Raw genomic sequence first — 136271 nt, 5'->3', positions numbered from 1 at the left:
CTTTCTTTTCCAATATCTTCAGTCTTTTGTGAATGTTTCTACTGTTTCCTCTTTCTCCTAACTCCTGCTATTGTGACTTGTTTCCTCTTGTGTCTTATAAATTGTCATTGTGAGATTGTGTCCCATGGAAACCATCTGTAACATTTCTTTGACTTGAGTCGGAGGTGTATTCTTTGAGCAAATATTTACATTTGCTTTTTCAGGCACCTGACAGATGAGCAATCCAGGATGTCTTAAAACTAAATTATCAGTTTGGTGTTCCCAGGATTCTCAGACAGTATACCTTCCGGCCCTAAACCTGTGTGAGGGTGAAGTGCAAACTCTTAAATATATTTGTCTCCCCATCACTCAGAGGTAAGGTCAAGAGAGACAAGTTTCTGGGCTTCCCTGGTGGTGAAGTGGTTAAGAATCTGCCTGCCAATGCAGTGGACGCGGGTTCGAGCCGTGGTCTGGGAAGATCCCACATGCCGCGGAGCAGCTAAGCCCGTGAGCCACACTACTGAAGCCCGCATGCCTAGAGCCTGTGCTCTGCAACAAGAGAAGCCACCACAATAAGAAGCCCACACACACACACACACACACACACACACACAAAAAGAAGCCCACACACTGCAACTAAGAGTAGCCACTGCTCGCCGCAACTAGAGAAAGACTGGGTGCAGCAACAAAGACCAAAGCCAAAAATAAACAAACAAACAAATAAATAAATAAATAAATAAAAAGAGAGCCAAGTTTCCTTACTATCTCCTTAAGAGAGGAAGGATTTTTTCCTGGATTACTGAATGAAATGTGGCTTTCAGTGTCCCAAATAATGAAGGTCTCCAGATGGTAGACTTACCACCGGTGTAGGCACTAGACTTTGTCTCCTTTTCCCTCAACCAAATTATTAAATGGAAACTCCAGGCCCCCAGATGTTCCTTGAACAGTAGCTGCTTCTGATCCTTGCTCACATCGCTGAATTCATGATTTCCATTATTTTTGGCCTTTGAGAATTTTCTTTTACTTTTTTGCTAGGCCAGCTATACATTTAATAATATGTCGGGTTTTTAAAAAATATTTTAAAATACTTGTTTTTTTAAAAACAGTTAGACAATCATAGGTGTTTCACACAAAGTGTTATTAGGGTTTGTAGTCTGCCATATTGCTAAAAATGGAATGCAATAATTTTGTGAGTTTTTCTTTTTTTACGCTTAGAGCTTTATTTCAGCTAGAACTTATTTTTGTGATTAGTTTGAGATAGGGTTAAATTTTTTTTCTGTAGATTCAAACAGTATAAAAGGAAGGTATAATGGAAAATGGGCACTCAATGAGTGTGTTAGGAACTCTGGTGAGTTCAACTTTAGGGGCAAAGCAAATATCAAGTAATTAACAGGTTGCTTTCATACCTTTGGTTAATGTCTGCTACCCACCCCAGCCCTGACTCCTTTTGATACAAAAGGTTCAAAATGACCCTTATTCTTTTTTATAGTGCTTTATTCACTGCATTTCCCCTGCTCTCATACACCAGCTTTTCCCCAGTGAGCTTCATCACTGAGGATCTACTATTTACCGTTCACTCTTTTATACCTGACTCTTCCAGGATGGTGGGACCTAAATAAAGATGGGTGATTAGGATGGTGGGTGGATTTTAGGGTTTGGGTCCAGATAAAAGTAATCTGAGACTGCTAATAAGAGACTAAGTGTTAATTTGTAAATGCAACCCCATCTAAATACAGAAACTCAGAACCCAGGATGAATCCCATTCCTACCAACTGTGAGGAACCGTTCCAACTCTTTGAAATATCAAATGTATAAAATATAATATATGTAAATATAGAAATAAATAAGCCATTTTCTAGAACTTAAAGATTGTTTTGTTATAGAAAGATTTAAATTACAATGCACAGCCTTTTTAGAAATGAGAAAGCACTAAATGAAGACTACGTTCCGTTTAACAATGAAAACGTCCGACTTTGGAAGACCTTCCTAACCTTTGATTGGAATAGAAAAGTTTGCTTTCTCTCCTTTTTTAGGACACTATTTATTACAATGTAAATATTATAATTAAGTTACATCTTTGTGATGGAAGTTCCAATGTTCTATTTTCTCTTTTTTCCTGCAGTGAAGCCTGGATGTCCCTTTTCTTATTTTCTGACTCTCTACTCAGAAGATCCCTGTGTTTATTTATCTCCACCTTGCTGGTATTGTAAAGCATTTGTCTTTTTAAAACATTGATCTCCACCACCTTGCTTATATCATAGAGCATTTGTCTTTTTGAAACATTTTAAATTTATATTGGATATAGTTGATTTACAATGTTGTGTTAGTTTCAGGTATATAGCAGAGTGATTCAGTTATACATATACATACACCTGTTGTTTTCCAGATTCTTTTCCCATTTAGGATATTGCAGAATATTGAGTAGAGTTCCCTGTGCTATACAGTAGGTCCTTGTTGATTATCTATTTTATACATAGTAGTGTGTATATGTTAATCCCAAACTCCTAATTTATTCCTCACCCCTCCCCTTTGGTAACCATAAATTTGTTTTCTATGTCTGTGAGTCAGTCTCTGTTTTGTGAATAAGTTCATTTGTATCATTTTTTTTTTAGATTCCACATGTAAGTGGTATTGTATATTTGTCTTTCTCTGTCTGATTTACTTCACTTAGTATGGTAATGTCTAGGTCCATCCATGTTGCTGCAAATGGCATTATTTCATTCTTTTTTAAGGCTGAGTAATATTCCTTTGTATATATATACTGCATTGAAAGATCTAGAAATTGATTTGGTTTTTGTGCTCATACCCTAGTTGGACAAAAGTTTAGAGAAAAGGAAGCAAGAGTAAAACCTCATAGCAGAGGATGGTTTTAATCCATCAACCTCTGGGTTATGGGCCCAGCATGCTTCCACTGCACCACTGTGCTGCTTTAAAGGTGTGTTGTTTTAAGCCACTAAGTGTGTGGTAATGCGTTACAGCAGCCATAGGAAACATATACAGTATACAAGGGCTGGGCACATAGTAAATATTCAGTGACTACCTTCGCCCCACCTTCACTGTTGGAGGAGTAGACAAGAGTAGCTTTATTACTTTGCCAGGCAAAGGGGGCCACAGAAGGCCAGCACCCTCAAGACTGTGCCCCCCTTCCTGGGAAATAGGAAGGGGTCTTATAGTTTCAGGGTGAAAAATGAGGCTGTAGATAAGGATTGGGGCTGATGTAGTCTTGCATTTTTCTTTCCTCCTGGAGCCATTGAGATCATTAGGGCTGGTGTCAGGTGTTTACAGAACAGGTTCTAGTGGTCCTCGAGGTTATCATTCCATGACCTTCTTTCTGGAATGAAGGATGCTCACAAAGGAGTGTTAGGGAGTGTTGTCTTGGAGAAGTAAACATCAGGTGCATAATACAATTTTAGCTAGCGGGCAATCATTTTCAGAGTGCAATTAAGCAAGAAAGAGAGGGGGGTAAAAACATCTGTAGAAGACCAGTTGAATGAGCAGAAAGAATAAAGGCTGAATGAGGGTTAACATAATGGGGATGCCTCAACTAGTTTCTGCTACAGCATCACCTAAAGAACCACGATGGAGGAGTGAGGGAGACCAGAGTTGCCTGGGTTGACTGTGTCAATTCTTTCTTTCTTCTTCTTCTTCTTCTTTTTTTTTTTTTAGGGCCTCTCACGGCTGCAGCCTCTCCTGTTGCAGAGCACAGGCTCCGGACGCGCAGGCTCAGAGGCCATGGCTCACGGGCCCAGCCGCTCCGCAGCATGTGGGATCTTCCCGGACCGGGGCATGAACCCGTGTCCCCTGCACTGGCAGGCGGACTCTCAGCCACTGCGCCAGCAGGGAAGCCCCTCTTCTTTTTTTAAAATAAATTTATTTATTTAATTTTGGCCGTGTTGGGTCTTCGTTGCCGAGCACAGGCTTTCTCTAGTTGTGGCGAGCGGGGCTACTCTTTGCTGCAGTACGTGGGTTTTTCATTGTGGTGGCTTCTCTTGTTGTGGAGCACGGCCTCTAGGTGCATAGGCTCAGCAGTTGTGGCACGTGGGCTCAGTAGTTGTGGTTCGCGGGCTCTAGAGTGCAGGCTCAGTAGTTGTGGCACATGGGCTTAGTTGCTCCGTGGCACGTGGGATCTTCCCGGACCAGGGCTTGAACCCGTGTCCCCTGCATTGGCAGGCGGTTTCTCAACCACTGTGCCACCAGGGAAACACCCGTGTCAATTATTTCTTAATCTTTGGTTTTATACAGGTTTTTTTAAAAAAAATAAATAGAAGACCATCTACATTAATTTGCTAGGGCTGCCATAACAAAGTACCACAGACAGAGAGACTTAAACAACAGAAACTTATTTTCTCGCAGCTCTGGAGGCTGGAAGTCCAAGATCAAGGTGTCAGAGGGTTGGTTTCTCCTGAGACCTCTCTCTGGGGCTTGTAGACGGCTGTCTTCTCCCCATGTCTTCACATGGTCTCCCCTCTGTGTGTCTGTGTCCTAATATTCTCTCTCTCTTTATTTTTAAAAATTTTCAGCCGTTCCTCACAGCATGTGGGATCTTACCTCCCCGACCAGGGATTGAACCCGTGCCCCTTGCACTGGAAGCGTAGAGTCTCAACCACTGGATGGCCAGGGAAGTCCCTAATATTCTCTTCTTATAAAGGCTTTAGACATATCGGATTAGGGCCACCCTAAAGACCTTATTTAGCATTAATCATCTCTTGAAAGACCCTGTCTCTACAGACAGTCACATTCTGAGGTCCTGGGGGTTAGAACTTCAAAATATGAATTTTGGGGGGCACAGTTCAGCCATCAGGCCACTGTGTCTGTTAGATGGCAATTACTATCAAGTTAGGATTGTATCCTCCCACAGACTGGCAGACAGGGGCCCTATCCTTCCTGAGGATTGCATTTCAAAGGAATGGCTTTCAGGTCCTTGACAAAGACACTCCTGAGTTGTAGGAGATACATATACATCTCAAAGGCACAGAGGAAGTGTTCACAGTTGTAGGCCCTTTTTAGTAAATGTTCTGTAAAGTCAGGTCAGGGCCTATTGTCAGGTGTTGGGTAGAACAAATAGTAAATTCTTTTGGTAGGTTTGAGGTTTTTCAGGCAAGTGCTTCAAGGTGACTAGGTTCATCCTAGGGCTGTGGCCTTGAGCTGTTAGAGATCATGTTAGTGTTATTCAAGGCTTTTAAAATTTCATTTTTATTTTTTTTTTTTTGCGGTACGCGGGCCTCTCACTGCTGTGGCCTGTCCAGTTGCAGAGCACAGGCTCCAGACGCGCAGGCTCAGCGGCCATGGCTCACAGGCCCAGCCGCTCCGCGGCACGTGGGATCTTCCCAGACCCGGCACGAACCCGCGTCCCCTGCATTGGCAGGCGGACTCCCAACCACTGCACCACCAGGGAGGGAAGCCCCTCAAGGCTTTTAATGTGTGTGGGATAAGGAGAGGCGAGTGGATGAAGTCACTTATGCTAAAGGTTTGCAGTTTTTAGCAGCCGAGGCTGAGCCTGATTAGAATTGGAAAGGAAGAAGTAACACTGTCACTGTTTGCAGATGATGTGATACTATACATAGAAAATCCTAAAGATGCTACCAGAAAACTACTAGAGCTCATCAATGAATTTGATAAAGTTGCAGAATACAAAATTAGTATACAGAAATCTGTTGCATTTCTATACACTAACTGTAAGGCCAACTGGCCCGAGGCAGGGGAACACAATCAGATTCACAGGTTGCATCAGACCGAAATTCTCCGGACCACCCAGTTCCAGAAACTGCCCTGGAGACATTCCGGACCACCCAGTTCCAGGAACTGACCTGGGGACTTTGAACCCAGCCCAGCCTTCCCACCTTTCGAGGGGCGGGACTAACGGTCCCCCAGGATACCCGAAAAGACCACCAAATAAGGAATACCCTGCGCCCTCCCAGATTCACCACACCCCTTTCCCTTCTTCCCCTATAAAATCTTGCCCAACCGTCTCCCGGGTGCGACCTCTCTGGCCCCTTTCTCTCGGACCAGTGAACCTCGCCCGGGAGCGCTCCCTAATAAAGCTCACTTGAAGCTTTCCTCTGTTTCGCGGTGCCGTTTGTTAAGATCCGACCTTACACTAACAATGACATATTAGAAAGAGAAATTAAGGAAATAACCTCATTCTCCCTTTCAAACACCCAGTCACCTTTGAACAAATCAAAGTTCAATTCACTCTGGACCCTCTTCCCTATTGCAATACTATATTACTGATTAAAATCTGCCCTTACCACTTTAACTAGTATCTGGTTTTGTTTATCTTTGATACTGATGATGACAGAATTTCCTCTTTTTAAAAAAATTTTATTTATTTATTTTTGGCTGTATTGGGTCTTTGTTTCTGTGCGAGGGCTTTCTCTAATTGCATCAAGGGGGGGCCACTCTTCATCGCGGTGCGCGGGCCTCTCACTGTCACGACCTCTCTTGTTGCGGAGCACAGGCTCCAGACGCGCAGGCTCAGTAGTTGTGGCTCACGGCCTTAGTGCTCCGCGGCATGTGGGATCTTCCCAGACCAGGGCTCGAACCCACGTCCCCTGCATTGGCAGGCAGATTCTCAACCACTGCGCCACCAGGGAAGCCCCAGAATGTCCTCTTAAGTCTTAGGACAGGAGATGGTCTCAAATTGAGAGTTCAGAAAAATAGATGTTCATTGCTCCTTAAAAGTGAAAACCTGAGGGACACACACACACACACACACACACACACACACACACTGAAACCAAGGAGAAAAAGTCAAAGTGAATCAAGGGACAAGAGACTTTTTGTCAGGGAGGAACTGATTAAAATGCAGCAGAAAACCAGGAGAGGAGAGAACTTCTTTCCTGTCTCTTGTCACATATACCTCTACTCCCCTGGGGATGAGGGATTGGAGGAAACACAGACCCAGAGGCCAGACTGTGGGAGATATATCCTGGTTCATTATTTGGTATTTGTAGACAAATTTGTTCTTCATTCTTTCCCTATTCCTCATTTATCTTATCTCAAAAAATAACAACTAAACTAGATTAAATAAGTGATGGCAAAGAAAGCATTGGCAGTAGAAAGAACATTGACCAGAAAGTTAAAAGAAAATGGATTTTGCAGCATTATTTACAATTGCCAAGACACAGAGGCAACCTAAGTGTCCATCAACAGATGAATGAAGAAGATGTGGTATATCTATACAATGGAATATTACTCAGCTGTAAAAAAGAATGAAATTCTGCCATTTGCAAGAACATGGATGGTCCTAAAGGGTATTATGCTAAGTGAAATAAGTCAGACAGAGAAAGACAAATACTGTATGATTTCACTTATATGTGGAATCTAAAAAACAAAGCAAATGAACAAACATAACAAAACAGAAACAGAGTTATAGATACAGAGAACAAACATGCCTGAGGCGAGGGGAGTAGGGGAGGAAAGAAATAAGTGAGGGAGGTTAGGAAGTACAAACTTCCAGTTGCAAAATAGATGAGTCATGGATATGAAACATACAGGGTGGGGAATATAGTCAATAACTATGCAATATCTCTGTATGGTGACCTAGAGTAACAGGACTTATCATGGTGATCATCTTGAAATGTACAGAAATATTGAATCACTATGTTGTGTAACTGGAACTAATGTAGTGCTGCAGACCAATTATACTTCAAAACAAAAGAAACAAACAAACTCACAGAAAAAGAAATCCGATTAGTGGTTATCAGAGGTGGGGGTGGGGGAAGAGGAATTGGATGAAGGTGGTCAGAAGGTATAAACTCCCAGTTATAAGTAAGTACTAGGATTATAATGTATAACATGATAAATATAATTAACACTGCTGTATGTGACATATGAAAGTTGTTAAGAGAATAAATCCTGAGAGTCCTCATCACAAGGGAAAATATTTCTTTTTTTTTTTTTTTTTTTCTTTTTGCGGTACGCGGGCCTCTCACTGTTGTGGCCTCTCCCGTTGCGGAGCACAGGCTCCGGACACGCAGGCTCAGCGGCCATGGCTCACGGGCCCAGCCGCTCCGCGGCATGTGGGATCTTCCCGGACCGGGGCACGAACCCGTGTCCCCTGCATCGGCAGGCGGACTCTCAACCACTGCGCCACCAGGGAAGCCCTTGGGAAAATACTTCTTTATTTCTTTGATTTTGTATCTATATGAGATGACGGATGTTCACTAAACTTATTGTGGTACTTACTTCATGACGTATGTAAGTCAAACCATTATGCTACACAGCTAACATTCTATAGTGTAAATCAATTACATCTCAATAAAACTGGAAGGAAAAATGAAAATGGATTTTAGTCCCCAATCTGCCACTAACTAGCCATGTGATCTTAGATCAGTGATTTCAAATCTCTGAGCTTAATTTCCTCATCTGTGAAATGAGAGGGTTGGATTAGAAAATTCAATTTCATTCAGATGTATTTGTCAAATATTTATTGCATGCCCATCGCTGGAGCTACAAAGATAAAGGAAACGCAGTCCTTTCCTTCATGCAGGTGGAGTTAAGGCTGCTGGACAGTGTGGTGGAAATTATTGACCAGTGGATGGGGCCTGGGCAGGGAAGGAAGTGACACTAAGTAATGCTAGTAGAGACTTGAAGTCAACCTGAGCAGGGCAGATTTAGTGTGAGTGAAAGTCAGGTAAAGGAAACTGTGGTCAGAAGTTGGATTTGGGGATTTGAAATTGTCACATGTAGAGAAGTTCTGACTGATGAAGAGATTACATTGTGTGGGCTTTAAATTATGAATGTATGATTTCACAACTCATATTTGATTTCCTACAAGTAATCCCTTACAATGAAACAATAAAGCTCACAGCAGTAGTTAACTGTTGCCAAGTCTTTTGGTCTTTGGTGAACTTTAGGAATCTAGACCTCCTCAGAAAGATCAGCAGTTATGCTTCCCTGGGTCAGGGCACATTAAAATTGAATCGCCAATCCAGGCCACTCCAGACCACACAAGATGCTAAACCACAGTTCCAAGTGTGTTCTTGTGTTTAGCTGTCAAATGCCAGAACTTGCCCTATTGCCCATTCTATTTCAGCGTGTCATAATTGGTTGGTTATTTTGATTTTTTTTCAATCTTAACTTTGAAAAAATTTCCAGGTATAGAAAAGTTGGAAAAACGGTATACTACACACCCTTAAACCCCTCACCCACATTAACCAATTATCAATAATAAATAAATGCCACATTTTCATCCTGTGTGTGTGTATATACTTCATGTGTATGTATATATGTATCTATATGTATATATATACATGTATGTATATGTACATGTCATCTTTAAATATTTCAGCATGTGTTTCTTGAGAAAAATGACATTTTCATCCTGTGTGTGTGTACATACTTCATGTGTATGTATATATGTATCTATATGTATCTATATATACATGTATGTATACGTACACTTCATCTTTAAATATTTCAGCATGCGTTTCTTGAGAAAAGGGACATTTTTATCCTGTGTGTGTGTGTACATACTTCATGTGTATGTACATATGTATCTATATACATGTATGTATACGAACACTTCATCTTTAAAAAGCACTTTATCGGAGTGTTCTCTCTTTCCAAATATTCTCTTTATTCCTCCTTCCAGCTGCCCGTGTGCACAAGGGAAGTTGAGTTCATACATACATGTTTCCCACTATCTACTGCACCCCTGTGGCAGACGTTTTCTGACATCGCTCCTATTGAGAGATGGGATCCGTGTCCTCTCGCTTCGAAACTGAGTGGGTTTTGTGACTGTTTAAGATCCACAGAGGGCAGTGGAAATGACATTATGTGACATCCGAGTCTGGGTCATAAAAGTTGATGCAGCTCTGATTTGCTCTTGGGAATATTCACTCTTGACCTTCAGCTGCCATGTATGCAACCCGCCTGTGCTAAGGCCGCTGTGTTACCGGGTCCAAGCTCGTATTGATGGCCTCATGACAGGCCAATAAATCGAGAGACGAGGTGTTGGGGCAAGGAATATCAATTTTATTAGAAAAGCCAGCAGACCAAGATGATGGTGGACGAGTGTCTCAAAGAACCATCTTTCCCCAGTTAAAATTCGGGCTTCTCTTATACTCAAAGGGGAGGAGGTATGGTTGATTGCTGCAAACTTCTTGGTGTCAGAATCCTCTGTTCTTGGAGCTGTCGCTGTAGGTTGATCACCATGTTCCTGTAAACCTCAACAAGACAAACGTTACTCTCTGTTCTACAACTTTTTATCTCTATACGAATAGAAAAGTGTACACCTTTAAAGGTCAGAGCCTTCAGAATGGGCTCTCCTGTATATTTCAGGGTATGGGCAACATTCTTAACTTGTGGCAAAAGCAATAGAATACAAAGATTAAAGTAAAAGAAACAGTTCTAACATGGAGTCAGGTTTATTCTTCCCTATTACAACTGTACTAGCAGGAATACAGAATCAACTCCCAAGGAGACCACAGGGAGAGAGCCTGAGACCACAGAAACAGATGACTGGGCAGCTCTCACTCCCCCTCCCATTCCCCTTCCCACTACTCCAGCTCTAGCTATCAACTACTGGGTGTTGTTTCAAGCAATTCTGTTTGGGCTGATTTATTTTATGTGCAATAGAATAAATCAGCTCCTCTTCCTTCCCGTTTGCCACTTTTTTCTAAAGCGCTGGGTTCCTGTGCTTCTGATTGGTCTAAAAAAATGAAGCAGCTCAGTGATTGAGGCACAGGGATGTGGCTATTAGAATATAGTATCTGAACACAGACCTACGGACCATATCACTGTCACCGGAGGCTTCCTTTTGTTTCTGTGTGCAGTGAAACCTCAGCCCTCCTTTTCTTGCTTAAGAATGGCTGTCTTCTCCCAACACCCACATTTCAGAATCTTAACAGATAAAAGCAATGCCAAGTGAGTCTAATTTAATTTAGCAAAGGCCTGGGTTTGGGACTCAGAATTGTTGCCTTTGGGTTTCTGCTTCTCTGCTTGGTTTGTCATTGAAAGGACATCGGCATCCTTTGAGCCTCCATTCTTCTCTGAGCTGGGACCAATACCTCTCCTCTCTGCTTCGCCAGGGTACTGAGAGCCATATGTGACCGAATATTAGAAAACATGTAAATTGTAAAACAGTGACTAAACATAAGAGATGATAGATATCGTCGTCCCTGGGAAGTTATTCATCTGCTTTAATTTCCTCATCTGCAAGGTGGGAACAGTATAACACCACCTTCCTCCTGCTCTCATCAAAATACTGCTTTAAGCATCCACAATATTATCTAAAGTCACTCAGATTGGGGGGTGGAGGAGAGGTCAGGGTGGAATATGTTAAGTAAAATACAGAGTATGTATTCAACAAATATACATTGAGTGGCTACTATATATTGGCACTAAGCTAGATGCTGGGCATATTGCAATCAAGAAATGGTCCTTCCTCTCAAGGAGCTTACTGTCCAGTGGAATGTTGTTATGGACGCATAAGGAGTCTATTTCAAGACAGCTGAAGAGGGGAAATCAGAGAGAGTGACCAAGGTGGGCTCAGATCTCCTGGGTGGCCATGTAGCACGGTGATGAAGAGCACAGAGTCCGCACTTGACTCCTTGATTCCGAATCCTGCTTCCACCACTTATTGCTGTCTGACCTTGGAAACATTATTAAGCTCTCTGGGCCCCAGTTTCCTCATCAGTAAAAGGAGAAGACTAAGCAACCTCAAAGAATTGTGGAGGGACTACATGAGCCAATGCTTGTAAAGCATTTATCACAATGTCTGGAACACAGAGTAAACACGCAAAAATGTGAACTGTTATTACTATTATTATTATATAGTGCTGTGGAACATTTATAACATGGAGCCCATAGTTTTGGAGGGGAAGTCAGAGAAGGCTTCCCAGAAGTAGTGACATCTGAGATGAAATCTGAAGGATGATAGGCATTAGCAGGTCAGAGACAAGGTACTGGGAGTGAGATGAGTATATACCAGGCAGAAAGAACAGTCAGATTTCATGTGCACAAAAATCGTCTAGGAGTCTTGTTAAAGTGGATTCTGATTCAGTAGCTCTGGAACAGAACATTTCTAATGAAGTTCCCAGGGAATGCTGATGACGCTGGTGCCTGTTCTACACTTCCACTTGGTAGCAAGGTTCTAAATGGGTGCAAAATCTCAAAAGGATACAGCAAGCTATTTAAGGATGGTTGGCATGAAAATGGGGGTTGGGGACTCTTGTGTTGAGTAGAGAGAAGTAGGAGAGATGAGGTCTAGGATGCTGATCACAAAGGGGCTAAATCACAAAGGGACTTACAAGTTAAGAGAAGAAAAAAGCAATTTGGAGCAGCAAAGAGGGCTTTAACTGCCAAGTGGAAAGTGGGTTGGAGGAGAACCTCTCTAGAAGAAAGGTGACCAACTGAGAGGCTTCTCCTCTCAAGTAACAGTAGGTGAGAAATGATGGTACAAGCTATGGCGGTGGCCCTGGGGATGGAGAGAAGTGGAGGAATTCAAGAGCTGTTAGAAGATATGATCAACAGTTTAGTGATTGACTTGTGTGGAGGGTGAAGGGAATAGAGAACACAAGAAAGGCACAGCACAAGGTTATCAGTTCATCTCAGCTGCCTACAGTCAACACATAATTACAAAGCACATGGAGAATAGCTGCTCATCGATGGCACACAGAGGCACTGTCTTCTCCACCTGAGATGCTCCTGCTACTTTTGGCAATCGTTGACCTACTGTTTTCAAAATACCTTCATTTCTACTAACTCCTCAAGGCCTAATGGAGAAACACAAAACCAGGAACGTAAATCTGTACTTCATAATTTAGCACTTACTCTCTTATTTTATTCATTCCTTATGTGGGGTGTGTTGGCCTCCCCAAATTAACTATTACTCTTTGCGGGCAAGGGCCGTATCAGATCTATTGTTTCCATTCCCCACAGTGGCGATGACCAGGTAGGCAGTTAATACATGCTAGTTGACTAGTTGATAGAATAACATCTAGATGTTTACATGTCAGTGCCATTTATTACACATGAAATGATGACAATATCTGTCAGGTGCTGAGTGTTTTATATACATTATAAATGACATCATCTTATTTGGTTTATCAGAATCCTCTGAGACCCTTATATCCGGGCAGCTGCGGTAATAACTTGTTTGACTACAGCTTCACTTAATTCTTTTAATAGAATGAAAGCCTATCCCACTACTGTTGAACTCTACTGCCATCTACTGTTCATGTGGTAAGTTAAGCTATCGTGCTGCCCACCTCCTTTCTTCTTTACTATTGAATGTATGTTTTCTTCAGATCTCAAGGGCTTTCTATGCTTGGAGTTTCAATCCAGAGAAGATGCAATTTTCTAATAGTTTCTGGCATTTCATTATAACAACCCAACATGATATTGACAATTTTTTTCTCATTGGCAAAAAGAGTTTATGCCTTTATGGAATATTAACCATTTAAAAATGTAATGACACAATGGTCTTTTCACAGGCTTTTTTTTTCTCCAGGAAAATTAAAAGAAAAAGGTCATGACATTTCTGAAGAATTTTTTCTCTACCTTTAGAAGACATCATTAAACTGGACAGCTACCTAGGCTAAACTTCATTCAGGGTGTAAATCTTAACTCATCCTTCAAGGTCCTCCTCTCAAATGATACCTTCTCCATAAAACATTCCCTAATTCTTCATTCTAGAAGTCAATTCTCCCCTACACAATTGGTAATTGTTATAATGAACCACATGGTGGAAGCACAACAAAAATTCCAAAATTAGGGCTTTCCTGGTGGTGCAGTGGTTGAGAGTCCGCCTGCCGATGCAGGGGATGCGGGTTCTTGCCCCGGTCAGAGCGGAGTGGCTGGGCCCGTGAGCCATGGCCGCTGAGCCTGCGAGTCCGGAGCCTGTACTCCGCAACGGGAGAGACCACTGCAGTGAGAGGCCCGCGTACCGCTAAAAAAAAAAAAAAAAAAAAATCCAAAATTAAAACCAAAACTTTATAAATCGATTCCGCTCATTCTTCTCTGATGGTTCTTGTTTTTCTATTGTAGACAATCAACATAAAACTGGGCTCTCAGCTGTAACAATCTCATAAAGGGCTTTGTTTTAAGAAAGAGAACGTTTTAGGAAGGACAAGGACAGAAGCAGGGACACGTGTTGGGTGATCTGATGAGAATTCAGGCAATTTATTTTGTCTTTGCTCTGAGACTTAAGCCAACTCGCTGTTCTTAAGGTTCTAGATGGTGAAGATTTCAAAGGTTAATGAAGTGACAGTAGACCGGGTCTTAAACCCTTGCATATTTCCCCTCTAATGCCCTATTTTAGTATGAAAATGTTAGTTTAAAAGGGGAGGGCGACACCAGGTAAATTTCTGGCATAGTTAAGGTGTCTGGAAGTAGTTCAGTTGGATTGTATTTAATGGGAAGGCCGTGCGGTGGTGACCAAGGCCCAATTCCTTGAATTTCATAGACCTAGACTGAAGCCAGTTCTGCTACATAAACTGTGTTTTAGCGCGTCACTTTAGTTTCCGCAAAGCATAGGACTGGTCACTTCCTCTTCGGTGCACTGTATGTATTTCTACCTAGGTCCCTTTCATAGATGTTTGTATGCTTTTCCTCTTTCTTGTTCCAGGTCACAGCACCTTGGCGCTCGCCCTCTGGGCGTCTGCGGCGTCCGGCCGCGCCCCTCCCTTACACCTGGCGCTTCTGTGTGGTCACAATCACCGCCTCAATCCCATGAGTCATCTCTTCACGGCCAATGGATGAAAATCGCCAAAAGTTACGGCAGCCCCACGCTCTAAAAAGGGATTACTGCTCAAGTGGAGGGAGGCAGGTCAGGGATCTCTTTTCGTCGTCCCTTTTTCCCCAGCCTTTTCTCAAACGGAATGTTTGTAGGGGTGGCGGGTGCGGCGGTTGGCTTGCAGGTAGAGCTTTTTCCTGCTAGGAACACAAATCTTCGATTCCCGCTGTTTTTCCGGAAGCATTCTCATCGGACCTAGGCGGGGACCGACTTCCGGATCGGACTCCCCTGTCTTCCGAGTTTCGAGCCCGCCGCTTCCGCCCGGAGTTGCTTTAGGCTCCGGCTGCGAGTAGCTACTTCCACCAGGAGTCCGTAGCGTCTCGGACGTGGAAAGTGGCCCTGGGTCGGCCTCCTTCTTGTCCCCTCAGCCTGCCCACCCCGAGGCCGGGTCCCCAGGTGGCGGGGGTGGCGGCTGGGCCTGTCGCGGAGCGTTCTCTCTGCCCGAGTCCTGGGCCTGGGGGAACAGAGCGGTGAGGGAGCGACGCCCGGCCTGGCCCAGCCCCGGTCCAGCCCCGGCTTTCCCGGGGCCTGTGACGGTGGCCACAGGCCTCGCCGCGCCCACCCCAGCCTGGGGCGGGGCACGACCTCCCCGCCCGCGTCCCCGCCCCTCCTGCCTGCCCAGCGCCTGGGCATTCCCTTCAGCCCAGCGGCGGCGTAAAGGTCTCGCTCCTCCGGGACTCGGCAGTCCCCTGGTTCCGGCCGCTGGGGAACATGGAGTTTGCGGAGCTGATTAAGACCCCACGGGTGGACAATGTGGTGCTGCACCGGCCTTTCTACCCGGCCGTCGAGGGGACCTTGTGTCTTACTGGCCACCATCTGATCCTGTCCTCCCGGCAGGACAACACGGAGGAGCTGTGGCTCCTCCATTCAAACATCGACGCCATCGACAAGCGGTGAGTGCCTATCCCACCCCTTATTCCGCGGGGAACCTGGGGTCCTCAGGTGCAGGTCTGCGGAAACGCGTCCCATCGCCCAACCAGCTAGCAGATCGAGCCCCCTCTGGCCTAGATTGAGGATTTGAGTTTTAGAAAGCAGAAAACCATCCAAATGAGATCCCTGGTTTCCATTCAGTTTGGCTGGGTTATCACGTGGTTGTTATCGTGATTATCATTTTTGGTACATAACACCATGTGGGGGGATATGCAACGTTTTCTTTTAAAATTTCTTTTCCTTGCACCGTCATATTCCCTCAATGTTAATTGTCTATCAAGGTTTATGAAGTTGTGATTGAATGTGATTTAGGTAAAGTCTTTACTTGCCACTTTCGAGTATGTAGACTTTAGTATGTAGTGTCTAAATTCCACAAAACCTTTTCCCCTCCTCTCAAAAATGTTCAGTTTATCATATTTCCCCTTATTTCTTACCTTCTGGGTCATCAATTTAAGACTTCCCATTATGGGAGATTATAATGTCTTTTATTTATTTTTACCCTGTTTGGCTTTTGGAAAGGACAGAGTAGGCTCTTAAACAAAGGTATTAATTAATTAACCTCTTAATTTGCACCCCAGACTCTGTCTTTCCAGGGTAGTGCCTTAGAGATAAAAAGTTATACTTCCTTTGCAGTCAGAATTATCATTTCTCTAATGGCTTTGTACTTACTCTAGCCAGAAGAAGGTAAATCGGTTATCCAGTGAACACTAAAGTATAAATGAATGACAACAGTTTTTTCTATTGCCTCTCAAGAGAATTTGGGTACAGTATTAAGAAGATTCCTAGAGAGGTTATGCCTTAAAACAAAATACTTTGTAATAGTAGAAGTTAAACAAAACGGGTGAAGTGGTGGTAAATTTATTTTTTCAAGCAGAGGGCTCCTATTAGATTCCTGAGATCACCTTCTCCTGTGTAAAAGTTTTCAGCTGTTACTCATCTAGCAATATTCAGTTTAACCATTTCACTCTGCCACCCCTTTCACAGGTTCTTCTGTTAATCCCACAATGAGAAGTAATTCCCCTCACCTTGAAATCCTATAGCTCTTTAATTATACCTCTTTCATAAGTATATTTTACAATCTGTATTTTGATAGTTACGTATATGTTAGCTCCTTGACCAGGACACAAATTTGGTTAATTTTTATCTCCTTCAAAACTGTGGCATGGGTAGATAGGCACATAGGAAATAAAAGGATTAACCACTGAATGGTCAGTGGTGCCGTAGAATACAAATTAGAGTTTCTTCATGCCACCAACTCTTTTCTTTCTTCCTTACCTCTTTCTGTGGTTGCTTTTCACTCTCTCATTTCATCGTATTTACCTAGCATTTACTACATGCTGGTCCTGGTTGGGCTAAACCAAGTATTTAAGATAAGCACTTTTTAATCTGTTAGGGGAGAAATGACAAACTGTACACATTTATCTTTTTCCTGGGAAGCAGCATGATGTAATGGAAAGAGCTAGTTAGCTAATGGTCAGATCAGAGTTTGTTGAGTTGTTGCTTTCAAAAGAGTTACTTCCATGTGGCTCCTATATGCTGAGCTCTGTCTGGGCTGTGCAGATGTGGTGGTGACTAAGACAGATGAGGAGCTTATGTACTAGTGGAGGAGATGGACATTCGCATAAGTCAACAAATAAATATATAACAACGTCAGGTAATAAATGCCAGGAAGGAAAATAAAGGAAGATGTTAGGATGGAGAGTGCCTGGAGTCAGTTCAAGAAGACAAGTGACATTTGAATTAATGAAGGGAGGAAGCCTGCAGTGTGAATATTGGAGGAAAGAGCGTTCCAGCCAAAGGGAATGCAAAGGCAGAGACTTGAGACAGGACCATGCCTGGCTTGTAGGAGGAAGAACAGAGGCAGGTGTGGCAGGAGGGCAGTGAGCATGGGGTAGAAGCTAGGGGGACTAGGGAGACGTCAGAAACGTGGTTGGAGGGATAAGCAGGGGCCAGATGGTGTAGGGCCTGTTACGCCATTGGGATGGTTTTCATGGGAAGCCTTGGAGAGTTGAAAGCGTGGAAATAGCAATCGCTAGACTTCTAGAAGATGATTCTGGTAGCTGGCAGAAAATGGATTGTAGAAGGGCAGTGATTTGTTAGCAAATCATTAAAAAATTTTTCCCCTTTCTGTGGATTGACTGTGAATTTCCTTGGTGTTTCTTTCCTTCTTTTTTTTTTTTTTTTTTTTTTTTTTTTTGTGGTATGCGGGCCTCTCACTGTTGTGGCCTCTCCCGTTGCGGAGCACAGGCTCCGGACGCGCAGGCTCAGCGGCCATGGCTCACGGGCCCAGCCGCTGCGCGGCATGTGGGATCTTCCCGGACCGGGGCACGAACCCGTGTCCCCTGCATCGGCAGGCGGACTCTTAACCACTGCACCACCAGGGAGGCCCCCCTTGGTGTTTCTTTATCTGGTGATTTTTTTTTTTTTTTGGCACCAGTTCCTTATATACTCTCTAGGTATTAATTCTTCGCTTAGACATTGCAGATATCTTCTCCATATCTCTCACCCATTTGTTAACTTTTGTGTGGTGCCCTTTGTGGAACAGAAGTCCTAATTTTAATACAAAATTCATTGATACTTTATGGTTTGTGCTTTTTAAGTCTTAAGAAGTCCTTCCTTATCCCAAAATTACTAGGATATTCTCCTACTTTTCTTCCATATTAGTTTTATAGTTTTACCCTTCATTTTTAGGTCTTTAATTCATTTGGATTCTACCTTTGTTTCAAGTGTGATAAGAATCCAACTTTGTTTTTCTTCATGTAGCAAGCTAGTTTTCCTAAAACCATCATCTAACAACCCATCCTTGACTGATTTATCATATATCAGATGATTTTATATATATGTATATATAATATATACAGCTTTTGCTGTGCCCCGTAAGTTTTGTAATGTCACTTTTTTGGTCTGTGTTTTATAATTTCCCTTGTGATTTCTTCTTTGATCCATTGGTTGTTTAAAAGTGTATTAATTTCCATAATTTGGTGAATTTCTCAATTTTACTTTTGTTACTGATTTCTAACTTCATCCCATGTGGTCAGAGAAGATACTTTGTATGATATCTTTTTTTTTTTGTCTGCACCTAGCGGTATGCGGGATCTTAGTTCCCATACCAGGGATCTAACCCATACCCCCTGCAGTGGAAGCTCAGAGTCTTAACCACTGGACTGCCAGGGAGGTCTCTATATCTGTCTTTTTAAATCTGTCGAGACTTGATTTGTGGCCTAACATACAGTCTATCCTGAAAATTGTTCCATGTGCACTTGAGAAGAATGTGTATCCTATTGTTGTTGGGTAGCGTGTTTATGTCTGTTAGATCTAGTTAGTTTATTGTATTAAGTCCTCTGTTTCCATATGTATATCTGTTTGGTGGGGTATTAAAGTCTCCAACTATTATCGTAGAACTGTCTATTTCTCCTTTCACTTCGGTCAGATTTTGCTTCAAATATTTTGATTGTTGTAGGATGTGTAAATGTTTATAATTGTTAAACCTTCTTGCTGTGTTGAACCTTTTATTAATAGATAATGTCCTTTGTCTCTCATAACCATTTTTGATTTATAGACTATTTTGTCTAATACTAGTAAAGCCTTCTTTGCTGTCTTTTGGTTACTGTTTGCTTGGAATATCTTTTTCCTCCATCCCTTCAATTTCAACTTGTTTGTGTCTTTGGATCTCAAGTGAGTCTCCTGTGAGACAGACTATAGTTGGATCATATGTTTTTTTTTGTTTGTTTGTGGTACGCGGACCTCTCATTGTTGTGGCCTCTCCCGTTGCGGAGCACAGGCTCCGGACACGCAGGCTCAGCGGCCATGGCTCACGGGCCTAGCTGCTCCGCAGCATGTGGGATCTTCCTGGACCGGGGCACGAACCCGTGTCCCCTGCATCGGCAGGCGGACTCCCAACCATTGCGCCACCAGGGAAGCCCGGATCATATGTTTTTATCCATTCTGCCAATGTCTATCCTTTGACAGTTTAATCCGTTTACATTTAAAGTAATTATTGGTAAGGAGGGACTTACTTCTGTCATTGTGCTGTTTGTTCTCTATATGCCTTAAAGCTTTTCTGTCCTTCATTTCCTTCATTATTGTCTTCTTTTGCACATAGTTGATTTTATTGTAATGAAACGTTTAAAATTTTTTCTCATTTACTGTTGTGTATATTCTGTAGCTGTTTTCTCTGTGGTTACCATGGGGATTAAATTTAACATCCTAAAGTTATAATACTCTAATTTGAGTTTATACCAGCTTAACTTCAAAAACATACAAAAACTCTACTCCTTTATAGCTCTGTCCCCACTGCTTTCCACTGATGTCATAAAATTACATTTTTATGTATTTGGGCCTGAAAACATAATCTAATAATTCTTTTAAATGTATTAGTCTCTTAAATGATGTAGAAAATAAAATGTGCGTTTACAAACCATTGTTACAATAATACTAGATTTAAAAAAAATAACTTTATTTATTTACTTTTGGCTGTGTTGGGTCTTCGTTGCTGCACGTGGGTTTTCTCTAGTTGTGGCAAGTGGGGGCTACTCTTCATTGCGGTGTGTGGGCTTTTCATTGTGGTGGCTTCTCTTTGTTGCACGGGCTCTAGGTGTGTGGGCTTCAGTAGTTGTGGCATGTGGACTCAGTAGTTGTGGCTCGCAGGCTCTAGAACGCAGGCTCAGTAGTTGTGGCACACGGGCTTAGTTGCTCTGCGGCATGTGGGATCTTCCCAGACCAGGGCTCGAACCCATATCCCCTGTATTGGCAGGCAGATTCTTACCACTGCGCTACCAGGCAAGTCCCAATACTAGCTTTTATAATTGCCTTTTATTTTACCTTTTTGAGATATTTATTTCTTCATTCAGCTTCAAGTTACTGTCTAGTGTCCTCTCATTTCACCTTGCAGGATTCCCATGAGTATTTCTTACAGAGCAGGTCTAGTGCTCACAAGCTCCCACAACTTCTGTTTATCTGGGAATGTCTTAATTTCTCCCTCAGTTTTGAAGGACAGTTTTGCTGGATATCAGATTTTAGTTGACAGTTTTTCCTTTCAGCACTTTGAATATATCAGCCCACTGTCTTCCAGCCGCAGAGTTTTTGAGTTCCTGGTGTGGGTCTCTTTGAGTTAATCTTACTTTGAATTCATTGAGGTTTTTGGATGTTTATAGTCATGTCTTTCATCAAATTTGGGAAATTTTCAGCCATTATTTTCTCAAGATTCCTCTCTGCCCTTTTCTTTCTCTCTTCTCTTTCTGGGACTCCCACTGTGTGTGTGTTGGTCTGCTTATTGGTACCTCACAGGTCACTTTTCTTTAATCTTTTTTTCTTTCTGTTTCTCAGACTTGATAACTTCCATTGTCCTGTCTTTAAGTTTGCTGATTCTTTCTTCTGCTTTCTGAGAATCTGCTTTTGAATCCCTCTTGTGAATTTTTGATTTCAGTTTTTATACTTTTCAGCTCCAGAATTTCTTATTTTTTTTTTACGTTTTCTATCTCTTTATTGATACTTCTGTTTTGTTCACACATTATATTCTTGACTTTCTCCATACCTTCCTTTAGTTCTTTGAGCATCTTTAAGACTGTTAAAGTCTTTGTCTAAGATATCATCTTCCATCAAGTCTTTTTCAGGGACAGTTTCTGTTTATTTACCACCTTTTGAATGGGCCATGCTTTCCTGATAATTTCTCTGCCTTGTGATTTTTTTTTTCTTTGCTCAACACTGGATATTTAGATCTAATAATGTGGTAACTCTGGAAAACAGATTCTCCCTCTTCCCCAGGGTTTGCTGTTTGGGGGGGTTTCTTTTGTTTATTATTTTTGCTTTTTTGACTGCTGTAGGATGTCTATATGCCAAGGATCAGCCTGAGGTGTAAACTTAAGGCTTTCTCAAGTCTTTTCTGAGCCTGGGTATGTGTAGTCACAGTCACTTCCTAATTTTCCTATATATACAGTTGTTTTCAAATGTCCTGATCTTTAATGTCTGGTTCCTGAAAGGGGAAAAGTGAAAAATGAAGAGGAGTGGGAAGAGAGCTGACCCTGTAAATCCACTGAAAGTCACTGATTGGGGGCTGGAGGCAGCTTGCAACAGTGGGAGGAATTGCAACAATGGCTGCCTGCCTCTTTGCACCTCTGTGATCAGAATCAGCAATCTACAATCACAGCACAGACCCCTGATATTTGGAGGACAGGGTCCTTTCTGCCCACCCTGGCTCCTATAAGCTGTGTGCAAGCTGCTCCAGGAACATACACACAGCTGCCTGTCACTTGGGTGGGGGTGGGGAATGGGTAGCTGCTATTTTGCTAAGAGCTGATTATATCCAAAGTTAACTGCAATTTATTATCCAAGTCTTTCCCTGGAAGTTGCAAGCCTTTAATAGACATCAGAGTTCCAAAATAGGTACAGCAAAGAGATTCTGCCAGTGCAATTGTTATCTAGGTGGGAAGACAGATTCCTAATGCTTCTGATTCCACTGTCTTCCAGAATCCTTTCCCTTGTTAAGGTTTGAGGGTTTTTTTTTTCCTAAGTATATTCTGATACAAGTCTTTTATCAAATATAAGATTTGCAAATGTTTTCTCTCAGTCTGTGGCTTGTCTTTTTATTCTCTTTAACTGTGTCTTTCAGAGAGCAAGCATTTAAAAATTTGAAGACATACAGTTTATTAGCTCTTTTATAGACTGGGGTTGTGATAGCTAAGAAATCTTTGCCTAACCAAAGGGCACAAAGATTTTCTCCCATGTTTTCTTCTAGAAGTTTTATAGTTTTAGGTTTAGATATACGATCCATTTTTAGTTAGTTTTGTATGTGGTTCATGTATAGATCCAAATTCTTTTTTCATATAGATATCTGATCGTTGTAGCACCATTTCTTGAAAAGTCTGCCTTTTCTTCAATGAATTGTCTTTGCACACCTTTGTCCATATATAAGTGAATATATTTCTAGGCTTTCTGCTCTGTTCCATTTATCTATTTGATGCCATTGCTGCCACAGTCTTTATTTTTATATTAAGTCTTTATATAGTGTTAGCTGTCTGATTTTGTTCTTATTCCAAGTTGTTTTGGTTATTTGAGGTCATTTGCATTTCCATATGAATTTTTAAAATATTTATTTATTTTTGGCTGTGCCGTGCAGCTTGCAGGATCTTCCCCGACCAGGGATTGAACCCGCACCCTCATCCGTGAAAGCACGGCATCCTAACCACTGGACCGCCAGGGAATTCCTCCATATGAAGTTTAGAATCAGCTTGTCAATTTCTTTTTAAGAAAGGCCTGTTTTGAGAATTGTGGTGAACCTGTTGATAAGTGAACTTGATGAGAATTAACGTAGGATATCATAATATTGAGTCTTCTGACTTACAAACAAATCTCTCTCTCCATTATCTTATTTAGGTCTCAAATTTCTTTCAGCCATGTTTTATAGTTTTCACTCACAGGTCTTTCACATCTTTTGTCAGAATTTCCTCTATGTATTTCATATTGTTTTATGCTATTTCAAGTGATATTTTTCAAATTTCAGTTTCCAGTTACTTGTTTGTTATTAATCATTTATAAAAATTTTAATTTATTTTATTTTTGGCTGCATTCAGTCTTTGTTGCTGTGCATGGGCTTTCTCTAGTTACAGCAAGTGGGGGCTACTCTTCGTTGTGGGGCACGGGCTCAGTAGTTGTGGCTCACGGACTCTAGAGCGCAGGCTCAGTAGTTGTGGCGCCTGGGCTTAGTTGCCCCGCATCATGTGGGATCTTCCTGGACCAGGGCTCAAACCCATGTCCCCTGCATTGGCAGGCAGATTCTTAACCATTGCGCCACCAGGGAAGTCCAGTACAATGTTGAGTAGAAGTGCTGAGAGGGAACATCCTTGTATTATTCCTGATCTTAGTGAGAAAGCATTCAGTCTTTCTCATTAAGTAGGCTATTAGTGGTAGAGTTTTTTAGTTTTTTAGTTTTTGTAAATGCTCTTATCAGGTGGAAGAAGTTCACTTCTGTTCCTAGTTTGCTGAGAGTTGGGTTGTTTTGTTTCATTTTAAAATCATGAATAGCTGTTGGATTTTGTCAATGCTTTTTCTATATCTATCGAGATAAGCATATTGTTTTTCTTCTTCAGTTTGTTAATATGGTAAATTACTTTGTTAAACCACCCTTGCATTTTGGGGATAAACCCCATTTGCTCGTGATACATTATCCTTTTTATATATTGTTGGATTTAATTTGCTAATGTTTTGTTTAGAAATTTTACATCTATGTCTATGAGGGATACTTGTCTGTATTTTTCTTGTAATGTTTTTGGGTTTTGTATTTGGGAAATGCTGGACTTTAGGTGTGAATTGAGAAGTAATTGCCTCTTCTCAGTTTTCTGGAAGAGTGTGTCTTGACTTAATAGTATTTTTTCCTTAAATGTTTTATAGAATTCATCAGTGAAGCCACCCAGGACTGGAGTTTTCTTTGTGGGGAAGATGTTATTGAACATTTCAGTTTATTTAGTAGATATAGCTCTAACCAGGTTATTTATTCTTGAATGATCTTTAGTAGTTTGTATCTTCTGAGGAATTTGTCCATATCATTTACCTTGTTGAATTTATTGGCATAAAATTGTTCCTCTTATTCCCTTATTATTTTTTAATGTCTGTGGAGTCTGTAGTGATTGTAACCTCTCTCATTTCTGACATTGGTAAATTGTGACTTTCTTTATTCCTGATCAGTCTGGCTAGAATTTTATCACTTTTATTGATCTTTTGATAGAGTCATTTTTGCTTTCATTGTTTTTCCCTAGAATCTTCTCTTATTTCATTAATTTTTTTCTTTTTATCTTTATTTAATTTTCTCTGCTTTGGATTTATCTTGCTGTTCTATTTCTAGTATAGTGGAATCTGAGGTCAGTAATTTGAGACCCAAATTTTCTTCATTAATTTCCTTCTTTCCTAATGTAGGTGGTCTCCTCAGACTCTCAACCCCACTCAGTTTTCCTCTCCCTTCACTATAACTTGGAAAATCTCAAAACAGTAAATTGGGGCAGTCACTGAACTCACCCATCTCCCAGAGAGCTCTGTTCTTTGTTGTCTGATGTTCAGTGTCTTGAAAACAGTCTTTCCTTATATTTTGCCCAGTTATTTTGGTTGTTTCAGGTAGGAGGGTAAATCTGGTCTCTGTTATTCCACTTTTGCCAGAAGTGGAAGTGCCAAGAGTATGAGTTTTCAAAATACATTTCATAAGAGGCATTCCACTGTGTTGTTTAGTTGTGGATATCTGGTGGAATTTTCTTTGCTAGGATTTGACCCATGTTGATAATTTTTGCTTATCCAAATTCACAGTGCAGTGATGTTGGGCATGGGGGTATTTACAGTTGCAGTAGAATTTGGGAAGAGTAGCTGTAGGGGTCGTTTTCCTAAGCTAGGCACAGTATAAATAAAATTATCTGCTTTAGATCAATCTAAGAATTCTTAGTTTAGGGAATACTCAGAAGTATTAATGGGAAAGAATTGGGGCAGTCAGTGGCAAAGCAAAAGAAAAATCAGAGCTATCAGCAAGTGCAGACCAAAAAAAAAAAAAAACAACAAGAAAAGGAAGACAAAAATCCCAACTAAGGTAAAATTAAATTTGTTCAAAACTTACTGATACAAAATTTATGATTACACGTGGCATTTACTCTGAAGGTTTCCTTGACTTAGAATAGATATTGCAAGTTAATAGGTTTTAAAGACTGAACAAAAGATACTTATTTTTCAAATCAACTGTTGTAAGTTTGGAAGTAAGTAAAATCTGAAATGAACTGTTTTTCTATGCTTTGGAAATATCTCTACACAAACACTTAATACATTAATTACAGATCTGTTTTTCCTATTATTTGCAGTAAGACCCCTAATAATCTCCATTCAATGAATTGGCCTAGCATGAATTACTTTATATATTTGAAAAAAAATTTAAATACATATATTTAAAATTATTTGTGGCTCACATTTTAATGATGCAGGCTTGATTCTTCCTTAATTAGATTACTAGGGGAGAAGAAAGTTGAATACAGGCACACGGCAGAGGTATTGCAGGTTTAGTTCCAGACCACCTCAGTAAAGCCGATATGGCAATAAAGCAAGTCACATGAATTTTTTGGTTTCCCAATGCATGTGAAAGTTATTATACACTATACTGTAGTTTATTAAGTGTGCATTATATCTAAAACAACAGTGTACATACCTTAATTAAAAAATACTTTATTGCCAAAAAATGCTAATCATCATCTGAGCCTTCAGTGAGTTGTAATCTTTTTGCTGGTGGAGGGTCTTGCCTCAGTGCTGATGAATGCTGACTGATCAGGGTGATGGGTGCTGAAGGTTGAGGTGGCTGTGAAAATTTCTTAAAATAAGACAGCAGTGAAGTTTGCTACATTGATTCTTTCCTTTCAAGAACGATCTCTCTGTAGCATGCAATGCTATTTGATAGCATTTTTCGCACAGTAGAACTTTTTTCAAAATCAGTAAATCCTTTCAAACCCTCTTGCTGCTTTATCAACTAAGTTTATGTAATATTCTAAATCCTTTGTTGTCATTTCAACAGTCTTCATCAGGTGTAGATTCCATTTCAAGAAAACACTTTGTTCAACTCCTTATCCATTCAAGTTTTATCATGAGACTACAGCAGTTCATTCACACCTTCAAACTCCACTTCTAATTCTAGTTCTCTTGCTATTTCCACCACATCTGCAGTGACTTCCTCCACTGAAGTCTTGAACCCCCAGCATTATCCTTGAGGGTTGAAATCAACTTCTTCCAAACTCCTGTTAATGTTAATATTTTGACCGCTTCCCATGAATCACAGATATTCTTAATGGCATCTAGAATGGTGAATCCTTTCCAGAAAGTTTCAATTTACTTTGCCCCGTTCTATCAGAAGAATCACTATGTATTGCAGCTATAGCCTTTTGAAATCTGTTTCTTTTTTTAAAAAATTAACTAACTAATTAATTAATTAATATTTGGCTGCGTCGGGTCTTTGTTGCTGCGTGTGGGCTTTCTCTAGTTGCGGCAAGTGGGGGCTACTCTTCGTTGCGGTGCGCGGGCTTCTCATTGCGGTGGCTTCTCTTGTTGCGGAGCACGGGCTCTAGGCATATGGGCTTCAGTAGTTGTGGCACGCAGGCTCAGTAGTTGTGGCTTATGGGCTTAGTTGCTCCGCAGCATGTGGGATCTTCCCGGACCAGGGCTCGAACCCTTGTCCCCTGCATTGGCAGGTGGATTCTTAACCACCGTGCCACCAGGGAAGTCCCTGAAATATATTTCTTAAATAATAAGATTTGAAAGTCAAAATTACTCCTTGATCCATGGTCTGCAGAATGGGCATTGTGTTAACAGGCATGAAAACAACATTAATGTCATTGTACGTCTCCATCAGATAATGGGTGATCACGTGCATTGTCAATGAGCAGTAATATTTTGAAAGGAATCTTTCTGAACAATAGGTCTCAACAGTGAGCTTAAAATACTTAGTAAACCATGTTGTAAACAGATGTGTTGTCATCCAGGCTTTGTTGTTCCGTTTATAGAGCACAGGCAGAGTAGATTTAACATAATTCTTAAGGGCCCTAGGAATTTGGGAATGGTATATGAGCATTGGTTTCAGCTTAAAGTCACTAGGCACATTATCCCCTAACAAGAGGGTCCGTCTGTCCTTAGAATCTTTGAAGCCAGGCACTGACTTCTCCTCTCTAGCTACGGAAGTCCTCAGATGGCATCTCCTTCCAATATAAGGCTTTGTCTACCTTGAAAATCTGTTGTTTAGTGCAGCTGCCTTCATGAATTATCTTAGTTAGATCTCCTGGATAACTTGCTGCTGCTTCTACATCAGCACTTGCTGCTTTGCTTTTACTTTTATGTTATGGAGATGGCTTCTTTCCTTAAATCTCATGAACCAACTTGTGCTAGCTTCAGACTTTTCTTTCATAGGTTTCTTGCCTCTCTGCCTTCAGAGAATTAGAGTTAGGAACTTGCTCTGGATTAGGCTTTGATTTACGGGAATGTTGTGGCTGGTTGATCTTCTATCCAGACCACTAAAACTTTCTTCATATCAGCAATTAGGCTGTTTTGCTTTCTTATCATTCATGTGTTCACTGGAGTAACACTTTTTTTTTTTGGGGGGGGGTGTGGTTCGCAGGTCTCTCACTGTTGTGGCCTCTCCCGTTGCGGAGCACAGGCTCCAGACATGCAGGCTCAGCGGCCGTGGCTCACGGGCCTAGCCGCTCCACGGCATGTGGGATCTTCCTGGACCGGGGCACGAACCCGTGTCCCCTGCATCGGCAGGCGGACTCTCAACCACTGCGCCACCAGGGAAGCCCTGGAGTAACCCTTTAATTTCCTTCAAGGACTTTTCCTTTGCATTCACACCTTGCTACCTATTTGTCATAAGAGGTGTAACTTTTGGCCTGTCTCGACTTCCTCACTAAGCTTAATCCTTTTTAGCTTTTGATGTTAAAGTGAGATGTGTGACTCTTCCTTTTACTTGAGCTCTTAGAGGGCATTATAGAGTAATTAATTGGCTTAATTTCAATATTTTTGTGTCTAAGGGAATAGAGAGGCCTGAGGAGAGAGAGAGAGATGGGGAAACAGCAGTTGGTGGGGCAGTCAGAGGACACACATTTATCAATTAAGTTCACTGTAGTATATGGGCATGGTTACTGGTGCCCCAAAACAATTAAAATAGTAACATCAAAGATCATTGATCACAGATCACCATAACAAATATAATAACAACAACAATAATAATAATAAAGTTTGAAATATTGTAAGAATTACCAAAATGTGATACAGAGAGATGAAGTGAGCAAATGCTTTTGGAAAAATGGTGCCGGTAGACTTGCTGGACACAGGGTTGCCACAAACATTCAGTCTTTAAAAAACTCAGTATCTGCAATGCTCAATAAAGTGAAGTGCAATAAAAGAAGGTCTGCCTGTGTAGATGGTGATTATAACCTCCTCTTTTTAAAGAAATAATCATATACTTTGAGTTGGGAGTATATAGGTCCCTAAGCATAATTTATAATTTTTTATAGGTTTGTGGGACCACTGGGTACCATCATCATAAAATGTAAGGATTTTCGAATTATTCAGTTGGATATTCCTGGAATGGAGGAATGTTTGAATATAGCCAGTTCCATTGAGGTAAGTATTTTGGAAGCAAAATGTGATGAAAATAAATAATCATTAAAAGGAACCTTATTTTCTGCTTCACTGTAGCTCTTATGTTTTTTTTTTAACATCTTTGTTTATTGGAGTATAATTGCTTTACAATGGTGTGTTAGTTTCTGCTTTATAACAAAGTGAATCAGCTATACATATAAATATATCCCATATCTCTTCCCTCTTGCCTCTCCCTCCCACCCTCCCTATCCCACCCCTCTAGGTGGTCACAAAGCCCCGAGCTGATCTCCCTGTGCTATGTGACTGCTTCTCAGTAGCTATCTATTTTACATTTGGTAGTATATATAAGTCCATGCCACTCTCTCACTTCGTCCTGGCTTACCCTTCCCCCTCCCTGTGTCCTCAAGTCCATTCTCTACGTCTGAGTCTTTATTCCTTTCCTGCCCCTATATGTTTCTTTTAGATATTTAGTCATGTTTGTGACTCAAATATTGAAGACTGAATGGAAGAGCCTCACCCTGAGTCACTGTTATAGGAATGTAAAAAGATTTTATTGACTTACAGTTTTTAATGCTGCTTATTCTTCTGGGTTTATGGATGTTGTAGCATGTGACAGGAATTCCTTCCCTTTTAAGGCTGAATAATATTCCACTGTGTGTATATAAATGCTGAGACTTTTTAAAAACGTTGTTTCTTTTGTAAAGCAAGTAATTATCAACAATGATTGTAGTCTTGTTTGTTTTTAGTAAATCTGAATTTCCATAATTATGTTTGCTTAAGACAGGATGTATTTTATATTTACAGAAATGATATTGAATATCTGTTCAGATTAAAAATAATAGAAATTTTACTTGGATGATTTAATATTTAAATTGAAGAGCTCACACTGTTTTCTTTCCCATTTTAAATGATTTTGGTATACCCTCAGATTTTTTTTTTTTTTTTTTTTTTTTTGCGGTACGCGGGCCTCTCACTGTTGTGGCCTCTTCCGTTGCGGAGCACAGGCTCCGGACGCGCAGGCTCAGCGGCCATGGCTCACGGGCCCAGCCGCCCCGCGGCATGTGGGATCCTCCCGGACCGGGGCACGAACCTGCGTCCCCTGCATCGGCAGACGGACTCTCAAACACTGCGCCACCAGGGAAGCCCCTACCCTCAGATTTTAAGTTGCTTTATTTTAAATCATTGCCACTAAATTATAGCAATTAACTTTATGTTTACAATATTTTCTAGGTAATTATATAGAGACACTGATTTGTTTTTCCTTCTGTCTTTGAGTGACTGATCTGGAGTTTGTATGCAAAATAATGCTATTGGCTTAACTGTTAAAGGGGGCAGAAAGGCTTAAATCTGTAGGATCTCATTTGGCTTTTAAACAAAAATAGAGAAACAGAGGAACCACTGTTGTGGTACTGAGAAAATGGCATGTAGCATTTTTCTTTCTGCTTTTGCTAAATTTTACTTAAGGAAATGAGAAGATGAGCTGAACTGTTTGTCTTACATATTCATCATTTGGAAATAACACAGTAAAGTTGATTTGGCTGAATTTGCTGACATGAGTGAGAAACACACTGTGGCTTCTAGGCTGTTAAAGGGAAATGCTATCCTGCTGTTTGGGCCAGGGAATGCCACTCACCCACTTCAGTTGAGCATGTGTTTTTTTTCAGTTGTGGCGTTGGATTTTCACTGAGCTGTCCACGTTTTTTTTTTTCTTATCCCTTTTATAACTTGTAAGATAGATGGTGGGTGTTAGTGAAGTTGCCTGTGGTGAAGAAACAAGGCAAAGCCTATTACCCCACTTGCTGATTGCATTTACTTAACTTCTTGGCATCTGACACTAATCAGTTTATTTAGCTACACGTATTACCTAAAGCTCTGTAGAAACTGACTGATTATGTAGAAGCCTTACGGCTGAAAAGAAGCAGTAAGTAATTTGACCTTGTTTTAACAACATAGTAAATACACATGGTGTACTTGGGCTCTCGCCTTTTCCTGGCATCCAATTTCCCTCCCTTCTTCTATACATCTTGACATAATTTGGTAGTAATAAGTGCATTTCTTTTCTTTTCTTTTTTTTTAAAGAAGATGTTGCGGGTAGGAGTTTATTAATTAATTAATTTATTTTTGCTGTGTTGGGTCTTCGTTCCTGTGCGAGGGCTTTTTCTAGTTGTGGCAAGCGAGGGCCACTCTTTATCGCGGTGCGCAGGCCTCTCACTATCGCGGCCTCTCTTGTTGTGGAGCGCAGGCTGTGGACGCGCAGGCTCAGTAGTTGTGACTCACGGGCCTAGTTGCTCCGCGGCATGTGGGATCCTCCCAGACCAGGGCTCGAACCTGTGTCCCCTGCATTAGCAGGCAGATTCTCAACCACAGCGCCACCAGGGAAGACCAGTGCATTTCTTATAAAGCACGGTTGAACTATTCTTTATTATCAAAATCCATATACCCAAATATATTCTGATGCCATAAATAGAATCTCATTGGAAGAATAACTGGCAAGTGCTTGGTTTTCTAAATTATAGCAGGAAGTCAGATGAATCTTATTTTCTATATAGTTTCAATGGCCTTTTAGGGTTGAAATGACTTCAGTTCTTTGAGCATTAATGTGTTTAAAGGAAAAGTTCTCTCTCTGGTGACATGAAATGTAATCACGACAAGTCTGAGCCTGAGTGCTTATTGCCTGCCAGAATGGTTGCTGACATGCATTTAAAATAATGGTTGTGGGCTTCCCTGGTGGCGCAGTGGTTGAGAGTCCGCCTGCCGATGCAGGGGATATGGGTTCGCGCCCTGCTCTGGGAGGATCCCACGTGCCGCGGAGCGGCTGGGCCCGTGAGCCATGGCCGCTGGGCCTGCGCGTCCGGAGCCTGTGCTCCGCGGCGGGAGAGGCCGCAGCGGTGAGAGGCCCGCGTACAGCAAAATAAAATAAAATAAAATAAAATAAAATAATGGTTGTACCGATCACAATGGAATACAGTATGGAGGTTCCTCAAGGAATTAAAAATAGAACTACCATATGATCCAGCAATCCCACTTCTCAGTATATATCCGAAGGAAACAAAATCATTGTCTTAAAGAGATATCTGTACTCCCATGTTCACTGCAGCATTATTCATAATAGCCAAGGTATAGAAACAACCTAAGTGTCTTGTTGATGGATGAATGAATAGGGAAACACACACACACACACACACACACACACACACACACACACACACAGGAATATTATTCAGCCTTAAAAAAGAAAGCAGTCCTGGGCTTCCCTGGTGGCGCAGTGGTTGAGAGTCCGCCTACGGATGCAGGGGACACGGGTTCATGCCCCGGTCCGGGAAGATCCCACATGCCGTGGAGTGGCTGGGCCCGTGAGCCATGGCCGTTGAGCCTGTGCGTCCGGAGCCTGTGCTCCGCAACGGGAGAGGGCACAACAGTGAGAGGCCCGCATACCGCAAAAAAAAAAAGAAAGCAGTCCTGCCATTTGCAAGAACATGGATGAAACTGAAGGACGTTGTGTTAAGTGAAATAAGCCAGACAGAGAAAGACAAATACTGCATGGTATCAATTATATGTGGAATCTAAAAAATAAAAAAAAGCAAACATAGAAACGGAGTAGAAAAGTGGTTTCCAGGGGCTGGAGGTGGGTGAAATAGGGAGAGGTTGGTAAAAGTTACAGATGTTTATGAGATAAGGTTTGAGAATCTAATGTGTAACATGGACTATAGTTGATAACACTGTATTATGTAATTGAAGTTTGCTAAGAGAGTAGAACTTAAATATTTTCATAAACAAAAACAGAAGGTAGATAGGTGATGGATGTGTTAATTAACTCGATGGGGGAAAATCCTTTTGCGATGTGCATGTGTATCAAATCATCACTTTGTACATTTGAAATATCTTACAGTTTAATAAAGCTGCCAATTTATACCACAGTAAAGCTGAAAAATTTTTTTTAATATTGCGAAGAATATCTTTTAAATAATAAAATAATAAAATTTAAAAATTAAATAAATAAAATAAAATAAAGGTTCTACTGACCTAAAAGGAGGTAGCTTTATTCTGAGAGCTTGGGGATGTTAGCATGATGTTGGGCCCTCTTCTCCGCCTCCAGCTGAGTGTCTCCAAAACTACTGCAGTTTGAATTATGCTAATTGATTTTGCTGCTTTTTTTTCCCCGCTCACAGAAATGCTTTCTAAAACTCCCCTGTCAGAAGATGAAACTGCCAGGTGATGTTCCGTTTCTCAGTTCCTCCATCTAGTCAGGTTTCCCTGGTGGTGTCACCAGAATTCAAGTGCTTCAGATGGCAATAGGCTCATTTTGGGACCACAGAGTTATTGCCCCGGTTTTGGGTCAGTGTAGCATAAAGTATGAGGATACCTGACCATATCACTCTAGGAAGGGAGGAAATTTCACATCGATGGAGGCGATGTGGAACACGTAACAGCTAAAATTATTTTAGAGTTTATTATGTGCCAGGCACTGTTCTAGCCCTGTTACATACATTTTCTCTCTTAATGCTCCCAACAGCCCTAAGAGGTAGCCCTATGAGGTTATTTCCTCTACTTTACAGCTAAGGAAAGTGAGGCGTAGAGTGGTTACATTACTTAAACACTCTTGCATTGGCATCTGGAATTTGAGTCCAGCAGTCTGACTCCCTTCTGACTCTTTGGCTACTAAGCTTTTTTACAATTGCTTACACACACTGATTTTAAATAATTTACATATGTTTCTGTATAGTTAATAACTGGATTTTGAGCCAAGGCCTTACTGACTAACCAAAACCTATTCTCTGATCCCCAGAAATATTTGGACCTTTTTATTAGGGCTTATTAAATGGTCTCAAGAAGGAGTTTTTTCATTTTTCTCCTGAGTAGGTGTGCACTTTGTTTTGTTCTTTTGTTCATTCAGCAAATGCTAATTGAGTGTATGTTATGTGCCAGAAACTTAGTTAGAGGCTGAAAGCATGGTAATTAGCCTCAGTAAGGTATAATTGTACCTAGTGATAAATACCATGTTAGAGAAATATATTGGGTGTCCATCATTATTAGGCCGTATTTAATACCAATTTGGCAATTAGAAAGTGTTCAAAATCATGAAATGTTCCAATTTTCTTTTTTATTTCTTTTTTTCCCCTAGGCATTGTCTACCCTGGACTCCATCACGCTGATGTACCCTTTCTTTTACCGGCCCATGTTTGAAGTGATAGAAGATGGCTGGCATTCTTTCCTTCCTGAGCAAGAGTTTGAACTCTACTCTTCAGCTGTGAGTAACTTTTGAGAGAACTATGGGTAATGAGAAATAACCCAGCACTTTACTTGTGAAAATGGTCACTTCCTTTTGACGAGTAATAAGGTGCAGTTGACTTATCCATGCCTAAAAGAAGTATCTATTAGCTATTAGTGCTGCAGCCTTTGCCGTTCAGAGATTTGCATAATTTGTTCCCAGTGCTGCAGCTTAAGTAATTTTTCTTCTAGTGGATTTACTGATAAAACATTAAGATCTTCATAAAGATAGTCCTGAAAACAGCTTTATATACAGTAATTAGGTTCTGAGCCATCTCCCAAAAGTCTGTTGAACCCACTGTGTATCTAGGAGAGCACTAGAGAACCATGTATCAATTTGTTTTTGTGGGATGATTTTTGTGATTTTATAATTTGGGTTACTAAGACCAGTGTACTAGATCCACTGCTCTTTCTGGAAGATTGGAAGATTGGCAGGACCTTCCTGCACACTTTCTGCTTCTACTGCTGCCCACCCTCCTGAAGCCATTTTTTTCTTAGCTTTTGTTAATACTTTTTCCATCCTGATACTTGTTTTTCCTGTTAAGTATTCTGCCAGTGGACAGTAATAGTACCCAAATAACCTGTACATATGGAATGAGAAGATATACATAAATGCCAGATTAAAAACAATCAAGGTTTTTCTATCCCACTTTTACTTAGGAGTGGGATGTTGTTTATAAAGGTTTTTTGCTTTCACCAAAAAAGAAACATCTGAGTCTGTCATTGAGTGTTCCCTTCCCTTCTCCCTTAACTGGCTGAAATGTACAAATACCCAAAAAAAGGAATGGGCTGTATCTCATTAGGAAAGAAGCTGCAATTGTCCAATAAATAGAAGCTGTTGGTCTTAAAAAAAAAAAAAGTGTTTTTTTTTTTTTTTTTTCCGGTACGCGGGCCTCTCACTGTCGTGGCCTCTCCCATTGCGCAGCACAGGCTCCGGACGCGCAGGCTCAGCGGCCATGGCTCACGGGTCCAGCCGCTCTGCCGCATGTGGGATCTTCCCGGACCGGGGCACGAACCCTTGTCCCCTGCATCGGCAGGCGGACTCTCAACCACTGCGCCACCAGGGAAGCCCGAGTGTTTTTTTTTGTTTTTTCTTTTTACTACTTTTCTTTTTCCAGCATACCTCTCTGTAAATGGGTCCTAGGAGGATCAAGAAGTAGGGACCAGGGTGCCATGTAGTTTAAAGAACAAAGATGTCCATAGCAGCAAAGTGAGAAAAGAAGGGGAATTTTACATTCTTGTGTAGGGAGCATTTTTTTTTTTTCCACATCTTTATTGGAGTATGATTGCTTTACAGTGGTGTGTTAGTTTCTGCTTTATAACAAAGTGAATCAGTTATACATATACATATGTTCCCATATCTCTTCCCTCTTGCGTCTCCCTTCCTCCCACCCTCCCATCCCACCCATCCAAGGTGGTCACAAAGCACCGAGCTGATCTCCCTGTGCTATGCGGCTGCTTCACACTAGCTAGCTATTTTACATTTGGTAGTGTATATATGTCCATGCCACTCTCTCACTTCGTCCCATCTTACCCTTTCCCCTTCCCATATCCTCAAGTCCATTCTCTAGTAGGTCTGTGTCTTTATTGCTGTCTTACCCCTAGGTTCTTCATGACATTTTTTTCCCTTAAATTCCATATATATGTATTAGCATTTGGTATTTGTCTTTCTCTTTCTGACTTACTTCACTCTGTATGACAGACTCTAGGTCCCTCCACCTCATTACAAATAGCTCAAATTCATTTCTATTTATGGCTGAGTAATATTCCATTGTGTATATGTGCCACATCTTCTTTATCCATTCATCTGATGATGGACACTTAGGTTGTTTCCACTCCGGGCTATTGTAAATAGAGCTGTAGTGAACATTTTGGTACATGACTCTTTTTCAGTTATGGTTCTCTCAGGGTATATGCCCAGTAGTGGGGATTGCTGGGTCAAATGGTAGTTCTATTTGTAGTTTTTTAAGAAACCTCCATACTATTCTCCATAGTGGCTGTATGAATTCACATTCCCACCAGCAGTGCAAGAGGGTTCCCTTTTCGCCACACCCTCTCCAGCATTTATTATTTCTAGATTTTTTGATGATGGCCATTCTGACTGGTGTGAGATGATATCTCATTGTACTTTTGATTTGCGTTTCTCTTAATGATTAATAATGTAGAGCATTCTTTCATGTATTGGTTGACAGTCTGTATATCTTCTTTGGAGAAATGTCTGTTTTGGTCTTTTGCCCATTATTGGATTGGGTTGTTTTTTTGTTATTGAGCTGCATGAGCTGCTTATAAATTTTGGAGATTAATCCTTTGTCAGTTACTTCATTTGCAAATATTTTCTCCAATTCTGAGAGTTGTCTTTGTTCTTGTTTATGGTTTCCTTTGTTGTGCAAAAGCTTTGAAGTTTCATTAGGTCCCATTTGTTTATTTTTGTTTTTATTTCCATTTCTCTAGGAGGTGGGTCAAAAAGGATCTTGCTGTGATTTATGTCCTAGAGTGTTCTGCCTATGTTTTTCTCTAAGAGTTTGATAGTTTCTGGCCTTACATTTAGGTCTTTAATCCATTTTGAGCTTATATTTGTGTATGGTGTTAGGGAGTGATCTAATCTCATACTTTTACATGTAGCTGTCCAGTTTTCCCAGCACCACTTATTGAAGAGGCTGTCCTTTCTCCACTGTACATTCCTGCCTCCTTTATCAAAGGTAAGGTGACCATATGTGCGTGGGTTTATCTCTGGGCTTTCTATCCTGTTCCCTGGATCTATCTTTCTGTTTTTGTGCCAGTACCATACTGTCTTGATTACTGTAGCTTTGTAGTATAGCCTGAAGTCAAGGAGCCTGATTCCTCCAGCTCCATTTTTCGTTCTCAAGATTGCTTTGGCTATTCGGGGTCTTTTGTGTTTCCATACAAATTGTGAAAGTTTTTGTTCTAGTTCTGTGAAAAATGCCAGTGGTAGTTTGATAGGGATTGCATTGAATCTGTAGATTGCTTTGGGTAGTAGAGTCTTTTTCACAGTGTTGATTCTTCCCATCCAAGAACATGGTATATCTCTCCATCTATTTGTATCATCTTTAATTTCTTTCATCAGTGTCTTATAATTTTCTGCATACAGGTCTTTTGTCTCCTTAGGCAGGTTTGTTCCTAGATATTTTATTCTTTTTGTTGCCGTGGTAAATGGGAGTGTTTCCTTAATTTCACTTTCAGATATTTCATCATTAGTGTATAGGAATGCCAGAGATTTCTGTGCATTAATTTTGTATCCTGCTACTTTGCCAGATTCATTGATTAGCTCTAGTAGTTTTCTGCTAGCATCTTTAGGATTCTCTATGTATAGTATCATGTTATCTGCAAACAGTGACAGCTTTACTTCTTCTTTTCCAATTTGGATTCCTTTTATTTCCTTTTCTTCTCTGATTGCTGTGGCTAAAACTTCCAAAACTATGTTGAATAAGAGTGGTGAAGGGCTTCCCTGGTGGTGCAGTGGTTGAGAATCTGCCTGCTAATGCAGGAGACACAGGTTCAAGCCCTGGTCTTGCAGGATCCCACATGCCGCAGAGCAACTAGGCCCGTGAGCCGCAACTACTGAGCCTGCACGTCTGGAGCCTGTGCTCCGCAACAAGAGAGGCTGCGATAGTGAGAGGCCTGCGCACCATGATGAAGAGTGGCCCCCGCTTGCCACAACTAGAGAAAGCCCTCGCACAGAAATGAAGACCCAACACAGCAAAAATAAATTGATTAATTAATAAACTCCTACCCGCAACATCTACTTTAAAAAAAAAAAAAAAAAAAAGAGTGGTTAGAGTGGGCAACCTTGTCTTGTTCCTGATCTTAGTGGAAATGCTTTCAGTTTTTCTCCATTGAGGATGATGTTGGCTGTGGGTTTGGCATATATGGCCTTTATTATGTTGAGGAAAGTTCCCTCTATGCCTACTTTCTGCAGGGTTCTTATCATAAATGGGTTTTGAATTTTGTCGAAAGCTTTCTCTGCATCTATTGAGATGATCATATGGTTTTTCTCCTTCAATTTGTTAATATGGTGTATCACGTTGATTGATTTGCATATATTGAAGAATCCTTGCATTCCTGGAATAAATCCCACTTGATCATGGTGTATGATCCTTTTAATGTGCTGTTGGATTCTGTTCGCTAGTATTTTGTTGAGGACTTTTGCATCTATGTTCATCAGTGATATTAGCCTGTAGTTTTCTTTCTTTGTGACATCCTTGTCTGGTTTTGGTATCAGGGTGATGGTGGCCTTGTAGAATGAGTTAGGGAGTGTTCCTCCCTCTGCTATATTTTGGAAGAGTTTTAGAAGGATAGGTGTTAGCTCTTCTCTAAATGTTTGATAGAATTCGCCTGTGAAGCCATCTGGTCCTAGGCTTTTGTTTGTTGGAAGATTTTTAATCACAGTTTCAATTTCAGTGCTTGTGATTGGTCTCTTCATATTTTCTATTTTTTCCCGATTCATTCTTGGCAGGTTGTGCATTTCTAAGAGTTTGTCCATTTCTTCCAGGTTGTCCATTTTATTGGCATAGAGTTGCTTGTAGTAATGTCTCATGATCTTTTGTATTTCTGTAGTGTCAGTTGTTACTTCTCCTTTTTCATTTCTAATTCTATTGATTTGAGTCTTCTCCCTTTTTCCTTTTTTTTTTGTGGTATGCAGGCTTCTCACTGTTGTGTCCTCTCCCATTGCAGAGCAAAGGCTCTGGATGCGCAGGTCCAGCAGCCATGGTTCACGGGTCCAGCCGCTCTGCGGCATGTGGGATCCTCCCGGACCAGGGCACGAACCCGCCTCCCCCGCATCGGCAGGCAGACTCTCAACAACTGCGCCGCCAGGGAAGCCCCTCCGTTTTTATCTTGATGAGTCTGGCTAATGGATTATCAATTTTGTTTATCTTCTCAAAGAACCAGCTTTTAGTTTTATTGATCTTTGCTATCGTTTCCTTCATTTCTTTTTCATTTATTTCTGATCTGATGTTTATGATTTCTTTCCTTCTGCTAACTTTGGAGTTTTTTGGTTCTTCTTTCTCTAATTGCTTTAGGTACAAGGTTAGCTTGTTTATTCAAGATGTTTCCTGTTTCTTAAGGTAGGATTGTATTGCTATAAACGTCCCTCTTAGAACTGCTTTTGCGGCATCCCATAGGTTTTGGGTCGTCGTGTCTCCATTGTCATTTGTTTCTAGGGATTTTTTTATTTCCTCTTTGATTTCCTCAGTGATCACTTTGTTATTAAGTTGTGTATTGTTTATCCTCCATGTGTTTGTATTTTTAACAGATCTTTTCCTGTAATTGATATCTAGTCTCATAGCGTTATGGTCGGAAAAGATACTTGATACAATTTCAATTTTCTTAAATTTACCAAGGCTTGATTGGTGACCCAAGATATGATCTATCCTGGAGAATGTTCCATGAGCACTTGAGAAAAATGTGTATTCTGTTGTTTTTGGATGAATGTCCTGTAAATATCAACTAAGTCCATCTTGTTTAATGTATCATTTAAAGCTTGTGTTTCCTTATTTATTTTCATTTTGGATGATCTGTCCATTGGTGAAAGTTGGGTGTTAAAGCCCCCTACTATGAATGTGTTACTGTCGATTTCCCCTTTTATGGCTGTTAGTATTTGCCTTATGTATTGAGGTGCTCCTATGTTGGGTGCATAAATATTTACAGTTGTTATATCTTCCTCTTGGATCGATCCCTTGATCATTATGTAGTGTCCTTCTTTGTCTCTTCTAATAGTCTTTATTTTAAAGTCTATTTTGTCTGATATGAGAATTGCTACTCCAGCTTTCTTTTGGTTTCCATTTGCATGGAATATCTTTTTCCATCTCTTCACTTTCAGTCTGTATGTGTCTCTAGGTCTGAAGTGGGTCTCTTGTAGACAACATATATATGGGTCTTGTTTTTGTATCCATTCAGCCAGTCTGTGTCTTTTGGTGGGAGCATTTAATCCATTTACATTTAAGGTATTTATCGATATGTATGTTCCTATTCCCATTTTCTTAATTGTTTTGGGCTTGTTATTATAGGTCTTTTCCTTCTCTTGTGTTTCTTGCCTAGAGAAGATCCTTTAGCATTTGTTGTAAAGGTGGTTTGGTGGTGCTGAACTCTCTCAGCTTTTGCTTGTCTGTAAAGGTTTTAATTTCTCCATTAAATCTGAATGAGATCCTTGCTGGGTAGAGTAATCTTTGTTGTAGTTTTTTCTCCTTCATCACTTTAAATATGTCCTGCCAGTTCCTTCTGGCTTGCACAGTTTGTGCTGAAAGATCAGCTGTTAACCTTATGGGGATTCCCTTGTGTGTTATTTGTTGTTTTTCCCTTGCTGCTTTTAATATGTTTTGTTTGTGTTTAGTTTTTGATAGTTTGATTAATATGTGTCTTGGCGTGTTTCTCCTTGGATTTATCCTGTATGGGACTCTCTGTGCTTCCTGGACTTGATTAACTATTTCCTTTCCCATATTAGGGAAGTTTTCAACTATAACCTCTTCAAATATTTTCTCAGTCCCTTTCTTTTTCTCTTCTTCTTCTGGAACCCCTATAATTGGAATGTTGCTGCATTTAATGTTGTCCCAGAGGTCTCTGAGACTGTCCTCAGTTCTTTTCATTCTTTTCTCTTTATTCTGCTCTACAGTAGTTATTTGCAGTATTTTATCTTTCAGGTCACTTATCTGTTCTTCTGCCTCAGTTATTTTGCTATTAATCCCGTCTAGAGTATTTTTAATATATTTTATTGTGTTGTTCATCATTGCTTGTTTCAGCTTTAGTTCTTCTAGGTCCTTGTTAAATGTTTCTTGCATTTTCTCTATTATGTTTCCAAGATTTTAGATCCTCTTTACTATCATTATTCTGAATTCTTTTTCCGGTACACTGCCTATTTCCTCTTCATTTGTTAGGTCTGGTGGGTTTTTTCCTTGCTCCTTCATCTGCGGTGTGTTTTCTGTCTTCTCATTTTGCTTATCTTACTGTGTTTGCGGTCTCCTTTTTGCAGGCTGCAGGTTCGTAGTTCCGGTTGTTTTTGGTGTCTGCCCCAGTGGCTAAGGTTGGTTCAGTGGGTTGTGTAGGCTTCCTGGTGGAGGGGACTCTTGCCTGTGTTCTGGTGGATGAGGCTGGATCTTGTCTTTCTGGTGGGCAGGTCCACGTCTGGTGGTGTGTTTTGGGGTGTCTGTGGACTTATTATGATTTTAGGCAGCCTCTCTGCTAATGGGTGGGGTTGTGTTCCTGTCTTGCTAGTTGTTTGGCAAAGGGTGTCCAGCACTGTAGCTTGTTAAAGTCGTTGAGTGAAGCTGGGTGCTGGTGTTGAGATGGAGATCTCTGGGAGATTTTTGCCGTTTGATATCATGTGGAGCTGGGAGGTCTCTTGTGGACCAGTGTCCTGAAGTTGGCTCTCCCACCTCAGAGGCACAGCACTGACTCCTGGCTGCAGCACCAAGAGCCTTTCATCCACACGGCTCTCTAGCTTCCTACCCCAGCTATACTGAATTCCTTGCAGTTCCCTTGATTCATTCGCCAATTCACGCTGCCCCACCTGTATGGAGCATTTTTATATAGTTTGTGGATATCTACCTGTATTTACATTTATATTCAGGGTCTTTATAACATTAAAAACTGCATAGTAAGCATTCTCAAATGCATGATGCTTTTCTTTTGTATTCATTAACTACTAGCTAACAGCTACCTTAGAGGAATCCTTAGTTACTTCCTAGGTGGAAAATGGCAGTCACAGTTTGATCTGGAAGGGAGATGTCTGGATGATTTTCTTGGTTATCCAGAAGTGTCTGTATAAATGACTTGCTCATGATTTATCTTGTAGTTAGGTGCCATAAGTGAACCAGTCTAAGTCTACATTCAACAACCCAACGTTCAAATCAGTCTCCTATTCTGTGCAGAATCCTCTGTGCTAACACATCCACGATGTGGTTGTCCAGCTTCTGCTTGAAATCTCTAGTGCAAGAGAATTTGCAAAATCACACAGTGACGTCCCAGATGGGAACAGTCCTAATACCAAGCTGAAGTTCCCCTGTACTTAGACCCCATGTTTCTGATGTTGTCTTGTGTTTTTCAGGTTGTCTTATTCCTCTACTATGAATTGTTCTTCAAATTAAGAACTTTTATGTCCCCATTAAGTTTCCTCTTCTACAGATTAAATATCAGTATTTATTTCAGCCTTTTCCCATAGTACTGAACTCAGGGCCCCACCCTGTTCTGGCTGCTTTCCTCAGCAAGGCCTTCAGTTTGTCATTGATTCTCTTAAAACATGGTACCCGTAACATTTAGCGTAGATTGGAACTATTACTGATACTTTACTGTACCCCAAAGTTGCATTGGCCTTTTTCAGAATTAAATTACTAATGAAATAAACTAAAATCCCTTCATCCTTATACATGTGTTGTTAAGGGATCCTCCTTGCCTTTTTGTTTGTTTGTCCATTCATTCATTCTTTTTTTTTTTTTTTTTTTTTTTGCGGTACGCGGGCCTCTCACCGTTGCGGCCTCTCCCGCTGCAGAGCACAGGCTCCGGACGCGCAGGCTCAGCGGCCATGGCTCACGGGCCCAGCCGCTCCGCGGCATGTGGGATCTTCCCAGACCGGGTCACGAACCCGTGTCCCCTGCATCGGCAGGCGGACTCTCAACCACTGCGCCACCAGGGAAGCCCCCATTCATTCTTTTTTTTTTTTTTTTTTTTTTTTTTTTTTTTATAAATTTATTTATTCATTTATTTATTTTTGGCTGTGTTGGGTCTTCGTTTCTGTGCGAGGGCTTTCTCTAGTTGTGGCAAGCGGGGGCCACTCTTCATCGCGGTGCGCGGGCCTCTCACTGTCGCGGCCTCTCTTGCTGCGGAGCACAGGCTCCAGACGCGCAGAGCTCAGTATTTGTAGCTCACGGGCCCAGCTGCTCCGTGGCACGTGGGATCTTCCCAGACCAGGGCTTGAACCCGTGTCCCCTGCATTGGTAGGCAGACTCTCAACCACTGCGCCACCAGGGAAGCCCCCATTCATTCTTATATTCAACATATTTTTCCTCGTAGGCATTTCCTTTTGGGGTTAGCTAATTATTTAAGCAATTTGTATATTTGAATTTCTGTTTTAAATTCCTGCAAATTTTGTAATCCAAAAATTTAATGAGAACATCTTTAATGGTATTTGCTTACTATTGCTAGATTATGGAAATTTTAGATAAGCAAAGCATGGTCCCTTCCTTTAATTGTTCAAAGTCTAATAATTATCTAAGTAATTGAATACAATAAAATAAGTGCTGACAAAATTTCCACAAGACACAGGGGAAATGAAATTATTAGATCTGTGTTATAGAAAGTCAGTTCTGTTGCAAAATGCTGAGAAAATGCTTAATCGGATACTGTAATAACATAAAGTAGATGGTTGGATCAGTAGCAGAGCGGTTACAGTGCAGAAGGATTCAGGAAGTGGAATTAAAAGGAGTTGGTGACCCACTCCCTGGATGTGAGAGGTAAAACAGGCAGTGGCATCTAGGTTTTACCATTGAAATGGGAAAGACAGAAAGAGAAATGTGTTTGACAGGGAATGAGCTGAGTTCAGTTGTGGGGATGGCAAATTCAAAGGGCCTGTGTGGTACATGTCATTGAATATGTACAAGAGATAGTTTAGAGCTTATTTGAGAGATCTGTGTTAAAAATGAAATATTGAGCATAATCAATGTATACATTGTGGGAACCATGGGGAGAAGTTGATATTGCCGAGGGAAAGCATCTAAAGTAAATAGGGGGCCAAGGATGAACCATGTAAGGGATGAGTGGAGGAAAAAGCCAAGGGAAGAGCGAGCTTCAAGGAGGGGGTCACTAATGTGAAAGCTTCTTATTCATTGTTTGTTTATTGTCTCTCTTCTGGTCTAGGATACAAGCTGCTAGAATATAAACTTTAGGATGGTGGGAAACATACATGTCATTCTCTACTGTATTCTTTTTTTTAACATCTTTATTGGAGTATAATTGCTTTACAATGGTGTGTTAGTTTGTGCTTTATAACAAAGTGAATCAACTGTACATATACGTATATCTCCATACCTCCTCCCTCTTGCATCTCCCTCCCACCCTCCCTATCCCACCCCTCTAGGTGGTCACAAAGCCCCGAGCTGATCTCTCTGTGCTATGCAGCTGCTTCCCACTAGCTATCTATTTTACATTTGGTAGTATATATAAGTCCATGCCACTCTCTCACTTCGTCCCAGCTTACCCTTCCCCCTCCCCGTGTCCTCAAGTCCATTCTCTACGTCTGCATCTTTATTCCTGTCCTGCCCCTAGGTTCCTCAGAACCATTTTTTTTTTTTAGACTCCATATATATGTGTTAGCATACAGTATTTGTTTTTCTGTTTCTGACTTACTTCACTCTGTATGACAGACTCTAGGTCCATGCACCTCACTACAAATAACTCAATTTCGTTTCTTTTTATGGTTGAGTAATATTCCATTGTATATCTGTGCCACATCTTCTTTATCCATTCATCTGTCGATGGACACTTAGGTTGCTTCCACGTCCTGGCTATTGTAAGTAGAGCTGCAATGAACATTGCGGTACATGACTCTTTTTGAATTATGGTTTTCTCAGGGTATCTACTGTATTCTTAGCACATGATTGGCAAGCAGTAGATATTTGTTGAGCGAATGAATATAGGAATGTGTGCATTTATGCAGGATAGGACAAAAGGACAATAAGGCCTTCTATATATCTTTGGAATCCTCTGCCAGGTAGACATATATCACTTAGTCAGTATTCGTCGAGTAAGGTTTTTTGACCATCTAAAAAACTTTCTAAATAGTATTAGCCAGTCCCTTCTTCTCTATTATATCCAAAAGAGATGTATGGTATTGAGAAGACAGAGTACTAAAACTAGCTATCAAGATATCTTATGTTGCATCCCAGATATGTTGGCTGCTTGACTTTCTGGGACTCAGTTTCCAAGTCTACACGATGAAAGTATTGGACAAATGATCTTTAAGAGTTCCTCCCCTTTTAACATGCTTTTATTCTAGAATATCATGAAATATTATTTCAGATACTTTGCTGACATAGACATATATAGTATATCAGTACTCCCCCAATCTACTACTTCAGAAATTATATACAACAAAGATGATGATAAGGTAATGGTTGAGTAGCTTCTATCTCACAAGACCTCCTGTAGATATACAATGACAAACTATGAATAAAATACAGAAAACTACTACTTGGAGGCTCTGGTAAGTGAACAGAAATCAGCATATTTTAGAGGGGCGTCAAAACTTAGAGGAAGTGAATGACAGAGTGAATTTCCTATTTTGTGGGCCTTGTCCTGAGGTCAGTGAAATTATGGCATTGATGGTATAGGACAGCTAACATTCTGGTGAAAAGCCCACTTTCTCTCTGGTGGGAGGAAGGGCTTGGGGAACCAGAGAGCCAGAGGAGGGGAACCTTGATTCTGTATGTAACCCTGAATCTCTGGCTGAATCTTGATCCATGATTGCATGGGAGAGACTGGGAGCAGTCAGAGCTAAGGTCTGAGCTGCCGTGCACCTCAGATGTTACAGAGTTTGCAGTTTAAGTCTGAACAAGCCGTTTCCTTGTAAAACAGAACCATAACACTCTTCAAAGGTGTGTAATAGAATTCAGTTTCTGGACATTCACAATGTCCAGGATACAGTCCAAAGTTAAGCCAGGATATTATGACCTGTTCTTAAGAAAAAAGACAATTAGCTCCCTTTCCTCAGCTGCCGCTAAGGTGCTTGGTCCTTCTGAGGAAGCTAAGGCCGCATTGGGGTGCAGCCCTCACTTCATCCGGTGACTAGCATCGCTCCTGGCAGCACCTGGCTAGCACTCACCCGCACCATGGCCTCCGTCTCGAAGCTCGCCTGCATCTACTTGGCCCTCATCCTGCACTACTGAGGTGACGGTCATGGAGGATAAGATCAATGCCTTCATTAAAGCAGCAGGTGTAAATGTTGAACCTTTTTGGCCAGGCTTGTTTGCAAAGGCTTTGGCCAGTGTCAGCATCGGGAGCCTCATCTGCAATGTGGGGGCAGGTGGACCTGCCCCAGCAGCTGGTGCTGCCCCAGCAGGAGGTCCTGCCCCCTCCCCCAGTGCTGTCCCAGCTGAGGAGAAGAAAGTGGAAGCAAAGAAAGAAGAATCTGAAGAGTCTGATGATGACATGGGCTTTGGTTTTTTTGACTAAACTAAACTTCTTTAGTAACACAAAAAGCTGGGCTCTTTGCAAAAAACAAAAGACAATCAGCAATTGCCAACCCCCAGATGACTCAGATGTTCAAGTGATCATACAAGATCTTTCGAGCAGCTGTTTAAACTGCCCCATTTTCCATAAAGGAGACTATGCTTAAAATGAGAGAAAAGACAGGAAACCTCAGCAGAGAAATAGAGAACATTAAGAAGAGTCAAATGGAACTCAGCATTTTTTGAAAAATTTGTATCTGAAATAAAATATTCACTAGGCTAAATGACAGAGGACAGAAACAGTAAAATTGAAATTAGAGCAATAGAAATTATTTGGAGAAATAAAGAGAGAAGAGAAATTATGGAAAAATAAACAGAGCCTCAAGAATATGTGGAACAATATCAAAATATCTAGTATATATATAATTACAGATCCAGGAGAGAATAGACAGAATAGGTAGAAAAAATATTTAAAGAAATAATGTTCAGAAACTAAAAATTTGGTGAATATTCTGAATTTAAAAAACTTAGCAAGCCCCAAACAGAATAAGTATGAAGAAAATCATGCTACGCACATCATAGTCAGACTGTCAACGAACCATGATAACATGAAGATCTTGAAAGCTGCCAGATAAAAACAACACATTACATACACAGAGACAATTCAAATGACCGTGGACTATTCATCAGAAATCATGGTGACTAGAAGACAAAACTTTTAAAGTGTTGAAAGGAGTAAAACCTATCAACCCTGAATTCTGTATCTGGTGAAAGTATCTTTCAAGGAGGAAGGTGAGACAACATTTTCGGATAAAAAGAAGCTAAGAATTTGTCACCAAGAGACCTTCACTATAAGAAGTGTTAAAGGAAGTTCTTCAGACTGAAGTGAAATAATACCAGAGGGAAACCTGAATACTCAAAATGATCGAAGAATATTGGAAATGGTAAATTCTAGGTAAATATAACAAGCTGTTTTTTTTCTTTTTAGTGTCTTTAAAATATGTATGACTACTTAGAGCAAAAACTATGGCATTGGGGGCTTCCCTGGTGGCGCAGTGGTTAAGAATCTGCCTGCCAGTGCAGGGGACACGGGTTCGAGCCCTGGTCCGGCAAGATCCCATGTGCCGCGGAGCAGCTAAGCCCGTGCACCACAACTACTGAACCTGCGCTCTAGAGCCTGCGAGCCACAACTACTGAGCCCGCGTGCCACAACTACAGAAGCCTGTGCTCCACAACAAGAGAAGCCACCACAGTGAGGAGCACGCACACAGCAACGAAGACCCAGTGCAGCCAAAAATAAATAAATATATAAATAAATTTATTAAAAAAACAAAAACAAACTATGGCATTGCCTTTGTGGTGTTTATAGTATATGTAGACATATTATGTATGGAAACTATGTCATTAAAAATGACTGGGTGTGGTGTGGCTGAATGGATATAGATCAGTACAGCTTTAAGGTTTTTACATATTATGTAATGTGGGCTAATATTTAAATTAACAATATATATTATAATCCCTAAAGCAGAGTTTCTCGAACTTGGCACTGTTGACATTTGGGCTAGATAATTCTTTGTTGTGAGAAGCTGTCCTGTGCATTGTAGGGTGTTTGGCAGTATCCCTGGCCTGCCACTAGATGCCAGTAGCATTCTTCTCCTCCAACCCCAGTAGTCTTCAGTCATTGACAGGTGTTCTCTTGGGGCAAAATCACCCCTAGCTGCGAACCATTGTCTTAAGCAGTCACTTCTTAAAAATGTTAAGAGGTATAATTAAAAGATTAATACATTAAAGTGCAATTCTAAAAAGTATTTAAATCAAAAGAAAGCGGGAAAGAAGAAACAGCAATAAAAACTGAAGGGGCAAACAGAAAATAAATGCTAGACTAAAATCCAGCTGTATCAATATTTAATATTGGTGAGCTAAATGCTCCAATTAAAAGGCAGAGACTGTCAGAATGAATTAAAGAAAAAAGCAAGGGAGTTCCCTGGTGGCCTAGTGGTTAGGATTCCAAGGCTTTCACTGCTGAGGGCTCGGGTTTGGTCCCTGGTTGGGGAACTGAGATCCCTCAAGTTGCGTGGTGTGGCCAAAAAAAGAAGAAGAAAAAAGCAAGATGCAAATATTGCTGTGTACAAGAGATGCATTTTGAATATAAAGAGACAGATTGAAAATAAATGGGTGGGGAAAATGTGCCATGAAAATAATAAGTATGAAAAAGAAGTAGCTTTATTAATTCCAGATTAAAGAAAAAAAACTTCAAGACACAGAATGTTATCAAATAAAGAGGGTCATTTCATAATAATAAAATTCAGCAGGACAACATAATGATTTATATATAAAAATAAATATTTATGCCTGATAGCCAAAATTGATGGAAATGAAGAAATAAGCAATTCTGTGATGATTGTAGATTGTTTAAACTGCCCTCTCAGCAAGTAATAGAACAACTAAACTAAAACAAAATAACAACAAAACAAGTAGAGACAGAGAATCTGAACAACACTCTCTGATATTCATTGAATACTACTTCCCAACTTCTGCACAATAAACAACATGCAAGAGCACATGGTGTGTTTTCTAAGAGAAAATATACGCTGGGCTATTAAATAAATATCAATAAATTTAAAAGGATTGAAACCATACAGTATATAATCCCTGATCACAAAGTAATTATATTAGAAATCAGTTAACACTAAGGTATCGAGGAATACCCAGAGTATTTCTAAATTAAACAAAATGCTTGTAAATAATCTGTAACTCAAAGATGAAATCAGAAAGGAAATTAGGAAATATTTTGAACTGAATGATAATATCAAAATTTGTAGAATATAGCTAAAGCAATGTTTAGAGAGAAACTTAAAATGTTAAAGTGCTAATATAAAACAAGAAGAAAGGTCTAAAGTCACCAACTTAAGCTCCAACTTAAGAAACTGGGAAAGAAAATGAGCAAAGTAACTTGAAAGAATGAAATGATAAAAATAAGAGCAGAAATGAACAAAATAACTAGAACTAATAAGTTTAGCAAGGTTGCTCAGTACAAGTGTACAAAATCTAACTGGCAATAAGCAATCTTAAAATGAATAAAATACTTAGTAATACATTTAACAAAAGGGCAGGATCTATACACTGGAAAACACAAAACATTGCTGAGAGAAGTTAAAGGACATCTAAATAAAAGGAGAAACACATGTTCATGGATTGGAAGACAGTATGGTTAAGATCAGTCAGTAATGGGCTGAGTTATGTAAAGGACCCAATAATGAATACTTTAGGCTTTGGGGGTCATGAAATCTTTGTTACAGCTGCTCCACTCTGCTGTTACAGCATGAAAGCAGCAATAGATAATATATCAATGAATGGGTGGTGCTGTGTTCCAATAGTATCTTACAGGCATACCTCATTTTATTGCATTTTCATCTTATTGTGCTTTTCAGATATTGTGTTCTTTACAAATTGAAGGTTTGTGGCAATCCTATGTCAAGCAAGTCTTTCAGTGCCATTTTTCCAACAGCATTTGCTTACTTCATGTCTCTGTTGCATTTTGGTAATTCTGAAAATATTTCAAATCCTCCACCAGCAGAAAGATTATGACTTGCTAAAGGCTCAGATGATGGTTAGCATTTTTTAGCAACAAAATATTTTAAAATTAAGGTATGTACATTTTATTTTTTTAAGACATATTGATGTTGCACACTTAATAGACTACAGTATAGTGTAAACATAACTTACATGCATTGGGAAAGCAAAAAATTTGTGACTCGCTTTGTTGCAATATTCACTTAATTGCAGTGGTCTGGAACCAAACCTGCAATGTCTCTGAGGTATGCCTGCATTTACAAAAACAAGCAGGGGCCTGGATTTGGCTTGTGGACTATAGTTTGCTGACCTCTCATTAAGATGCTAATTCTCTCCAAATTGATCTATTGATTCAGTGCAACTCCTATCAAAATTCCAATAGATGTCTTTGTAGAAATTGCCAAGATTATCCTGAAATTTATATGGAACCGCAGAGTTACTAGAATAGCCAAAACAACTTTGAAAAAGAAATAGCTAAATTATTTACATTACTTGATTTCAAATTTTACTATCAGGTTACAGTAATCAAGAGAATGTGGTATATTGGCTTAAGGATAGATATATAAATCCATGGAACAAGATAGAGGGTCTAGAGATAAACTCTCCCATTTGTGGTCAATTTTTGCCAAAGGTGCCTAGACAATTCTATAGGTAAAGGAGAGTTTTTTTCAACTAATGGCATTGGGACAATTGGACTGATAAAAAATAGATCTAGACCTTTACTTCCATCCACAAAAATTAACTCAAAATATATTATAGACCAAGACATAAGAGCTAAAGGTATACAATTTCTTGAAGAAAACACAGGAGAAAGTAGTTATGACCATAGGTTAGGCAAAGATTTCTTAGATAAGACACTAAAAGTGACCGAAAGCAGATTAGTGATTTCCTAGTATTGGGTGTGGAGGGGAAGGTGTGGACTGCAAAGATGCACAAGGGTATCCCAGCAAACACCATGTAGGATAATCAAAAGGAAATTTTTACTTAGATGTATTGAGTTCAGCTATTGAACAGTAAGGCAAAGAGAATATCACTAAATTAACCAAAGAGAAAAGACAAATTACATACATGGTGAAACAAAATTAGAAGAGAAAAAAAACAATTTGATAAAATTGAACATTAAGGCAAAGAGAATATCACTAAATTAACCAAAGAGAAAAGACAAATTACATACATGGTGAAACAAAATTAGAAGAGAAAAAAAACAATTTGATAAAATTAAACATCTACTTATGATAAAAGCTCGTAGCAGAGTTGGATTTGAAAGGAATTTATTTAATCTGATACAGGGTAGCTACAAAAACAAAAATACACAAAAAGCAAATCTTTTGTTTGACAAAGATGCCTGCCATTGCTACTCATAGCTGACTCAGGAAGACAAGAAGGAAAAATAAAAGGTATTAGGATTGAAATGAAAGAAGCAAAATTGCTATTAGTTGGGTTTTTTTGGCCACACAGTACGTGGGATCTTAATTCCCTGATCAGGGGTTAAACCTGCCCCCGCTGCATTGGGAGCGCAAAGTCTTAACCATTGGACCACCAGGGAAGTCCCTGCTCTTAGTTGTTGATTATATGCTTCTCTACATAGGAAACTGAAAGAATCTTGAAATTGTAGGCATTTCTCTACACCAAACATAATTTTGAAGACATACAACTAAAATGCCGTAAAAATATAATGTTCCTAGGAGTATATCTAAGAAAAGATATGAAAGATGTTTATTGAGAGAATTTTAAAACTTTATTGAAAAATTAAGAAAGCTTTGAAAAGTGGAGGGACACTATGCTTATAGACAAGGATATTAAATATTATAAAGATGTCTCCAAATCAATCTATAAAGTCAGTGCCATCTTATTAAAACACCAGTGGGTTTTTAAGTGGAATTTGATAAAAGTTACATGAAAGAGCAAAGGATCAAGGGGAACCAAGGTTCTCTTGAAGAGCAAGAAGGAGGGAAGAGGATTCTAGGAGACTTAGCCTACTAAATACAAAGTTTATTCTAAAAGCCATGGATGGACTTGCTGCAGCTAGACAAGTGGGACAGAATAGAGAGGCCAACGTGTGGAAAGTTAATATTTTACAGAAGTGGCATTGCAGGTCAATGAAGAATCATAGCATTCTCTGGAGTAGGAAATCAGTAAGTAATACCTAATTGTGAAAAATAGCCAAAAATTAAAAAAAAAACAAAGAACAGCTGAAAGAGTTGAAAATGGTTGCTTCTGGGGAAAGGGAATTAGATGATGTGTGAGCAGGAAACAGGTAACTTCCTTTTTAAAAAATAATTTTTTAGAAACTGTCTTTTAAATTAGTAATGTGAATAACTGAACAGTGAAAAAATTTAATTAAAAAATATGATACTGTATCTTGTAAAAGGATTTTTAAAAAAAATACATTTATCAAACATGCTTTGGTTTATCCTCCTGATACTACAAGCCATGGCCAGCATGTTAGGGCAACTCTGATTTATAGGAACATATTGAAATTTACATACACATAATTTTGTTTGTTTGTTTTTTGCTGTGCAAAGCTTTTTACAGTCTCTAAGTGATTTTCATTTTTGATATTAGAAATAATTTGTCATTTGATAGTTTTATGTTGTGTACTTTTGGTTCTTAGCATACTGAGTTTGAAATTATTTCATTGACTTCTAAGTATAATCTCTCTTAGTATTAAGTTGTTATTGCTTTAAGAGAGATGTTAACAGTCTTTCCTCATTTTTCTCCTTTTTTAAATAACAGAAATGAGCAAGGGGTTTGATGTAAGTATTAGCAGTGTTCTGTTCTGGTTAAGCATCATCTGGAGTTTTAGTCTTCCTGTTGCTGTAGTTTAAGAGTACCATTAACAAAGTAAATGGTACCAAGACAAGAAGGAATGAGATGATGTTGGCCCTGATATTCATAAATATACTTAATATATTTAACTTGGAGAATAGAAGACTAAGGGAGAAACAATTCTTTCATATATTCCATAAGATGTCATGTGAAGTGGGGAACTTGTACTGAAATCACAGTAAACAACAATAGAGGAAGTTACAGAGCAATAAGTTTTGCTCAATAGGAGGAAGAACTTTCTAGGAACTAGGGATACCTAGCACTGTAGGAAGCTGGCTCTGAAGAGTGGAGCTCCTTTTCTGTGGAAGTATTTAAGTATGGGCTAGGTATCCTTCTATTAAATTCCTGTGAGATGGCTTCTTCACTGTATGAAAATTGATCTCTAAGCTTTAAAAGTTTTCAGATTATTTTGTGACATTGAGATACTTGCTTAGCTTTGAAGTATTTTGTGTTTTTCAGACCAGTGAATGGAGGTTAAGCTATGTCAATAAGGAATTTGCTGTTTGCCCCTCTTACCCACCAATTGTCATAGTACCCAAAGCCATCGATGATGAAGCTCTTCGGAAGGTAGCTACGTTTCGACATGGAGGACGCTTCCCAGTACTCAGCTATTATCATAAAAAGAATGGAATGGTAAGTGAACAATAAATACTACTGCTTAATCGACTGGAAGACTTGGTTTGAGGTTCTTAGAAATGTTCCCCTTTTCTGTGTACCTGTTCATTGAAGTGATTAGTCTCTCCCGCTGGGACTTCTGTTATTTAAGCTTTAGGGAATCAGGAGTAGAGTGTTTTCTGTGATCAGGACATGACTTTGAATTCTTTCCATGATGCTGCTTAACCTTAGAAAAGCCCAAAGAAGTGTATCTTTAGGACTCAGTACAAAGGGAGCTAATGTTTAGTTTATACTTAAAATGAACACTCTTAGGTAGAAAAATAAATTTCTCTGACCGGAATAATGGTATGATACTTTATTTTAATTATTCTCACCAGATTTTCCTGTGAAAGGTAAATTGAACAGACGTTTTTATTTTCAGAAGGGAAAAGAGTGACACATGTCATTAGTCACAACCTAAGTAAACACAGGAGTCAGGAATTGAATAGGCAAGTGCTCACTGTGTGTTCGTTTCCTAAATATTTTCGAAGTTTATTTCTCTCCTCTTATTTTCTCTTTGTCAGTAAACTCTTCTTCTCATTTTGAATCCAGTAGTAAATGAGTGGGTAAGTTATAGCTGTCTTCCATTTTCCTTTTTCCCCTGGTAGTAAGTCAAGTGTAGATATTTAGGATAAAGGGATTTCTAGAAATCAGGTCACCTATCTTGCCTGGTCAGCAGTATTTCTCTTCACTAGGGTTCACCATAAAGTATTTTAACAACTCATAAAATTTATTATTGCGTCCAGTTACATGGTAAGTGCAGTCTGAGAGTTAGCCATTGTCATCCTCTGGATGACCTTCCTTGTGTTAAATTTCAGGGTAGTTAAGATAACAGTATGTATTATGGCACTGGTCCCCAACCTTTTTGGCACCAGGGACTCTTCATGGAAGACAGTTTTTCCACTGAAAGGGTTGGGGGTGGCTCAGGCGGTAATGCAGGTGATGGGTAGCGGCAGATGAAGCTTCGCTCGCCCGCCTACCACTCACCTCCTACTCTGCGGCCTGGTTCCTAACAGGCTGTGGGCTGGTACCGGTCTGCGGCCTGGGGGTTGGGGACCCCTGTATTATGGGACGAGCTTGAAATAATTCTAAACCATTCGCCAGGGAATAGATCAGTATAACAGATATTGATTTCTTGAGAAAAGTTTCAAAAGCAGACTTCGAAGTTGTAGTTTTTGGTCTTTGGAGTCAAGTGGTTAAGTCCTAGAATACTGGAAGAAGGCCACTGGAGAATAAAGAATAAATAAGTAGTTTTCAAGATATTGAAAGTGATTCCCAAAACAAGAATAATAGTACATAAATTTTTTTTATTTTACCATCAGTGCCTTTTCTCTTTATAATTCTTGATAAAACCTGCCAACCCTAAGTTTATGTAGTTGAAGCCAAAGTTTCCTGGTGTGTAGGCTGTTATCATTATCTTAATTACAGGCCCAGATCTGCTGGATAATTAATTCACTGACTAAATGAATTGTAATATTTGATCTTAAAGAGGAACTATAATTTATTATGTGAAAGTATTTTGAGATAGTAGGAAGAAAAATCGTGTAAAAGTGCAAGTCTTGTTTTTGTTTTACAATGATTAACTATTGTCAATACATAGAAACACTTCTTTGTTTTAGGATCAAATTCATCTCCGAAGTGACACACAATTTTTTTATTCTTTTAAACATCTTTATTGGAATATAATTGCTTTACAGTGGTGTGTTAGTTTCTGCTGTATAATAAAGTGAATCAGCTATACGTATAACTTATATCCCCATATCCCCTCCCTCTTGTGTCTCCCTCCCACCCTCATCCCACCCCTCTAGGTGGTCACAGAGCACCGAGCTGATCTCCCTGTGCTATGCGGCTGCTTCCCACTAGCTATTGGTTTTACATTTGGTAGTGTATATATGTCCATGCCACTCTCTCACTTCGTCCCAGCTTACCCTTCCCCCTCCCTGCATCCTCAAGTCCATTCTCTAGTAGGTCTGCGTCTTTATTCCCTTCATGCCCCTAGGTTCTTTCTTTTTTAAACAGAGAACAGGAGTCTTTATTTATTTATAAATTTATTTATTTATTTTGGGCTGTGTTGGGTCTTTGTTTCTGTGTGAGGACTTTCTCTAGTTGTGGCAAGCGAGGGCCACTCTTCATTGTGGTGCGCGGGCCTCTCACTATCGCAGCCTCTCTTGTTGAGGAGCACAGGCTCCAGACGCGCAGGCTCAGTAGTTGTGGTTTACGGGCCTAGTTGCTCCGCAGCATGTGGGATCTTCCCAGACCAGGACTCGAACCCGTGTCCCCTGCATTAGCAGGCAGATTCTCAACCACTGCGCCACCAGGGAAGCCCCCACCTAGGTTCATCATGACCATTTTCTTTAGATTCCATATATATGTGTTAGTATACGGTATTTGTTTTTCTCTTTCTGACTTACTTCACTCTGTATGACAGACTCTAGGTCCATCCACCTCACTACAAATAACTCAATTTCGTTTCTTTCTATGGCTGAGTAATATTGCGTTGTATATATGTGCCACATCTTCTTTATCCATTCATCTGTCAGTGGACACTTAGGTTGCTTCCATGTCCTGGCTGTTGTAAATAGAGCTGCAGTGAACACTGTGGTACATTACTCTTTATAGAATTGTGTTTTTGAGATATTCTTAATGTAGCTAATTCATTTCTGCTTTCAGAAACTTTAAAAAGCAGCTACTGTTAAATTTTAGACTCTATTGTCCTTGTAGGTTATTATGCGAAGTGGTCAGCCACTCACTGGCACAAATGGGAGACGGTGCAAAGAAGATGAGAAGCTGATAAATGCTACCCTCAGGGCAGGAAAGCGTGGCTACATCATTGACACCCGACCTCTAAACGTAGCTCAGCAAGCTAGAGCCAAAGGAGGCGGCTTTGAACAAGAAGCTCATTATCCCCAGTGGAGGCGGATTCATAAGTCCATTGAGAGGTAAAAGATTTGGGAGACAGTACTGGACTCTTATTTGAATATATTTAGTGTGGGTGAGCCCTTAGCTGTTCAAAAATCACAAGTTTTCAAATGAACCTTCATATTAACTTGAGTCAAAAATTGGCTGGATATCCTGTCCTTGTGATTTTTGGTTTTTTTTGCGATACCCTGTCCTCTCACTGTTGTGGCCTCTCCCGCTGCGGAGCACAGGCTCCGGACGCACAGGCTCAGCAGCCATGGCTCACGGGCCCAGCCGCTCTGCGGCATGTGGGATCTTCCCGGACCGGGGCACGAACCCGTGTCCCCTGCATCGGCAGGCGGACTCTCAACCACTGTGCCACCAGGGAAGCCCTGTCCTTGTGTTTTATAAGATAAGCAGAAAACTTATCGTGGATGCTCAGAAGTGAGTTTTGATCAGATAGCATTTTTTCTCTGTTAGCTCTGAAATTTCATCACCATGAGGTCTGCTCCTCTACTTGTAGATCAGCAGTCACCAAACTTACTGAAAAGATATGCTACACATAATTATATTTTCCTAAGTCAAAAAGACTTAGACATTTAATTTCCCTGATACACACTTATTTTCACACCTTGTTTCCTCTACCTGTATCATCTCCTTTATGCTTGCAATTAGTGGTTTATAATTGCTTCTGGGTGGGTGAGTGGGTAGGAGTTAGAGTTAATAAAACAATGGGATCTGAGCTGGCCTTGGGCATCCCTGCTGTGACAGTACAGGTGTCCAGAGTTGATTCTGTGGGAACGGGACACAGATGTTAGTGATGCTGTTTTGTGACCTGTCACAAAAAGCAGTGCTGTGGCCCTCTTCTCAGTCAGATAATTCAGTTATGCAAACTGGGTTTAATCTGTTCAGTTGAGGAAGAGTTTACCATCGCAGGCATTTTAAGCATTTCACACTCATGTTTAAATATTAGTTTTTCAGTCTTTAACCCTATAAGTTATTATATAGCAAGGTAAATATTTTTATAGTATTTGTAGCTGCTTTTGCCCTTGGATATATATTGGAGGCTGAGTTTTTGATTTGGTTTCTTCCTTCATTGTTCTATGTTCTGTTTTCTTTCTTTCTTCTTTTTAACTTTTTCTTGTTTTTGAAAGGTATCACATTCTTCAGGAGAGCTTAATCAAACTTGTGGAAGCTTGTAATGACCAAACACATAACATGGACCGATGGCTCAGTAGATTGGAAGCCTCCAACTGGCTGACTCACATCAAGGAGATTCTGACAACTGCCTGTCTGGCAGCTCAGTGTCTCGACAGGTAAAGTGCATCTCCAGGTTATAGAGTGGGCCACTCACACCAACAAGACTTTGCTTCCATCCAGACCTGTGGTTGTGTATTATGTTACTGTTCATGCCTGTCTGTGTCTTATGTTTACATCATTTTACAAATAACTATAGAAGATAGTCAGTGCCATTCAGTGTCAGTGAAGTATGTGTGTAGAGTCTGGCATTTAATTGATAATGTTTGTTGAATGAATGTGAGCCATATACATATACATGTCTTCCATGACAAAAATTTTTTAAGTATTAAAGGACCTATTTTTTTCTATAAAAATCCTTAAAATGTGAATCTACCAATTTTCCTTTTCTTAAACTGAAAAAGAATGAAAAGAAGTTTTCTTATTTCTCCTCAGAGGGCCAAACTTGGCCTTCAAGGAACTTTTGAAATAGCAATGAAAGGAAACATGTAATTTTGTTACACAGTAAATGATCCTTTCTAATGTCTCAGCTATCTTGTTACAGACTACTTGATATGTGCAGTTATATCTGGATCTCAAGTTAAGGAAAACTGGATGGTAGTGATGTGAAGTATATGAAGTGATTTTAGTTTATTCACTCAGTTGAAAGTTGCTAATCCTCGAGACTTGAGGCAGAAGACTTGAACAGGGACGGAAGGATTGGTATAAGTTGTTGCAGAAGCTTAGAATGCCCTTTTCATTTACTTTTTCATTTTAAACCTGTTTTTTTTTAAAAAATAAATTTATCTATTTAGGGCCGCGTCGGGTCTTCGTTGCTGCATGCGGGCTTTCTCTAATTGCTGCAAGTGGGGCCTTCTCTTCATTGCAGTGCATGGGCTTCTTATTGTGGTGGCTTCTCTTGTTGCAGAGTACAGGCTCTAGGCGTGTGGGCTTCAGTAGTTGTGGCACGCAGGCTCAGTAGTTGTGGCACACAGGGTTAGTTGCTCTGCAGCATGTGGGATCTTCTGGGACCAGGGCTCAAACCCGTGTCCCCTGCATTGGCAGGTGGATTCTTAACTACTGCACCACCAGGGGAAGTCGTTTTAAAATGTTATACGCTTGCAAAGATGGGGTGGAGGGCGGTGCTGAACTTCCTAGCAGCCAATTCAAAGACAGAGAACACTTTGCTTAAAAATGAACCCACATAAACATGAATTTCAATTAGAACTCTGATCTGCATTCACACAGGATGCTCTAACAGGCCCTAGAAGAGCTGGCTAAGTCCTTGTCTTGGTCCATGTCTACTCTAATGTCTTCATTAGCTTCCACAGAGAATAGATGTCTCCTCGATAAGGCATCAGTTACTCCACTTGAAAGCAGACGGGACAAAGACTGAAAGGAGGTTTTCTGAAAACCAGATTTTTTTTTTTTTGCGGTATGCAGGCCTCTCACTGTTGTGGCCTCTCCTGTTGCGGAGCGCAGGCTCTGGACTCACAGGCTCAGCGGCCATGGCTCACAGGCCCAGCCGCTCTGCGGCATGTGTGATCTTCCTGGACCAGGGCACGAAACCGTGTCCCCTGCATTGGCAGGCGGACTCTCAACCACTGCGCCACTAGGGAAGCCCTACATATATAATTTCATTTAAGCTTCCAAACAACAATTGTTATGTATTATTACCCTACCTCTATAGATAAGGAAAAATAAAATCAGAGTAAGTTGCCTGAGTTGTACTGATTACAGCCCAAGTGGCAGTGCTGAGATTCCAACCTTTTTGTAAGAAATAATTAAGGAATAACACAGATAGACCCCTGAGTGTATGTCTCTGGATCATTTCCTGGATCTTTAAATGGCTGTTGTTCTGCTCTGGTATTTTCTATGCTATTTTGTTTGTTTGTTGTTGTTGTTTTTGGTTTAAGTAACATCAGGGATGGTTAACATACAAACTTTTAGCTGGGAGAGCAAATCTATTTCAGAGAGAAAAATGCCCATCCCTTGGTTGTTTCAGAAGGGTCTCCTTATTTGCTTCAGAAAGCTGAAGGAAGACTCTGGGAGCACATTAATATATGCTAACAACTTTTTCTATAGGAAAGCATGAAAACTTGCCTCACTCTTGTGCAAGATGGAACACGAAGTATTTTGATACATTATCCTTCTATATTAAAAAAAAATCTAGGCTGCTGTTTTAAAATAGGATAGATGTGACCCCAGTTGCCTTTTGGGGGTTAATTTTTAAATGTTTGCACACCAACAATTTCATCAACAAAAACATACATCTCTGAATAAAATGAGAAATACTTATAACCAAGAAGAACAACAGATAATTTCACTGGTAGTTACTGATTTTATGTTTTTCAGTTTATCAGAGGGATTTTTCTTTTTGTGCAAGCATTTTGCATGCTTATTTTGGGTCAAATTCTAAACCTAGCCCTGACACCAGTATTTAATTCCCAGGGGCTAGTATATGTACACAAGGAAAACTTCCAAAGATATCTTCCTATCAACTGAGTTATTTAAAATAATAATCTATTTGTCTGCCAAAAAAAACATTGATATCATATTAAAGCTAAACTTTTGGAGGGGGAAACATATTTTGTTATTCATTTCTAAACAATTTAAAAAAGAAATATGAAAATAATTACAAAATAAAACTTTCTAGAGTCATAAAATTATTTTATACTCCTAAGTGGTTAATTCCTTTTTTAATTAATTGAAGTATATTTGATTTACAGTATAGTATTAGTTTCAGGTGTACAGCAAAATGATTCAGTTATACATATACATATACATATATCTATTCTTTTTCAGATTCATTTCCCATATAGATGATTACAGAGTATTGAGTAGAGTTCCCTGTGCTCTACAGTAGGTCCTTGCTGATTATCTATTTTATATATAGTAGTGTGTATAGGTTAATCCCAACCTCCTAATTTGTCCCTTCCCCTCCTTTCCCTTTGGTAACCCCTAAGTCTGTTTTCTAAGTCTGTGAGTCAGTTTCTGTTTTGCAAGTAAGTTCATTTGTATCATTTTTTTAGATTCCACATATAAGTGATATGATTTGATATTTGTCTTTCTCTGTCTGACTTCACTTAGTATGATCATCTCTAGGTCCATCCATGTTGCTGCAAAAGGCATTATTTCATTCTTTTTTCATTCATTTTATCCCCATCAGTGTATACATGTCAATCCCAATCTCCCAACTCATTACACCACCACCACCACCACCCCCGCCACTTTCCCCCCTTGGTGTCCGTACGTTTGTTCTCTACATCTGTGTCTCAATTACTGCCCTGCAAACCAGTTCGTCTCTACCATTTTTCTAGGATCCACATATATGCGTTAATATACTATATTTGTTTTTCTCTTTCTGCCTTACTTCACTCTGTATGACAGTCTCTAGATCCATCTACATCTCTACAAAGGACCCGATTTCGTTCCTTTTCATGGCCGAATAGTATTCCATTGTGCACATGTGCCACATCTTCTTTATCCATTCATCTATCGATGGACCTTTAGGTTGCTTCCATGTCTTGGCTATTGTAAACAGTGCTGCAGTGAACACTGAGGTGCATGTATCTTTTCGAAGTGTGGTCTTCTCCAGATATATGCCCAGGAGTGGGATTGCTGGATCATATGGTAGATCTATTTTTAGTTTTTTGAGGAACCTCCATACTGTTTTCCATAGTGGCTATGTCAGTTTACATTCCCACCAATAGTGTAGGAAGGTTCCCTTTTCCCCACACCCTCTCCAGCATTTATTGTTGGTAGACTTTTTGATGATGGCCATTCTGAATGGTGTGATGGAATACCTCAGTAGTTTTGACTTGCATTTCTCTATTAGCGATGTTGAGCAACTTTTCATGTGCTTTTTGGCCATCTGCATGTCTTTGGAGAAATGTCTGTTTATATCTTCTGCCCATTTTTTGATTGGGTTGTTTTCTGCATCATCTGTTTGTATATTTTGGAGATTAATCCCTTGTCAGTTGCTTCGTTTGCAAATGTTTTCTCCCATTCTGTGGGTTTTCTTTTCATTTTGTTTATGGTTTCCTTTGCTGTGCAAAAGCTTTTAAGTTTTTTTTTCTGGCTGCGTTGGGTCTTCTTTGCTGCACATAGACTTTCTCCAGTTGCGGCGAGTGGGGGCTGCTCTTCATTGCGGTGTGCAGGCTTCTCATTGCAGTAGCTTCTCTTGTTGTGGAGCACGGGCTCTAGGCACGCGGGCTTCAGTAGTTGTGGCTCAGAGGCTCTAGAGCGCAGGCTCAGTAGTTGTTGCGCATGGGCTTAGTTGCTCCGCAGCACGTGGGATCTTCTCGGACCAGGGATTGAACCCGTGTCCCCTGCATTGGCAGGCAGATCCCTAACAGCAGTGCCACCAGGGAAGTCCCACTTTTAAGTTTATTCGGTCCCATTTATCTTTTTTTTTTTTTTATTGGAGTATAGTTGCTTTACACTGCTGTGTCCGTTTGTTTTTATCTTCATTAATGTAGGAGGTGGATTGAAAAAGATATTGCTGTGATTTACGTCAAAGAGTGTTCTGCCTATGTTTTCCTCCAAGAGTTTTATAGTATCTGGTCTTATATTTAGCTCTTTAATCCATTTTGAGTTTATTTTTGTATATGGTGTTAGGGAATGTTCTAATTTCATTCTTTTATATGTATCTGTCCAGTTTTTCCAGCACACTGAGGGGTTAATTGTAATATTTCCACAAAGACATGTCATAAGTGACAAGCCAGAAGCTGTGACTTGGGCTTGAGGTAGACGTTTTAGTACTATATGAAGCTCTGTAAGTAAAAATTTTAGATTCAACATTAATTAGACAGTATAGTCAGACAATATAATCAGGACAGCAATTGTTAATGTGTCGACCACACATTTACAGATACTGGCGAGAGAACTGGCTAAATTATCAAACCCGAGAAGAAAATGCGTACTTTTGTTATTTCCTTAAGTCATCAAGAAGATTCAGTTGTTCTCAGCTTTGAAAAAAGGATATTGACTACAAAAAATTTACATAGACAGTAGCATGCATTCTTAGATATGATGGAACAATTTAATTAATGATGATGTTAGGATCCCGTTTTCATACATGCATTGTTCTTTTTTTTTATGACGTCTTTTTCCATTTATTCATCTGATCCATTAATTCGTCTACTTTTTGACGCTTCCAAGCACATTACAGATCATTTACCTTTTTGTATTAACATTTTTTCTTTTTTATTCAAACACAAAGTCACAAAAATTATAATCATCCTCATCAGTTCACTCAGTCCCATGTAATTAATTTTTTTTCATCTTGATCTTTTGTTAGCACTTTTATGAATTCGTCAGTTTTCCATTAGAGTTCTGAAACTGCTTATTCATTCAGTTCAGAAGTATAGTCAGTTACCAGAAACCTGTACTTGTCAGAGTCTTTTCCATGAATTCCTTGAAGATGAAATTCTTTTAAAGGAACATTTTTGAAAAAGCATCAGAGTACACCCAGAAATGTCTGTAAATGACAAAAGACTTAAAAATGACCACGGTTAAAGATTTGATGAAAGTTCATAATAATGCAATTGACAAGGAAATTTAGTTATTTCTGAGATGTACATTTTAAAGTAATAACTAGAATTATGACTTAAAACATTATACCAGAACATATAAGATTTTTAGAAATTTCATGTAATGTCTGAAACATTTATATTAACATATTTCCATACAAATAACCCAAACAAACTTCAGTATTAGTTTTTTGTTTTGTTTTGTTTTGTTTTTTTATACAGCAGGTTCTTATTAGTCATCAATTTTATACACATCAGTGTATACATGTCAATCCCAATCGCCCAATTCAGCACACCACCATTCCCAACCCCCCGTGGTTTTCCCCCCTTGGTGTCCATACGTTTGTTCTCTACATCTGTGTCTCAACTTCTGCCCTGCAAACCGGCTCATCTGTACCATTTTTCTAGGTTCCACATACATGCATTAATATACGATATTTGTTTTTCTCTATCTGACTTACTTCACTCTGTATGACAGTCTCTAGATCCATCCACATCTCAACAAATGACTCAATTTCATTCCTTTTTATGGCTGAGTAATATTCCATTGTGCATATGTACCACATCTTCTTTATCCATTTGTCTGTTGATGGGCATTTAGGTTGCTTCCATGACCTGGCTGTTGTTAATAGTGCTGCAATGAACATTGGGGTGCATGTGTCTTTTTGAATTATGGTTTTCTCTGGGTATATACCCAGTAGTGGGATTGCTGGGTCATATGGTAATTCTATTTTTAGTTTTTTAAGGAACCTCCATACTGTTCTCTGTAGTGGCTGTATCAATTTACATTCCCACCAACAGTGCAAGAGGGTTCCCTATTCTCCACACCCTCTCCAGCATTTGTTGTTTGTAGATTTTCTGATGATACCTATTTTGACTGCTGTGAGGTGATACCTCACTGTAGTTTTCATTTGCATTTCTCTAATAATTAGTGATGTTGAGCAGCTTTTCATGTGCTTCTTGGCCATCTGTACATCTTCTTTGGAGAAATGTCTATTTAGGTCTTCTGCCCATTTTTTGAGTGGGTTGTTTGTTTCTTTAATATTGGGCTGCATGAGTTGCTTATATATTTTGGAGATTAATCCTTTGTCCGTTGATTCGTTTGCAAATATTTTCTCGTATTCTGAGGGTTCTCTTTTCGTCTTGTTTATGGTTTCCTTTGCTGTGCAAAAGCTTTTTAAGTTTACTTGGTCCCATTTGTTTATTTTTGTTTTTATTTCCATTACTCTAGGAGGTGGATCAAAAAAGATCTTGCTGTGATTTATGTCAAAGAGTGTTCTTCCTATGTTTTCCTCTAAGAGTTTTATAGTGTCCGGTCTTACATTAAGTCTCTAATCCATTTTGAGTTTATTTTTGTGTATGGTGTTAGGGACTGTTCTAATTTCATTCTTTTACATGTAGCTGTCCAGTTTTCCCAGCACCACTCATTGAAGAGACTGTCTTTTCTCCATTGTATATCTTTGCCTCCTTTGTCATAGATTAGTTGACCATAGGTGTGTGGGTTTATCTCTGGGATTTCTATCTTGTTCCATTGATCTATGTGTTTTTTTTGTGTGCCAGTACCATATTGTCTTGATTACTGAAGCTTTGTACTACAGTCTGAAGTCAGGGAGTCTGATTCCTCCAGCTCCGTTTTTTTCCCTCAGCTGCTTTCGGGGCTTTTTGTGTTTCCATACAAAATTTAAAATTATTTGTTCCAGTTCCGTAAAAAATGCAATTGGTAATTTGATAGGGATTGCATTGAATCTGTAGATTGCTTTGGGTAGTAGAGTCATTTTCACAATATTGATTCTTCCAATCCAAGAACATGGTATATCTCTCCATCTGTTGGTATCATCTTTAATTTCTTTCATCAGTGTCTTATAGGTTACTGCATACAGGTCTTTTGTCTCCCTAGGTAGGTTTATTCCTAGGTATTTTATTCTTTGTGTTGCAGTGGTAAATGGGAGTGTTTCCTTAATTTCTCTTTCAGGGTTTTCATCATTACTGTATAGGAATGCAAGAGATTTCTGTGCATTAATTTTGTACCCTGTAACTTTACCATATTCATTGATTAGCTCTAGTAGTTTTCTGGTAGCATCTTTAGGATTCTCTATGTATACTATCATGTCATCTGCAAACAATGACAGTTTCACTTCTTCTTTTCCAATTTTTATTCCTTTTATTTCCCTTTCTTCTCTGATTGCCGTGGCTAGAACTTCCAAAACTATGTTGAATAAGAGTGGCGAGAGTGGACATCCTTGTCTTGTTCCTCATCTTAGAGGAAATTCTTTCAGTTTTTCACCATTCAGAATGATGTTTCCTGTGGGTTTGTCATATATGGCCTTTATTATGTTGAGGTACGTTCCCTCTATGCCCACTTTCTGGAGAGTTTTTATCATAAATGGGTGTTGAATTTTGTAAAAAGCTTTTTCTGCATCTATTGAGATGATCATATGGTTTTTTTTCTTCAGTTTGTTAATATGGTGTATCACATTGATTGACTTGCGTATACTGAACAATCCTTGCATCCCTGGGATAAATCCCACTTGATCACGGAGCATGATCCCTTCAGTGTGTTGTTGGATTCTGTTTGCTAGTATTTTGTTGAGGATTTTTGCATCTATATTCATCAGTGATAGTGGTCTGTAATTTTCTATCTTTGTAGTATCTTTGTCTGGTTTTGGAATCAGGGTGATGGTGGTCTCTTAGAAGAGTTTCGGGGTGTTCCTTCTCTGCAGTTTTTTGGAAGAGTTTGAGGAGGATGGCTGTTAGCTCTTCTCTAAATGTTTGACAATTCACCTGTGAAGCCATCTGCTCCTGGACTTTTGTTTGTTGGAAGATTTTTAATCAAACTTTCAATTTCATTACTTGTGATTGGTCTGTTCATATTTTCTATTTCTCCCTGGTTCCGGCCTGGAAAGTTATACCTTTCTAAGAATTTGTCCACTTCTTCCAGGTTGTCCATTTTATTGGCATAGAGTTGCTTGTAGTAGTCTCTTAGGATGCTTTGTATTTCTGCGGTGTCTGTTGTAACTTCTCCTTTTTCATTTCTAATTTTATTGATTTGAGTCTTCTCCCTTTTTTTCTTGATGAGTCTGGCTAATGGTTTATCAATTGTGTTTATCTTATAAAAGAACCAGCTTTTAGTTTTATTGATCTCTGCTGTTGTTTTCTTTGTTTATACTTCATTTATTTCTGCTCTGATGTTTATGATTTCTTTCCTTCTGCTACCTTTGGGTTTTGTTTGTTCTTCTTTTTCTAGTTCCTTTAGGTGAAAGCTTAGATTGTTTGAGGTTTTTCTTGTTTCTTAAGGTAGGCTTGTATAGCTGTAAACTTCCCTCTTAGAACTGCTTTTTCTGCATCCCATACGTTTTGGATCATCGAGTTTTCATTGTCTTTTGTCTCTAGGTATGTATGATTCCCTCTGTGATTTCTTCAGTGATCTCTTGGTTATTTAGTAACGTATTGTTCGTTTTTTTTTAAACTTTATTGGAGCATAGTTGCTTTACAGTGGTGTGTTACTTTCCGCTTTATAACAAAGTGAATCAGTTATACATATACATACGTTCCCATATCTCTTCCGTCTTGCGTCTCCCTCCCTCCCACCCTCCCTATCCCACCCCTCCAGGCTGTCAGAAAGAACCGAGCTGATCTCCCTGTGCTATGCGGCTGCTTCCCACTAGCTATCTGCCTTACGTTTGGTAGTGTATATATGTCCGTGCCTCTCTCTCGCTTTGTCACAGCTTACCCTTCCCCCTCCCCATATCCTCAAGTCCATTCTCTAGTAGGTCTGTGTCTTTATTCCCGTCTTAAATCTAGATTCTTCATGACATTTTTTTTCTTAGATTCCATATATATGTGTTAGCATACGGTATTTGTCTTTCTCTTTCTGAGTTACTTCACTCTGTATGACAGACTCTAGGTCCACCCACCTCACTACAAATAACTCAATTTCGTGTCTTTGTATGGCTGAGTGATATTCCGTTGTATATATGTGCCACATCTTCTTTATCCATTCTTCTGATGATGGACACTTAGGTTGTTTCCAGTCCGGGCTATTGTAAATAGAGCTGCAGTGAACATTTTGGTACATGACTCTTTTTGAATTATGGTGTTCTGAGGGTATATGCCCAGTAGTGGGATTGCCGGGTCACATGGTAGTTCTATTTGTAGTTTTTTAAGGAACCTCCATACTGTTCTCCACAGTGGCTGTATCAATTTACATTCCCACCAACAGTGCAAGAGGCTTCCCTTTTCTCCACACCCTCTCCAGCATTTATTGTTTCTAGATTTTTTGATGATGGCCATTCTGACTGGTTGAGATGATATCTCATTGTAGTTTTGATTTGCATTTCTCTAATGATTAAGGAAGTTGAGCATTCTTTCATGTGTTTGTTGGCAGTCTGTATATCTTCTTTGGAGAAATGTCTATTTCGATCTTCTGCCCATTTTTGGATTGGGTTGTTTGATTTTTTTGTTATTGAGCTGCCTGAGCTGCTTATAAATTTTGGAGATTAATCCTTTGTCAGTTGCTTCATTTGCAAATATTTTCTCCCCTTGTGAGGTTTGTCTTTTGGTCTTGTTTGTGGTTTCCTTTGCTGTGCAAAAGCTTTGAAGTTTCATTAGGTCCCATTTGTTTATTTTTGTTTTTATTTCCGTTTCTCTAGGAGGTGGGTCAAAAAGGATCTTGCTGTGATTTATGTCTTAGAGTGTTCTGCCTATGTTTTCCTCTAAGAGTTGATAGTTTCTGGCCTTACATTTAGGTCTTCAATCCATTTTGAGCTTATATTTGTGTATGGTGGAGGGAATGATCTAATCTCATACTTTTACATGTACCTGTCCAGTTTTCCCAGCACCACTTACAGAAGAGGCTGTCCTTTCTCCACTGTACATTCCTGCCTCCTTTATCAAAGATAAGGTGACCATATGTGCGTGGGTTTATCTCTGGGCTTTCTGTCCTGTTCCCTGGATCTATCTTTCCGTTTTTGTGCCAGTACCATACTGTCTTGATTACTGTAGCTTTGTAGTATAGTCTAAAGTCAGGGAGCCTGATTCCTCCAGCTCCGTTTTTCGTTCTCAAGATTGCTTTGGCTATTTGGGGTCTGTTGTGTTTCCATACAAATTGTGAAAGTTTTTGTTCTAGTTCTGTGAAAAATGCCAGTGGCAGTTTGATAGGGATTGCATTGAATCTGTAGATTGCTTTGGGTAGTAGAGTCCTTTTCACAATGTTGATTCTTCCCATCCAAGAACCTGGTATATCTCTCCATCTATTTGTATCATCTTTAATTTCTTTCATCAGTGTCTTGTAATTTTCTGCATACAGGTCTTTTGTCTCCTTAGGTAGGTTTATTCCTAGATATTTTGTTCTTTTTGCTGCAGTGGTAAATGGGAGTGTTTTCTTGATTTCACTTTCAGATTTTTCATCATTGGTGAATAAGAATGCCAGAGATTTCTGTGCATTAATTTTGTATCCTGCTACTTTACCAAAATCATTGATTAGCTCTAGTAGTTTTCTGGTAGCATCTTTAGGATTCGCTGTGTATAGTACCATGTCATCTGCAAACAGTGACAGCTTTACTTCTTCTTTTCCGATTTGGATTCCTTTTATTTCCTTTTCTTCTCTGATTGCTGTGGCTAAAACTTCCAAAACTATGTTGAATAAGAGTGGTGAGAGTGGGCAACCTTGTCTTGTTCCTGATCTTAGTGGAAATGCTTTCATTTTTTCACCATCGTGGATGATGTTGGCTGTGGGTTTGTGATATATGGCCTTTATTATGTTGAGGAAAGTTCCCTCTATGCCTGCTTCCTGCAGGTTTTTTTTTTATCATAAATGGGTTTTGAATTTTGTCAAAAGCTTTCTCTGCATCTATTGAGATGATCGTATGGTTTTTCTCCTTCAGTTTGTTAATACGGTTTATCACATTAATTGTTTTGTGTATACTGAAGAATCCTTGCATTCCTGGAATAAACCCCATTTGATCATGGTGTATGATCCTTTTAATGTGCTGATGGACTCTGTTTGCTAGTATTTTGTTGAGGATTTTTGCGTCTATGTTCATCAGGGATATTGGCCTGTAGTTTTCTTTCTTTGTGACGTCCTTGTCTGGTTTTGGTATCAAGGTGACGGTGGCCTCGTAGAATGAATTTGGGAGTGTTCCTCCCTCTGCTATATTTTGGAAGAGTTTGAGGAGGATAGGTGTTAGCTCTTCTCTAAATGTTTGATAGAAGTCGCCTGTGAAGCCGTCTGGTCCTGGGCTTTTGTTTGTTGGAAGATTTTTAATCACAGTTTCCATTTCAATGCTTGTGATTGGTCTGTTCGTATTTTCTGTTTTTCCCGATTCAGTCTTGGCAGGTTGTGCATTCCTAAGAATTTGTCCATTTCTTCCAGGTTGTCCATTTTATTGGCATAGAGTTGGTTGTAGTAATCTCTCATGATCTTTTGTATTTCTGCACTGTCAGTTGTGACTTCTCCTTTTTCATTTCTAATTGTATTGATTTGAGTCTTCTCCTTTTTTTCTTGATGAGTCTGGCTAATGGTTTATCAGTTTTGTCTATCTTCTCAAAGAACCAGCTTTTAGCTTTATTGATCTTTGCTATCGTTTCCTTCATTTGTTTTTCATTTATTTCTGATCTGATGTTTATGATTTCTTTCCTTCTGCTAACTTTGGGGTTTTCTTTTTCTTCTTTCTCTTTAAATTTGCTTTAGGTGCGAGGTTAGGTTATTTATTTGAGATGCTTTCTGTTTCTTAAGGTAGGATTGTATTGCTATAAACTTGCCTCTTAGAACTGCTTTTGCTGCATCCCATAGGTTTGGGGTCGTCGTGTCTCCATTGTCATTCGTCTCTAGGTGTTTTTTGATTTCCTCTTTGATTTCTTCAGTGATCACTTCGTTATTAAGTAGTGTATTTTTAGCCTCCACGTGTTTGTATTTGGTACAGATCTTTTCCTGTAATTGATAATCTAGTCTCATAGCGATGTGCTCGGAAGAGATACTCGATACAGTTTCAATTTTCTTTCTTTTTTTTTTTTTCCACATCTTTATTGGAGCATAGTTGCTTTACAATGGTGTGTTACTTTCCGCTTTATAACAAAGTGAATCAGTTATACATATACATACGTTCCCATATCTCTTCCGTCTTGCGTCTCCCTCCCTCCCACCCTCCCTATCCCACCCCTCCAGGCTGTCAGAAAGAACCGAGCTGATCTCCCTGTGCTATGCGGCTGCTTCCCACTAGCTATCTGCCTTACGTTTGGTAGTGTATATATGTCCGTGCCTCTCTCTCGCTTTGTCACAGCTTACCCTTCCCCCTCCCCATATCCTCAAGTCCATTCTCTAGTAGGTCTGTGTCTTTATTCCCGTCTTAAATCTAGATTCTTCATGACATTTTTTTTCTTAGATTCCATATATATGTGTTAGCATACGGTATTTGTCTTTCTCTTTCTGAGTTACTTCACTCTGTATGACAGACTCTAGGTCCACCCACCTCACTACAAATAACTCAATTTCGTGTCTTTGTATGGCTGAGTGATATTCCGTTGTATATATGTGCCACATCTTCTTTATCCATTCTTCCGATGATGGACACTTAGGTTGTTTCCAGTCTGGGCTATTGTAAGTAGAGCTGCAGTGAACATTTTGGTACATGACTCTTTTTGAATTACGGTGTTCTGAGGGTATATGCCCAGTAGTGGGATTGCTGGGTCACATGGTAGTTCTATTTGTAGTTTTTTAAGGAACCTCCATACTGTTCTCCACAGTGGCTGTATCAATTTACATTCCCACCAACAGTGCAAGAGGCTTCCCTTTTCTCCACACCCTCTCCAGCATTTATTGTTTCTAGATTTTTTGATGATGGCCATTCTGACTGGTTGAGATGATATCTCATTGTAGTTTTGATTTGCATTTCTCTAATGATTAAGGAAGTTGAGCATTCTTTCATGTGTTTGTTGGCAGTCTGTATATCTTCTTTGGAGAAATGTCTATTTCGGTCTTCTGCCCATTTTTGGATTGGGTTGTTTGATTTTTTGTTATTGAGCTGCCTGAGCTGCTTATAAATTTTGGAGATTAATCCTTTGTCAGTTGCTTCATTTGCAAATATTTTCTCCCCTTGTGAGGTTTGTCTTTTGGTCTTGTTTGTGGTTTCCTTTGCTGTGCTAAAGCTTTGAAGTTTCATTAGGTCCCATTTGTTTATTTTTGTTTTTATTTCCATTTCTCTAGGAGGTGGGTCAAAAAGGATCTTGCAGTGATTTATGTCTTAGGGTGTTCTGCCTATGTTTTCCTCTAAGAGTTTGATAGTTTCTGGCCTTACATTTAGGTCTTCAATCCATTTTGAGCTTATATTTGTGTATGGTGGAGGGAGTGATCTAATCTCATACTTTTACATGTACCTGTCCAGTTTTCCCAGCACCACTTACAGAAGAGGCTGTCCTTTCTCCACTGTACATTCCTGCCTCCTTTATCAAAGATAAGGTGACCATATGTGCGTGGGTTTATCTCTGGGCTTTCTGTCCTGTTCCCTGGATCTATCTTTCTGATTTTGTGCCAGTACCATACTGTCCTGATTACTGTAGCTTTGTAGTATAGTCTGAAGTCAGGGAGCCTGATTCCTCCAGCTCCGTTTTTCGTTCTCAAGATTGCTTTGGCTATTTGGGGTCTGTTGTGTTTCCATACAAATTGTGAAAGTTTTTGTTCTAGTTCTGTGAAAAATGCCAGTGGTATTTTGATAGGGATTGCATTGAATCTGTGGATTGCATTGAATCTGTAGATTGCTTTGGGTAGTAGAGTCCTTTTCACAATGTTGATTCTTCCCATCCAAGAACCTGGTATATCTCTCCATCTATTTGTATCATCTTTAATTTCTTTCATCAGTGTCTTGTAATTTTCTGCATACAGGTCTTTTGTCTCCTTAGGTAGGTTTATTCCTAGATATTTTGTTCTTTTTGCTGCAGTGGGAAATGGGAGTGTTTTCTTGATTTCACTTTCAGATTTTTCATCATTGGTTTATAGGAATGCCAGAGATTTCTGTGCATTAATTTTGTATCCTGCTACTTTACCAAAATCATTGATTAGCTCCAGTAGTTTTCCGGTAGCATCTTTAGGATTCGCTGTGTATAGTACCATGTCATCTGCAAACAGTGACAGCTTTACTGCTTCTTTTCCGATTTGGATTCCTTTTATTTCCTTTTCTTCTCTGATTGCTGTGGCTAAAACTTCCAAAACTATGTTGAATAAGAGTGGTGAGAGTGGACAACCTTGTCTTGTTCCTGATCTTAGTGGAAATGCTTTCATTTTTTCACCATCGTGGATGATGTTGGCTGTGGGTTTGTGATATATGGCCTTTATTATGTTGAGGAAAGTTCCCTCTATGCCTACTTCCTGCAGGGTTTTTTTTATCATAAAAGGGTTTTGAATTTTGTCAAAGCTTTCTCTGCATCTATTGAGATGATCGTATGGTTTTTCTCCTTCAGTTTGTTAATACGGTTTATCACATTAATTGTTTTGCGTATACTGAAGAATCCTTGCATTCCTGGAATAAACCCCATTTGATCATGGTGTATGATCCTTTTAATGTGCTGTTGGACTCTGTTTGCTAGTATTTTGTTGAGGATTTTTGCGTCTATGTTCATCAGTGATATTGGCCTGTAGTTTTCTTTCTTTGTGACGTCCTTGTCTGGTTTTGGTATCAAGGTGACGGTGGCCTCGTAGAATGAATTTGGGAGTGTTCCTCCCTCTGCTATATTTTGGAAGAGTTTGAGGAGGATAGGTGTTAGCTCTTCTCTAAATGTTTGATAGAAGTCGCCTGTGAAGCCGTCTGGTCCTGGGCTTTTGTTTGTTGGAAGATTTTTAATCACAGTTTCCATTTCAGTGCTTGTGATTGGTCTGTTCGTATTTTCTGTTTTTCCCGATTCAGTCTTGGCAGGTTGTGCATTCCTAAGAATTTGTCCATTTCTTCCAGGCTGTCCATTTTATTGGCATAGAGTTGGTTGTAGTAATCTCTCATGATCTTTTGTATTTCTGCACTGTCAGTTGTGACTTCTCCTTTTTCATTTCTAATTGTATTGATTTGAGTCTTCTCCCTTTTTTTCTTGATGAGTCTGGCTAATGGTTTATCAGTTTTGTCTATCTTCTCAAAGAACCAGCTTTTAGCTTTATTGATCTTTGCTATTGTTTCCTTCATTTCTTTTTCATTTATTTCTGATCTGATGTTTATGATTTCTTTCCTTCTGCTAACTTTGGGGTTTTCTTGTTCTTCTTTCTCTTTAAATTTGCTTTAGGTGCGAGGTTAGGTTGTTTATTCGAGATGCTTTCTGTTTCTTAGGGTAGGATTGTATTGCTATAAACTTGCCTCTTAGAACTGCTTTTGCTGCATCCTATAGGTTTGGGGTCGTCGTGTCTCCATTGTCATTCGTCTCTAGGTGTTTTTTGATTTCCTCTTTGATTTCTTCAGTGATCACTTCGTTATTAAGTAGTGTATAGCCTCCACGTGTTTGTATTTGGTACAGCTCTTTTCCTGTAATTGATATCTAGAGTTATAGCCTTGTGGTCGGAAAAGGTACTTGAAACAATTTCAATTTTCTTAAATTTACCAAGGCTTGACTTGTGACCCAAGGTATGATCTATTGTGGAGAATGTTGCATTAGCACTTGAGAAAAATGTGTATTCTGTTGTTTTTGGATAGAATGTCCTATAACTATCCGTAACGTCTATCTTGTTTAATGTATCTTTTAAAGGTTGTGTTTCCTTATTTATTTTCATTTTTCATGATGTGTCCATTGCTGAAAGTGGCGTGTCAAAGTTTCCTAGTATGAATGTGTTACTGTTGATTTCCTCTTTTATGGCTGTTAGTATTATCTTTATGTATTGAGGTGCTTCTATGTTGGGTGCCTAAATATTTACAATTGTTATATCTTCTTCTTGGTTCGATGCCTTGATCATTATGTAGTGTCCTTTGTCTCTTGTAATAGTCTTTATTTTGAAGTCTATTCTGTCTGATATGAGAATTGCTACTCTCCAGCTTTATTTTGATTTTCTTTTGCGTGGAATATCTTTTTCCATCCCCTCACTTTCAGTCTCTATGTGTTTCTATGTCGGAAGTGGGTCTCTTGTAGACAACATATATATGGGTCTTGTTTTTGTATCCATTCAGCCAGTCTGTGTCTCTTGGTGGGTGCATTTAATCCATTTACATTTAAGGTAATTATCGATATGTATTGTCCTATTCCCATTTTCTCAGTTGTTTGGGGTTTGTTATTGTACGTCTTTTCCTTGTGTTTCTTGCCTAGAGAAGTTCCTTTAGCATTTGTTGTAAAACTTGTTTTGTGGTGCTGAACTCTCTCAGCTTTTGCTTGTCTCTAAAGGTTTTTAATTTCTCCATCAAATGTGAATGAGATCCTTGCTGGGTAGAGTAATCTTGGTTTTAGATTTTTCTCCTTCATCACTTTAAATATGTCCCGCCAGTCCCTTCTGGCTTTCAGAGTTTCTGCTGAAAGATCAGCTGTTAAGCTTATGCTGATTCCCTTGTGTGTTGTTTGTTGTTTTTCCCTTGCTGTTTTTAATATGTTTTCTTTGTATTTAATTTTTGTTAGTTGATTAATATGTGTTTTGGCGTGTTTCTCCTTGGATTTTTCTTGTATGGGATTCTCTGTGCTTCCTAGACATGATTAACTATTTCCTTTCCCATATTAGGGAAGTTTTCAACTATAACCTCATCAAATATTTTCTGAGTCCTTTTCTTTTTCTCTTCTTCTTCTGGAACCCGTATAATTGGAATGTTGGTGTGTTTAATGTCGTCCCAGAGGTCTCTGAGACTGTCCTCAGTTCTTTTCATTCTTTTCTCTTTATTCTGCTTTGCAGTAGTCATTTGCAGTATTTTATCTTCCAGGTCCGTTCTTCTGTCTCAGTTATTCTGCTATTGATCCCATCTAGAGTATTTTTAATTTCATTTATTGTGTTTTTCATTGTTGCTTGTTTCATCTTTAATTCTTCTAAATCCTTGTTAAATGTTTCTTGCATTTTGTCTATTCTGTTTCCAAGATTTTGGATCATCTTTACTATCATTATTCTGAATTCTTTTTCAGGTAGACTGCCTGTTTCCTCCTCATGTGTTAGGTCAGGTGGGTTTTTATCTTGCTCCTTCATCTGCTGTGTTTTTTTGTCTTCTCATTTTGCTCATTTTACTGTGTTTCGGGTTTCCTTTTTGCAGGCTGCACGTTTGTTGTTCCCGTTTTTTTTTGGTGTCTGTCCCCAGTGGCTAAGGTTGGTTCAGTGGGTTGTGTAGGCTTCCTGCTGGAGGGGACTCTTGCCTGTGTTCTGGTGGATGAGGCTGGATTTTGTGTTTCTTGTGGGAAGGTCCATGTCTGGTGGTGTGTTTTGGGGTGTCTATGGACTTATTATTATTTTAGGCAGCCTCTCTGCTAATGGGTGGGGTTGTGTTCCTGTCTTGCTAGTTGTTTGGCATAGGATGTTCAGTACTGTAGCTTGCTGGTCTTTGAGTGAAGCTGGGTGCTGGTGTTGAGATGGAGATCTCTGGAAGATTTTCGCCATTTGATATTATGTGGAGCTGGGAGGTTTCTTGTTGACCAGTGTCCTGAAGTTGGCTCTCCCACCTCAGAGGCACAGCACTGACTTCTGGCTGCCACACCAAGAGCCTTTCATCCACACAGCTCAGAATGAAAGTGAGAAAAAGTAGAAAGAAAGAGAGGGAGGGAGGGAGGGAGGAAGGAAACGAAAGAAAGGAAAGAAGAAAGAAAGAATAACAATGTAAGATAAAATAAAGTTATTAAAATAAAAAATAATTATTAAGAAAAAAGTTTTTTTAAAAATTAAACAAAAAACAGATGTATAGAACTCTAGGACAAATGGTGGAAGCAAAGCTATACAGACAAAGTCTCACACAGAATCATACACATACACACTCACAAAAAGAGGAAACAATAATAAATCTTGTTCTCAAAGTGCATCTCGTCAATATGGGATGATTCATTGTCTATTCAGGTATTCCACAGATCCAAGTTGATTGTGGAGTTTTAATCTATTGCTCCTGAGGCTGCTGGGAGAGATTTCCCTTTCTCTTCTGTGTTTGCACAGCTTCTGGGGTTCAGCTTTGGATTTGGCCCTGCCTCTGTGTGTAGGTCGCTGGATGGTGTCTGTTCTTCGCTCAGACAGGCCGGGGTGAAATGAGCAGCTGACTCAGGGGCTCTGGCTCACTCAGGCTGGGGGCAGGGAGGGGTGCGGATGCCAGGCGAGCCTGCGACGGCAAAGGCCTGTGGGACATTGCACCAGCCTGAGGCGTGCCGTGCGTTCTCCCGGGGAAGTTGTCCCTGGATCCCGGGACCTGGCAGTGGCGGGCTGCACAGCCTCCCCGGAAGGGAGGTATAGATAGTGACCTGTGCTCGCACACAGGCTTCTTGGTGGTGGCCGCAGCAGCCTTAGCATCTCATGCCCGTCTCTGGGGTCCGTGCTGTTAGCCGCAGCTCGCACCCGTCTCTGGAGCTCCTTTAAGCAGCGCTCTTAATCCCCTCTCCTCGCGCACCAGGAAACAATAGGGAAGAAAAAGTCTCTTGCCTCTTCGGCAGCTGCAGACTTTTTGCGGACTCCTTCCCAGCTAGCCGTGGTGCACTAACCCCCTGCAGGCTGTGTTCACGCCGCCAACCCCAGTCCTCTCCCTGTGCTCTGCCCCAGTGGGTGAGCAGACAAGCCTCTCAGGCTGGTGAGTGCTGGTCGGCACTGATCCTCTGTGCCGGAATCTCTCTGCTTTGCCCTCCGCACCCCTGTTGCTGTGCTCTCCTCCGTGGCTCCAAAGCTTCCCCCCTCCGCCACCCAGTGTCCGCCCGCAAAGGGGCTTCCTAGTGTGTGGAAACCTTTCCTCCTTCACAGCTCCCTCCCACTGGTACAGGTCCCATCCCTATTCTTTTGTCTCTGTTTATTCTTTTTTCTTTTGCTTTACCCAGGTATGTGGGGATTTTCTTGCCATTTGGGAGGTCTGAGGTCTTCTGCCAGCGTTCAGTAGGTGTTCTGTAGGAATTGTTCCACATGTAGATGTATTTCTGGTGTACCTGTGGGGAGGAATGTGATCTCTGCATCTTATTCTTCCACCATCTTCCTCCCAGTAATGTATTTTTTAGCCTCCATGTGTTTGTGTTTTTTACATTTTTTTCCCTGTAATTCATTTCTAATCTCATAGCGTTGTGGTCACAAAAGATGCTTGATATGATTTCAGTTTTATTAAATTGACTTGGACTTGATTTTTGACCCAAGAGGTGATCTATCCTGGAGAATGTTCTGTGCGCACTTGAGAAGAAAGTGTAATCTGATGTTTTTGGGTGGAATGTCCTATAAATATAAATTAAATCTGTCCGGTCTATTGTGTCATTTAAAGCTTCTGTTTCCTTATTTATTTTCATTTTGGATGATCTCTCCATTGGTGTAAGTGAGGTGTTAAAGTCCCCCACTATTATTGTGGTACTGTCGATTTCCTCTTTTATAGCTGTTAGCAGTTGCCTTATGTATTGAGGTGCTCCTATGTTGGATGCATATAGATTTATAATTGTTATGTCTTCTTGGATTGACCCCTTGATCATTATGTAGTGTCCTTCCTTGTGTCTTGTAACATTCTTTACTTTAAAGTATAATTTATCTGATATGAGTATAGCTACTCCAGCTTTCTTTTGATTTCCATTTGCATGGAATATGTTTTTCCATCCCCTCACTTTCATATGTATGGGTCTTGTTTTTGTATCCATTCAGCAAGCCTGTGTCTTTTGGTTGGAGCGTTTAATCCATTCACATTTAAGGTAATTATCAATATGTATGTTCCTGTGACCATTTTCTTCATTGTTTTGGGTTTGTTTTTGTACGTCCTTTTCTTGTATTTTCCACTTAGAGAAGTTCCTTTAGCATTTGTTGTAGAGGTGGTTTGGAGGTGCTGAATTCTCTTAGCTTTTGCTTGTCTGTAAAGCTTTTGATTTCTCCATCGAATCTGAGATCTTTGCTGGGTAGAGTAATCTTGGTTGTAGGTTCTTCCCTTTCATCACTTGAAGTATGTCATGCCACTCCCTTCTGGCTTGTAGAGTTTCTGCTGAGAAATCAGCTGTTAACCTTATGGGAGTCCCCTTGTATGTTATTTGTCGGTTTTCCCTTGCTGCTTTTAATAATTTTTCTTTGTCTTTAATTTTTGCCAATTTGATAACTATGTGTCTCGGCATGTTTCTCCTTGGGTTTATCCTGTATGGGACTCGCTGCACTTCCTGGACTTGGGTTGCTATTTCTTTTCCCATGTTAGGGACGTTTTCAACTGTAATCTCTTCAAATATTTTCTTGGGTCCTTTCTCTCTCCTCCTTCTGGGACTCCTATAATGCAAATGTTGTTGTGTTTAATGTTGTCCCAGAGGTCTCTTAGGCTGTCTTCATTTCTTTTCATTCTTTTTCCTTTATTCTGTTCCACAGCAGCGAATTCCACCATTCTGTCTTCCAGGTCACGTATCCGTTCTTCTGCCTCAGTTATTCTGCTATTGATTCCTTCTAGTGTAGTTTTCATTTCAGTTATTGTATTGTTCATCTCTGTTTGTTTGTTCTTTAATTCTTGTAGGTCTTTGTTAAAGATTTCTTGCATGTTCTTGATCTTTGCCTCCATTCTTTTTCCGAGGTCCTGGATCATCTTCACTATCATTATTCTGAATTCTTTTTCTGGAAGGCTACCTATCTCCACTTCATTTAGTTGTTTTTCTGGGGTTTTATCTTGTTGCTTCATGTGGTACATAGCTGTCTGCCTTTTCATCTTGTCTATCTTTCTGTGAATGTGGTTTTTGTTCCACAGGCTGCAGGATTGTAGTTCTTCTTGCTTCTGCTGTCTGCCCTCTGTTAGAATGCCCTTTTTAAGAAGGGAATTCCCACTGAAACAGTAGGTAGGTAGAAGTGTTGTCACCCCCCCCCACATAGTTGGATGGCACTTTTCTTTGAGATTTTGTTTTATTGATGCTTCCAAATTAGGGAAATATATATGTAATTTTAAAAATAACGAGAAATTGATAATAGAACAGGTTGCTTAAGATCATGTGGTGAGTTAGCAACTTACCACAGGGCCACCAAGTGCCATGAATCAGGATTCCCTGGGATTCCTGGTGTAGGGACTTCTCTGGTGGTCCAGTGGTAAAGAATCCACCTTCCTATGCAGGGGAGACAGGTTTGATCCCTGGTCGAGGAAGGAGGATCCCACTTGCTGCTGGGCAACTAAGCCCACATGCCACAGCTACTGAACTCGCGCGCCTCAATGAGAGAGCCCATGTGCCGCGAACTACAGAGCCCACTCACTCTGGAGCCCACGTGCTACAACTAGAGAGAGAAAACCAACACGCCACAACTAGAGAGAAGCCCGCACCACAAAGAAAAGATTCTGCATTCCGCAACTAAGGCCTGATGCAGCCAAAAAAATAAAGAAAAAAAAAGGGAAGCCCATTTATCTTATAAAATATGGGAGTTAAAGACCTAGGTTCTGTGGCAGAGAAATAAATAATACAGAATGATAAGATGTATATATTAAGGGTTTGGGTTTTTTTTTTTCTTTTTGCGGTATGCGGGCCTCTCACTGCCGTGGCCTCTCACGTTGCAGAGCACAGGCTCCAGATGCGCGGGCCCAGCCGCTCCGCGGCATGTGGGATCTTCCCGGACCAGGGCACGAACCCGTGTCCCCTGCATCGGCAGGCGGACTCTCAACCACTGCGCCACCAGGGAAGCTCAAGGGTTTGGGATTTTTTAACCTAAGTTAAAAATATTTCCCCTTACATGATGAGTACAGAGGCTTTGTTTGCTTATGAAACATGAATTGTCATAAACCCTTATAACCATGTTGTCTGAGTTTTCAGCCATAATAAGAGGTGATGCAGATGAATGTAATCCCAGGGGCAGAACAGTGTTTTCTATCTATCTCCACCTTTGTTTAGTTTGGGCTACCTTAAACAAACAGGGACTTACACACTCCTAGGAGAATTGAAGGTTTTGGTTTATTTTGCCATGTTTGAGTTCCCTTTTTTGATGTATATTAGCTCATTAGTTATACCTCCATAAAAATCTGCCCTTACAACACTCAAAATGTAAAAATAGACCTTAAATTAATTGAATTAAATTTAGAGTATACCACAGATAACTAGGATATACATCTAATATATATCAAAAGCCTGAAAACATTTGCTCATACCCTTCAGTCTAGTCATTAGATTTCATCCTGAGAATGAGGTTGTTAACTTAACCATAGGTGAACATCAGGGAGTCTTATTTTCAAATTAAGAACTCTAGAATAATTCAGCAGAAGACAAAAAGCTAAGTACACCATCTAAAGTATAACAAAAATTGGCAGTGACCTGAATGTCCAACTATAGGATTAAGTAAATTGTAGTTCATCACTGAATAGAATATTATGTAACCATTAATACAATACTTTTATAGATGACATAGAAACATGGGAAAATGTTTATAATAAAAGTGGAAATAATAAATTACCTTCATTACGGCTATGTAAAGTATATCTGTACATGAGAAAAGAATTAACAGTAGCCAAACATAAAACTTTTATGGGAAAGTGGTGAGCTTATTTTCCTTTTTTCCACAATTTCCTTCACTGTCATTTCAATAAAAAGAGGTAGAAGAAGGGGAGGGGAGAAAATGTGGTTTAGTTTCTGGTGTTTCCTCCCACTCTTTAGAATAATGGGGTCCTGGGAACCACCTACAGAGTGTATAGTGGTATCATTGCCACTGACTTTCTAGAGTGATACTTTTTTTTCGCCCTAAGGAATTTATTTATTTGGTTGCACTGGGTCTATTTGGTTGTGCTGGGTCTTATTTGCAGCAGGCGGACTCCTTAGTTGTGGCTTGTGGGCTCCTTAGTTGTGGCTTGCCGGCTGCTTAGTTGCAACATGTGGACTCCTTAATTGTGGCTTATGGGTTCCTTAGTTGTGGGTTGCTGGCTTCTTAGTTGCAGCATGTGGGCTCCATAGTTGTGGCATGCAAACTCTTAGTTGTGGCATGCATGTGGGATCTAGTTCCCTGACCAGGGATCGAACCTGGGCCCCCTGCATTGGGAGCATGGAGTCTTTACCACTGTGCCACCAGGGTGGTCCCTAGATTGACACTTTTTTGTTATTGTTTTTTTGTGGTACGCGGGCCTCTCACTGTTGTGGCCTCTCCCGTTGTGGAGCACAGGCTCCGGATGCGCAGGCTCAGCGGCTGTGGCTCACGGGCCCAGCCGCTCTGCGGCATGTGGGATCCTCCCAGACCGGGTCACGAACCCGTGTCCCCTGCATCGGCAGGCGACTCCCAACCACTGCGTCACCAGGGAAACCCCCTGACACTTTTATATATAATATTTAAAAATTTTTCTTCCTGTTTTCATGTTTCTCAAAGTGTGGTTTAGGACTTGTTTCCCAGATTCATTATGGTTTATGAAGGCATCCTTACAGTAAACTGATGGTGGAAAGGTAGAATCAAGGTCAGAGAGATACAGAAAGATAACTTTGTGTGTTTCTAGGCTTGATGAGAAAAGGCTTTAGTTAACTATATTAAAGCAGAAAAGGTCAGCATCTAGTGAATGTGATGAGGTCTGCTTTCTGGTTTTGTAAAGGAAGAAAACATTCAGGAAACGGTTTTATGAAATTTGTTATAATGTAAATGGGTTCTTGTCCTATGAAATTTGGGACTTACAGTTTTATATTTTCCCCAAGGGAAGCTGTCTTCATGTACCTCATTTAGACTCTAAACCTACTGGACAGAGCAGAATGCAAAAGACTTTCAACTGTTATACTCAAGAAATGTTTATTGTTACACTCAAGAAATGTTTATTATTAACAGAGTTGGTTGACCATGTCAGGAGTGTCCCATTTGTCCTCTGAATTTTCCTACCAGGGAAGGAGCATCCATACTGATTCATGGAACAGAAGGAACTGATTCCACACTCCAGGTTACCTCCCTGGCCCAGATTATCTTGGAGCCAAGAAGCAGGACCATCCGGGGCTTTGAGGCCTTGATAGAGAGAGAGTGGCTTCAGGTGAGAAAAGCTATTTTGTCCACAGAGGAACTGCTCATAATTGATGTTTGATCCTGGTTTGTGGGAATGGATATAATATGTGAAATTCTGATTGATTCAGATGTTTAATTTTCTGGGGGACAGTAAATCTCTCTTCCTCTTAATAAATGCCTGTAAGCTTGACTGCCTCTCAATTTCCGTCTCCCGCTTCGCTTATATTGCTCATTTGGCACTTCATTCCCCTAACAAACGTTATTAGTTGTACCTTGTTACCTATAGGGGAAACACAAAGAATGTGTAAAACATGGTCTTGTCTCACAGAACTTAGTCTTGCTAGAGATAAAAGATGTAAACAAGGGGGGAAGGAGGAGTGGGGACTTGTAGATACAAGGCATGTGCTTTAGTGCTTTCTACCTTCTGCTCATCTCTGTCCTGTCGTCTTCCTCAGCCAGGTGAAATCCTTCTCATCCTGTAAGACCCAGCTAAATACCTCTACTTTCATGAAGACTCTGGGACCTTAACATCCTTCACAGAAAAAATTGATCCATTTTCCTCACACCTTGTTTCCTGAACTAGACTCAGATATAGCGACTTCTTTGAGTTCAGGGAACCTTGCCCACCCAATTCAGCTGTTTATCCCTAGGACACAACGCAGTGCTGTCCTATGTAATGCTGAAGGACAGCTAAAATAAAGGTCTCATAAAATAGATGGAAATCCTTCATGCCAGAGGTTAATTTAAATATATATACAGCATGTAACTTAGTGTGTAATTGTGATTGAAAACAAATGTTTAGATATATCTTGAAAGGAAGTATCTCTGGAGAAAATCACTTCTGGCCCTTCTAGTTACAATTCAGCTTTATTATGTGTTAATTCTGTTATGTTTACCATGTCTACCCACCCTGACAGCTGACCTTTATCTCTGTTTAAGTCAGACCATCCTAAATATTTGGTGCAGATCTTATTCAGCTACATTCCTTGCGATGCATAGCAAACAAACAAATGAGTATGATTGATTTGTTTATATATTACCATTTTCATGGGCGTCAAAATCCCATTCATGTTCCTGGCATTATCTTTGTCAGATAAAATAGCACGAGGACCCAAAGATAAAGCATGTATATGAAATACCTAGAAGGGTGTGATTTGGGGGGATAAGGTCAGTACTCAGGTTCTGGGTGGGCCAGAGAGCCAAATGATTCTTAAATTTCCTTTGGTCAGTAGATAACAGACTCTTCTAGTTCTTCCTGGGGGGAGGGGGAAACTAAAGACAGCTTTGTCTCTAATATAAAGGCATTCATACAGATGTAATCATGACAGTAACTTTCTTATGTAATTAAAGACTTACTATCAGGAGTAACCTGATAAAAATTTGTCTATGAGAACCCATATCTGTCTGCATTTAGTGGTGAGGCTTCCTTAGCTTACAGTAGTCTACAGTGCTTTGGATGGATAGAAGGGGATAGCTGTCCTGTTTTATACCTGAAGAGCTTATGTTCTTTGACTTTGCTCCAGATTTTACAGACCTAGAAAGATTTTATGCTTATTATTACTGAAGTTCATTATTCTTCTATTTGATATTCCAAGACCAACTGCAGACGTTATGGCTAACTGTATATATACCCTTGTTAAGTATTTGGAAATCTTGTCTTTTTCCTTAGTTGGTGAAGATTGTCTTAAATCAAGAAATCATTAAAGAGCAGCCACCCAAATTATATGATGTTCCATTTAATAGTTCTGTTGCAACTGTGTGAAATTTGTTAATAATGTGCTACAGTATGATCTCACTAGGATATGACTGCTGCATTTCCCTCTTTTCTCAGGCTGGTCACCCATTCCAGCAGCGCTGTGCACAGTCGGCCTATTGTAATAGTAAGCAGAAGTGGGAGTCGCCTGTATTCCTTCTCTTCTTGGACAGTGTGTGGCAGATACTTCGTCAGTTCCCTTGTTCATTTGAATTTAATGAGAATCTCCTCATCATGCTCTTTGAGCATGCATATGCCTCACAGTTTGGAACATTTCTGGGCAACAATGAAAGTGAAAGGTAGGTACCTGCTTACGTGGGGGCCATTTTATTTTTAGCTGTTTTGGTCATTTCCTAAAAGAGACCAGGATTTGGTTCTACATTAATGTTATTTATAAGATGGAAGAGGTTACAGTTAGTATAAATTAAATTACCTAATTTATTGTGAGCCTATCACATGCTAGGTGAGAGCATATCCTAGATTTTGTTCTATTTGATTAAAATTAGTTCATACACTGATTAAAAAGCTTTGAACAATTGAGCAACCATTAAAATGTTACTCTCCTTATATAGGAGCATAGTATCTTACATCTGGAAGAAGCTTTAACATATAATTCAATTCTACCCTCCATGCATTATGATAGATTAGGAAGGTTATTATCCAGAGAAGTGAATGACTTGTCCAGGAAGCACACAGCCTGTTGGTCACCAAAAGTATGGCTGTAGTACAGGTCTTCCTACTCCTGCTCTAGAGTTTTCTCTCTTATACCAAGAAACTGTCCTCAGGCCCAGAGTTAGGATCTTACTTCATAACCCAGACACCATCAAGTTTATAGGTTTAATTAGAAGATTCATATCAGAATGATCATTAAAGATGCTTAACTGGTAATCTTCTCATTTGGGTACAGTCTAAAGGCTTCCTCTGGGTGGGAGGCAGGGTTTGTCCCTGGGCTGGTACCTGGCATCAGTTAGTTGAATAATAAATTTAAACAATTAACAGTTTTCATAAAAGAATAGAATTATTGCATCTTTACCTGTTTGAAATTCAAGAACATAGAGCAATACATGTTTTTTACTTAAAGCTGAATTGGCAGATATTTCAACTTTAGAGTTTCTTGCAGATTCTTGTCTTCAGAAGTAGGGAAAAATTTAGAACTATTTGCTCTAGAAAGTTCTGTGTCACCACAGTTTTCTCACTGTGCTTTGGCTATAGTTACTGCAGCCACACGTGATTCATATGAACAGTTTGACTGATTTAATGATTTGTTTATAATTTGCACTGGTTCTCCTGTATCCCAAGGGTATTTGCTCTAAGTGTTTTCTCTGATAATATATGGAGTTGGGAGAGGACTAACTTGCTCAAGATAAAATGTCTTATTAGTACCGAGTCCAAGCTTGTACTGCTTGCTGCACGACAAGCCAATAATCGAGAGACGAGGTGTTGGGGCAAGGAATAGCAACTTTATTCAGAAAGCCAGCAGACCGGGAAGATGGTGGACTAGTGTCCCAAAGAACCATCTTGCCTGGGTTTGGATGCTAGTTTCTTTTATAAAACAAAGAGGGGGAGGTAAGGAGGTAAAGTTAAAAAAGAAAAAGAAAAAAAACAAGGTGATAAGTTGTTGCAAATGTTTCCTGGTTCCTGCCAGACTCTGGAGGGGATGCATTCATTTCTTCCTCCTTGCAGTCCGTCACAGGTGGGCCTGGTCAGGATGTTTCCTGGGAGCTAAACAAAGGTGTTTTAGCTTACTGCTCAGGATGGGGGACAGGGTTCCCCAGATGGGCCATTATGTATTCTTTAAGCTATAAGCAACATTCCTTTAGTGATTAACTTGTAGCAAAAGCAGTAGAATACAAAGTTTAGAGTAAAAGAAACAGATCCAGTATGGAGCCAGATCTGTTCTTCCCTATTACATTATGTTGGCATTACAAAATCGAACCTTTGTGAAAACCTTCAGATGGGTTGGTGGTTGGGATTGTCCCTGAGCTGTTCATTCATAGTTTAGGCTTAAATGAATCTTTGAACATCGTACCTCAGTTTTTTCAATTGATGAAATTTACTTTGGGTACTTTAGTATCATTTTAAGTTGACTTTCTAGAAATGATTATACTTATATTATTACACTTGAATTCATTACTTATGCCAAAAGAGCAGGCCTACTTCCAAAAAGTAGGATTTGGATTGATTTGTGATGGAGATGCCACTAATATTTCCCTTCCCACCCCAGAAACTATTCTGTAACACGTAGTTAATCCAAATAGAACATAAATTATTAATTTTTTCCTATTTTTTCCTTATTAACAATAGATGAAAAGTTTAATGCTTCCTGACTTTAGGGTTCTATTCATCTCTGTTCTAGAATTCTGCCAGTCAGAATAGAGTTTAATTAGAAGAGATGACCTAAGAGAAAGCAATGACCATCCTTTTTTTTCCCTTTTAAATATTACATATGAAAGAACAAGAACTTTTAAGATTTGTTATGAATACAAAGTCTGAAATTACTTGAACCCTGTGAATTTGGGAGATTGGAGTATTAGCTAGCCTAATAAGATTTTTAAAAAATCTTTAAAAACCACTGAAACTTCTTGGTAAAAGATGACTTCAGTTAAAAGGGAAAATTAACATTTTTAAAAAACAGCTTTATTGAGATATAATGCATTTACCATAATATTCAGCCATTTAAAGTGTATTTATTGTGATTTTTAAAAATGGTATATTCAGAGTTGTGCAACCAGCACTGCACCTAATTTTAGAACATTTTCATCACCTCCAAAACAAACCCCATATCCATTACCAGTCACTATCCATTTTCCCTCCCTGATAACCACAAATCTGCTCTTAGTCTATAAATTTGCCTGTTTGACTATTTCATATAAATGGAATCATACAATATGTGGTCTTTTATGATTGGCTTCTTTCACTGAGCATATTTCCAAGGTTCATCCATGTTGTAGAATGGGTTGTTTCCATCATTTGGCTACCATAAATAATGCTGTGTTAAACATTTGTATACAAGTTTTTGTGTGGACACATATCCATTTATCTTAGATATAAACCTAGGAGTGGAATTGTGGGTCATATGGTAACTGACATTTTGAGGAGCTGTGAAAGAAAGTGGCAGCACCATTTTACATTCCCACCAGCAATGTATGAGGGCTCCAGTTTCTCCACATCTCCACCATTTTTTTATTGTCTGCCCTTTTGATTTAGTCATCCTAGTGGGTGTAAAGTGGTGTAAATCTCATTACAGTGATTTGCATTTCCTTAATGGACCAATGGTGTTGATCAACTTTGCATGTGTTTGTTGGGCATTTGTGTTATCACTTCTTTGATATCCAAATATCTATTTGGATACTTTGCCAATTTTTTCATTGGGTTATTTGTCTTTTTATTGTTGAGTTGTAAGAAAATTTTGATAGAGATTGCATTGGAATCTGTGGATCACTTTGGGTAGTTATTACTGCCTTAACAGTGTTGTCTTCCAGTCTGTGAACACGGGATGTCTTTCCATTTATTTAGGTTTTTAATTCCTTTCAGCAATATTTTATAGTTCTCAGTATACAAATATTTTACCTCTTCAGTTAAATTTATTCTTGGTATTTTAATATTTTGAATGCTGTTGTAAATGGAATTGTTTTCTTAATTTTTTTGGAGTATTCACTGCTGGCATATAGAAACATGACTTTTTCTGTGTCTGTCTTGTACCCTGCAGTTTTGCCAAATTTATTTATTAGCTCTAGTAGTTTGTGTGTGTGTGTGGATTCTTTGGGATTTTCTATGCATAGGAGCATGTTATTTGCAAGTAGAAATCATTGTACGTCTTCCTTTCTACTTTGGATGTGTTTTCTTTCTTTTTCATGTCTAATGAATTTCCAGTACAGCATTGAATGGCAGTGGTGAAAGAAGGCACTCTTGTTCTATTCCTGATCTTAGGGAGAAAGCTTTCAGTCTTTCACGAGTGTAATGTTGAATATGATGTTAGCTGTGTTTTTTTTCATAAGTACCCTTTACCATGTTGAGGAAGTTCCCTTCTATTCCTAATTTATTGAGTGTTTTTGTCATGAAAAGATGTTTTGTTATCTGCTTTTTCTGCATTAATTGCAATGATCATGTGGTTTTTTTCCCTTTGTTCTATTAATGTGGTGTATTACATTGATTGATTTTCTTATGTTGAACCACTCTTGTATACTTAGGATAAATCTCACTTGGTCATGGTATATAATCCTTTCAATATGCTGTTGTATTTGGTTTGCTAGTAGTTTGTTGAGAATTTTTGCATCTATATTTGTAAGGGACATTGGCCTATTACAGTTTTCTTGTATCATTGTCTGGCTTTGGCATCAGGGTGATAATAGCTTCATAAAATGAGTTAGGAAATATTCCTTTTCTATTTGTTGGGGAGTTTGAGAAGGATTGGTGTTCATTTTTCTTTTATATTTGATAGAATTTACCAGTGAAACCATCTGGTCCTAGACTTTTCTTTGTGGAGAGATTATTTGTTACTGAGTCAATTTCCTTATTTGTTATAGGTCTGTTGAGATTTTTTATTTCTTCAGTCAGTTTAGGTAATTTTTGTGTTTATAGAAATTTGTCCTTTTCATCCAGATTATCTAATTTGTTGGTGTGCAGTTAATAGTATTTTCTTAAAATCTTTTTTATTTCTGTAAGGTCAGTAGTAATGTCCCATTTTCATTTTTGATTTTAGTTATTTGCATCTTCCTTTTTCTTTGTCATTCTAGCCAGAGGAACAATTTTGTGGATCTTTTCAGAGAACTGACTTTTGGTCTCATTGATGTTATTTTTAAAAGTCTTTTTGTCTGTCTCCTCTGTAATCTTGGTTTTTCCTTCCTTCTGCAAGCATTGGCTTAGTTTGCTCTCCTTTGTCTAGTTCCTTAAGGTGTAAAGTTAGATTACTGATTTGAGATCTTTCCTTTTTAACATAGGTTCTTGCTATAAATTTCCCTCTGAGCATTACTTTCACTGGAGTTGTGTTAGCATGTTGTGTTTTTGTTTTCATTCATTTGTAAGTATTTTCTAACTTCTTTTGTGATGTCTTCTTTAAACCGTTGGTTGTTTGAAAGTGTGTTATATAATTCCACATACTTATGAATTTTCCAGTTTTTCTTCTGTTATCAATTTCTAACTTCATTCCCTTGTGGTTGAAGAAGATGCTTTGTATGATCTCAGTCTTTTAAAATGTATTGAGCTTTGTTTTGTGGCCTACCACGTGGTCTGGCCTGCAGAATGCTTCATGTCCACTTGAGAAGAATGTGTGTTCTGCTGTTGGGTAGAGTTTTCTATATTTGTCTTACATTTTGTTCAAGTCCTGTATTTCCTTATTTATCTTCTGTCTGGTTATTGGGATAGTGAAATCCTCAACTATATTAGAGAATTGTCTGTTTCTCTGTTCCATTACGTCAGTTTTTGCTTCATATGTTTTGTGGCTCAGGTGCAACATACATATATAATTATTATATCTTCTTGGTGGATTAACTTTGTTGCCAGCTTTGGAAGCCTGCAAAACAGTCTTTGTTTTGATGTTGTTGACAGTTAAAAATGCTGACAAATATTTTAATTTTACACCATTTTGTTCCTCTGCTAAAGGTCTTGTGTTCTGCTTTCTAACATACAAGAGAAAAGAAATTGACCTGTTAGAAGGAGCATTTAATAGTGGTTGTCATAAATTAATTGCTTTAATGGCAATTTTCTTTCTTGATCAGATGTAAGTTGAAGCTACAGCAGAAAACGATGTCTCTATGGTCATAAATTAATTGCTTTAATGGCAGTTTTCTTTCTTGATCAGATGCAAGTTGAAGCTACAGCAGAAAACGATGTCTCTATGGTCTTGGGTCAACCGGCCCAGTGAACTGAGTAAGTTCACCAACCCTCTCTTCGAAGCCAACAATCTTGTCATCTGGCCTTCGGTTGCTCCACAGAGTCTTCAGCTGTGGGAGGGTAAGCCACGCATCCTTCGCAAACCTTTTATTAATGTAGTCTAGGATGTTCTCTTGACTGCCTGTGGGTACATGAGTACATGGATACTGCTCTTTATATGGGATATTTTCTCAAGATAAGAAGGTACCTTTTTTTTATTGTGACAAAAACACAAAATTTACCAACGTAACCATCTTTGAGTGTGCAGTTCGGTACGGTTAAGTAAATCACGTTGCTGTGAAACAGGTCTCCACAGCTTTTCATCTCGCAAATCTAAAACTCTGTACCCATCAACAACTTCTCAGTGCCCCTCTCCAGCCCCAGGCAACCACCCTTCTGCTTTCTGTCTCTGGATTTGACTACTCCAGGTGCCTCATATAAGTGGAACCATACAGTATTTGTCCTTTTGTGACTGGCTTATTTCATTAGCATAATTAATGTGCTCAAGGCTCATCCATGTGGTAGCATGGGACAGGATCTCCTTCCTCTTTTTTGTTTTTTTTGCGGTACGCGGGCCTCTCACTGTTGTGGCCTCTCCCGTTGCGGAGCACAGGTTCTGGACGCGCAGGCTCAGCGGCCGTGCTGAGCTGCTCTGCGGCATGTGGGATCTTCCCGGACCGGGGCACGAACCCGTGTCCCCTGCATCGGCAGGTAGACTCTCAACCGCTGCACCACCAGGGAAACCCCTAAAGAACGTGTTTTACCTGCATTAATTTTTCAGATTCTTGAAGTTTATCTCCTTAAATATGAAAGCTTGTTTTTTAAAAAAATAACCAAAACCTATCTAAAACATATTATCCATTCATTAAACAAAGACTATAAAATACCATTTAATTTCTTTTTAACCAATTTGTAGGTAGTAAGTACATTTTTATTCATCTTTATATTAAACAATATAAGGCATACACACAGAAATGGTAGCTGTTTGGTAAACTGAAGTACTATAAATGTCAGTTAGTATACTGTGTTCTAATACATTATTGTCTCAAGGGCAATTCTTGTGTGGAAACTGCCCATTGTGTGTAAAAGGGTCTCAGGTTGCTTTGCTTCCTTGTTTTGAGACCGAGCCTGTTTCTGTCACTTCTCTGGCCATCAGTTTCACGGCTTGTTCCGCTTGGCATATCTGTCATTAGCTGCTTCCTCCCCCTCAGTTTATGCTTCTAATCTTATCAGTTGAGGTGTCCCCTAGTTAGAATTGTGGGAAAGTGGCCTCAGTCTCCAGGGTCTCTGAGTCTGAGCGTTAGTGCTTTGGGGATTTGGGGCTGCTCAGAACTTCTCCTTGCTTATTGAGTGTTTAGATAGTCACAGATGCAGGACAGGTGATCTCTTAAATGAGAGTTTACAGCTGTACTACTTGTTTAAGACTTCTGAGACAATTTACCTAAAAGCCACTGTCATGTTTAATAACTGAAACAAGAATCTAGTTAGTTGGGAGGAAAGCCACAATTGGGAGTCCAATGGCCTAAAGGACTATTTAACTTGTTTTTACCAAACCTCATTGACAGTTTAGGGATTATGTGATAGAAGAAAATTTTTTTGTTATATGAATGAGTTCCTCCTACACCATTAAGAAAGGGGTTTCTCTGTATGTTTAGTACCTCCTCAACTTAGAACTGGAAGAAATCCTATGTTAGGTAAAACATTCTCATGGAAAGTATATGGATTGTATAATGACACTACTCTGGCCTTAAAACGTCTCTCTGCTGTTTATAATTACATTGTAGTCATTGTAGTTAACCATTAATATTAAATAATTCCTGTATTGAAGAACAGGATTTTAAAAATAAGCTCATTTAATAGAAAAATCAACACAAGTCAGTCTTTAGTCTGTGTTTCTATCTTCTTCTATCTAGCATTTGGACACATTACAGAAGGACTGTCTAGGGTGCATGGCAGTTTGGTTTGTGGAAAGTATTCTAATATAAAGTATTCTAATCATAAAACTTTTGTGAACTTGCCAGCTGCTGACTTCTTGCAGCCTGGAAGGTGTTTGTGCCTCCTGACCTGAGTATCTTTAAGCCGTTACTTTGGGCTGATATCATTAACGTACATCTGTGTAGAGGAGAAAATGTCTTTACTCCATAATAAAAGGATAATTATTATTTGGGGAAAGAAGCAGTTGCCTACAGAATTGGAAAGTTGCCTACAGAATTGGAAAGCTGCCTCGTAAGTAACAGAGAGAGAGAGTGCTGAAGTTTAGGCTCTTAAATAACAGTTTGTGTAGTTCTGTTTTGCTGTAACTGCCACTTTTCCAGTGAAAGTGATTTCACACATGTAGGTCTTACAGGTCTGGATAAAGTTCTGTAATTGTTTATAGTTTCACAATACAAATCTTTCTTTAAAGTTTATGTACAGTTCGTATTCCTGAATATATCAGAGAACATTTTGTGGGGTTTTTGAAGAATTAATGAGCATGTACATAGTGACTTTTTAAAAATTTTTAAAATTTTATTTTATCGTTTCATACAGCAGGTTCTTATTAGTCATCCATTTTACACACATCAGTGTAGACATGTCAATCACAATCTCCCAGTTCATCCCACCACCACCCCCACTCCCACTGCTTTCCCCCCTTGGTGTCCATACGTTTCTTCTCTACATCTGTGTCCCAATTTCTGCCCTGAAAACTGGTTCATCTGTACCATTTTTCTAGGTTCCACATATATGCGTTAATATACGATATTTGTTTTCCTCTTTCTGACTTACTCTGTATGACAGTCTCTAGATCCATCCGCATCTCAACAAATGACCCAATTTTGTTCCTTTTTATGGCTGAGTAATATTCCATTGTACATATGTACCACATCTTCTTTTTTTTTTTTTTTTTTTTAGCTTTGTGTTATGCTATTTATTTTTTTTTTTTAACATCTTTATTGGGGTATAATTGCTTTACAATGGTGTGTTAGTTTCTGCTTTATAACAAAGTGAATCAGTTATACATATACATATGTTCCCATATGTCTTCCCTCTTGCATCTCCCTCCCTCCCACTCTCCCCATCCCACCCTTCCAGGCTGTCACAAAGCACCGAGCTAATATCCCTGTGCCTTGCGGCTGCTTCCCCCCCAGCTATCTACCTTACTACGTTTGTTAGTGTGTATATGTCCATGACTCTCTCTCGCCCTGTCAAAACTCACCCTTCCCCCTCCCCATATCCTCAAGTCCGTTCTCCAGTAGGTCTGCGTCTTTATTCCTATCTTACCCCTAGGTTCTTCATGACATTTTTTTCCCTTAAATTCCATATATATGTGTTAGCATACGGTATTTGTCTTTTTCTTTCTGACTTACTTCACTCTGTATGACAGACTCTAGGTCTATCCATCTCATTACAAATAGCTCAATTTCATTTCTTTTTAAGGCTGAGTAATATTCCATTGTGTATATGTGCCACATCTTCTTTATCCATTCATCCGATGATGGGCGCTTAGGTTGTTTCCATGTCCTGGCTATTGTAAATAGAGCTGCAATGAACATTTTGGTACATGACTCTTTTTGAATTTTGGTTTTCTCAGGGTATATGCCAAGTAGTGGGATTGCTGGGTCATATGGTAATTCTATTTGTAGTTTTTTAAGGAACCTCCATACTGTTCTCCACAGTGGCTGAACCAATCACATTCCCACCAGCAGTGCAAGAGTGTCCCCTTTTCTCCACACCCTCTCCAGCATTTATTGTTTCTAGATTTTTTGATGATGGCCATTCTGACTGGTGTGAGATGATATCTCATTGTAGTTTTGATTTGCATTTCTCTAATGATTAATGATGTTGAGCATTCTTTCATGTGTTTGTTGGCATTCTGTATATCTTCTTTGGAGAAATGTCTATTTAGGTCTTCTGCCCATTTTTGGATGGGGTTGTTTGTTTTTTTGTTGTTGAGCTGCATGAGCTGCTTGTAAATTTTGGAGATTAATCCTTTGTCAGTTGCTTCATTTGCAAATATTTTCTCCCATTCTGAGGGTTGTCTTTTGGTCTTGTTTGTGGTTTCCTTTGCTGTGCAAAAGCTTTGAAGTTTCATTAGGTCCCATTTGTTTATTTTTGTTTTTATTTCCATTACTCTAGGAGGTGGGTCAGAAAGGATCTTGCTGTGATTTATGTCATAGAGTGTTCTTCCTATGTTTTCTTCTAAGAGTTTGATAGTTTCTGGCCTTACATTTAGGTCTTTAATCCATTTTGAGCTTATTTTTGTGTATGGTGTTAGGGAGTGATCTAATCTCATACTTTTACATGTACCTGTCCAGTTTTCCCAGCACCATTTATTGAAGAGGCTGTCCTTTCTCCACTGTACATTCCTGCCTCCTTTATCAAAGATAAGGTGTCCATATGTGCGTGGGTTTATCTCTGGGCTTTCTATCCTGTTCCATTGATCTATCTTTCTGTTTTTGTGCCAGTACCATACTGTCTTGATTACTGTTGCTTTGTAATATAGTCTAAAGTCAGGGAGCCTTATTCCTCCAGCTCCGTTTTTCGTTCTCAAGATTGCTTTGGCTATTCGGGGTCTTTTGTGTTTCCATACAAATTGTGAAAGTTTTTGTTCTAGTTCTGTGAAAAATGCCAGTGGTAGTTTGATAGGGATTGCATTGAATCTGTAGATTGCTTTGGGTAGTAGAGTCATTTTCACAATGTTGATTCTTCCCATCCAAGAACCTGGTATATCTCTCCATCTATTTGTATCATCTTTAATTTCTTTCATCAGTGTCTTATAATTTTCTGCATACAGGTCTTTCGTATCCTTAGGTAGGTTTATTCCTAGATATTTTATTCTTTTTGTTGCAATGGTAAATGGGAGTGTTTTCTTGATTTCACTTTCAGATTTTTCATCATTAGTATATAGGAATGCCAGAGATTTCTGTGCATTAATTTTGTATCCTGCTACTTTACCAAATTCATTGATTAGCTCTAGTAGTTTTCTGGTAGCATCTTTAGGATTCTCTATGTATAGTATCATGTCATCTGCAAACAGTGACAGCTTTACTTCTTCTTTTCCGATTTGGATTCCTTTTATTTCCTTTTCTTCTCTGATTGCTGTGGCTAAAACTTCCAAAACTATGTTGAATAAGAGTGGTGAGAGTGGGCAACCTTGTCTTGTTCCTGATCTTAGTGGAAATGCTTTCAGTTTTTCACCATTGAGGATGATGTTTGCTGTGGGCTTGTCATATATGGCTTTTATTATGTTTAGGAAGGTTCCCTCTATGCCTACTTTCTGGAGGGTTTTTATCATAAATGGGTGTTGAATTTTGTCGAAAGCTTTCTCTGCATCTATTGAGATGATCATATGGTTTTTCTCCTTCAATTTGTTAATATGGTTTATCACATTGATAGATTTGCGTATATTGAAGAATCCTTGCATTCCTGGAATAAACCCCACTTGATCATGGTGTATGATCCTTTTAATGTGCTTTTGGATTCTGTTTGCTAGTATTTTGTTGAGGATTTTTGCATCTATGTTCATCAGTGATATTGGCCTGTAGTTTTCTTTCTTTGTGACATCCTTGTCTGGTTTTGGTATCAAGGTGATGGTGGCTTCGTAGAAGGAATTTGGGAGTGTTCCTCCCTCTGCTATATTTTGGAAGAGTTTGAGAAGGATAGGTGTTAGCTCTTCTCTAAACGTTTGATAGAATTCACCTGTGAAGCCATCTGGTCCTGGGCTTTTGTTTGTTGGAAGGTTTTTAATCACAGTTTCAATTTCAGTGCTTGTGATTGGTCTGTTCATATTTTCTATTTCTTCCTGATTCAGTCTTGGCAGGTTGTGCATTTCTAAGAATTTGTCCATTTCTTCCAGATTGTCCATTTTATTGGCATAGAGTTGCTTGTAGTAATCTCTCATGATTTTTTTTATTTCTGCAGTGTCAGTTGTTACTTCTCCTTTTTCATTTCTAATTCTATTGATTTGAGTCTTCTCCCTTTTTTTCTTGATGAGTCTGGCTAGTGGTTTATCTATTTTGTTTATCTTCTCAAAGAACCAGCTTTTAGTTTTATTGATCTTTGCTATTGTTTCCTTCATTTCTTTTTCATTTATTTCTGATCTGATTTTTATGATTTCTTTCCTTCTGCTAGCTTTGGGGTTTTTTTGTTCTTCTTTCTCTAATTGCTTAAGGTGCAAGGTTAGGCTGTTTATTCGAGATGTTTTCTGCTTCTTAAGGTGGGCTTGTATTGCTATAAACTTCCCCCTTAGAACTGCTTTTGCTGCATCCCATAGGTTTTGGGTCGTTGTGTCTCCATTGTCATTTGTTTCTAGGTATTTTTTTATTTCCTCTTTGATTTCTTCAGTGATCACTTCATTATTAAGTAGTGTATTGTTTAGCCTCCATGTGTTTGTATTTTTTACAGATCTTTTCCTGTAATTGATATCTAGTCTCATGGCGTTGTGGTCGGAAAAGATACTTGATACAATTTCAGTTTTCTTAAATTTACCAAGGCTTGATTTGTGACCCAAGATATGATCTATCCTGGAGAATGTTCCATGAGCACTTGAGAAAAATGTGTATTCTGTTGTTTTTGGATGGAGTGTCCTATAAATATCAATTAAGTCCATCTTGTTTAATGTATCATTTAAAGCTTGTGTTTCCTTATTTATTTTCATTTTGGATGATCTGTCCATGGGTGAAAGTGGGGTGTTAAAGTCCCTTACTATGAATGTGTTACTGTCGATCTCCCCTTTTATGGTTGTTAGTATTTGCCTTATGTATTGAGGTGCTCCTATGTTGGGTGCATAAATATTTACAATTGTTATATCTTCTTCTTGGATCGATCCCTTGATCATTATGTAGTGTCCTTCTTTGTCCCTTTTAATAGTCCTTATTTTAAAGTCTATTTTGTCTGATATGAGAATTGCTACTCCAGCTTTCTTTTGGTTTCCATTTGCATGGAATATCTTTTTCCATCCCCTTACTTTCAGTCTGTATGTGTCTCTAGTTCTGAAGTGGGTCTCTTGTAGACAGCATATATAAGGGTCTTGTTTTTGTATCCATTCAGCCAATCTGTGTCTTTTGGTGGGAGCATTTAGTCCATTTACATTTAAGGTAATTATCGATATGTATGTTCCTATTTCCATTTTATATATTGTTTTGGGTTCGCTACTATAGGTCATTTCCTTCTCTTGTGTTTCGTGTCTAGAGAAGTTCCTTTAGCATTTGTTGTAAAGCTGGTTTGGTGGTGCTGAACTCTCTCAGCTTTTGCTTGTCTGTAAAGGTTTTAATTTCTCCATCAAATGTGAATGAGATCCTTGCTGGGTAGAGTAGTCTTGGTTGCAGGCTATTCTCCTTCATCACTTTCAGTATGTCCTGCCACTCCCTTCTGGCTTGTAGGGTTTCTGCTGAGAGATCAGCTGTTAACCTTATGGGGATTCCCTTGTGTGTTATTTGTTGTTTTTCCCTTGCTGCTTTTAATATGCTTTCTTTGTATTTAATTTTTGACAGTTTGATTAATATGTGTCTTGGCGTGTTTCTCCTTGTATTTATCCTGTATGGGACCCTCTGTGCTTCCTGGACTTGATTAACTATTTCCTTTCCCATATTAGGGAAGTTTTCAACTATAATCTCTTCAAATATTTTCTCAGTCCCTTTCTTTCTTTCTTCTTCTTCTGGAACCCCTATAATTCGAATGTTGGTGCGTTTCATGTTGTCCCGGAGGTCTCTGAGACTGTCCTCAGTTCTTTTCATTCTTTTTTCTTTATTCTGCTCTGCAGTAGTTATTTCCACTACTTTATCTTCCAGGTCACTTATCCGTTCTTCTGCCTCAGTTATTCTGCTATTGATCCTATCTAGAGTGATTTTAATTTCATTTATTGCATTGTTCATCGTTGCTTGTTTCATCTTTAGTTCTTGTAGGTCCTTGTTAACTGTTTCTTGCATTTTGTCCATTCTACTTCCAAGATTTCGGATCATCCTTACTATCATTATTCTGAATTCTTTTTCAGGTAGATTGCCTATTTCCTCTTCATTTGTTAGGTCTGGTGGGTTTTTATCTTGCTCCTTCATCTGCTGTGTGTTTTTCTGTCTTCTCATTTTGCTTATCTTACTGTGTTTGGGGTCTCCTTTTTGCAGGCTGCACTTTCGTAGTTCCCGTTGTTTTTGATGTCTGTCTCCAGTGGCTAAGGTTGTTTCAGTGGGTTGTGTAGGCTTCCTGGTGGAGGGGACTAGTGCCTGTGTTGTGCTGGATGAGGCTGGATCTTGTCTCTCTAGTGGGCAGGTTCACGTCTGGTGGTGTGTTTTGGGGTGTCTGTGGCCTTATTATGATTTTAGGCAGCCTCTCTGCTAATGGGTGGGGTTGTGTTCCTGTCTTGCTAGTTGTTTGGCATAGGTTGTCCAGCACTGTGGCTTGCTGGTCGTTGAGTGAAGCTGGGTGCTGGTGTTAAGATGGAGGTCTCTGGGATATTTCCACCGTTTAATATTATGTGGAGCTGGGAGGTCTCTTGTTGACCAGTGTCCTGAAGTTGGCTCTCCTATCTCAGAGGCAGAGCCCTGACTCCTGGCTGGAGCACCAAGAGCCTTTCATCCACACAGCTCAGAATAAAAGGGAGAAAAAGTAGGGAGAATTAGTAGAAGTATGAGTAAAGAAAGAAAGAAAGGAGGAAAGGAAGGAAGGAAGAAAGAAGCAAAGAAGGAAAGAAAGGAGGGAGGAAGGAAGGAAGGAGGGAAAGAAGGAAAAAAGAAAGAAAGATGATACAGTAAAAATAAAATAAAGTATAATATAGTTATTGAATTAAAAAATATTTAGAAAAAAAAAAGGGACGGATAGAACCTTAGGACAAATGTTGGAAGCAAAGCTATACAGAGAAAATCTTACACAGAAGCATACACATACACCTTCACAAAAAGAGGTAAAGGGGGAAAAATCATAAATCCTGCTCCCTGAGACCACCTCCTCAATTTGGGGTGATTCGTTGTCTAAAGGAGGGAAGGAAGGAAGGAAAGAAAGAAAGAACGAAGGTAAAGTATAATAAAGTTATTACAATTAAACTTAATTATTAAGAAAAAGAATTAAAAAAAAAGTCATGGACGGATAGAGCCCTAGGACAAATGGTGGAAGCAAGAGTATACAGACAAGATCTCACACAGAAGCATACACGTACACATTCACAAAAAGAGGAAAAGGGAAAAAAATCATAGATCTCGCTCCTAAAGTTCACCTCTTCAATTTGGGATCATTCCTTGTCTATTCAGGTATTCCACAGATGCAGGGTATATCAAGTTGATTGTGGAGCTTTAATCCGCTGCTTCTGTGGCTGCTGGGAGAGATTTCCCTTTCTCTTCTTTGTTCTCACAGCTCACAGGAGCTCAGCTTTGGATTTGGCCCTGCCTCTGCGTGTAGGTCGCTGGAGGGCGTCTGTTTTTTCGCTCAGACAGGACGGGGTTAAAGGAGCCGCTGATTCGGGGCCTCCGGCTCACTCAGGCCGGGGGTTGGGGGATGGGGGAAGGAGGGGCACTGCGTGCGGGGCCGGCCTGCGGCGGCAGAGGCAGCGTGACGTTGCGGCAGAGGCCGGCGTGACGTTGCACCAGCCTGAGGCCCGCCGTGCGCTGTCCCGGAGAAGTTGTCCCTGGATCCCGGGAACCTGGCAGTGGCGGGCTGCACAGGCTCCGCGGAAGAGGGGTGTGGAGAGTGACCTGTGCTCGCACACAGGCCCCTTGGTGGCGGCAGCAGCAGCCTTAGCGTCTCCCGTCCGGCTCTTGGGTCCGCGGTTTTAGCTGCGGCTCGCGCCCGTCTCTGGGGTTTGCGCTTTCAGCTGCGGCTCGCGCCCGTCTCGGGGGCTCGCGCCCTCAGCCGCGGCTCGCGCCCGTCTCTGGGGTTCGCGCTTTTAGCCGCGGCTCGCGCCCGTCTCTGGAGTTCCTTTAAGCAGCGCTCTTAAACCCCTCTCCTCGCGCACCAGGAAACAAAGAGGGAAGAAAAAGTATCTTGCCTCTTCGGCCGGTGCAGGCTTTTCCCCGAACTCCCTCCCGACTAGTCGTGGTGCACTAACCCCTTCAGGCTATGTTCAAGCCGCCAACCCCAGTCCTCTCCCTGAGCTCCGTCCAAAACCAAAACCCGAGCCTCAGCTCGCAGCCCCGCCCGCCCCGGCGGGTGAGCAGACAAGCCTCTCGGGTTGGTGAGTGCTGGTCGGCACCGATCGTCTGTGCAGGAATCTCCCTGCTTTGCCCTCCGCACCCGTCGCTGTGCACTACTCCGCGGTCCCGAAACTCCCCCCTCTGCCTCCCGCAGTCTCCGCCCGCGGAGGGGCTTCCTAGTGTGTGGAAACTTTTCCTCCTTCACAGCTCCCTCCCACTGGTGCAGGTGCCGTCCTTATTCTTTTGTCTCTGTTTTTTCTTTTGCCCTACCCGTGGGGAGTTTCTTGCCTTTTGGGAGGTCTGAGGTCTTCTGCCAGCCTTCAGTAGGAGTTCTGTAGGAGTTGTTCCACGTGTGGATGTATTTCTGGTGTATCCGTGGGGAGGAAGGCGATCTCCGCGTCTTACTCTTCCGCCATCTTCAAGGTCCCCCCCCCACACATCTTCTTTATCATCTGCTGATGGGCATTTAGGTTGCTTCCCTGACCTGGCTATTGTAAACAGTGCTGCAGTGAACATTGGGGTGCATGTGTCTTTTTGAATTATGGTTTTCTCTGGGTATATGCCCAGTAGTGGGATTTCTGGGTCATATGGTAATTCTATTTTTAGTTTTTTAGGGAACCTCCATACTGTTCTCCATAGTGGCTGTATCAATTTACATTCCCACCAACAGTGCAAGAGGGTTGCCTATTCTCCACACGCTCTCCAGCATTTGTTGCTCAAAGATTTTCTGATGATACCCATTCTGACTGCTGTGAAGTGATACCTCATTGTAGTACTGAATTGCATTTCTCTAATAATTAGTGATGTTGAGCAGCTTTTAATGTGCTTCTTGGCCATCTGTACATCTTTGGAGAAATGTCTAATTAGGTCTTCTGCCCATTTTTTGAGTGGGTTGTTTGTTTCTTTAATATTGAGCTGCATGAGCTATTTATATATTTTGGAGATTAATCCTTTGTCCGTTGATTCGTTTGCTACTATTTTCTCCCATTCTGAGGGTTGTCTTTTCATCTTCATTGTAGTTTCCTTTGCTGTGCAAAAGCTTTTAAGTTTCATTAGGTTCCATTTGTTTGTTTTTATTTCCATTACTCTAGGAGGTGGTTCAAAAAAGGTCTTGCTGTGATTTATGTCAGAGTTTCTTCCTATGTTTTCCTCTAAGAGTTTCATAGTTTTTGGCCTTACATTTAGATCTGTAATCCAATTCGAGTTTATTTTTGTGTATGGTGTTAGTGAGTGTTCTAATTTCATTCTTTTACATGTAGCTGTCCAATTTTCCCAGCATGACTTACTGAAGAGGCTGTCTTTTCTCTGCTGTATATTTCGGCCTCCTTTATCAAAGATAAGTTGACCATATGTACGTGGGTTTATCTCTGGGCTTTCTATCCTGTTCCATTGATCTATATTTCTGTTTTTGTGCCAGTACCATACTGTCTTGATTACTATAGGTTTGTAGTATAGTCTGAAGTCAGGGAGTCTGATTTCTCCAGCTCCATTTTTTTCCCTCAAGACTGCTTTGGCTATTAGGGGTCTTTTGCCCAGATAAAATTTAGATTTTTTTGTTCTGGTTCTGTAAAAAATGCCATTGGTAATTTGATAGTGATTCCATTGAATCTGTAGATTGCTTTTGGTGGTAGAGTCATTTTCACAATGTTGATTCTTCCAGTCCAAGAACATGGTATATCTCTCCATCTGTTTATATCATCTTTAATTTCTTTCATCAGTGTCTTATAGTTTTCTGCATACAGGTCTTTTGTCTCCCTTGGTAGGTTTACTCCTAGGTATTTTATTCTTTTTGTTGCAGTGGTAAGTGGGAGTGTTTCCTTAATTTCTCTTTCAGATTTTTCATCATTAGTGTATAGGAATGTAAGAGAATTCTGTGCATCAGTTTTGTATCCTGTAACTTTACCATATTCATTGATTAGCTCTAGTAGTTTTCTGGTAGCATCTTTAGAATTCTCTATGTATAGTATCATGTCATCTGCAAATAGTGACAGCTTTAATTCTTCTTTTCCGATTTGGATTCCTTTTATTTCCTTTTCTTCTCTGATTGCTGTGGCTAAAACTTCCAAAACTGTTGAATAAGAGTGGTGAGAGTGGGCAGCCTTGTCTTGTTCCTGATCTTAGTGGAAATGCTTTCAGTTTTTCACCATTAAGGACAATGTTGGCTGTGGGTTTGTCATATATGGCCTTTATTATGTTGAGGTAGGTTCCCTCTGTGCCCACTTTCTGGAGAGTTTTTATCATAAATTGGTGTTGAATTTTGTCAAAAGTTTTTCCTGCATCTATTGAGATGATCATATGGTTTTGCTTCTTCAATTTGTTAATATGGTGTATCACATGGATTGACTTGCGTGTATTGAAGAATCCTTGCATCCCTGGGATAAATCCCACTTGATCATGGTGTATGATGCTTTTAATCTGTTGCTGGATTCTGTTTGCTAGTATTTTGTTGAGGATTTTTGCATCTATATTCATCAGTGATATTGGTCTGTAATTTTCTTTTTTGTAGTATCTTTGTCTGGTTTTGGTATCAGGGTGATGGTGGCCTCATAGAATTAGTTTGGGCGTGTTCCTTCCTCTGCAATTTTTTGGAAGAGTTTGAGAAGGATGGGTGTTAGCTGTTTTCTATATGTTTGATAGAATTCACGTGTGAAGCCATCTGGTCCTGGACTTCTGTTTGTTGGAAGATTATTTTTTTTTTTTTCTTTTTTGCGGTACGCAGGCCTCTCACTGCTCTGGCCTCTCCCATTGCAGAGCACAGGCTCCGTATGCGCAGGCTTAGTGGCCATGGCTCACGGGCCTAGCCGCTCTGCAGCATGTGGTATCTTCCTGGATCGGGGCACAAACCTGTGTCCCCTGCATCGGCAGGTGGACCCTCAACTACTGCGCTACAAGGGAAGCCCCTGTTGGAAGAATTTTAATCACAGTTGCAATTTCATTACTCGTGATTGGTCTGTTCATGTTTTCTATTTCTTCCTGGTTCAGTCTTGGAAAGTTATACCTTTCTAAGAATTTGTCCACTTCTTCCAGGTTGTCCATTTTATTGGCATAGTGTTCCTTGTAGTAGTCTCTTAGGATGCTTTGTATTTCTGCAGTGTCTGTTGTAACTTCTTCTTTTATTGATTTGAGTCCTCTCCCTCGTTTTCTTGATGAGTCTGGCTAATGGTTTATCAATTTTGTTTATCTTGTAAAATAACCAGCTTTTAGTTTTATTGATCTTTGCTATTGTTTTCGTTGTTTCTATTTCATTTATTTCTGCTCTGATCTTTAGGATTTCTTTCCTTCTGCCAACTTTGGGTTTTTTTTGTTCTTCTTTCTCTAGTTCCTTTAGGTGTAAGGTTAGATTGTTTACTTGAGATTTTTCTTGTTTCTTGAGGTAGGCTTGTATTGCTATAAACTTCCCTCTTAGAACTGATTTTGCTGCCTCACAGAGGTTTTGGATGGTCATGTTCTTGTAATTTGTCTCTAGGTATGTTTTGATTTCTTCAGTGATCTCTTGGTTATTTAGTAACGTATTGTTTAGCTTCCATGTGTTCCTGGTTTTACGTTTGTTTCCCCTGTAATTCATTTCTAATCTCATAGCATTGTGGTCAGAAAAGATGCTTGATATGATTTCAGTTTTCTTAAATTTACTGAGGCTTGATTTGTGACCCAAGATGTGATCTGTCCTGGAGCATGTTCCATGTGCACGTGAGAAGAAAGTGTAATCTGCTGTTTTTGGATGGAATGTCCTATAAATATCAGTTAAGTCTATCTGGTCTATTGTGTCATTTAAAGCTTGTGTTTCCTTTTTAATTTTCTGTTTGGATTATCTATTGGTGTAAGTGAGGTGTTAAAGTCCCCCACTATTATTGTGTTACTGTCAGTTTCCTCTTTTATAGCTGTTAGCAGATGCCTCATGTATTGAGGTGCTCCTATGTTGGGTGCATATAGATTTATAATTGTTATATCTTCTTCTTGGATAGATCCCTTGATCATTATGTAGTGTCCTTCCTTGTCTCTTGTAACATTATTTTAAAGTCTATTTTGTCTGATATGATAATTGCTACCCCAGCTTTCTTTTGGTTTCCATTTGCATGGAGTATCTTTTTCCATCCCCTCACTTTCAGTCTGTATGTGTCTCTAGGTCTGAAGTGGGTCTCTTGTAGACAGCATATATATGGGTCTTGTTTTTGTATCCATTCAGCCAATCTGTGTCTTTTGGTTGGAGCATTTAATCCATTTACATTTAAGGTAATTAACGATATATATGTTACTATTACCATTTTCTTAATTGTTGTGGGTTTGTTTTTGTAGGTCCTTTTCTTCTCTTGTGTTTGCCTCTTAGAGAAGTTCCTTTAGCATTTGTTGTAGAGGTGGTTTGGTGGTGCTGAATTCTCTTAGCTTTTGTTTGTCTGTGAAGCTTTTGATTTCTCTGTTGAATCTGAATGAGATCCTTGCTGGGTAGAGTAATCTTGGTTGTAGGTTCTTCCCTTTCATCACTTTAAATATGTCATGCCACTCCCTTCTGGCTTGTGGAGTTTGTGCTGAGAAATCAGCTGTTAACCTTATGGGGGTTCCCTCATAGTGACTTCTTGAATACTGTACTCAATTGTACTCTTTCAATACCTCAAGATTGTTTTATATTTTAGAGTATAATAAAACACAGATGTGAATTGTGAAAAAATGAGAAGGATTATAATGCATGGGAGTACATATTAACCACAGTTATAATGCTAATCCGTTGTGTGTATCTTTTTCCCTTCTGTTTTCCTTTTGTGGATTCAATAGGTATTTTTCTGCGTTGGAATAGATCTTCCAAGTATTTGGATGAAGCATATGAAGAAATGGTTAACATCATTGAATATAACAAGGAATTACAAGCAAAAGTAAATATCCTTAGGCGGCAGTTGGCAGAACTGGAGACTGAAGATGGGATGCAGGAGAGTCCCTGAATTCCAGATTCCCTGCAGCCCTTGGAGGACCGTCAGGACTGGTATCCCACCTCTCTCTCCCTTGCCCTTCAGTTCACTTTCACACAGTAGCCTTAAACTTAAGGCTTTAGATGTGAGAACCTTCTAATATAATGGACTCCTCAAAAATTTATGAATGGAACTTACTATAATTATTCATGTTTCATGTGGCCTGTTAGGCCTCTTCACTTTGGGAGCAGGAAGGAGGTGCTAGTCATTTTATTTTACATGAAACAAGTGACCTATTTAATGCCATTTGTGTTATATGCCATTTCACCCTAAGCTTTTCTCTGCATCCACTTTCCAAACAGTGCTCCAGACCAGTCAAGGATATGATTAATCTCTTAGGGAATATCTGTTAGTTTAAAAAAAGGATCAGACTTTGAAGCATTCCAAATACAGAAATATTTTTCAAACCTGAAATGGTTGATAAACGAAGAATTTTGTGTTTAACATACCATTTCCAATATCTTTGCCACATAAAAAAGCCATTCTCTGTAAAACAGTTTTGGACTGACAGAGCTGAATTCATCCTCATTCTGATTTGTCAAGAAAACAAAAGCTGAATATTTATTCAAGGTAAATTATTTTTACGTAAAGGGCAACAGCTATAGTTCTCTGATATTTACATTAAGAAGAAGTAAATTTATTGTAACAGATACTAAAATATGTGCAATATAGAAATAAAGTAGGAATTTGTTACTGATAAGGTATCTTTAGTGTTGAATTGGTTTTTCAGGGTTTTGACACACGTTAAATGTGTGTCAAATGCTGGATGTAATGTTAAACCGTCATTTAGAATAGATGTTAATTTGTTATGATTAAGCTACAAATACGGTTTCCTTAAACCAGAGATGTACCGCCCTTGTCTTAAGTTCTTATTGCACTGGTTTATGTATGGATATGTGTGTTTTATTATGTCTTGTTTTTATTTTTAAATATTCTAAGAGTTCACTAATACTAAGGTTAAAATTTTCTTATTGTCTTGAGCCTTTTGAACATTTATCTTGACTCTGCTTGATCTGTCCATTATATGTTAGGCAAATAATAATTTAAGTGGAGGTGAAAGTTTATGAACGTGATGCAGCTATGTTTTAAACTTCAGAAGCCAATTTGAAATGTTTCAATGTTACAGAAACAATGACGACTATATTTATGTGCTATGCTGGTTTATGCCTGCAATTCTAAAATTTGTGGTTTGGTGCTTTCCTTATACATTTTTGTTTTGTGGCACAGGTCGTTTTAACAGATACTCTCAATTCTAGTTTTCCTTTAAAAGGATAGTTGAAGGGCAGTCTTTAATACCGTTTCTATCACATCTATATATAACCATTTCATTGTAAAACACACCAAAACTGAACCCTGCTTTAGGGCTATGTATTGAGTTAAAATTTTAATTCTTCAAAATCAACTGTAGCAAAATCTATGGCCACATTCAGAAGCCTTAAAAACTGGCAAATACTTTCTATCTCCAGCTGCCCAAACTTTTTTTTTTTTCTGTTTCCTCAGACTTTTAGCAAAAGGCTAGACAGCAATCCACACAGCTCTCTTTTGGTAAATTTGTCTGCTTTCTCCTCCAAGCCCAGTTTTATTCGTGACCTGTTTTGTTGGCTATAGTTATGAATCTTGGGGCCTTAAAGCCCTCACCTAAAGGCTAATAAGGCAAGGAGCAAAGAAGGTGTACTTTCTTGCTGTAGATATCTGTGTGTTGTGTGAAATGTCTGTATTAATTTTTTAAAAGAGGAAACACCCCAGCATTTTATGGATCCTCAAAATTGAAGAAGGCGCCTTTTTCTTCTCAGTTAACGGCCCCATAAGGAAAACCATATAGAGATTTTCTTTTAGTGATTCTTTAGAAGTGACTCTCACTGGTAATATTAATTGGCCATAAGGCTTCTGTGGGTGGAAACTTTGGAGGGATTTTTTATTAGCTTTGGTCATGGAGAAATTGTATGCCATCAACTTATAACTGTCTTCCTGATGAACATTTTATATGTGAGCCAGAGTACAGTAATAGCATAGTGTTTCAATTTCTTTTTCTTTCTCTTATTGAGACAGCAATCATAAGCTATTTGGACAAGTTTGTGTTTTAGTGTTAATTTATAATTAGGGATTGTCCAAACCTCATTTCTGTTTACAGGGTGTAAAAACAAACTTTGGTATCAATGCAATTTCAAAGAGGTCATCTAATAAGATAAATGCTAAGGTTTCCACAAACCTGAGAACTCTGTCAAAGATAAGTGCTTTATCAATATAATTTGAAGAGGGTTTTTAGTAATACTATTAAGTTACTCATCCCTTGGATGAAAAGAATACAGTGGATATACTTACGAGAAGCTACTTATAAAGGTTAAGTTTGGAGAATTATCTTTGATAAATATGGCTTTAAAAACTTTAATGAAGAGAATGATGGCCAAATTAGTGAGCATGCAGATTACCCCATTACAAGCCAATAATAAAGTGAGATATAATGAAGTTCATGTACAGAATTGTGAAGGCTGGTTTACATTTTTGGAATGAAAAAAGTAAGCCCCACATATTACCCCATTACAAGCCAATAATAAAGTGAGATATAATGAAGTTCATGTACATAATTGTGAAGGCTGGTTTACATTTTTGGAATGAAAAAAGTAAGCCCCACAAAGAATATTTTTAAAATATTACTACAGTACAGGGATCCTTAGATTTAAATTAATGATTTTTAAAAAATCAGAAGAACATAGTTTGTTATATAAAAATGCTGAAACTTTTTGGGTGGTCTAAGGCTTTTCAGTAGTTTGAAAAATTTTTCATTTTGATTTTATTAAATGGGAAGAAAACAAGCAGAAATTATAAAACCTTATAGATTTAAGACACCTATAAATTTGTTTTATTTGTAAGAAAACTTAGGCCTTTGAAGCAAGTTTTTAAAGTGATTTTTGGGAAAACTTTGGAAGACAATAGATGGTCATTTAAGATCCGTATGGAGAATTTAAAAACTTTTCTTTGAATTCTAAAGCCTGATTTTGTAGAGGTGATATGTCACTGCTTTTCATTTTAAAGGATGAAAATTTAGTGAGAGTTTAGTCTTTGATTCAGTCAGTATTTATGTTAAATAAAAAAGTCAATATATGGAAAAGATTTGACCAGTAATTGTCTCTTGAAGTGAAAAATGGGGAACATTTTGCTGCATTTAAAAATAATCTGCTTAAAGATATAACTCTTAAAGTTATCTGGTTTCAAGATTAGTTTTGTTTTTTGTTGTTGTTTTTGTGGTACGCAGGCCTCTCACTGCTGTGGTCTCTCCCGCTGCGGAGCACAGGCTCCAGACGTGCAGGCCCAGCTGCCCCGCGGCATGTGGGATCCTCCCGGACTGGGGCATGAACCCGCATCCCCTGCATTGGCAGGTGGACCCTCAACCACTGCGCCACCAGGGAAGCCCCAAGATTAGCTGTTTTAATTGTCAGTCTTAACTGAGTCATCAGGTTCACTTACTATCAGACCTTAACCTGAGACACAGTTTTGGTATTTACCCATATCCAGATTTAATGAATTAAAGCAACATGAATCTATTAGGAGCACTCTTTATCAGAGAGGTATTTCCTGGACAAAAAATGGGCAATATTTAGAACAGTTAGTCCCCTGGTTCTGGAAGCTCTGAAATTTATGAATGAAGTCATTCATTCAGTACCTCTGATACAGGTTTATCCTATACCTCAGGACAACAGAGATTAATTATTTCTTATTCTTTAACATGGCTCAGATCTTTCCCCTCCAGAGCTGGTACAATATGTTATTATAGGTAGTATTTTTGTGTAAGTCACCATCTTAACAAAAAACAGTAAAAGACTGGTTTCTACATTAATATCTATTCTCAGATGGTATGAAATGCTAATTTTTGTTTTCTTGAATAAAACGACTTCTGCCTTCACTCAGTCCTTATAATCTAGAGTCCACAGCATTTTCTTCCTTTAAACCAAAAGCCCAGAAGACACCTTCTGAAACTCTAGGGCTAGGTTTTAGAAAGTCTGAACTTGTAATCTAAATTCCCTTTAAAATAAACTAATGTCCTATTTTTGAACTGCAGTGCGGAACTGTAGTTCTGCTTAATTAATGAAAAATAACGGCGCTCACTGCAGACACTCCACTGTCGTGGAAAATACTTCACGATGAGAGCTTACTTTCTTCTAGGGCCATTCTGTTTATCTGTGAGTATACAGATTAAATATATTTGTGATTTGTAATAAAAACAAGTTGTGGAACACTGCCTGTGTCTCTCTGCCCAAGACATTTGCTTCACTTTTTCAAATGCATGTATTTTTGGAGAGGTGGATTATTCTACACAAACACACCGTGAGTTCTGCTTTTTAGAATGCTTATAGATCTATTATCATCTACACTGAAAGTGTTGTACTTGCACAACTTAGTTATTTTTAAAAAAAATTTAAAAAGAGTATGTATTTCTTCAGTAGCCATGCATTTGAATTGTACTCGATATATTTGAATGTGACTCTTGGATTTAAGTGCACTATTATTCATGTCTTACACAATAAAACTGCACTGTATGGCAAATGTGTCTGTAATGTATGCTTTGCTAAAACCTCAGAGTGCTGTAATGTACAGGTTTCTACATGATGAACCTGTCAGCATATAGGGGAAATCCTGAACTCCTGTTAAGTCTGCGTAACATTTTAATATTATTTGTAATGTTCCCTTAAGTGTTAAGTTCACTTATGTCCTAAGACTGGAATCATTTATCTTGAGTTGGCTGCTTTGTCAAGCTTGGTTTACTGAATCAAACAAATGTGTCGAACATGGTACTGTTATCTTAGTGTATAAGATTTATGTGTCACGTTCCTCTGCCTCGGAGGACTGCTGCACAGATGCTAGTGTTAAATATCTATAGACAATGGTAATAAACTTTGAATACATTCAAATGCAGTAAATTAAATCTATAGGCTGACTTATTTTCAAATATTTGTGAAGGTTTTGGCAGTGTCTTGATTAAAATTGCTATATATATATTTGGACCTTATATTTTGAAAAAATTCAGATCTGTGGAAAAGTTGCAAAATAGTACAGTGATATTCCTTAAATATTCAATCTAGGTGAACAGTATAACATTTTTCACATTTGCTTTAACACCTTTCAGTGTGTGTATGTATGATTACTATTATTTTGCTGAAACATTTGAGGGTAAGCTGCAGACATCATGACCCTTCCACCTAAATACTTTCCACCTATATCTTCCAAGAATTAGGAGTATATATTACACGTGTTATTTGTTCAGTATGTATTGATATGAATAAATCAATGAGGGAAAAGGCAAAGCTCCTCCTTAGGGTAGAATGCCAGCTATAAAATATAGAAAGAATGATGACATTAGAAAATCAGTTTAGTCACTAGTAATAACTGATTTAGGGATTCACTGTCAGTGGATGCTAAAACTAGCAGGTGAAAGTTTGTGAGCAAAACCATATAGTCTCAAAGTATCTTTCCATAAAATACTTACCAGTTACAAAGGGGAAAACAGTTAACTTTACAGTGAAGGAGCCTGGTAGATACCACCCTAATCCAAACATAATTAACATCACTAGTAATGGAACAAATCAACATCATGTGCCTTCTGATAGGATCCACTGAGAACACAGCATCACTTTTATGGCATTTTTTGCAAAAAACAAAAAGCACAACCTGAATCTAATTATGAGGAAACATCACGCAAACTTTAAATTGAGGGACATTCTACCAAATAAGTCTGTATTCTTGTAAATTATGGAGTTTATAGAGGAAAAGGAAAGACTGAAAACGTATTTGTAAGTTTAAAATTATTTTTAAAAAATTTAAAAGCACAAAGTGAACAGAAAGTAGTATCTATGCAAAGCTATAAAATTAAAATGAGGAAATATTTCAGCTGATGAAAATTATCCCCCAATAAATGAAACGTTAAGCAAAATAAAACTCTAACACACATTCCAAAAGGAATAAATACCCTTAAACAAAATTTCTGTATATGATATGGAAAAAAACCTCAAATGAGAATGAGAAATAAGAAAAACCACAACAGAAATAACCAAAAATGAAACAGGAAGGTAGAAAACAGTTAAATGAACTCCGGAACAAATTTGAGGAATAAAGACAAAGTCATCTTGAAGGTGAAATTACTCAAGGGAGACTAGGTTCAACTGAAGATTTATTTAAAAACGTTGACAAAAAGCATGAAAGGCTAAGAGTGAAAATAAATAGTAAGCAAAAAGGATGAGAGAGAAAGTGATGGACATAGAGGACACTCAGAGAAGAACCAATATATGAATAATCGGAGTCCCTGAAGAAGAAAAACAAACATTTATCTTGTTTTTCATAGATATCTATGAAAGATATGTTTTTCATATCTTGTTTTACATAGATATGGGGACAAATATCTAAACCTATGATCCCAGAAATGTTTCCAGAAATAAAAGTCTGAGTAGGCTTGGATCCAGATTGGTCAGTTTCAAGACATATCCTAGTAAAACCATTAGACTTTACATATGAAGAGGGGGTAAAAATCCCCAGGGCCTCTAGGCAAAGAGAATATTTAAAATCGGGTTGCAGGAGATGAAGGAGCAAGGAAAAACCCACCAGACCTAATGAAGAGGAAATAGGCAGTCTACCTTAAAAAGAATTCAGAGTAATAATAGTAAAGATGATCCAAAATCTTGGAAATAGAATGGAGAAAATACAAGAAATGTTCAACAAGCACCCAGAAGAACTAAAGAGCAAACAAACAACGATGACAACACAATAGATGAAATTAAAAATTCTCTATAAGGAATCAATAGCAGAATAACTGAGGGAGAAGAATGGAAAAGTGACCTGGAAGATAAAAAATAGTGGAAATAACTACCACAGAGCAGAATAAAGAAAAAAGAATGAAAAGAATTGAGGACAGTCTCAGAGGCCACTGGGACAACATTAAACGCACCATCATTCCAATTATAGGGATGCCAGAAGAAGAAGAAAAAGAAAGGGCCTGAGAAAATATTTGAAGAGATTATAGTTGAAAACTTCCCTAATATGGGAAAGGAAATAATCAAGTCCAGGAAGCATAGAGAGTCCCATACAGGATAAATCCAAGGAGAAACAAAACAAGACACATACTAATCAAACTATCAAAAATTAAATATAAAGAAAGAATACTAAAAGCAGCAAGGGAAAAGCAACAAATAACATACAAGGGAGTCCCCATAAGCTTAATAGCTGATCTTTCAGCAGAAACTCTGCAAGCCAGAAGGGAATGGCGGGACATAATTTAAAGTGATGAAGGAGAAAAAACTACAACAAAGACTGCACAGCAAGGATCTCATTCAGACTTGACAGAGAAATAATAACCTTTACAGACAAGCAAAAGTTACGAGAATTCAGCAACACCAAGCTTGCTTTACAACAAACGCTAAAGGAACTTCTCTAGGTAGGAAACACAAGAGAAGGAAAAGATCTACAAAAACCCAAAACAATTAAGAAAACTCTAATAGGAACATAGATATCGATGATTACGTTAAATGTAAATGGATTAAATGCTCCAACCAAAAGACATAGACTGCCAGAATGGATACAAAAATAAGACCTGTATATATGCTGTCTACAGAGACCCACTATAGACTTAGGGACACATACAGACTGAAAGTGAGGGGATGGAAAAAGATTCCATGCAAATGGAAATCAAAAGAAAGCTGGGGTAGCAATTCTCATATCAGACAAAATAGACTTTAAAATAGACTATTACAAGAGACAAAGAAGGACACTACATAATGATCAAGAGGTCAATCCAAGAACAAGATATAACAATTATAACTATTTATGAACCCAACATAGGGGCACCTCAATACATAAGGCAAATGCTAACAACCATGAAAGAAGAAATCAACATTAACACAATCATAGTAGGGGACTTTCTAACACCCCACTTTCACCAATGGACAGATCATCGAAAATGAAAATAAGGAAACACAAGCTATAAATGACACATTAAACAAGATGGACTTAATTGATATTTATAGGACATGCCATCCAAAAACAACAGAACACACTTTCTTCTCAAGTGCTCATGGAATATTCTCCAGGACAGACTGTATCTTGAGTTACAAATCAAGCCTTGGTAAATTTAAGAAAATTGAAATCATATCAATCATCTTTTCTGACCACAACGCTCTGAAACTAAATATCAATTACAGGAAAAAAAAACATGTAAAAAATACAAACACATGGAGGTGAAACAATACACTACTAAATAACCAAGAGATCACTGAAGAAATCAACGAGGAAATCAAAAAACACATCGAAGGAAATGACAATGAAAACACGATGAACCAAAACGTATGGGATGCAGCAAATGCAGTTCTAAGAGGGAAGTTTATAGCAATACAATCCTACCTCAAGAAACAAGAAAAATCTCAAACCAACCTAACCTTACACCTAAAGCAATTAGAGAAGCAACAATAAAACCCCAAAATTAGCAAAGGAAAGAAATCATAAAGAAGATCAGAAATAAATGGAAAAGAAGGAAACAATAGCAAAGCTCAATAAAACTAAAAGCTGTTTCCTTGAGAAGATAAACAAAATTGATAAACCACTAGCCAGACTCATCAAGAAAAAAAGGGAGAAGACTCAAATCAACAGAATTAGTAATGAAAAAGGAGAAGTAACAACTGACAATGCAGAAATACAAAGAATTGTGAGAGATTACTACGAGCAACTATATGCCTATAAAATGGACAACCAGGAAGAAATGGACAAATTCTTAGAAAAGCACAACCTTCCGAGACTGAACCAGGAAGAAATAGAAAATATAAACTGACCAATCACAAACACTGAAATTGAAACTGTGATTAAAAGTCTTCCAACAAACAAAAGCTCAGGACCAGATGACTTCACAGGCGAATTCTATCAAACATTTACAGAAGAGCTAACACCTATCCTTCTCAAACTCTTCCAAAATATAGCAGAGGGAGGAACACTCCCAAATTCATTCTACAAGGTGACCATCACCCTGATACCAAAACTAGATAAAGATGTCACAAAAAAAGAAAACTACAGGCCAATATCACTGATGAACATACATGCAAAAATCCTCAAAAAAACTTAGCAAACAGAATCCAACAGCATATTAAAAGGATCATACAACATGATCAAGTAGGCTTTATCCCAGGATTGCAAGGATTCCTCAATATGTACAACTCAATTAATGAGATACGCCATATTAACAAAGTGAAGGGAAAAAAACACATGATAATCTCAATAGATGCAGAAAAAGCTTTTGACAAAATTGAACACCCATTTATGATAACTCTCCAGAAAGTAGGCATAGAGGGAACCTATATCAACATAATAAAGGCCATATATGACAAACCCACAGTCAACATTGTTCTTAATGGTGAAAAACTGAAACCATTTCCTCTAAAATCAGGAACAAGACAAGGATGCATACTCTCACCACAATTATTCAACACAGTTTGGGAAGTTTTTGCCACAGCAGAGAAGAAAAAGAAATAAAAGGAATCCAAATCAGAAAAGAAGTAAAGCTGTCACTGTTTGCAGATGACATGATACTATACACAGAGAATCATAAAAATGCCACCAGAAAACTACTAGAGCTAATCAATGAATTTTGTAAAGTTGCAGGATACAAAATTAACGCACAGAAATCTTTTCCATTCCTATACACTAATGATGAAAAATCTGAAAGAGAAATTAAGGAAACACTCCCATTTACCATTGCAACAAAAATAATAAAATACCTAGGAATAAACCTACCTGAGACAAAAGATACATATGCAGAAAATTATAAGACACTGATGAAAGATATTAAAGATGATCCAAACAGATAGATATACCATGTTCTTGGATTGGAAGAATCAACATTGTGAAAAGGACTATACTACCCAAAGCTATCTACGTATTCAGTGCAATCCTTATGAAACTACCAATGGCATTTTTCACAGAGTAGAGCAAAAAATTTCACAATTTGTCTGGAAACACAAAAAACCCCGAATAGCCAAAGCAATCCTGAGAAAGAAAAACAGAGCTGGAGGAATCAGGCTCCCTGACTTCAGACTATACTACAAAGCTACAGTAATCAAGACAGTATGGTACTGGCACAAAAACAGAAATATAGATCAATGGAACAGGATAGAAAGCCCAGAGATAAACCCACGTACATATGGTCACCTTATCTTTGATAAAGGTGGCAAAAATATACAGCAAAGACAGCCTCTTCAGTAAGTCGTGCTGGGAAAATTTGACAGCTACATGTAAAAGAATGAAATTAGAACACTCACACCATACACAAAAATAAACTCGAATTGGATTAAAAACCTAAATGTAAGGCCAGACACTATAAAACTCTTAGCGGAAACATAGGAAGAACACTCTGACATAAATCACAGCAAGATCCTTTTTGACCCACCTCTTAGAGAAATGGAAATAAAAACAAAAATAAACAAATGGGACCTAATGAAACTTAAAAGCTTTTACACAGCAAAGGAAACCATAAACAAGATGAAAAGACAACTCTCAGGATGGGAGAAAATATTTGCAAACAAAGCAACTGACAAAGGATTAATCTCCAAAATATACAAGTAGCTCATGCAGCTCAATATCAATAAACAAACAAACCAATCCAAAAATGGGCAGAAGATCTAAATAGACATTTCTCCAAGGAAGATATACAGATTGCCAACAAACACATGAAAGGATGCTCAACATCACTCATCATTAGGGAAATGCAAGTCAAAACTACAATGAGGTTTCACCTCACAGCGGTCAGAATGGCCATCATCAAAAACTCTACAAACAATAAATGCTGGAGAGGGTGTGGAGAAAAGGGAACCCTCTTACACTGTTGGTGGAAATGTAAATTGATATAGTCACTATGGAGGTTTCTTAAAATACTAAAAATAGAACTACCATATGACCCATCAATCCCACTACTGGGCATATACCCTGAGAAAACCATAATTCAAAAAGAGTCATTTAAAAAAAAAAAAAGTCATGTACCAGAAAGTTCATTGCCACACTCTTTACAATAGCCAGGACACTGAAGCAACCTAAGTGTCCATCAACAGGTGAATGGATAAAGAAGATGTGGCACGTATATACAATGGAATATTACTCAGCCATAAAAAGAAACGAAACTGAGTTATTTGTAGTGAGGTGGATGGATCTAGAGTCTGTCATACAGAGTGAAGTAAGTCAGAAAGAGAAAATCACCAAATGCTAATGCATATATATGGAATCTAAAAAAAAAAAAAAACGGTCTGATGAACCTAGGGGCAGGACAGGAATAAAGATGCAGATGTAGAGAATGGCCTTGTGGACATGGGGAAGGGCAAGGGGAAGGGTAAGCTAGGATGAAATGAGAGTAGCAGTGACATATATACACTACCAAATGTAAAATAGCTAGTGCGAAGCAGCTGCATCACACGGGGAGATCAGCTCAGTGCTTAATGACCACCTAGAGGGGTGGGATAGTGAGGGTGCAAAGGAGAGGCCAGAGGGAGGGCATATGGGGATATATGTATACACATAGCTGATTCACTTTGTTATACAGCAGAAACTAATACAATATTGTAAAGCAATTATACTCAAAGATGTTAGAAAAAACACATTGGGTTGCCATTAGAATTCTCAACAACAACATACAAAGTAAGACAAGGAGAACAGCATTTTCAAGAAGTGCCAAAAAAAGCATAACCCAAGGATTTTATATTCAGCTAACCTGTACTTTTAGAATCAAAGCTATTGAAAAAGTTTTTAAGCCTGTGAAAACTCAGGGAATATGGTAGTTAAGAGTGATTCCTGAGAAATCCATGGAAGAATGAGTTTTATCCAATTAAGAGATGATGAAAGACTATAGACTACAGCTGTAAATATATTGTAACTGTAGATCCAAGACTATGACAAAGGTAGAGACAGTGGTGGCAGAATATGTAGAGTTTATGTACTTTGACAATGTAGAAACTGCAATTTTTTTAAATAAGAGAAAAAAATGGAGAAAGTAGAATAAGCTCATTGATTGTCATTTAAATAATAGTAGTCAAAGATATTTAAACCTAACAAAACAAATTGTAAAAAGTTAGGATGAAGGTATCTATGACCACCTCTATAAACAGTATTATGGTGCTATCTCTCGGAAAAAATTTCAATCTTTTCATACTCAAGGAAATAAGAACACCAAAGGAACAACATAAATAAATACAGTAAATATAACAATGCACACAGTAAATATAAGAAAACTATGACAATTACAATCAAACATTAGACATATCAATAAATGAGTGGGCTTGATTCATGTATTAATATTTAAAGAGAAGATATTCAAGTTGACTTATAAAGCAAAACCCAACTTGGCTGCATACATACAACAGACAGACTTAAAATAAAGTGACTCAGAAATGTTAAGAAACAGGAGTGGTGTACCAATTAGGGTTCAATATATTACAAAGCTACAGTAATCAAAACAGTGTAGTGCTTGCATAAACACAGACATAAAGACCACTGGAACAGAAGAGAGAGTCCAAAAATAAACCCTTGTTTATGTTTTCAAATGATCTTCAAGAAGGGTGCCAAGAACACATAATGGGGAAATAGTCTCTTCAAAAAGTGGTCCTGGGAAACCAGATACCCACATGACAAAGAATGAAGTTGGACAATTACCTTATATACAAAAAAATTAGAAAGGATTAAAGATTTTAACATAAGACCTAAAACAATAAATAAGACCTGTCTTCCTAGAAGAAAACATGGGAAAAGCTTGATGACATTAGATTTGGCAATGATTTCTTGAATATGATACCAAAAGCACAGGTAACAAAAGCAAAAATACACAAATTGGACTAGAAACTTCTAAACATCAAAGGAAATAATCAAAAGAGTTAAATGATAATATACATAGGAGAAAATATTTGCAAATCATATATCTAAAAAGGGGTTAATAGAATATATAAAGAACTCCTACAATTCAAAAACAAACAAAAAAACAATCATGAAACTAAAATATGGGCAAGGGACCTGAGTAGATATTTCTCCAAAGAAGATGTACAAATGGCTAACAAGGCTGTGAAATTATACTCAACATCACTAGTCATTAGAGAAATACAAATCAAAACCACAATGAGATATCATCTGATACACATTATGACAGCCATTGGAGGAAAAACAAAAAATAACAAGTATTGAGGATGTGTAGAAACTGGTAACCTTATTCCTATTGCTGAGAAAGTAAAATGGTGGGGCCACTATGGAAAACAGTATGACAGTTCCTCAAGAAATTTTAAAATTGTTTTAAAAAATTACAAATAAAATTACCTTATGATTCAGCAATCCTACTTCTGGGTATATACACAAACAAACTGAAAACAAGATCTCTAAAACATATTTGCACACCCATGTTCATTGCAGCAATATTCATAACAACCAAGAGGGGGAAACAACATGAATATCCATCAGTAGATAAATGAATAAAGAAAATATGGTCTAGCCATATAATGGAATATTATTTAGTCTTTAAAAAGAAGGAAATCCTGTCACTTGCTATAACATGGATGAACTTTATCATTAGCCTAAATGAAATAAACCAGTCACAAAAAGACAAATACTGTATGATTTCACTTATATAAGGTATCTAAAGTAGTCAAATTTGTAGCAATAGAAAGTAGAATGGTGGTTGCCAGAGGCTGGGTGAGGGGGAAATATATTGTTGTGAATATACTTAACAATACTGAACGGTACAGTTAAAAATGATTAATAAATTTTTATAATAAAGTAATATTGTGAGTTTAATAAACCAGTTTATGATTTTTAAATATTTTTAAACTACTGTAATGTTCAGGGAAAAGGAAACCATTGAAAAAGCCTATAGGGTGACATCAGCAAATCGACAGAGTAGGCAGGTCCAACCTCTTATACCCACACAGAAACATCAAGAAACAAACTGCAAAACCAAGTTCGTCAAAACTCTGGAAAATAGTCAAAGATTTAGAGCAACCAAGAACATGCTGAATTTAAAAAAAAAAAAGGCAAGTTGAAAACTTTAGGAAATATTTGTGGCATTTTTACTTGCTGTTGTCCCACCCCCTTTCCAGCATAGGGCAGTCTTGAAACAGTGCTACCCTGTGTTATGGGTACCTACTGTCTGGTTCTGAGGGAGGAGAGAAGACTCTAGCCACAAATTATTGCTTATATATGTTGTAACCTGTCTAAAGGATACTGAAGGACTTACAGAAGGATTTCATCTCTGTTTTACCTAACTCAGAACTCAGGCTAGATAAGTAGTTGGCTTTGACTGAATATACTGCAAGGAGAACTAACAACCCACAAACACCTGGGGGAAAATGTTACAGTCAAAATATATAACAGTCAAGATACCTAAAGCATGGGAGGAAAAGCTGGGGGACATTCTTTGGGAGATTAAGACATTCAAAAAACTCATGTAGGGCTTCCCTGGTGCTGCAGTGGTTAAGTATCCACCTGCCAATGCAGGGGACATGGGATTGAGCCCTGTTCTGGGAAGGTCCCACATGCCACGGAGCAACTAAGCCCGCGCGCCACAACTACTGAGCCTGTGCTCTAGAACCCACAAGCCACAACTACTGAAGCCCATGTGCCTAGAGACCATGCTCCACAACAAGAGAACCCACCACAATGAGAAGCACACACACTGCAAACAAAGAGTAGCCCCCGCTCACTGCAACTAAAGAAAGCCCACGCACAGCAACAAAGACCCAAAGTAGCCAAAACAAAAACAAAAACAAAAACATGTATATGGGGTAATTTAGGTAATCTAGGCTATGTGCTCGCCTAGATTAAGACAAATATTTAGAAAAGTGTTGAGGAGACCCCAAATTTTCACTTCACAGTTATCCCTAGGTTCAGTGCAAGGATGGTATTGAAGGAGGGCCGAACACAGAACTTGATCTGCAAAGATTGGAAGAGGTTTTTTTTCTTTTTTGTTTGCTTGTTTTTAGTTATTTTTTTTAAGCTTCTGGCATTCAAAGAAATCTCTTGTCAAAACATTGGGTGAGGGGCTTCCCTGGTGGCACAGTGGTTGAGAGTCCGCCTGCCAATGCAGGGGAAACGGGTTCGTGTCCCGGTCCGGGAAGATCCCACATGCCGTGGAGCGGCTAGGCCCGTGAACCATGGCTGCTGAGCCTGCACGTCCGGAGCCTGTGCTCCACAATGGGAGGGGCCACAACAGTGAGAGGCTTGTGTACCGCAAAAAACAAACAAAAAAAACAAAACAAAAAAATTGGGTGAACGTAAGCTAAAGGAACACAGACCTCAGTGACAACACGACAAGGAATGCATCTTCTCAAAGACAGAGTGGAAAAGAAACTAAACAAATGGACTACTACAGCCTTCAATAATTATAATAAAACAAACATAAAGCCCCTAGCAAACCCTGGAGAAAGGCAAGAATCTAATCTCCAGTGATACCACACTATAATATTCAAACATCAAGTTTTTGATAACAACAACAAAAAAATCACAGGGCATACAAGGAAACAGGAAGTACGGTGCATTGAAAGGAATAAAATTAATTGAAAGTAACTAGCCCTGAGAAATTAAAGACATTGGATATACTAGAAAAAGACTAAAATAACTGATTTTAATAGGCTTAAAGAGCTGAAGACAAACACGGACAAAGAAATAATGGAAATCAGGAAAATGTATGATCAAAATGCAAATACCAACAAAAAGAAATTATAAAAAGGAACCAAACAGAAATTTTGGAGCTGAAAAGTACAACAACTGAAACAAAAAATTAACTAGAAGGGTTCAACAAATTATCTGATCAGGCAGAGGAAAGAATCCACAAAGATGAAGACAGGATATATTAAATTACCCAGTCTGAGGTATGGAAAGAAAAAAAAATGAAGAAAAGTGAATAGGCCCAAGAGACCTGAGACACCATCAAGTGGACCAACATATAGATTATGGGAGTCAAAGAGAAAGGAGAAGAAAGATTACTGGAAAAATTAAGGGCTGAAAACTTCCCAAATTTGAAGAAAGACAATATATCTACAAATCCAAAAAACTCAAAAACATCCAAGTACTTTAAATTCAGAGAGATTTTCACTGAAAGACACTATAATCAAACTACTGAAAGTCACAATGAGGGAATCTTAAAAGCAGTGAGAAAATCAACACATGCAAGGGACTCTCAATGAGATTATCAACTGATCTCTCATCAGAATCCAGGGAGGCCATAAGGCAGTGGGATGATACATGTGTAATGCTGAAATAAAAAAACTTGTCAACTGAGATTTGTATATTCAGAAAAACTGTGCTCCAAAAATTATGATATACCCAGATTAAAAAAAAAACTCAGGGAGCTTGTTACCACTAGACCTGGTCTACAAGAAATATTGAAGGAAGACATTCATGGTGAAATGAAAGAACGTTAGACAATAACTTAAACCCATAGGAAGAAATAAATATCTTTGTTAAGTGTAAAAAATGGGCAAATACAAAAGTCAATATTATTGTAATTTTGGTTTGTATCTCCACTTTTTATTTTCTACAGGATTTAAAAAACAAAGGTATAAAAACAATTATACAGCTATATTATTGGGAATACAGTGTATAAAGATATAATTTGTGACATCAATAAAGGATGGGGGATAGAAATGCATAGGAGTAGAGTTTTTGTATGCTATTTAAGTTAATATCAATTCAAATTAGAAAGTTATAACTTTGGGTTGCTCTATGTAATGCACATAGTAATCACAAAGAAAATATCTGTAGAAAAGGAAATGAGGAAATGAAAAGGAAATCAAAAGTTGTCACTCCAAATTATGAACTAAACACAATAGAAAGCAGTAATGGAGGAAATGAGGGACAAAAAGCTACAAGATATACAGAAAACAAATTGGAAAATGGCAGAAGTCCTATCAGTAATTACTTTATATACAAAAATATTAAAATTTCCAATGAAAGGCAGTTAATGGCAGAACAAAGAAACACATTTTTAATTCTAAAATTTTAAAGAAAAGAAATTTAAAAACCCATGATGCCTAGGGTACACAATGTTGGTTCAACATTTGAAAGTTAATGTAATTCATCACATCAACAGGCTGAAGAAGAAAAATCACATAATTATATCAGTAGATTCAGACAAAGTATTTGACAAAAATGAACTCTGATTCATGATAAAAACTCTCAACAAACATCTACTAAAAGCCTACAGCTAACATCACACTTGTTGGTGAAACACTGGAAGGTTTCCCACTAAGATCAGGAACAAGACAAAGATGTCCCCACAAACCACTACTTTTCAACATCATATTAGGAGTCCTAGTTAATGCAGTAAGGTAAGAAAATGAAATAAGAGGCATACAGACTAAGAAGAAAGATATAAAACTGTCTTAGTTTGCAGCTGACATGATAATCCATGCAGAACATAAGAACTGACAGCAACAAAAAATCTGGAACTTATAAGTGATTATTATAGCAAGGTTGCAAGAGACAAGGTTGATATACAAAAGTCAATCATTTTCCTACATACCATCAATGTACAAGATGAATTTGAAATTAAAAATCATAATACCGGTTCTCTCATGCCATTTTGGACTTGCTCGAGACAGCTCTGCTCATCCTGGAGAGCTCAATTATGGTATTTCAGAGCCTTTGAAATATGTGTGCACACACACATATAAATAAATATATATGTCAACATAGTTTAAGAAACATTGTTAAAGAAGGAATAGTGCTCCAGAGGGCAGAGAGCAGAAGCAAGAAGAACTACAATCCTGCAGCCTGTGGAACAAAAACCACATTCACAGAAAGACAGACAAGATGAAAAGGCAGAGGGCTATGTACCAGATGAAGGAACAAGATAAAACCCCAGAAAAACAACTAAATGAAGTGGAGATAGACAACTTTCCAGAAAAAGAATTCAGAATAATGATAGTGAAGATGAACCAGGATCTCAGAAAAACAATGGAGGTAAAGATCGAGAAGATGTAAGAAATATTTAACAAAGACCTAGAAGAATTAAAGACCAAACAAACAGAGATGAACAATACAATAACTAAAATAAAAACTACACTAGAAGGAATCAATAGCAGAATAACTGAGGCAGAAGAACGGATAAGTGACCTGGAAGACAGAATGGTGGAATTCACTGCTGTGGAACAGAATAAAGAAAAAAGACTGAAAAGAAATGAAGACAGCCTAAGAGACCTCTGGGGCAACATTAAATGCAACAACATTCTCATTATAGGGGTCACAGAAGGAGAAGAGAAAGAGAAAGGACCCGAGAAAATATCTGAAGAGATTATAGTTGAAAACTTCCCTAACATGGGAAAAGAAAGAGCCACCCAAGTCCAGGAAGTGCGGCGAGTCCCATACAGGATAAACCCAAGGAGAAACATGCTGAAACACATAGTAATAAAATTGGCAAAAATTAAATACAAAGAAAAATTATTAAAAGCAGCAAGGGAAAAAATGAAAAATAACATACAAGGGAACTCCCATAAGATTAACAGCTGATTTCTCAGCAGAAACTCTACAAGCCAGAGGGGAGTGGCATGACATACTTGAAGTGATGAAAGGGAAGAACCTACAACCAAGATTACTCTACCCAGCAAGGATCTCATTCAGATTCGATGGAGAAATCAAAAGCTTTACAGACAAACAAAAGCTAAGAGAATTCAGCACCACCAAACCACCTCTACAACAAATGGTAAAGGAACTTCTCTAAGTGGGAAATACAAGAGAAGAAAAGGATCTACGTAAGAGGAACCCAAAACAATTAAGAAAATGGTCATAGGAACATACATATTGATAATTACCTTAAACATGAATGGATTAAATGCGCCAACCAAAAGACACAGGCTTGCTGAATGGATACAAAAACAAGACCCATATATATGCTGTCTACAAGAGACCCACTTCAGACCTAGGGACACATACAGACTGAAAGTGAGGGGATGGAAAAAGATATTCCATGCAAATGGAAATCAGAAGAAAGCTGGATTAGCTATACTCATATCAGATAAAATAGACTGTAAAGTAAAGAATGTTACAAGACACAAGGAAGGACACTACATAATGATCAATGGGTCAATCCAAGAAGAAGATATAACAATTATAAATCTATATGCACCCAACACAGGAGCACCTCAATACATAAGGCAACTGCTAACAGCTATAAAAGAGAAAATCAACAGTAACACAATAATAGTGGGAGGCTTCTCACTTACACCAATGGAGAGATCATCCAAAATGAAAATACATACGGAAACAGAACCTTTAAATGACACAGTAAACCAGATAGACTTAATTTATATTTATAGGACATTCAATCCAAAAACAGCAGATTACACTTTCTTCTCAAGTGTGCACGGAACATTCTCCAGGATAGATTACATCTTGGGTCACAAATCAAGCCTCAGTAAATTTAAGGAAATTGAAATCATATCAAGCATCTTTTCTGACCACAACGCTATGAGATTAGAAATGAATTACAGGGAAAAAACTGTAAAAAACACAAACACATGGAGGCTAAACAATACGTTACTAAATAACCAAGAGATCACTGAAGAAATCAAAGAGGAAATCAAAAACTACCTAGAGACAAATGACAATGAAAAGACGATGATCCAAAACCTATGGGATGCAGCAAAAGCAGTTCTAAGAGGGGAGTTTATAGCTATAAAAGCCTACCTTAAAAACAAGAAAAATCTCAAGTAAACAATCTAACCTTACACCTAAAGGAACTAGAAAAAGAAGAACAAACAAAACCCAAAGTTAGCAGAAAGAAAGAAACCATAAAGATCAGAACAGAAATAAATGAAATAGAAACAAAAAAATAGCAAAGATCAATAAAACTAAAAGCTGGTTCTTTTACAAGATAAACGAAATTGATAAACCATTAACCAGACTCATCAAGAAAAAGAGGGAGAGGACTCAAATCAATAAAATTAGAAATGAAAAAGGAAGAGTTACAACAGACATCGCAGAAATACAAAGCATCCTAAGAGACTACTATAAGGAACACTATGCCAATAAAATGGACAACCTGGAAGAAATGGACAAATTCTTAGAAAGGTATAACCTTCCAAGACTGAACCAGGAAGAAACAGAAAACATGAACAGACCAATCACAAGTAATGAAATTAAAACTGTGATTAAAAATCTTCCAATAGGGCTTCCCTGGTGGCTCAGTGGTTGGGGGTCCGCCTGCCGATGCAGGGGACGCGGATTCAAGCCCTGGTATGGGAGGGTACCACGTGCCATGGAGTGGCTGGGCCCGTGGGCTGTGTGGCTGCTGGGCCTGCGCGTCCAGGGCCTGTGCTGCACGGCGGAGGGGCCACAGTGGTGAGAGGCCCCCGTACCACACACACACAAAAATCTTCCAACAAACAAAAGTCCAGGACCAGATGGCTTCACAGGTGAATTCTATCAAACATTTAGAGAAGAGCTAACACCCATCCCTCTCAAACTCTTCCAAAATATTGCAGAGGATGGAACACTCCCAGACTCATTCTATGAGGCCACCATCACCCTGATACCAAAACCAGACAAAGATACTACAAACAAAGAAAATTACAGACCAATATCACTGATGAATATAGATGCAAAAATCCTCAAAAAAAACTGGCAAACAGAATCCAACAACACATTAAAAGGATCAAACACCGCGATCAAGTAGGATTTATCCCAGGGATGCCAAGATTCTTCAGTATATGCAAATCAATGTGATACACCATATTAACAAACTGAAGGAGAAAAACCATATGATCATCTCAATAGATGCAGAAAAAGCTTTTGACAAAATTCAACACCCATTTATGATAAAAACTCTCCAGAAGGTGGGCATAGAGGGAACCTACCTCAAAATAATAAAGGCCATATATGACAAACCCAGAGCAAACATCATTCTCAAGGGTGAAATATTGAAAGCATTTCCTCTAAGATCAGGATCAAGACAAGGATGTCCACTGTCACCATTATAATTCAACATAGTTTTGGAAGTCCTAGCCATGGCAATCAGAGAAGAAAAAGAAATACAAATTGGAAAAGAAGAAATAAAACTGTCACTGTTTGCAGATGACATGATACTATACATAGAGAATCGTAAAAAGGCCACCAGAAAACTACTAGAGCTAATCAATGAATATGGTAAAGTTGCAGGATACAAAATTAATGCACAGAAATCTCTTGAATTCCTATACACTAATGATGAAAAACATGAAAGAGAAATTATGGAAACACTCCCATTTACCACTGCAACAAAAAGAATAAAATATTTAGGAAAAAACCTACCTGAGGAGACAAAAGACCTGTATGCAGAAAACTATAATACACTGATGAAAGAAATTAAAGGTGATACAAAGAGATGGAGAGATATACCATGTTCTTGGATTGGAAGAATCAATATTGTGAAAATGACTATACTACCCAAAGCAATCTACAGATTCAATACAATCCCTATCAAATTACCAATGGCATTTTTTACAGAACTAGAAAAAATCATCTTAAAATTTATATGGAGACACAAAAGACCCCGAAGAGCCAAAGCAGTCTTAAGGGAAAAAAACAGAGCTGGAGGAATCAGACTCCCTGACTTCAGACTATACTACAAAGCTACAGTAATCAAGAAAATACGGTACTGGCACAAAAACAGAAATATAGATCAATGGAACAAGATACAAAGCCCAGAGATAAACCCACGTACCTATTGTCAACTAATCTATGACAAAGGAGGCAAAGATATACAATGGAGAAAAGACAGTCTCTTCAATAAGTGGTGCTGGGAAAACTGGACAGCTACATGTAAAAGAATGAAATTAGAGAACTCTCTAACACCATACACAAAAATATACTCAAAATGGATTCGAGCCCTAAATGTCAGACCAGACACTATAAAACTCTTAGCAGAAACACAGGAAGAACACTCTTTGACATAAATCACAGCAAGATCCTTTTTGACCCACTTCCTAGAGAAATGGAAATAAAAACAAAAGTAAACAAATGGGACCTAATGAAACTTCAAAGCTTTTGCACAGCAAAGGAAAGCATAAACAAGACGAAAAGACAACCCTCAGAATGGGAGAAAATATTTGCAAACGAATTAAGGGACAAAGGATTAATCTCCAAAATATATAAACAGCTCAATATTAAAGAAATAAAGAACTCAATCCAAAACTGGGCAGGCGACCTAAATAGACATTTCTCCAAAGAAGACATACAGATGGCCAAGAAGCACATGAAAACTGCTCAACGTCACTAATTATTAGAGAAATGCAAATCAAAACTACAGTGAGGTATCACCTCACACCAGTTAGAATGGGCATCATAAGAAAATCTACAAATAACAAATGCTGGAAAGGGTGTGGAGAAAAGGGAACCCTCTTGCACTGTTGGTGGGAATATAAATTGATACAGCCACTATGGAGAACAGTATGGAGGTTCCTTTAAAAACTAAAAATAGAATTACCATATGATCCAGCAATCCCACTACTGGGCATATACGCAGAGAAAACCATAATTCAAAAAGACACATGCACCCCAATATTCATTGCAGCACTATTTACAATAGCCAGGTCATGGAAGCAACCTAAGTGCCCATCGACAGACGAATGGATAAAGAAGTTGTGATACAATGGAATACTACTCAGCCATAAAAAGGAACGAAGTTGAGTCATTTGTTGAGATGTGGATGGATCTAGAGATTGTCATACAGAGTGAAGTAAGAGAAAAACAAATATCGTATATTAATGCATGTATGTGGAACCTAGAAAAATGGTACAGATGAACTGGTTTGCAGGGCAGAAGTTGAGATACAGATGTAGAGAACAAACATATGGACACCAAGGGGGCAAAACCGTGGTGGGGTGGGGATGGTGGTGTGCTGAATTGGGAGATTTGGATTTATGTGTATACACTGATGTGTATAAAATTGATGACTAATAAGAACCTGCAGTATAATAAAACAAAGAAAAAGACAACTAATGATAAACTTTCTTTGGGTTATTTGTATGGAAATATGTTAATATAAATGTTTCAGACATTACATGAAATTTCTAAAAATCTTATATGTTCTGGTATAATGTTAAAAGTCATAATTCTAGTTATTACTTTAAAATGTATATCTCAGAAATAACTAAATTTCCTTGTCAATTGCATTATTATGAACTTTCATCAAATCTTTAACCATGGTCATTTTTAAGTTTTTTGTCATTTATAGACAGTTCTGGGTGTACTCTGATGCTTTTGCAAAAATGTTCCTATAAAAGGGTTTTATCTTCAAGGAATTCATGGAAAAGACTCTGACAAGTACAGGTTTCTGGTAACTGACTATACTGCTGAACTGAATGAATAAGCATTTTCAGAACTCTAATGAAAAACTGATGAATTCATAAAAGTGCTAACAAAGATCAAGATGAAAAAAAATAATTACATGGGACTGAGTGAACTGATAAGGCTGATTATAATTTTTGTGACTTTCTGTTTGAATAAAAAAGAAATCCCAGAAGGACTCAGAGGCAAAAAATATACAAATCAATTTTCACTGCAAAGTAAAGGAGATGTTACAGTGGAGGATTATTGGACTGAATGTCAATATTATGACATAGTATGAGTGTGTTTTGTGTTTGGTAATTGTAATCATTGTTGCTTTTGTTGTGGTCACCCATTTACAATGCTTGGTGTCAGTTTATTTATCTCTTGCAAAAATAAAATACAAAATTTTATATACAAAAATAAAATACAATTTCCTTTTGTGAAAACAAAAGGAAGGAGTAGTGCTACTAGTTGCAACCAGAATATACAGTGTTATCATGAATATTAAAAATTATACATGAATTCCATAAAGTTGTATCTGTTATGGTCTTTCAGAGATAAAAATTTCAAATGCAGTCTAATATTATTAAGGCACTAAGTTAATCAAAATCTTTTTATATTATACAGAAACAAAACCTCTACTAAATACATTTCCTATAAGAAAAGAATATCATAATACAATTAAGAGGGGGATCACAATGGCAGAGAAAGAGAACATGAAGCTCACCTCCCTCCACAAACACATCAAAAAAAATCTACATGTGGAACAATTCTCACAAAAAAGTAACTGGAAACTGGCAGAAGATCTCCTATACAACTAAAGCTACAAGAAAGATCTCCACATAACCTAGTTGGAAGGGGAAAAAAATGGGCATCAGTTTGGGACTGGTGCCCCTGGGAGAAATCTTAAGGAAAAGAAGGTCCAGATGGTGGACACTTGCCATGGGGAGGGAGCAGTTGGACTCAAAACCTGGGCATCCCAGACCTAGAGTCCTGCACAGAAGAGAAAAGCCCCCTAGCCTTCTGGGAAATCTGCTAAGACAGATAGAAGGGCTGGAGAAGCCTAGGCTCTACTCACAAGGAGTGCACGCATACTGGTTTGCTAACAATCAGGGCAGAGAGAGCCCTGCATTGGCAGCTGCTGCCTCACCACACTTCCCAATCTGAAGGGGTGAACACCCCATCTCCATTCAATCCACACCACAGCTTCAAAGGAGATCAGTGCAAAGATTCGATCTAGCTATGCAGAGATAGACTGGGGCACCTGAGGTGTGATCCAGGTGGAACCAGGGCAGAGCAGTGACAATGAAGGAGCAAAGAGGAATCCCTGTATCACATCCAACACAGGCTCTACACACCACAACACCAATCACACCCCCATCAAGGGTACAATGGCTAGCACACCCTGAGGAAAGACGCAGCTCACATCCAAATCAAAACCAGCCCTCGCACCAATAGTGGACACACACATTCTATACGTGAATGCTCCAACATAAAAACACCCCTTTGAGTCCACAGGACATAACTATTTCTCCTAAATTCATAGAGAAAGGGAAATTTAAGTTAAATGAAAAAGCAGAGGAGCTACTTGAAATTGAAAGAACAAGAGAAATCCCCTGAAAGAATAATGAAAAAGACCTCATCAGTCTACTAGATCCCAAATTAAAAAGGAGGTAATAAAAATGCTAAAGGATTTAAGAAAGATTATTGATAGAAATGCAGATCACAGTAACAAGAAACTAAAAACTACAAAGATGAACAAAGCAAAATTAGTTCAATTTCTGAGATAAAAACCAATCTAGAAGCAATAAAAAGCAAACTAAATGACACAGAAGAGCAAATAAGTAACCTGGAAGATAGAATAATGGAAAACACCCCATCAGAAGAGCAGACAGAAAGACCAATAAAAAAAAAGAAAGCAATGTGTAAGATCTATGGAGTAATACAAAGCATAATAGGAGTTCCAGAAGTAGGAGAGAGAGAAGGGGATTGAAAATATATTTGAAGAAATTATGGCTTAAAACTTCCCAAACCAAAAGAAGGAAACATGTCCAAATACAAGAAGCAGAGAGGGTCCCAAAAGATGAACCTAAACACACCCGCATCAAGACATGTCATAATTAAAATGGCAAAAGTTTAAGATAAAGAGAGAATTCTAAAGTCAGCAAGAGATAAAGAGTCAATTACAAGGGAACCTTCATATGGCTATCATCTGTTTCTCTGCAGAATGTCTGCAGGCCAGAAGGGAGTGGCATGATATATTCAAAGTCCTGAAAGGGAAAAAATCTGAAGCCTAGGATACTCTATCCAGCAAGATTTATCATTTAGAACAGAAGGAGAGATAAAGAATTTCTCAGACAAGCAAAAACTAAAATAATTCAGCAATATTATATCTACCCTAAAAGAAATATTGAAGGGTCTTCTCTAAATTGAAAAGAAGAATCTATAGGAAAGCGAAAAACACAATAGGAAACGTAAATATATAAAAGGACTGAAGATCAAAAAAATTTTGTAAGTGTGGTTATAACCACAATTAACGCAAAAGGATAAGTGTGAAGCTATAAAATAGGACATCAAAATCACAAAATATGGGGGAGAGAAGTATAATAATGTAGATCTTTTAGAATGTGTTTGAACATATATGACTATCAGTTTAAAGCAAGTAGATATAATTATGGGTCAACATACTTGAACTCCATCGTAACCTCAAATCAAAAAGATACGAAAGATTCATAAAACCAAAAAGAAAAGAACTCAAGCATAGTACAAAAGAAAATCATTAAACCACAAAAGGAAAAAGACGAAGGAATGAACAAAGAAGAACTACAGAAACAACTGGAAAACAAAGATTAAAATGACAATAAATACATACCTACCAATAATTACTTTAAATGTCAAAAGATTAAATGCTCTGATAAAAAGACTTAAAGTGGCAGGTTGGATAACAAAACAAGAGCCTACAATAGGCTGCCTACAAGAGACTAACTTCAGGGCAAAAGACACACACAGATGGAAAGTGAGGAATGGAAAAACATATTTCATGCAAATGGAAACAACAAGAAAGCAGTGGTAGCAATACTCATATCAGACAAGATAGACTTTAAGAAAAGGTCATAAAGAAAAAAAAACTACACTCCAATAAAAATCAATTAAAAAACAAGAAAAAAGAAGCATATTATGTAATGATATGGGATAAATACAAGAACAGGATAGTATACTTGTTAACATACATGCACCCAACATGGGAGGACTTAAATATATAAAACAAATATTATCAGAGAAAGGGAGATATTGTCAAGAATATAATATTAGGAGACATTAGCACCCCGCTGACATCAATGTATAGATCATCTAGATAGAAAATCAAAAAGGCAACAGAGGTCCTAAATGATACAATACAATTGGACTTAGTTGATATCTACAGGACATTACATCCAATTAAAAAAAAAACAAAAAGAAAAAACAGAATATGCATTTTCTCAAGTCTGCATGGAATGTTCTTTAACATAGACCACATACTAGGCCACAAAACAAACCTCAACAAATTTAAGAGGATAGAAATTGTTTAAAGATTATTATCTTTTTTGACTACAACAGTATGAAACTAGAAATAGATCACAGAAAGAAAAATGAGAAAAGAAGGAACATGGAGAGCAAAAAACATGCTACTAAAAAACCTATGGGTCAATGATGAAATCAAAGAATAAATCAGAAAATACCTCAAGACAAAAAAATGGAAATATAACCTTACAAAATCTATGGGATGCAGCAGAAGAAGTTCAATGAGGGAAGTTCACAGCAATACCAGCCTTCCTCACTAAACAAGGAAAACCCAAAATAAGTAACCTAATTTACCACCTGAAAGAATAGAAAAAGAAAAACAAAACCCAAAGTCAGCAGAAGGGAGGAAATAATAAAGATCAGAGAGGAATTAAATTAAATACAGTTCCAGAAAAACAATAGAAAAGATCAGTAAAACAAAGAGCTGGCTTTTTGAAAAGACCAACAAAATTGACAAATCTCTAGCCAGGCTCACCCAGAAGAAAAGAGGGAGGACTCAAATAAAATAAGAAATGAAAGAGGGGAAACAACAATGAATACCACAGAAATAAATAAAATCAAAAGAGAATACTATGAACAGTTACATACCAACAAATTGGACAACTTGGAAGAAATGGAGAAGTTTCTAGAAATATAAAGCCTGCCAAAACTGAGTCAAGATGAAATATATAATATGAATAGACTGATCACTGGAAGTGAAATACAATCTGTAATTTTAAAAAACTCCCTCCAAACCAAAGTCCAGGACTGGAAGGTTTCACTAGGGAATTCTACCAAACATACAAAGCAGAACTTAAACCTATTCTTCTCAAATTATTACAAAAATTGAAGAGGAGGGAACACTCCCAAATTCATTCTGTGAAGCCACCATCACCCTGATACCAAAATCAGACAAAGACACTACCAAAAAAGAAAATTACAGGCCAATATCTCTGATGAATACAGATGCAAAATCCTCAACAAACTATTAGCAAACCTAATCTAACAATACATAAAAAGGATCATACACCATGATCAAGGTGGATTCATTCCAGGGGCACAAGGATGATTCAACATATGCAAATCAATCAATGTGATACACCACATTAACAAAATGAAAGATAAAAAACACATGACCCTCTCAACAGATGCACAAAAAGCATTTGACAAAATTTAACATCCATTCATGATAAAAAAAACTCTCACCAAAGTGGGTATAGGGGGGAAATATCTCAACATAATACAAGTAATTTACTATCTCAACATAATACAAGTCATTTACTGCAAACCTCCAGCCAAACGAATACTCAGTGGTGAAAATCTGAAAGCCTTCCCACTAAATCAGGAACAGGACAAGGATGCCCACTCTCACCATGTTTATTCAACATAGTATTGGAAGTACTAATCACAGAAATCAGTCAAGAAAAAGAAATAAAACATATCCAAATTGGAAGGGAAGAGGTAAAACTGTACCTGCAGATGACATGATACTCTATATGGAGAACCCTAACATCTCCTCACAAAAAGTATTAGAACCAGTAAATGAATTCAGAAACGTAGCAAGATACAAGATTAACATACAGCAATCTGTTGCATTTCCTTACACTAAGAACACATCAGAAAGAGAAAGTAAAAACCAATCCCACAAGAGGGAGGGGATATGGGGATATATGTATGCATATGGCTGATTCACTTTGTTATACAACAGAAACTAACACAGTACTATGAGGCAATTATACTCCAATAAAGATGTATTTTAAAATTTTTTAAAATAAAGTAAAATCACATCAGAAAAAAGAAATAAAATACAAGGAATAAACTTAACCAAGGATGTAAAAGACCTATACACTGGAGAAACCCTAGATAAACTTGAATATGGGGTGACAATTTAGTTACAACACCAAAGGCATGATCTATGAGAGAAACGATTGATAAGCTGGAATTCATTAAAATCAAAAACTGCTGCTGTGCAAAATACATAGTCATGAAAATGAGAATACAAGCCACAGATGGGGAGGAATTATTTTCAAAAGATATATCTGATACTACAAGTGAACTTATTTACAAAATAGAGGCAGAGTCACAGATGTAGAAAACAAACTTATGGTTACCAGGGGATAAAGGAAGAGAGGGATAAAATTGGGATATTGGGATTGACATATACACACTACTATATATAAAATAGATAACTAATAAGAACCTGCTGTATAGCACAGGGAACTCTACTCAGTAGTCTATTATGGCCTATATAGGAAAAGAATCTAAAAAAAGGTGGATACATGTACAACTGATTCACTTTGTTGTACACCTGAAACTAACACATTTTAAATCAACTATAATCCAAAAAAAATTTTTTTAAGATATATCTGATAAAGGAATTTATCCAAAATATACAAAGAACTCTTAAAACTCAGAAATGAGAAAATAACTCAAATAAAAATGAGGAAAACATCTGTACAGACACCACACTAAAGACAATATAAGGATACAAAATAAGAATATGAAAAGATCCACAAAATCATATGTCAATAGGGATTTGCACATTAAAGCAGATGGCTTCACTGTTGGATTCTTCCAAACATTTAAAGAATTAATACCAATCCCTTCCAAACTCTTCCAAAAAATAGAAGAGAAAGGGATACATCCTAACACATTTTATGAAGTCAGCATTACCCTGAAAACCAAGCCAGATAAAGTTATAATGAGAAAGTAAAGTTACAGATTCCCTATGTATATAGATGCAAAAATACTAAAAAACTGAATCCAACGGCATATTAAAAGGATTATACATCATGACTAAGTGGGATTTATCCCAGGAATGCAAGGGCGGCTTAGGATAAAAAAATCAGTGTAATATATCACATCAATAGGAAAAAGGGAAAACACCACACGATCATCTCAATTGACACAGCAAAGACATCTGACAAAATCCAACACAGTTTCATGATAAAAACATTCAACACATTAGGAATAGACAGCAGTTCCTCAATGCCCTTTTAATGAAAAATCCATACCTAATATCAGTTGAAAGACTGAAAGATTTCTAATATCAGGAACAAGACAAGGATGCTCACTTTAACCACTGCTATTCAACATTTTACTGGAAATTCTAGCATTGCAATTAGGTAAGCAAATAAATAAGAGGCATCCAGATTGGAAAGGAAGAAGTAAAATGATCTGTGTTTGAAGATGACATGAATTTATATGTAGAAATTCTAAAGGTTAAACAAAAAGACTGTTAGAGCTAATAAAAGAATTCAGCAAAGTTACAGGATACAAATTCAACACACAAAAATTAGTTGCATTTCTATACATTGGCAATGAACAATCTGAAATGAATTTAATAAAACAATTCCATTTACAATGGCATAAAAATGAAAAAATACTTAGAAATAAATTTAACCAAGGAGGCTAAAGATTTTTACATTGATAGCTATACAACACTGATGAAAGAAATTAAAGAAGATATAAATAAATAGAAAGATATCCCATTTGCTGGAAGACTTAATACTGTTAAGATGAAAATCTATCAACAGATTCAAGATAATCCTATCAAAATCTAAATGACATCTTTTTGCAGAAATAGAAAAATCCATCCTAAAAATCATATGGAATGTCAAGGGACCCGAAATAGTCAAAACAATCTTGAAAAAGAAGAACAAAGTTGGAGGACGCACACTTCCACATTTTAAAAATTATCCCAAAGCTATAGTAATCGCCAGAGTATTTCTGTGGCTTAAAGACAAAAATACAGACAAACTGAATCAAATACAGAGCCCAGAAATAAATTCTTGTATGTATGGGCAAATAATGTTTTACAATGATACCAAGACAGTGGGAGGAAAGGACAGTCTTTTCAAAAAGTGGTGGAACAAAAACTGAATATCCACATGCAAAAGAATAAATCTGACCCGTCTCTTACACAACACACAAAAGTTCAATCTTTGATAAATCAAATCCGGAGTTAAGAGCTAAAACTTTAAAACTCATAGAAGATAACTGTGCAAAATCTTAATGACATTTAACTTGGCAATAATTTCTTGGATATCACACCAAAAGACCAGGCAACAAAAGAAAAAATCGATAAATCTGACCATCAAAATTAAAAACGTTTGTGTATCAAAAGACACTATCAAGAGAATGAAAAGACAATCCACAGAATGGGAAAAATGTTTGAAATCATATATCTGATAAGAGTTCAATATTCAGAATATATACAGAAGTCCTACAACTCAACAACAGAAAACAAACAACCCAATTCAAATATGGACAAAGGGCTTGAATAGACAATTTTGCAAAGAAGATATACAGATGGTCAATAAGTACATGAAAAGACTTTCAAAGTCATTAGTCATTAGAGAAATGCAAATCATTACCACAACGAAATACCACTGCACATCCAGTTAGGATGGCTATAGTAAAAAACAGAAACAAACAGAAAAGGAAGATAAGTGTTAGCACAGGTGTGCAGAAACTGAAACCCCAGTGCACTTGTAGTTGGAACGTAAGATGGTGCTGTGGAAAATGGTTTGGGGATTGCTCAAAAGTTTAATAGAGAGTATCAAATGACCTGGCTGATAACTCCTAGGTATATATCCAAGAGAACTGAAAGCCAGGACTCAGATACTTCCACACCAGTGTTCACTGCAGTATCATTCACAATAGCCAAAAGATGGAAACAACTCAACTGTCCATCGACAGAAACATGGCTTGAAGAGTTTCATCTCCAACATTACAAAGCAGAATATATAAGGGTGTGTGAGACTGACAGTTACTTTCAAAAGTCACCTTAACAAGGCCACGGGGTGCTCAGATGCTTGGTTAAACATTATTTCTGGGTGTGCCTGTGAGGGT

At 38.6% G+C, this 136271-nt stretch overlaps 1 protein-coding gene and 1 pseudogene across 1 annotated transcript; both read left to right on the top strand.

Moving 5' to 3' along the window:
- Positions 1-15023: 15023 nt before the first annotated feature.
- On the top strand, positions 15024-105279 carry MTMR9 (myotubularin related protein 9). Its single transcript, XM_065879155.1, has 10 exons — positions 15024-15612; positions 28663-28771; positions 33873-33998; positions 53053-53226; positions 55969-56186; positions 57300-57461; positions 81790-81931; positions 83735-83955; positions 89457-89608; positions 104392-105279. The coding sequence occupies exons 1-10, from the start codon at positions 15431-15433 to the stop codon at positions 104553-104555; spliced, it is 1650 nt and encodes a 549-aa protein (XP_065735227.1). The 5' UTR covers positions 15024-15430; the 3' UTR covers positions 104556-105279.
- LOC136124776 (large ribosomal subunit protein P1 pseudogene) lies at positions 45853-46195 on the top strand (annotated as a pseudogene).
- Positions 105280-136271: the final 30992 nt, after the last annotated feature.

This window comes from Phocoena phocoena, chromosome 6, assembly GCF_963924675.1.
Source record: "Phocoena phocoena chromosome 6, mPhoPho1.1, whole genome shotgun sequence".
Lineage (NCBI taxonomy): Eukaryota > Metazoa > Chordata > Mammalia > Artiodactyla > Phocoenidae > Phocoena > Phocoena phocoena.
The sequence above is the reverse complement of the archived record's forward strand: the minus strand, read 5'-3'. Positions and strand labels throughout refer to the sequence as shown.

Excerpts from the sequence above, each read along its gene's own strand:
- MTMR9 (XM_065879155.1), top strand. The coding sequence starts at position 15,431 with ATGGAGTTTGCGGAGCTGATTAAGACCCCACGGGTGGACAATGTGGTG. Across the intron at positions 15,613-28,662 it reads ATCGACGCCATCGACAAGCG|GTTTGTGGGACCACTGGGTA; the intron begins GTGAGTGCCTAT and ends AATTTTTTATAG. Across the intron at positions 33,999-53,052 it reads TTGAACTCTACTCTTCAGCT|ACCAGTGAATGGAGGTTAAG; the intron begins GTGAGTAACTTT and ends TGTGTTTTTCAG.